At 44.1% G+C, this 142797-nt stretch overlaps 5 protein-coding genes across 9 annotated transcripts in view; 3 read left to right on the plus strand and 2 right to left on the minus strand.

Moving 5' to 3' along the window:
- Positions 1-315: 315 nt before the first annotated feature.
- Positions 316-1590, minus strand: CCDC71L (coiled-coil domain containing 71 like). The gene has a single exon (XM_083365531.1). It carries the CDS (start codon positions 1239-1241, stop codon positions 399-401), a length of 843 nt encoding a protein of 280 aa, XP_083221657.1. The 5' UTR covers positions 1242-1590; the 3' UTR covers positions 316-398.
- A 13037-nt stretch (positions 1591-14627) lies between these two features.
- On the plus strand, positions 14628-44739 carry PIK3CG (phosphatidylinositol-4,5-bisphosphate 3-kinase catalytic subunit gamma). Of its 3 annotated transcripts, XR_014492915.1 has the most exons (12): positions 22098-22694; positions 25083-27077; positions 28231-28296; positions 30046-30271; positions 33399-33502; positions 34259-34405; positions 36205-36295; positions 36769-36899; positions 37856-37967; positions 39108-39265; positions 41950-43199; positions 43335-44739. XR_014492915.1 is itself a non-coding variant. In XM_083366241.1 (11 exons), exons 2-11 carry the CDS (start codon positions 25095-25097, stop codon positions 42229-42231), a joined length of 3300 nt encoding a protein of 1099 aa, XP_083222367.1. In that variant the 5' UTR covers positions 14628-14702; positions 25083-25094; the 3' UTR covers positions 42232-44739. The 3 variants fall into 3 exon arrangements, 2 of the variants coding, with proteins under 2 accessions (XP_083222367.1, XP_083222366.1); XM_083366241.1 differs by lacking the exon at positions 22098-22694 and adding an exon at positions 14628-14702 and having other exon boundaries at positions 41950-44739; XM_083366240.1 differs by having other exon boundaries at positions 41950-44739.
- A 6301-nt stretch (positions 44740-51040) lies between these two features.
- Positions 51041-113990, plus strand: PRKAR2B (protein kinase cAMP-dependent type II regulatory subunit beta). Its single transcript, XM_083366327.1, has 11 exons — positions 51041-51507; positions 80397-80432; positions 96139-96191; positions 96941-97024; positions 98350-98456; positions 101385-101538; positions 103503-103604; positions 104792-104866; positions 106737-106802; positions 107361-107499; positions 109572-113990. Exons 1-11 carry the CDS (start codon positions 51195-51197, stop codon positions 109703-109705), a joined length of 1263 nt encoding a protein of 420 aa, XP_083222453.1. The 5' UTR covers positions 51041-51194; the 3' UTR covers positions 109706-113990.
- A 5527-nt stretch (positions 113991-119517) lies between these two features.
- Positions 119518-140135, plus strand: HBP1 (HMG-box transcription factor 1). Of its 2 annotated transcripts, none has more exons than XM_083366301.1 (11): positions 119518-119630; positions 124044-124242; positions 127743-127977; positions 129912-130053; positions 131231-131342; positions 131447-131559; positions 132339-132495; positions 133231-133375; positions 135143-135451; positions 137467-137608; positions 139003-140135. In XM_083366301.1, the coding sequence occupies exons 1-11, from the start codon at positions 119616-119618 to the stop codon at positions 139012-139014; spliced, it is 1581 nt and encodes a 526-aa protein (XP_083222427.1). In that variant the 5' UTR covers positions 119518-119615; the 3' UTR covers positions 139015-140135. The 2 variants fall into 2 exon arrangements, with proteins under 2 accessions (XP_083222427.1, XP_083222428.1); XM_083366302.1 differs by having other exon boundaries at positions 129912-130044.
- Positions 140136-140197: 62 nt separating this feature from the next.
- Positions 140198-142797, minus strand: part of COG5 (component of oligomeric golgi complex 5) — a 137202-nt gene continuing 134602 nt past the window's right edge. For both annotated transcript variants that reach the window (XM_083366259.1, XM_083366258.1), the window contains one exon: positions 140198-140768. In XM_083366259.1, coding sequence (XP_083222385.1) covers positions 140654-140768 — 115 coding nt within the window. In that variant the 3' untranslated portion in view covers positions 140198-140653. The remainder of the gene's footprint in view (positions 140769-142797) is intronic.

The following is a 142797-nucleotide window of genomic DNA, read 5'->3' on the forward strand; positions in this document are numbered from 1 at the left end:
ACGAAAATAATAATAATAATAATAATAAAAAAACACAAAATCGGGGCGGCGGGGTAGCCCCGACTTGGCCCTTTATAAATAAAGTGCAGATCCTGGTTCTCTTCTTTAAAAACAAAACAAAACAAAACAAAAAAGGACGACGCCGTCCCAGCCCCAAAACAAGGCAGTGTAAACCAGCATTTCCCAACCTTAGGAACTTGAAGATGCGTGGACTTCAACTCCCAGAATTCCCCAGCCAGCTACGCTGGCTGGGGAATTCTGGGAGTTGAAGTCCACGCATCTTCAAGTTCCTAAGGTTGGGAAACGCTGGTGTAAACAGGCGGGCTGACACGGGTCTCCTGGGTCTTCTGAAGCCGTCTCTCTTTCTCTCCTCCCCGGGCAAGAGGAAGAGGCCCCTCTCAGCAACGGGGCAGGCCCGGGATCCGACGCAGCTTCACCACGGGCGCCAGGTTGACCCGCAAGAGGCGCTGGGCCCGCCGCCGGGTCGCTTCCAAGTCGCGTCGCTTCCAGACGTTGCCGCGCACCCGGACCGAGGGGAAAGCGGCCGCCACCGCTGCCGCCGCCCTCCGGCTTTCCTGCGGGGACCCGCCGTCCGAGCTCGGTCCCCGCGGAGGAGGAGGAGGAGGATGGGGAAGAGACGGCTCCAAAGGCGTCCGTGGCGGGTCTGGCCGCCCCTGGCCAGCCCCGGGCCGCGGGGAGGCGGCGTCGGGGACCGTCGGGGCGGCGCTCAGCCCGTCCTGCCGCCGCTTCTTGGCCGCCGGCTTGGCGCCGCCCGCTGGCCGGCTTTTGGAGTCCCTCCGCGGGCGCTTCCCCTTGCTGGCGGCCGCCGCCGGAGCGGCTCCTCCTCCTCCTCTCCTGCCGCCGCTGGGGCCGGCCCGTCCTCCCGCCGCCGCCTCCGCCGTCCATCCGCGGGGCAGCTCCGGCACGACGGCGCGGCAGGAAGCGTAGCCGTAGACGTCCTTGCTGCGGAGGATGACCGGCGAGAACTCGTGCTTGAGGCTGCAGAGGAAGTCCCAGAGCTCGGCGTCGGAGCTCATGAAGGCCGTCGAGCGGGGCAGCAGCAGGCTCAAGGCGTGGCCCAGCGCTTGGGTGCCGCTGCCGAAGAAGAGGGCCTGCGAGCGCGAGTGCACCACTTGCTCCCAGGCCGCCGGGCCGCCGCTCGGAGCCAGCCCGGCCGCCTTCCCTCCTCCTCCTCCTCCTCCGCCTCCTCCTCCTCCTCCTCGGCTGCCCGCCGGCTTCATGCCGGCTCTAGCGCCACGGCGGCGGCGGCGGCGGCTCTTGCTGCTCCGGGCTCGCGTCCTCTCCAGCGCCGCCAGCGGCCGAGCAGCAGCTCCTGCGGGCTCGCTGCAGCGATACCAGCCGCCCTCCTCCTCCTCCTCTTCTCCTTTTTTCCTCCTCCTCCTCCTTCTCTTCTTCTTCCCTCTCTCCTCCTCCCCGCCGAGCGTCACTTTCTTCCCTTCCTTCAGCCGCCTGGCTTTCTCTTCGGGCCGCAACTTCTGCGCTGCAACAGGGCGGGCCGAGGCGCCGAGCGAGGAGCGCACACACCCCGCCCTCCTCCTCTTCTTCCTCCTCCTCTTCTTCCTCCTCCTCCTCCTCGACGGCCGGCACAAAATGGAGTTCTTTTTAAAGCCCCTGCGGGGAGGGTTTGCCCAGTCTCACGCCTCTCCGCAGGCTTGGCTGGAGCGGATTGGCCCGTTTGAATTGCGTCACGCCGAAGAAGCCCCGCCCCGCCCCCTCCCCACCCGGAGGAGCAGAGAGCCCCTCGGAAACTCCGAGGAGTTAAGGAGGGTGGGGTGGGGGGGTTTGGAGACGTTGAGGAGGGACTTGGCCCGCTTTGGCTCAGCTTGTCTTCTTCCTTAACAACCCCTCACCCACCCACCCACCCAAGGAGCCCCCAGAAGCCCTTCCCGGGAGGATGGGAAGGTGGGGTTACGGAGTGGCCCTCTGGGGTTTTCAACCAAGTAGGGAGAGCTGGATGGAGAGCCGGAAAAAACGCCTTTCTTTTCCAGCTTGTAATCCGATCCGCAATTCCCAGGAAGTTGGAGGGATTGGCTGGGAAGTCAACCTTGGGGATATCGTGTTCGGCACCAATGAGGCCTAAGCTTCAAACTGGGCAACTTTTTAAGACTTGTGGACTTCAATTCCCAGAATTCCCCAGCCAGGTCGCCAGACTTGGCAACTTTAAGACTTGTGGACTTCCCAGAATTCCCCAGCCAGGTCTGCAAACTTGGCAACTTTAAGACTTGTGGACTTCAACTCCCAGAATTCCCCAGCCAGGTCTCCAGACTTGGCAACTTTAAGACTTCAACTCTGAGAATTCCCCAGCCAGGTCGCCAGACTTGTCGACTTTTAAGACTTGTGGACTTCAACTCCCAGAATTCCCCAGCCAGGTCTCCAGACTTGGCAACTTTAAGACTTGTGGACTTCCCAGAATTTTCCAGCCAGGTCTCCAAACATGGCAACTTTTAAGACTTGTGGACTTCAACTCCCAGAATTCCCCAGCCAGGTCTCCAGACTTGGCAACTTTTAAGACTTGTGGACTTCAACTCTGAGAATTCCCCAGCCAGGTCGCCAGACTTGGCAACTTTAAGACTTGTGGACTTCAACTCCCAGAATTCCCCAGCCAGGTCTCCAGACTTGTGGACTTCAACTTCCAGAATTCCCCAGCCAAGTCTCCAAACTGGGCAACTTTGTGGACTTCAATTCCCAGAATTCCCCCAGTCATGCTTAAGTCTTAAAGTTGCCAAGTTCGGAGACCCCCTGCTCTACTCCGAGGCACTTTAATCTATACTGAGAGAGCCATCTAGGACCAAGGTGCAGCCCAATCCAAAGTAAATTATGGGTGTCCAGCTAATTCACTTAGAACAGGGGTGTCAAACTGCCAGCCTGCAGGCTGGTTGCATCATGCGGAGGCCGTGCCCAGCTCCAGCAATGCAAAAAAAAAGTTGCAATACGTCACAACACGTCATTTGACACCCATGACTTAGAAGATCCACCCTATTTGAACAGGGTTATTTTGGAAGAATGCAGGCAAGCTTTGTTTCGAAATGCCCTGGCACGGGGGTGGGGGGTGGGGGCGTAGGTACAGCGTGTTCTTAGGATTACAACTAAGGCTTATCAATTCCGACAGCTCTTTGGCGGGTTATAAATTAACTCCTGAAATGTACGTTTTGGAATTGGGGCTGTGGAATTGCAAATCCACGTGACTTCAAATGTTAATATTTCCTTTCCCAGATAACATCTCCATCGGGGTGAATCTGAGGATCTACTTTTGTCAACTCCACATTAGAAGACTCTCCACGATGCATGTTCAGTCTCGTGCTTAAAGCTATAAATTTTAAGCTCTTTGGTGTTGCAGCGTTTCATGGACTTGCCAAAAGAAAAAAAAAATCATCCTAGGTCTTTCCTCAGCTATCGCTTTACCAGATCCGTTGAAGGTCGGGATTTCAACCCATGTGTCTTCCTTCCTCGGGAAAATTTTTCTTAGATGTGGCTTAATAATCTTGTGTTCCTGTTTGCTCCATTGGATAATCCAGGTAGTCCACAAGAAATTTCATACTCTCCTTGTTGAGATTTATAACATACATTCCTAAGGCTGGAAGAGACCTCTAGTCCAACCCCCTGCCCAAGGCAGGAGACCTTACACCATCCTAGATCAGGGGTCTTCAAACTTGGCCCTTTTATGACTTGTGGACTTCAGTTCCCAGAATTCCTCAGCCAGGCTGAGGAATTCTGGGAGCTGAAGTCCACAAGTCATAAAAGGGCCAAGTTTGAAGACCCCTGTCCTAGATAAATGGTTGCCCAATCTTTTCTTTAAAACCTTCATTGATGGAGCACCCACAACTCCAGGAGGCAAGCTGTTCGTTCAAAAGACTTGCTTGAGCTATCGAAGTAGTGACTGGGTCTACCAAAAAGACAGGAAGATTAGTGGGACAAGAACTTCTTGACAAACATATTCCAGATCCCAGTTAACATTTATGGCAGGGGCCTTCAAACTTGGCCCTTTTATGACTTGTGGACTTCCCTCCCAGAATTCCCCAGCCAGCGTGCCTGGGTGAGGAATTCTGGGAGTTGAAGTCCACAGATCATAAAAGGGCCACGTTTGAAGGCCCCTGATTTATAGCATTCCTTTCTAAGTGTTTGTAGACATACTCCACGGCAATCTGCTCTAATACCTTGTCCGGTACATTAAACTAATGGTTCCGTAGTTCCCTGGACCCTTTTTTCTCCTTTTTGAAGATTGGGACTACGTTTGCTCGCTTCTAGGCGTCTGACACCTCGTTGGTTTTTCCACAGTTCTTCAGATTGCATTTGAGGCTTCTGAGATCACTTTTGTTGAGTCCTTCAACATCCTTGGGATGCAATTTAGCCAGAAAACTTTAACTTTGGTTCTCATTTCCTAAGCAATGTTCCCCTCGAAGGTTCTTCCTGGAGGAGAAAGCGGTGAAGAATGTCGTGCAACGGACTTAACTCTTTTTGTTGGACCAACTTCCCCTCAAAAGCTCCGTATTACCTTCTGAAGTCTGCTATGTCTTCCCCAACTCCTGACTTAGGCAGGCTTCAGTTGTTCTTACCTGTGCCAGTGTTAAAAGCAAGGCGTTTCCCCTTACCCTCATATTACCAAGGCCACCTTTAGCATATCCAAAATCTATGATCTTTTTTTACCGAAACTAGCGCTGAAAGTGAAGGCAATAAAGCCAGAGTAGAATTGGGCAATTGAGACACCAAATCTCAGGCCAGAATAATTTTCTACCCAACAAAAGGACAGGAGGATCACACTTTAACTCAACAGTGGTTACTTATTTACAAGTACTAGTTTATTTATTACATTTATATCACCCCTATTGCACAGAAGCTCATGGGCAGTACTCCCACAACCATTTGATCGGGGCTAGACATAAGGACAGGTTTTTCCCCCGTACCATCACTCTGCTTAACAACTAATTCCTGCAACACTGTCAAAATACTAGTAAAGCTGTATTACTATGGTACTCCTCATCTTTCCTATTACCAATCCTTATCTTCTTATGACTATAACTTGCGGCTTGTACCTTACAATTTATATATGTATGTATGTATGTATGTATGTATGTAGATCTTTGGTCATTCGAGTTTTTCCCCACGTAGAATTGGAGGTATCAGGGCAATATATATATATATATATATAGGTCGGCAGTTTGGCGGGTCGAATCCCGAGCGCCGCGTAACAGAGTGAGCGCCTGTTACTCGTCCCAGCTTCTGTCAACCTAGCAGTTCGAAAGAACGTAAAAATGCAAGTAGAAAAATAGGGACCACTACGGCGGGAAGATAACAGCGTTCCATGCGCCTTTGGCGTCTAGTCATGCCGGCCACATGACCACGGAGACGTCCTCGGACAAGCGCTGGCTCTTCGGCTTTGCAACGGAGATGAGCACCGGCCCCTAGAGTTGGAAATGACTAGCATGCATGTGTAGGGGAACCTTTACCTTTTTATTGTACCCTAGTATGATTTAGGTCACACATGTCAAACTTGTGATGTCATGTGATGTTGCACAACGTATCGGAGCCTTTTCGCCATTGCCGGCAGTGGGGTGGGCGTGGCTTCTGGATGATGTGTCTGGCCCGCAGGCTGGCAGTTTGACACCCCTGATTTAGGTTATTTGCTTAGCTAGTACTCTATGACTATCACTAAGTGTTGCATCTTATGATTTATGATGAAGTGTTGTATTTCACGATTTATGATGAATGTATTTTCATGTTGTGTATATTCATGATTACCACTATTACTTGTATGTACACTGAGAGCTTATGCACCGGAGACAAATTCCTTGTGTGTCGAACCACACTTGGACAATAAAGAATTCTAATTCTATATTCTATATTCTAACTAGAATAACGTCCAGTGGTGGGATTTAGCCAGGGCTTTTTTTCTCATAGAACACTCAGAACGAAGTTCCGGCACTTTTTTTTGGATGGAACCTTGTAGGGTAGGCAAGGTGGGTTGTATGATATGTGTGAGTTCTGGCACCTTTTTCTTTTACAAAAAAAGCACTGGATTTAGCCGATTCGCACCAGTTCGGTAGAACCAGTAGCTAAATTTTGTTAAGTTCGGAGAAACAGCCGAACCCACGCTGCTTCTGGAAGTCCGTTCTAGGCCTCGGAGGCCTGCAGGAGGCATCCCAGACCTAGAACAGCCCACAGGTAGTATGTGGATGTCACTTCAGGAAGTCCATTCTAGGCCTCGGAAGCCCAGGCCTGCATCCACGCAGAGAACTGGTTGTTCAGGTATTTGAATCCCACCACTGATAACATCCCTTCCAATCATTTGACCCTACGTTTCAGATGAATTTGCAAGTGATTGAATCGTCACACTACAAGCGTGTTCATAAGAGATTTTGCATCATTCTGGACGAAGAACCGGTAAGAATTTCCCAAGCTTCGTCTTCGTCCAGTTGTATCCAACATCTTTATAAATGACTCATAGGAAGAAGTACCCCTCCGATCATCAGAGTCGGCTGATAAGTTAGGGAACAAAATCATTATTTAAAATGGCTTCCACAGCCTTCAACACTGAGCTATATTTCAGTGAGATTTCTATGGAGATTCTCCATCATCCCGGTCATGGTTATCCGAAAAAGGTGCTTTTCCAAAGGGCAACTGGACTTTTTTGGTGTATTTTTTTTTATTCTTGAAAACATTTCACTTCTCATTAAAAAAAGCTTTTTTAGTTCTCTGATGAGAAGTGAAATCTTATCGAGGAAAAAAAAAGAAAGAAGAAAATCCAGTTGCCCGTTGGAAAAGCAGCGTTGGGATGTTCAGTGAGATGATCTGTGACCATTTTATAAGAAAAAAAAAATCAAATGCAAAGATACAGGACTGCTACACCTAGTTTACACCTGAGAAGGATCTTCTAGGCCTATCAATAGACCACCAGCTGAACTGGAGCAAGCAGTGTTTCAGCAACCGAAAAGGTTGTTGGAATCCTATACATTAGATCAGTAGAAGTATCGCATTAAGGTAACAGGAGGCAATAATTCCATATCTATACTGTTTATAAGACATTGTGTTCAATTCTGGGCAAAGACAGTTTAAAAAGGACTGTGAGAAGCTGGAACAGGTCCAGACGACTGCGAATAGAATAGAATAGAATAGAATAGAATAGAATAGAATAGAATAGAATAGAATAGAGAATGGAACGGAACAGAACAGAACAGAACATAATAGAATAGAATAGAAGCTGGAAGGGACCTTGGAGGTCTTCTAGTCCAGCCCCTTGCTCAAGCAGGAGAACCTAAGTGGAATTTTCCTCCAATGGGATTTTCCCATGTATTTTACCAGGAAACACTGATAGGGCAGCCTAGAAAAGTCAGTGCCCTCCTAACCATACCCAAGCACTCCAAATTTGTTGGCGATGTCCATTTTGCTCTACATGGTGACCTAACCCTAAGTGGAATTTTCCTCCAATGGGATTTTCCTATGTATTTTACCAGGAAACACTGATAGGGCAGCCTAAAAAAGTCAGTGCCCTCCTAACTATACCCAAGTATTCCGAATTTGTTGGTGATGTCCATTTTGATCTCCAAGTTCATGGTGACCCAACCCTAACCCTAAGTGGAATTTTCCTCGAAAAATGAGAATTGTCTGGGTCCTTTACGCAATAAAGAGTTACAAGGCAGATCCTTGCATCCTTATAAAAATGTAATATAAAAACGAACAAACTGCCGATTCAATAAAGCCTTCAGATTATAAAAAAAGAAGAAGAAGAAAAGAAAAAAAAGCTAAGGAAGAGAAGATAAAGGCCTACAAATTTCTAAAAAAAAATAAATCCCTGTCACTGTCATGGGTGGAACTTGAAAATAAGAGGACAGTAAAATTGCTGAAATTAAAAGAATGGAAATTCAAGTTGGGAATTTCTTGTTGCAGGAGTTGTTAAGCAATGGAACCGTCAGTCTGGATCATTGGTAGCTTCTCCTAAGAGTTGTAACTTCTCAAAGGGGTTGGAAAGTCCCTTATCAGTTTTGGGTTTGGCCGATTTCTGCACAGAGCAGAAGGCTGGACTAGATAGGTAGCCTACAGTTCTTTCTTTCTATTATCTTTGGGCCCAACAATGTATAATTACTAGGGCTTTGTAGTCTAGAAGAGAAGTGGGATTGATAAAGATAAGGGAAGTATGGTTGGCCTGGAATTATTGCCTCAAAATGGCGGAATATGAGGGTTATCTAATAATAACCATGGGCAGCTGGTTCAGGATAAAGGAACTGCCATTTTATTAGGCTCCTAGATTAATTTCAGGAAAGTGTGATTAATTTTTGAAAACCGGGATGAAGTTTGGGACAGGGTGATTATTTTTTTGAAATTGAAATTAATTTTGGGAAATTGTGATTGGTTTGGGGGAATTGTGATTCATCTCTGGAAATTGTGATTAATATTTTGGAAACTGCAATGAATTTATGGAAGAAAGTTTTTCAGAAGGAATTAGTGGAGGATAATAAGACTAAGAAAGAGTATGGGGCTTTTGGCCCATTACTATCTGTATACACACACACACACACACACACACACAATGAGCAAAAACAACACAACCTTGACAATATATAGAAATATAATTACAACCTTAACAAAGATACAACATATTAAACCTATATTCAGCATTTGTGCTCAACAAGGCATTTGAATAGATAGATATCTCTCAGAAGTTATTTTGCTCATATAATTGGAAAACGGAGACCAAATGCAAGTCAAACAGTCCTTTCATTTAAAAAAATGCATCCTCTCTATCTCCCTATCTCTTTCTTTCCATATCTGTGTCTACATCTATAGTCTTCAAACGTTTTAATGTTCCCAATTCTTAAAATCATGAGTTTAGGAAGAATTCATTATCCTTATCTGAAATTAAATGCAAAACTTCCTCAGCAATTCTCTAATCCTATCAAAGGATTTAAGGAGAACCTCAACACAAATGCTGCATCTTTTTGCATGAGAGCATCATGTTCCATCAAATCAAACTCAACGCCAAGTATCTTCATCTCTGTAAAATTTTCTTGAGAACAGCACAGAAGTCGTTCACCGTTGCCGCCTTCTTCCACAATGTTTGTTAAAACTACTCAAACCAGTCTACATTAACCAAGTCTGGCTTGGCTTAGATTTTTTTAAAAAAAAAAAACTCAGCCAACATCAGATGTCTCCTGGTTTCTAGTTGTGTTCTTAGCATATTATATTTGGAGACTGTGCCAAACTTCGTTGGGAAGAAGGAACCACAAATTATTGCCCAGTTCCCTGTGTGAATTTGAACATATACAATTATAGCTTAAAAACCTCTTTCTTTCCGTATTAATCTCTCCTTTCCTTTTGAGGAATTTTTTTTTTTGAAAAAAACCTTGCAATTATTAGAAACTTCTTATTACGTGCAGATTTGAATTCATTTGTTTCCCCCTTGAACATCACTGCTACTATCGCTTTAAAAATAACGAACAGTTCTTTTAATGTTACTCGTTACAAAAATAACCAGTAAAAATTTAGATTTGAAGGTGTTAAAACAACAAAAACCAAGATATAGTATTTATTAATTACAGATGCAGATACAGTATTTATTAATTTAGTTCTATGAAGTGTTTTTCCCCCCTGCAAATACGGTATTGCTTACTAGAGCTACGTTAGGCCAGTTTTAGAATACAGCTCAACTGCTTGGAATCCTTACCACATATTTTACATTAATACAATTGAGTGAGTTCAGAACAGGGGTCTTCAAACTTGGCCCCTTCATGACTTGTGGACTTCAACTCCCAGAATTCATCAGCCAACGTGCCTGGCTGAGGAATTCTGGGAGTTGAAGTCCACAAGTCATGAAGGGGCCAAGTTTGAAGACCCCTGCTTCAGAAGTATGGTATTTTACAAGAAAAGTCTTGGACTCTTCTGTCCATAATAGAATACTTTATGCTACTAGGCTTAAAATTCCTGGTTTAGATAGCTTAGAACCGCAAAAACTTCCAGTCAGACTTAACTATTATATGCAAAATTGTACATAGTAAAGTTTTACTTGTAAAGGACTTGCTTTAGTTTTAACCATAGTGTAACTCATGCAAGCAACTGCTTTAAATTCAGTTGTAAAAAATTTAACTTTCGTAAACAGAGTTGCCAAAGCCTTGAATACCGTGCCCGATTCAGTGGTCTCAGCTACTAACTTGCAGAGTTATAATTTTAAAATTCACTTCTGCAAACCCCACTCCGTATTTAAAAGGTCCTTAAGAGGTTACTAAGTGCGTTAAGTGCCCTGATCTGCCTACGATCTTTTTCCCATTTTCATTTGTTTTTCATTTTGCTCTTTTGAATTGGTAATTTTTTGTACGATGAATACACGAAAATAAATAAAATAAAATATAAAATATGCTGGGTGTCTACACAGATTTTTTTTAACCTTCTGACAGATGTAATAGCTAAATAAGACTCTTTTATTTTCTACCTGTCCAGTAGATGTCACTCTCTGACGATTCTTTTTTTTTAAAAAATTAATAAATAAAAAAAGTCAGCGCCCATGTCTGTCTTCCCATCTATAAGCTCACAAAATGCAAAATACGGAGTTGGAAGGGTCCCAAACCATCACTGTTGCAATTACAAAGAGTCACTAAACGAGGCAGTCGCTAAATGAGAACTACTTCTAAGAGCTTTCTTCCTTGCAAATGTAACAAAACCAGTGGACAAATAAATGGACACCGCTTTGACAATCCCCATCTATTGGTAAATCCATTGGGTGGTTCTTTGGTAATTGCCCTAAGACAAGAATGGTGGTTAAAGATGCATGTTCTAAAGAAGCAAATGCCTCTTCTAGTTGGCACGTGGTCAGGTCTATATAGCGGGTGCAGTGTATGCCTCCCAGCATACACAAAGGACAGCACAGCAGGAGGCTGATGGTGCAGATCAGCAGAGGGGCTGGACAGCTCCAGGCGATGACTGCTCACTCAGGATAAGCCTAATGACTTAAGCTGTTGATAGCCCCAGGCATGGTCAGCCTGGTGGGAAGCCAGGATCTACACCCATTGTTACCTGCACTGGCAGGAAGCCCAGGTTTGAACCGATTGGATGCCATCCACCTGGGCAGGTACAAATAGATGCCAGGCTTCCCTGTTTCCCCAGTTCGCCAGGCTTCCCTGTTTCCCCAGTTCGTTCTGTTCAGAATAAACTCATCTTTACCCCAGCTCTGTGTCCGTCTCTGTGTGAAGCACGCAACTTTACAGCGATCATCTTTTTTTTTAAAAAAAACTCACTTGTTTCAAAACTATTGTTTTTGGTCATCCTCAAAGAGAATCAACCAGCTAAACTGCAGCTGCTGTGACAGCTTCAGTGTCTTTTGGCAGTTCAATCCCGTCCTTTCTGAATAATACAGATCTGACCTTGGATTTCAATCTTGCATATTAATTCTTCAGCTGTCTATGTGGCATTGTACAGAGCACAATATACACACACGTACAGAGAGACAGAGAGAGAGAGGGAGGGAAATGGGGAGGAGAGAGGGAGAGGGGGGAGCAGAGGGGGGGGAGGAGAGAGAGAAGGAGGGAGAGGGGGAGGAGGGGGGGAGAGGGGGAAGACGGAGGGAAAGGGGAGGGAAGAGAGGGAGGACAGAGGGAGGAAGAGGGAGAGGAGAAAGAGGAAGGAGGGGGGAGGAGAGGAGGGAGGGGGGAGGAGAGAGAGGGAGGGAGGAAAGAGGAAGAGGAGAGGGGGAGAAAAGAGGGAGGGAAAGGAGAGGAGGGAGAGGGAGAGAGGAGAGGGAAGGAAAGGGAGGAGAGAGGAAGAGGGAGAGGAAAAAGGAAGGAGAGGGGGAGGAGAGAGGAGGAAGGGAGAGGGAGGAGAAAGAGGGAAGGAGAGTGGTAGGAGAGGGAGAGAGGAGGGAGAGAGAGAGAGGAGAGGGAGGAGAGGAAGAGGGAGGGAGAGGAGAGGAGGGAGAGGGAGGAGAAAGAGGGAAGGAGAGGGGAAGGAGAGGAGGGAAAGGGAGAGGAGAGAGGGAAGGAGAGGGAGGAGAGGGAGAGGAAAAAGAGGAAGGAGAGGGGAGGAGAGGGAAGGAGAGGAAAGAGAAGAAGAGGGAGAGGGAGGAGAAAGAGGGAAGGAGAGGGGGAGGAGAGAGGGAGGGAGAGGAAAGAGAGGGAAGGAGAGGGAGGAGAGAGGGAGATCAAATCTTTATTGTTGCTTTCAAAACACTTTTTTTTTCCTGGAAGGAGTTTGGTGGCTTCTATATCAGCTGGATAGCTCCATTTTAGTTTATGGCTTGTTAAAAAAATTGTGGAATTTAAAGCAGTAATTTAAATTTAATTTGAAATTTAAAACAACAGAGTAACAGAATTGGAAGTGACCTTGGAGGTCATCTAGTCCAATCCCCTGCTCAGGCAGGAGACCCTACACCATTTCAGACAAATGGCTGTCCAATCTCTTCTTTAAAACTTCCAGTGTTGGAGCACCCACAACCTCTGGAGGCAAGGAGTTCCACTGGTTAATTGTTCTCACTGTCTGTGCCCTTGTAACTTCAGATGGTCACTAAACGAATAGTTCTTTTGTCGAGGACTGTCTGTGCAACTTTTTAGAGGTAGTCCTCAACTTATGATTCATTTAGTGACCGTTCAAATTTACAACAGCATTGAAAAAAGTGACTTTTTTCACGCTTATGACCGTTGCAACCTCCCCACGGCCACGAGATCAAAACTCAGATATTTGGCTACTGACTCATATTTATGATGGTTGATCAAGATTCAGACACTTGTAGGCAACTGGTTCATACTTACGACGGTTGCAGTGTCCCGGGGGATCATGTGATCCACTTTTGCGACCTTGTGACCAGCAAAGTCATTGTGGGGCTTAAAGTCACTTAAACAAACCAGGTGACTAATTTAACAACCGCACTGATTCGCTTAACAAAGGTGGCAGGAAAAGTCGTAAAAACGGAGCAAAACTCCCTAGACACATTTCTCACTAAGATATTTTTAAGAGGTTTTTAAGAAGAGACTGGAGAGCCATTCGTCTGAAATGGTATAGGGTTTCCTGCCTGAACAGGGGGTTGGACTAGATGACCTCCAAGGTCCCTTCCAACTTTATATTGTTATATTGTTGTTGTTATTATTATTAAAGCATAAATCTTGGGGGCTCCTCTATTGTGGCCGTAAGTTGAGGACTATCTGAATTAGAATAACAGAATTGGGAGGGACCTTGGAGGTCACCTAGTCCAGTCCCCCCACCCCCACCCCCTCTGCCCCAAGCAGGAGACCCTACAGGGTTTCCTGCCTGGGCAAGGGGTTGGACTAGATAACCTCCAAGGTCCCTTCCAACTTTATTATTATTGTTATATTGTTGTTGTTGTTATTATTATTAAAGCATAAATCTTGGGGGCTCCTCTATTGTGGCCGTATGTTGAGGACTATCTGAATTAGAATAACAGAATAGGGAGGGATCTTGGAGGTCACCTAGTCCAGTCCCCCCACCCCCACCCCCTCTGCCCCAAGCAGGAGACCCTACAGGGTTTCCTGCCTGGGCAGGGGGTTGGACTAGATAACCTCCAAGGTCCCTTCCAACTTTATTATTATTGCTATATTGTTGTTGTTATTATTAAAGCATAAATCTTGGGGGCTCCTCTATTGTGGCCATAAGTTGGGGACTATCTGAATTAGAATAACAGAATTGGGAGGGACCTTGGAGGTCATCAAGTCCAACCCCCCCCCACCCCTGTAGGGTCTCCTGCTTGGGGCAGAGGGGGTGGTGGGTTGGACTAGATGACCTCCAAGGTCCCTTCCAATACTACTACTACTACTACTATTGCTATTGCTATTATTATTATCATTATCATTATTATTATCATTATTATTATCATTATTATTATCATTATTATTATTATTATCATTATCATTATTATCATTATCATTATTATTATTATTATCATTATCATTATTATCATTATCATCATTATTATTATTATCATTATTATCATTATCATTATTATCATTATCATTATCATTATCATTATCATTATCATCATTATCATTATCATCATCATCATCATCATCATCATCATCATTATTATTATTATTATTATTATTATTATTATTATTATTATTATTATTATTAAATTTATTTAAAAAACACCGTTGAAGTTGGCAGGTAAGGAAATGCGGAAAGTCCACCCGAAGTCCAGGCCGGCTCCTCTCCTGCCCTCCGCCGCGCCCGCTTCGGCCCCCGAGCGAAGCGGCTCCCGGCCCGGCCCGGCCCCGCCTGCTCCGCCCGCCCGCCCTTCCTGCCCAGCCGGCGGCGCGCCGGGCGAGGCCTGCAGCCAGTCAGCTGGCGGGCCGGGCCGGGAGGCCGAGCGGGGGAAGCGCGGCCCTCCGGGAGGACTCCGGAGCCGGGCTGGCCGGCCGCGCTCGTCCCGGGACCGCGGGGCTGAGCTCGGAGCCCCGTCCGCGGGGAGGGTAGGCGGGGGAGACGGCGCCGTCTGCGGACTCGGCGGCTTCCTCCTCCTTGCCTTGCCCGCCGGGCTCGGAGGAGCTTCTGAGCGGTGCCCGCAGGAAGGGCAGCCCCGCCGCCGCTCCGCTTGGACGTAACTCTGGCTGGCCTGGAGGGGCTCTCCTTGGACGTAAGTCTGGGACAGTAGCGGCCTGGGAGGTCAGCCTGGACGTAAGTCTGAGTCGGGTCGGCCTGAGTTGGGGCTCGGCTTGGACGTAAGTCTGGCTGGCCTGTAGGGGCTCCGCTTGGACGTAAGTCTGGGACAGTAGCAGCCTGGGGGGTCAGCCTGGACGTAAGTCTGAGTCGGGTCGGCCTGAGGGGGGGGGGGGTTCGGCTTGGACGTAAGTCTGGGTCGGGGCGGCCTGGAGGGGCTCAGCTTGGACATAAGTCTGAGATGGGGGAGGTCTGGGGGGGTCGGCTTGGATGTAAGTCTGTGTTGGGGTGGCCTGCAGGGGCTCAGCTTGGATGTACGTCTGGATCGGGGCGGCCTGGGGGAGAGGGGCTCAGCTTGGATGTAAGTCTGAGACAGTAGTGGCCTGGGGGCTCAGCTTGGACGTAAGTCTGGGTCGGGGCAGCCTGGGGGGGCTTGGCTTGGATGTAAGTCTGGTTTGGGGTGGCCTGGGGGGGGCTCAGCTTGGACGTAAGTCTGGGTTGGGGTGGCCTGGAGGGGCTCAGCTTGGACGTAAGTCTGGGACAGTAGCAGCCTGGGGGCTCAGCTTGGACGTAAGTCTGGGTCAGGGCAGCCTGGAAGGGCTCAGCTTGGACATAAGTCTGAAATGGGGGCGGCCTGGGGGGCTCAGCTTGGACGTAAGTCTGGGTTGAGGCGGCCTGGAGGGACTCAGCTTGGATGTAAGTCTGGGACACAGGCGGCCTGTGGCGGGGGGGCTCAGCTTGGACATAAGTCTGGGATGGGGGCGGCCTGGTGGAAATAGCTGAACTTTAGTAGTTGAACTTTAGTGGTGTAACTCTGGTTTGACCTGTTTTTTTTTCTTTATAATTGGGTTCAGGCTGTGGGGTTTTCTTTTGTCCTTCGGGATTATCAACAGGGAAACTGCATATAGTTCGCGTGGGGTGGACCATCCTTGGAAGCTGCGGGCCATGGATTTGGACCTGGAGAATGGATTTTGGGAGGGGGCTGTAAATTTCTGGGTAAGCCACTCTGTGGGGTGAAGACAATTTGCACCCCTGCACGAGGCATTAAAGTTATCCTGTAGTAAGTTGGGCGGTAAATAAATTTGATAGGTAGGTAGGTAGATAGATAGATAGATAGATAGATAGATAGATAGATAGATAGATAGATAGATAGATAGATAGAGATGGACAGATGGATAGATTGGCAGGCAGGCAAAGTCATACTTCCATAATGTTGATATAAAGATTTACAAATAGGTGCAAGTTTAGACAACTGCCCTGTGCATGCATGTTCACGCACAAGTGTGTGTGTCCGTGTGTGTGCATGCGCGTGCATCTGTGTGTTACATAAACAAGAAAAAAAATGCTGGAGTGAACAATATATTTCCACTGGGTTGCAGGTAATAACTCCCTGTCATTCCAAAATTCTTATTTTATTTATTAATTTATTATTAATTTAATTTATATACTGCCCTTCTCCTGGAGGACTAGAAAATAAATAAATTGAGTAATTTAATAATTCAATAAAGAATCAATTTATTGCTGCCCTGTCAGTATCCAAGCCGTGTCTCATATCCAGGAGGATGTCTTCAGGGTCCATGGGCTCTGGACCAGTCTTTACTGCCACCCACCTTCATCTGCACCCTGAGAGAGGCACTGTCCTACTTCGCAGGGGTGTCGCTGAGAAAATGAACGGGGAAGCTGTCGACGATTACGTGAGCGTTATAGGATTCAGTGTGGATTTTGAGCACCTGCCCTGGGGGGAAGGAAGAGGATAGCTAGCTGTTCCTGCTTCTCTTACCGCATTGGAATTATCCGGCGAAATTAAATAATAGGTGATTCTCCACAGGCAAATGAGTGACAGACAGTATTTGCCCTGGAAGGCTGATATCTTTAAAAGGAGAATTTGTAAAACTCACGGAGGAAAAGGTGGTCAGGATAGCCTGGCTATACTTTTTAAACACCAACGACTTGAACATTTTGGATTTATATCTGGATTGTGGACTTCCCTGGCATCTGTCTGGTGGTGGTGATAGAACTTCTAGGTGGGCCTTTGATCCTTACATTAACATCCAGGTAGTCCTCGACTTACAGCAGTTCGTTTAGTGACCGCCGGTAGTTAACGGCAATGAAAAAAGTGACTTGCAACTTTTTTTCACACTGACGGCCTTTGCGGCGTCCCCACCACCACCATCAGGTGATCCAAATTCAGGAGCCTGGCAGACTGGTTCGCATTTGTGACGGTGGCCGTGTCCCGGGGCGTCCGGCGATCACCTCGTGCGACCTTGTGGCAAGAAGAGTCAATATGGGGAAAGCCAGATTCACTTAACAACCGTGTTGCCAACTTAGCGAGTGCCGCACGGTTAACAACTGTGGCAAGAAAGGTCATACCACGGGGCAAAACTCACTGAACAAATGTCTCGCTTAGCGACAGAAATTTTTGGGCTCCTTTGTGCTCGTAAGTCAAGGACTGCCTGCCTTTTGTGTGAATGTGTGTATGTGTGTGCGTGTGCGCGCGTCCGTGTTGTTTTTAATCGCTGACACTGGAAAAGGGCTTGAGGCCCTTTTGTCTTTTTCACCTTGGATGGGACTATTGCTCCTTTGGCCCAACAAGGGGACCCACGTAGATTTATTTTACAGATTCTCGCTGGAGGAACCATCTGCCAACAGTTGTTTGAAGAATTGAGAAGCGTATTCACTTTATTGCTGGCAGCGCCTCTGGCTGAAACCAGACATGGTGTGGATAATACACTCCAGAAGTGGATTGCTCTTGGGGTGTTAATTGTGTTACACCGACAGCATTTCCTATGCAAAATTGCCCACTGTTTGATCTCTGTAGGTAGAAGCTCTTTCCTTGGCTGCCCCACCTGTATTGTGAAAAGCTTCTTGTGGCGCAGCCCTCTCCTGAATTCCTTCCAAACAAATTTTCCCAAACAAATTTTCCCGCTGTGTATTTAATTTGTTCTTTTTTCCCCAAACAAAACAAAACTGGTGTATTAGCTTTAGCTTGTCTGCTCACGCTACTTAACTTTTATGTTTCTAACTATGCGTAACTAAGAGGTGTAGGCAGGCCTGGGGGGGTGTTATTGTAACAGATACCCATCTTTAAATAAATAAAGAGGGAAGGGATAAGAGGCTAGCCCTCAACAAGGCAGCGGGTGGGGTGGGGTGGGGGACAGGCGGAGAGAAAGGAACGAGGATGGCCTAACCTTTGTGTTATTTGGGTAAGGTTAAACTGAAGGAGGTGCTTTGGCTGTTGTTGATTCCTGTGTGGGAGGTTAAATTTGTCTACGCCCGAAAGTTGACCTAGTCTGGGTGACATTCATAAACATGATTGGATCTGGTTGTTATTTGAATGGAGGACTTCCAAAACAGACCAAGGTTGCGGGCTGTAATTCCGAGAATGCTTATTAAATTAGCTCGGCTTTTGTTCTGGCATTCGTAGCTGACCGTGAAGGCGAACTAGCCGATAACAGATTAAACTGTCATTTTAATCTTCACCTTAGAAAAAGTGATTCCAAATTAAGGTTGCTGCCTGCCGCTCAGCAGGAGAGCCCCACCAGGTGGCAGCCCTGAGCTGATTTTGGCTAATCTGGGTGGAAGCTCAACAGATGGAGTGGAGGCCACCAGGCAATGCCACGGCTGTAGATTCAGACAAACAACCTGGAAGATGTTAGCGGCTATCCACTTTCCGGGTGAGGCCAAGAAAGCTGCATGGTTGTAGTGGTGTAATCGAGTTTGATTTTAGGCCACGGTAACTTTCTAAACTGGGTTTCAGATCTTTCAGGAGCCTCAACTTCCAAGGAAAGGGAGCAGAGATGGTGGATAGAGAGATCTTAGGGGAGTCTTTGCTCCTGAAGGGACAGAGTGCGAATCCCTGTGTGTTAAGCTGGACAACAGGGACATCCTGCTACTATATCACCCAACCAACTGCTTGGTAGGGTCCATTTCTGAACTCTTGGGACTTATTGATAGGTATATAGGTGTAGTAGGAGAAGAGCAGGCAGAACTGGAGAGAGAGTTAAGCGAGTCATCAGCCTAGACTTGTCATGTTGCCACAAAGGTCTAAATCCAATCCTCTTGAATTCTGCTGGCCCTAATCTGGGGGCCAATTAAATATCGAAGGTTAGTTGATTAAATTCTTGTGAATAGGCTTGAGTAATACATCTTCTGAACTGTGCCTGGCAATGGGCTGGTTCCCAAGGCTTCTTGCTCCGGTGGACTCAGGAATTCATGCCCATGAACCTGCAGCAAAATTTGGCCCAACACTTTTATTTGTGCGAGCCTTAGACCTTGTTTTTTTTTTTTTTTGCTTTGGAGCAGGTGATGTTGGATCTGGATGTGAAGGAGATAGGACTAAGTCTCCAATTGTGGCCACCTTTTCCCCCTCCCTTTTTATTATAAGATAAAATACAAATAGAAACAAAAGATTTAAGAATAACCAGGAGAGAACAGATGCACTGAAAGAAGTAAAAAAAAAAGGAAGGAAAAAAATTAGTGACTTCCTACGTTTTTCAGCGCAAAAAAAAAAAAAAGTCACGGCGTTCCCCTTTTTGCTTTAAAGGTCTAAATATTTCAAGCCAGTTCTGCAACATTCTGGTCATCGACACCTGAAATGAAAATTTCATATATATTTTTTCTGAGTTCAATACAAAATCCAGAAGTGGTTTCCAGATGGAAACCAAACTAGATTCAATTCTTCTCTTTAATTAGGACAGCCCAGGTTGCCATCTCGGCCAGCTCCATCACCTTCACCTGTGGTCAGATCACTTCCTGATCCATGCAACTAGTTGTTGGCTAGCACTGCCACACGGTTTGCCATCTGGTGGATCCATGTAGCAGATTCACATGGTTTCCAAAGAGGGTTTCCAAATCGAGTGACGTATTTGTTACTATTAGCCCTAGTAAAACCACATGGATATGCAGATGATACCACTCTAATGGCAGAAAGTGAAGAAGAACTAAAGAGCCTCTTGTTGCGAGTGAAGAAGGAGACTGCAAAACCTGGGTTGAAATTAAACATTAAGAAAACCAAGATCATGGCATCCGGCCCTCTCAATTCCTGGCAAATAGATGGGGAAGAAATGGAGGTAGTGACAGATTTTATGTTCCTGGGCTCCAAGATCACTGCAGATGGGGACTGCAGCCAAGAAATTAAAAGACGCTCCTCAGGAGGAAAGCCATGGCAAATCTAGGCAGCACATTAGAAAGCAGAGACATCACCCTGTCAACAAAAGTGCGTATAGTCAAGGCCATGGTCTTCCCAGTTGCAATGTATGGCAGTGAAAGTTGGCCCATAAGAAAGGCTGAGTGCCAAAGAATTGAACTCTGGTGCTGGAGAAGACTCCTGCGAGTCCCTTGGACTGCAAGGCGATCAAACCGGTCAGTCCTAGAGGAGATCAACCCTGGCTGCTCTTTGGAAAGCCAGATCCTGAAGCTGAAACTCAAATACTTTGGCCCCCTAAGGAGAAGGAAGGACTCCCTGGAGAAGAGCCTCATGCTGGGAAAGGTGGAGGGCAAGAGAAGAAGGGGACGACAGAGAATGAGGTGGCTGGATGGAGTCCCTGAAGCAGGAGGCGTGAGCTTAAATGGACTCCAGAAGATGGTAGAGGACAGGAAGGCCTGGAGGAACATTGTCCATAGGGTCGCGATGGGTCGGACACGACCTCGCAACTAACAACAACAACAAGACCACATCTAGAATACTGCATCCAGTTTTGGTCACCACATTACAAGAAAGATGTTGAGACTTTGGGGGAAAAAGTGCAAACTGCAATTAAGATGATTAAAGGCCTGGTGTTTAAAACATGTGAAGAACAGTTGCAGGAACTGGGGGAAAAGAAGGACCAGGGGTGACCTGATAGCAGTCTTCCAATATCTCAGGGGCTGCCCCAAAGAAGAGGCAGTCAAGCTCTTCTCCAAAGCGCCCGAAGGCAGGGCAAGAAGCAAGGGATGGAAACTGATCAAGGAGAGAAGCAACCTGGAACTAAGGAGAAACTTCCTGACAGTGAGGACAATTAACCAGAGGAACTACCTGCCTCCAGAAGCTGTGGATGCTCCAACACTGGAGGTTTTTAAGAAGAGATTGGACAGCCATTTGTCTGAAATGGGATAGGGTTTCCTGCCTGCGCAGGGGGTTGGACTAGAAGACCTCCAAGGTGCCTTCCAGATTCCATTTTGATTTATTGTGTTTGGGGGCCTCTCCTGAGCTGCCACTTGCTGATCTCCTTGATTGACTGAGGGCTTCTGGAGAAGACGAGGCAGAAGAGAACCCCGCAGGGCGGGTGGAGAAAGATGGGGAGGAGGAGGAGGAGAGACTAGGAGCAAGGCCAGGATGAGGTCACCTTCAAGCCAGCCCTTTACCAATAAGGATGGTGAAATGTGCTGCGTTCTCCACCCTTGTTGTGTCAGTGTGTTGCCGCCTGGCAACTTTGTTTATGGCTGATCTGGAAAGCAAAACATAACCGGCAACTGCAAACCCACTTCTGTCCTTTTGTTTAAAAAAATCCGATGTAGACGTAGATGTAGCCTCCAGTAGAGTAAGGAATAGAATGTGGAACGTAGAATGTAGAATGTAATAGAATAGAATAGAATAGAATAGAATAGAATAGAATAGAATAGAATAGAATAGAATAGAATAGAATAGAATAGAATAGAATAGAATAGAATAGAATGGCTGAGGAATTCTGGGAGGGGTCTTCAAACTTGGCCCTTTTATGACTTGACTTCAACTCCCAGAATTCCTCAGCCAGCGTGGGGGAACTATGGCCCCTTCATCACTTGTGGACTTCAACTCCCAGAATTCCTCAGCCAGCATGCCTGGCTGAGGAATTCTGGGAGGGGTCTTCAAGCTTGGCCCTTTTATGACTTGTGGACTTCAACTCCCAGAATTCCTCAGCCAGCGTGGGGGAACTATGGCCCCTTCATCACTTGTGGACTTCAACTCCCAGAATTCCTCAGCCAGCATGCCTGGCTGAGGAATTCTGGGAGGGGTCTTCAAGCTTGGCCCTTTTATGACTTGTGGACTTCAACTCCCAGAATTCCTCAGCCAGCGTGGGGGAACTATGGCCCCTTCATGACTTGTGGACAACTCCCAGAATTCCTCAGCCAGCGTGAGGGGAACTATGGCCCCTTCATGGCTTGTGGACTTCAACTCCCAGAATTCCTCAGCCAGCGTGAGGGGAACTATGGCCCCTTCATGACTTGTGGACTTCAACTCCCAGAATTCCTCAGCCAGCGTGAGGGGAACTATGGCCCCTTCATGACTTGTGGACTTCAACTCCCAGAATTCCTCAGCCAGCATGAGGGGAACTATGGCCCCTTCATGACTTGTGGACTTCAACTCCCAGAATTCCTCAGCCAGCATGAGGGGAACTATGGCCCCTTCATGGCTTGTGGACTTCAACTCCCAGAATTCCTCAGCCAGCATGAGGGGAACTATGGCCCCTTCATGGCTTGTGGACTTCAACTCCCAGAATTCCTCAGCCAGCATGAGGGGAACTATGTCCCCTTCATGACTTGTGGACTTCAACTCCCAGAATTCCTCAGCCAGTCGACAAGTCATAAAAGGGCCATGTTTGAAGACCCATTTGCTGTCTGCTTTCCTCGGAGTCAGAGAGTTTGCAAACCCTCGGGAACTAAGAATAATAATTATCAAGCAGAATAAAAACTGCCTACTCTTTTCATCCAGACTGAATGAATGAGTTTTCTATTTTTTTTATTTTTATTTTTATTTTCCTTTCTTGAGCAACTTTTAAGGCATGGTCCCTCTTGCATTTTTTTCAGAAGTATGTTCCTCGTTTTTTCTTTTTTTTTAATGGTTGCAACTAAACAAAAGTCTGTTTAACAGTTCTAACAGGAAAAGCGTTAAAAATATTATTTTTTTAAAAAAAGTCAACGATTTTGTTTATAGCCAAGTGGGTTAAAACTTCCTTCCTGGTTATAAGACTTCCGCTGCCTCGGTGGATGAAAGGAAGCCAGAAAAACAGAACATCTTAGCACAAACCAGCAACTTTCCGTGTTGTGAACTGTTGCCATTTTTCAAATAGGCAGGATTCAAAACTTTTACAAATGAGGCTTCTGCAAAAAGGCAACTCTTGCTTCCCAATCAGGTAAATATCTCTCTTTAAATAGTTCGCGTTTTTTTTCCTTGGGGCCTGGGGAAAACTTAACAATTCTACCCAATAATTTCTGGAGTCCTGAAATGGCTTTTGGCTTCTACTCATCTTTTGCTCCGAAACCTTCCTGAGATTAAAAAGATGGGGAAGAATTTGTTAGGAAAAAAAAAAACAAAACATCGCAGCATCTAAAGTTTTTTTGGGTGGTAGTGGGGGAAATAACACCCGGCAAGTAATGTAGTTCCTTATTAATTAAGGAGGAAGTAATCGAAATAGCTTGTATGGGTTAGCCTTCATTTCGTCTGGTATAGTGAGAAAATGGAAATTATAAGACAATTTTTAAACCCTCGTCATTGGTCGGGGTGATCTCAAATATATTGTACGTTGTTGGAAATACATTGAAAAGTCTTTTCTCTAGGTAGGAGCTGCTGGTGTCCTTGGAGTGGATGAGTTTTGATTTAATCTAGGCAGGCCGCTGTTAATTATTTTAGTTACATAAAAAAATACTCCAGTTTCCCCCCACCCCCAGAATAATTTTTCTCTTCTCTTTGCAACTGGCGAAGATGCTGTCTTTGAAATTTTGTGTGTGTGTGTGTGTGTGTGTGTGTGTGTGTGTGTGTGTGTGTGTGTGTGTATATATATATATATATATATATATATATATATATATATATATATATATATATATATATATATATATATATAACATTTACAGGGCAAGTGACGTGTTAAAGATTAATTGTTTAAATAGCGGTGCTTTAAAATGCTTCAGATTTTATACAGAAACAGGGTCTATTTAGGGACGACAATAGCACTTAGATTTATATACCACTTCACTGTGCTTCATAGCCCTCTCTAAGTGGTTTACAGAGCAACCTATGGCCCCCAGCAATCCGGGTTATCATTTTACTGACCTCGGAAGGATGGAAGGCTGAGTCAACCTTGATCCGGTCAGGATCGAACTCTTGGAGTGAGCAGAGTTAACCTGCAATGCTGCATTCTAACCACTGCGCCACCAGGAAGGAGAATGAGAAAAAGGGAATGAGAGCGGGAGAGAGGAAGGAAGGAAGGAAAATACCACTTAGACTTACATACCACTTCGCAGTGCTTTACAGCCCTCTTTAAGTGGTTTACAGAGTCGGCCTCTTGCCCTCAACAATCTGGGTTCTCATTTTACCAACTCCGGAAGGATGGAAGGCTGAGTCAACCTTGAGCTGGTCAGGATCGAACTGCTGGCCGTGACTTAGCCTGCAGTACTGCATTCTAACCACTGCGCCACCATGGCGCAGCATAGAAGAGACAACATTCTTGGGAGGCCAGTGGGGATGAGATCTAGGAGGTTATGGGGGAAAATGCTTGTACCCCCACTGGAGTGGCAGCTGGGCAGTGGCTCGGAAAGTTGATGACTGCATCATTCTAAGCTCTCCCGTTCCCCTCTCCCATATAGACAACTTTTGGGCATATACTAGAGCAGTGGCCCCCAGCCTTTTGGCCACCAGGGACCAGTTCCACGGAGAGAGGTTTTTCCGTGAACCGGAGAGGGTGTGGTTTCCCATGCTGCCTGCATCTCACGGATGGGACTTCGCTTGTTTGCGTGGCCCTGTTTCTGGCATGCCGCAGCCTGGTGCTAGTCCACGGACTGGGGCATTGGGGACCCCTGTATTAGAGGCTTGCCCTGACAGTGTTGGTGGGAGTGGTCTTGACGGTCCCTTGATTGGGCTGTTGTTTACTGTCAGTAAGCCACTAGAATATAAAATCAGAGGAATTCCCACTCCTTATTAGTACTAATGATGTTACCTAGTTTGGTAATGAAATGTCTGCAACAAAACAAACAAGCTCTAGAGCAGAAGTCCCCAATCTTTTGGGGCACCGGGGACCCGTTCCGTGGAGAGAGGTTTTTCCACGGATAGGAGGGTGCGTGGTTTTGTGTGCTGCCTGCATCCCGCAGATGGGGCTTTGCTTGTTTGTGCGAGCCGGTTGGTGGCGTGCCACGGCCCGGTACCGGTCCACAGACCGAGGGTTGTGGACCTCTGCTCTAGAGAACACCAACAGCTACAGATCAACATACCCCTGTTCTTATTTTAGCAATTGCCTTTTGGGGGGCAGTTAACAGTATTTACACAAGCTATGCTTAATACAGACGGCATTTTGACTGCTTGTTGCTTAGAACTTGCTATTATCTTTATTTTTATTTTTTCAAAAAAATATCATTAATGGGAAGGAAATCAAAAAGATTCAAACGGGCTTTCCTTCCGCTGGATTAGCTTTCATTTGATGTGTGTAAAAATGATTTTTGAGATTGTATTCAACAGAAACTCAGCAGTCACTTCCCACGGTCCAATGGGAAAAGAAATAATTGGGCATTGTGTCGGATTTTCCCAGACTTCCTGTGGCATGGAGTTGGAGAGCAGCGATCAAGCTGTGGTTATGAGAGATGACAACAAGCGACGCCGGAGGAGGAGGATGAAGCCCTACTGTACAGCCAACGCGTTCTCGTCAACGGAGCTCATCTCCATTGAGTTTGTTTTCCCCACCACCAGCATCGTACTCGATGTTGCTACCAACTGCACGGTCGAGCAGATGAAAGCGCAGGTCTGGATGCAGGCAGTGGAAGGCCACCAGACCTCAGACCTCTTCCGCAAGATCACGCCGGATCAATTTCTCCTCCTGTATCAGAAGAAGGGCCAGTGGTATGAAATTTACGACAAGCACCAGATCATACAGACCCTGGATTGCATCTTGTATTGGAAAGTCTTGCAGAAGAAAGTGGGCAAGATCCACGTGGTTGAGAAACCCAACCCCTCCGAGGAAGTTCAAGAGTTCCAAAGCCAGCTCAATTATTTGATTGGCTATGACGTCACCGACGTGAGCAACGTGCACGATGACGAACTCGAGTTTGCCCGCCGTAGGCTGGTCACTCCGCGGACGATTGAAGTATCCTGCCGAGACCCCAAATTGTACTCCATGCACTCTTGGACTACATCCAAGCCACTTCCGGAATATTTGCTGAGTAGAATTGCCAACAATAATATTTTTCTCAATATCCACCGAGGAACCACCAGCCAGAAGATTAAAGTCGCGGTGGACGATACCCCAGAGGTTATCCTTCAGAGCTTCTTCACCAAAATGGCGAAGAAGAAGTCTCTGATGAATATTCCTGAAGATTACAGCGAGCTGGATTTTGTCCTGAGAGTGAACGGCAGAGATGAGTACATTGTAGGAGAGACACCCATCAAAAACTTCCACTGGATAAGACAGTGTCTGAAAAAGGGGGAAGAAATTCACTTGGTCCTGGATGAACCACCAGACCCAAACCAGGATGAAGTTCAGAAAGAAGAATGGCCCTTGGTTGATGATTGCACCGGAGTTTCGGGATATCACGAGCAGCTTACCATCCAGGGCAAAGATCATGAAAGGGTGTTCACCATATCCTTGTGGGATTGCAACCGTAAGTTCAGGGTCAAGGTGATCGGCATTGATATCCCCGTCTTACCGAGAAATACAGACCTTACCGTCTTCGTGGAGGCTAATATTCAACATGGCCAACAGCTCCTTTCCCAGAGGAGAACCACCGCGAAGCCATTTACCGAAGAGGTTCTTTGGAATGTTTGGCTTGAGTTTGACATCAAGATCAAAGACCTTCCAAAAGGGGCGTTGCTCACCCTGCAAATATATTGCGGCAAAACTCCGGCACCGTCCACCAAGGGTCACCTCCATTCCTATGATTCACCATCTTCTGATCCCAAGTACAAAACTCAGCTTCTCTACTACGTCAACCTTTTGCTGATAGACCACCGCTCTCTGCTCAGAACGGGAGATTACGTGCTTCACATGTGGAAAATTCCAGGCAAGGGGGAAGAGCAAGGAAGCATCAACGCGGACAAGCTGACCTCGGCCACCAATCCGGATAAAGAAAATTCCATGGCTGTTTCGATTGTTTTGGACAAATACTGCCACCCCATCGCCTTGCCCAAACACAAGATCGCGTCAGATCCCCAAGGGGACAGGGCCAGAATCGAAATGCCAAACCAGCTACGGAAACAGCTGGAGGAGATCATAGCTACGGATCTGCTCAACCCGCTCAGCCCCGAAGACAAAGAATTATTGTGGCACTTCAGGTACGAAAGTATAAAGCACCCGAAAGCGTACCCTAAATTGCTTAGTTCAGTGAAATGGGGACAGCAGGAATTGGTGGCGGAAACCTACCAGCTGCTCGCTAAAAGGGAGGCGTGGGACCAGAGCGCTTTGGACGTCGGCTTGCCGATGCAACTTCTGGATTGCAACTTTTCGGATGAAACCGTGAGAACGATGGCTGTGCAGAAGTTGGAAGGCTTAGAAGACGACGAGGTTCTTCACTACCTCTTACAGCTGGTTCAGGTAAGCTAGAGGAACGTTTCCGATGTCAACCTGGAGGTCTGTGGTTAGTATTCATTTATTGGAGAAAATTCATAGGGCCGTCCAATTCATTCTCGGTGACGCCAGACACCAATCTCATATAGAAACAATAAAAAGCGATAACTCCACCACAATCAGTCGAGAACAATCAGTCAGATCAGCCAGGAGTCCCCAACCCCCGGTCTGTGGACCGCTAGCGGGCCACAGCATGCCAGCAACCGGTCCGCACAAACAAGCAAAGCCCCATCCATGAGATGCAGGCAGCGCACAAAACCACGCACCCTCTGGCGCGTGGAAACACCTCTCTCCACGGAAGCGGTCCCTGGTGCCCAAAAGGTTGGGGGCCTCTGAGATAAGCCACTTGGTGGTCTCCATCCCACTCTGGGGTCCCCAAGCCCGTTGGGAAAACCAGGTCTTCAAGGCCTTATGAAAGAGGGTCAAAGTGGGAGCCAATCTTATCTCCGTGGGGATGATGATGTTCCACAGGGAGGGAGCCACCACAGAGAAAGGCCCTTCTTTTGGGTCCTGCTAAATGGACCTCCTTAAGAGGGGAAACGTGCAGCATTCCTTGCCTCCTCCTTCCAGTAGGGTGGGTAGAGGTGACTAGGAGAAGACAATATTTCAAATAGTACTTGGATGTAATACTTCATACTTCAAGTAGTTCTTGGATGAAAGTCCATCAGAAGATGCTAGAACTGATAGTCTGGGATTTTGAAGTCCACAAGTCATAAAAGGGCCAAGTTTGAAGACCCCTGCTATTGCGTGTCCCTCAGCGATGCTCAAATATGCTGTGTAAGTCTCCCTAAGAGACTCATTTTAAGAGGGAAGGGAAAAAAAAGTGTCTGGCTGCAGTTGCCTAAAATTCATTCAAAATGTGTCACTTGCATCTCCTGGGGTTTAACAGCTGCGTGGTGTCTGGAGGCTGAAGTGATGAAGCTCACACTTTTTCAGGTGTTTTGCTGGCCCACTTTTTAATCCGTCTGAATTTCAATGTTTGCACATGCCTTTTTTTTTAAAATGATATGCAGGAAAGAAAAAAAATGTTACGTGCTAGGAGAAATTCCAAATAAGAACCCAAAAACTAAAGCAAAGCACCTTAATACTTTTTTTCCCCTTCTTTTTTTCTCTACTTCAGGCTGTAAAATTCGAGCCTTACCACGACAGTGCCTTAGCTCGGTTTCTGCTAAAGCGCGGCTTGAGAGTAAGTATTGGAAACGATTTAAATCAGATGGAGTGCTAACACGACAGTTGCAAAATCGAAGAGTGGACCGCTTTGCAACGCTTGGCTGAACCGGCAGACCAAGGATGAAACGGGGATTTGGCAGTAATTCTTGCACAAATATCAGCACAGGGGTAGGCAACCTTGGCTCTTTTATGATTCGTGGACTTCAACTCCCAGAATTCCTGAGCCAGCCACTCTGAGGGAAAAGGGAGAGGCTTCCAAGCTGAGCCATGCTGGCTCAGGAATTCTGGGAGTTGAAGTCCACGAGTCATAAAAGAGCCAAGGCTTGTGGACTTCAACTCCCAGAATTCCTGAGCCAGCCACACTGAGGAAAAGGGAGAGGTTTCCAAGCTGAGCCACGATGGCTCAGGAATTCTGGGAGTTGAAGTCCACGAGTCATAAAAGAGCCAAGGTTGCCTACCCCTGCCCTAGGCCTTGGCCGCTTTATGACTCGTGGACTTCAACTCCCAGAATTCCTGAGCCAGCCAGGCTGAGGGAAAAGGGAGAGGTTTCCAAGCTGAGCCATGCTGGCTCAGGAATTCTGGGAGTTGAAGTCCACGAGTCATAAAAGAGCCAAGGCTTGTGGACTTCAACTCCCAGAATTCCTGAGCCAACCACTCTGAGGGAAAAGGGAGAGGTTTCCAAGCTGAGCCAGGCGTGGCTGGCTCAGGGATTCTGGGAGTTGAAGTCCATGAGTCATAAAAGAGCCAAGGTTGCCTACCCCTGGCTTAGAATAATAACTTAATAACTTTATTGTCACTTTGGATGTACACTAGTCGGCATACACATTAAAAGGAAATTTCGTTGCATGCAGCTCTCAAAGGGTCACCACCTCCGATATACACTACAAGCTTGTTTCTTGACTCTAGTTGGGTTGAACTAGAGGATCTCCCAAGATCCCTTCCAGTCGTATGATCCTATGATATATAGGTCATCCTCGGCTAACCAGTTTATTTAATGACCGTTCAAAGTTACAACGGCACTGGAAAAAAATGACTTATGACCGTTTTTCGCACTTCATAACCCTTGCAGCATCCCTGTGGTCAAAGTGATCAAAATTCAGAGTCTTAGCAATGAACTCGTATTTATGATGGTCGCAATGTCCCGAGGTCATGCGATCCCCTTTTGCGACCTTCTGACAAGCAGGGTCAATGGGGAAGCCAGATTCACTTAACAAGTGTGCAACTTATTTAACACCTGTAATGATTCCCTTAAACCACTGTGGCCAGATAGTTTGTAAAATGGGACAAAACATGTCAAGGTAATGATTTAAAAGCTAACCAGCTTATGTAATGTATGATGCAATGATGGGAATGATTCAGCAGGGTCTATGTCTCTTTAAGAGCCAGCAGGGTCTGTGTCTCTTGAAGAGCCTTCGTATAAAAGGGATGTGTTCTCTCTCTTCTGTTTCCTGCTGTAGTTGTGGTATGTTGGATCCTGCTGTATTAGCAAATGCATGTATTTTGTTCCTGGTGTATGATATTGTAGCTAGTGTCAGGTAAACCACCATTTAATATAGACCACTGTTTTACTGTGTTTACCCCTGGGTTATCTCAGCGCAATAAGACTGTGCATTCACGAATGTCTCACTTAACAACAGACATTTGGGGCTGAATTTTGGTCGTAGGTTGAGGACTACCTGCGCTGTGTTTCTGAAATGTGGATGCATTGGCAAGACGTCAGATCCGTGAAGAACCCTGTCTCAGATGCTACCTCTTCCTTTTACAGAACAAGCGAATCGGGCACTTCCTGTTTTGGTTCCTGAGAAGCGAGATTGCTCAATCCATGCATTACCAGCAAAGATTTGCCGTGATCTTAGAAGCCTATCTGAGGGGCTGTGGCAAAGCGATGCTGAAGGACTTCCTCAAGCAGGTCCAAGTGACGGAGCTGCTGCACAAGGTCACGAGGGAGATCAAGGTCGCTTCGGCAGAGAAGTACGATGTCACCCCTCAAGGTAGGCGCCCTTTTCCAGAAGCATCCTTTGGGCCGCGACGCACTTGCCTCCCTCCTTTTCCCTCACAGGCAGCGAAGCCTGCGGTACCTGTGCATCGCGGCTGCGGTTTCCAAGACGAGTCAGTTGCAAAGCAGATTAAAAATAAAAAAGAATAAAAACCAAAAAAATGTACTAACAAGAGAATATGGGCAGCACAGGGTTGAACTGTGGGCTCCTTAGTGCTCTCTGAGTTTGGTGGTTTTCTTCCAGATGTCTCATTACCACCCTAGGTAATACAGCGCTGATGGTGTTACCTAGTGTTGTGATTCAGGGTCAGCCTGTGGGTTCGACAGTTGGGTCGGACGATTCAGAGGAGGAGGAGGGGGGTGTTGGAGAGCCTCCAGAGGATAGCCCTGAGGCTTCGCAGAGCCCTCAGCCAGGCCCCTCCCATCTGGTCACTACGCAGACCCAGCTGTGTGAGCCTGACAGCGTGGATGAAGATGACCCACAGCTGGCCCTGTTCAAGGACGCCCGACGCAAGAGGCAGTCAATCAGGAGTAAACAGAGGAAGGCAATGGGGCACCTCGGAAGGAGGCAGAGAGAAGCCACGCCTTGAACTGTTTAAAAGGGGAATGTGTGGGAGGGCTGGTTTGCTGAAGGCAACCGTTTGAATAGCTCCTGTTTCATGGTTCGTGTTTTGGTTTTGCTCTGTTTGCTCTGTCTTGTGTCAATAAATTTGGCAGGCTTAGTTCCAGCCTCTTGCCTTTTTGTCAAGGGGTTGTCCCTGCCTTTTCTGCAGGGCCGGTAGTAGGCTGGTACAGAACACCTAGTTTGGTAAGGAAATGTCTGCAAGAAACCCGCCAAGCTCAGAGAGCACCAAGGACCCCACAAAAATATACCGTACTCTACTTGCATTGGTAAAACAGAGATAATTGCAAACGTAGATGGCCATTTCTAAGTTAGCAGAGCCAAGGTTCTACTCCAGAGTAATGCCTCCATTGTGGTGTTGGAGGTGACCTTGAGATCTAGCAGCATACATAGAGCCAACATTTAAATTTTCAACACGGGTAGCTTTAAAAATGGAATACTGCCTACATCATCATCATCATCATCATCATTATTATATTCATTTTTTCCATACATATGATAGTAATTTTTCAACCAACGTGCTGTCTGAGTTTACATGCTGATACATATTGAATTCCTAGTCCTTTCTTCTTTCCCCCAGCCAATGGTAAAATAAATTCTGGGTTTGATAATAGCCCGTTTCTTCTTTTTCTTTCAGTCTCATAGCCTATCTGTCCATCTCTGCACATTCTAGTATTTTTTAAAAAATTATTTCTTCCTCTGATGGTATGCCTTCATTTTTCCAGTGTGGCGCAAATATAATTCTTGCCGCTGTCGTGCCATGCAAAGTCAAGTATGAGCTTTGCTTATTAGTCTTTTCTGGCATTATATCTAATAGAAAAAGTTCAGTTTTAAAATCAACATGTTCTCCTAACATCTTTTCTAGCCAAGTATGTATCTTTTCCCAACAATTCTTTACTTTATCACATGTCCACCAAACACGATAATAGGTGCCTGACTTATGTTTACATTTCCAACACCTATCTGACATATTTTAAAACATTTTTGCTAATCTTGCTGGTGGCAAGTGCCATCTATAAAACATTTTGTATAAGTTTTCTTTACAGGAAGTCGACATTGTCAATTTATAGTTTCTTTCCCATCAATTTTGCCATTTTCCTAATTCCGTGTTATAACCAAATTTTTCCCCCCGTCTTATCATTGTTTCTTTAACTTGTTCACTTTCTATTGCTAAAGTGAATAAAAAAATTATACATTTTCTTAATTAGTTTTGCATCTGAAAATCATCTGCCTACATTGATATCCCTCAGCCTTGGCCCCTAGATGGGTGGAGTTCAACTCCCAATAATTTCCCAGCCAGCCTCATAGGCCTAGATTATTGAATTAAATTGTTTCTTCCTCTAAATTGGTCATCCCTAAGTGTTTTAAAAAATGACCGTTGTAGAGTAAAATTTGTTCTTAAGGTTCAGGTTGTTGTTATTATTATTATTATTAATATTATTAAAGTTGGAAGGTACCTTGTAGGTCATCTAGTCCAACCCCCTGCTTGGGCAGGAAACCGTATACCATTTCAGACCAATAGCTGTCCAGTCTCTTCTTAAAAACTTCCAGTGTTGGAGCATTCATGGCTTCTGGAGGCAGGTTGTTCCACTGGTTAATTGTTCTGTCAGTAAGTTTCTCCTTAGTTCCAGGTTGCTTCTCTCCTTGAGTTTCCATCCGTTGCTTCTTGTCCTGCCTTCAGGGGTTTGGAGAATAGCTTGACTCCCTCTTCTTTCGGGCAGCCCCTGAGATACTGGAAGACTGCTAGCATGTCTCACGTCGTCCTTCTCTTCATTAAACTAGACATCCCCAATTCCTGCAACCGTTCCTTATATCTTTTAGCCTCCAGTCCCCTGATCCTCTTTGTTGCTCTTCTCTGCACTCTTTTTTTAAAGAGTCTCAACATCTTTTTCACACCGTGGTGACCAAAACTGGATGCAGTATCCCAGGTGCGGCCTTACCAAGGCATTGTAAAGTGGTAGTAACACTTCACGTAATCTTGAAGTATTGAAGGTTGCTTGGGGTGTGAGGAGTAGATTTCTGATTTTTATATCTAAGACATAGACTATTTAGATCAGAGGTCCCCAACCTTTGGGGCACCAGGGACCGGTTCCGTGGAGAGAGGTTTTTCTGCGGACCAGAGGGGGCGCGGTTTTATGTGCTACCTGCATCCCGCGGATGGGGCTTTGCTTATTTGTGCGGACCGGTTGCTGGCATGCCGCGGCCCGGTACCGGTCCACAAACCAAGGGTTATGGATCCCTGATTTAGATAATGAAAATCCCTCCGCAGTCATGTTATCTCGTGCGAAACCATCTCCTCTCCCCTCCTCACTCGCCAGTCCACAAAGCTGGAAAGGTTGGGGAACAATGTCCTAAAGGAGAAATGCAGTGTCGGGGTGTGTGTGTGTGTGTGTGTGTGTGTGTCACCAGCAATTCCTCATTCCATTTCATTCTAATCGAATATGTTTCTTGATTTTTTTAAAAACCTTTTTTTTTCTCTCCCCCCACTCTCCTTTCTTAGTCATCGCGCAGCTCAAACAAAAACTCGAGAGGCTACAGGAGAACAATTTTCCAGAATGTTTTAGAGTTCCATACGATCCTGGACTCAAAGCAGGGGCCCTGATGGTAAATATAATTCCTTCTCTCCTACAAAAGTCGAACAAATGGGTGTCAACAGGATGAGGGGCCCAAACAGAGCTCCTGAGACACCAGGAGGAGTAAATCTCTACGTATGAAACACTAAAAGGTAAAGGTAAAGGTTCCCCCGCACATGTGTGCTAGTCGATTCCGACTCTAGGGGCCGGTGCTCATCTTCGTTTCAAAGCCAAAGAGCCAGCGCTTGTCCGAGGACGTCTCCGTGGTCATGTGGCCGGCATGACTAGCACAGAACGCTGTTACCTTCCCACCGGAGTGGTCCCTATTTTTCTACTTGCATTTTTACATGCTTTCGAACTGCTAGGTTGGCAGAAGCTGGGACGAGTAACAGGCGCTCACTCTGTTACGCGGCACTCGGGATTCGACCCGTCAAACTGCCGACCTTCTGATCGACAAGCTCAGCGTCCTAACCCACTGAGCCACCGCGTCCCTTCTATGAAACACTACAGGGCACATTTTTTGGATTCCCCCAATGTTTAATAGAACAAAAATTGAGCAAAACGTCCGGTGAGGCCTCGTTGCAATTTTGAGTGGGAGGTTGCAAGACATAAATGCAGGTAGTCTTCGACTTAACAACAGTGACCATTAGTGACCATGGACACTGAAAAAAGGACGTTATGACTGTTTTGCACACTTACGACCGTGGTAGCCTGGCATCATCTCAATTGCTCTTAGACGCCAGTTCTGGCGGTTAACAGATGCATAGCTGTCTGTCTTTTGTCACAGATAGAAAGATGTAAAGTGATGGCATCCAAGAAAAAACCTCTCTGGCTGGAATTCAAGTGTGCAGATCCAACGTCTCTCTCCAGCGAGACCATCGGCATCATCTTCAAACACGGCGACGATCTGAGACAGGATATGCTCATTTTACAGGTAACATGACTACAAAACCACACTTGAGAAAAGCCCCAGAGCTGTGAGAACCGCTAACAAACCATTTTTGTTAAGAAAAAAGAGGAAATAAACGGAACTCTCCGAAGTGGCTGCTAAAAGACATGGAAGTGAGCATGCCTTCAGCTTCCGCTGAATGACATTTTGATTAATAGCACTCCTCTTTTTCCGTATCCCTTAAAAAAAAAACAATGTGGAAACCTACCAGTTTCCGCATGCTGGATTTTCTTCCCTGTTTAGCTAAAGTTCAAACCGTTACACCAAGTTCCCTAACTTTTGACACTGAAGGTGAGGTATTTTTTTTTAATTACAAAGAACGCCTGAGCAAGTCTCTATTTTCCCCCCAGCTGATTTCCAGAACAATCCTCAGCAAGATTGCTAAAATAATATTGCTTCCTGATTCCTTTATAATCAGCCAGGGAGATCTCTCTCTCTCTCTCTGTCTATCTATCTATCTATCTATCTATCTATCTATCTATCTATCTATCTATCTATCTATCTATCTATCTATGCCTCTCTCTAAATCTATCTGCCTATCTGCCTATCTATCTGCCTATCTATCTGCCTATCTATCTATCTATCTATCTATCTATCTATCTATCTATCTATCTATCTATGCCTCTCTCTAAATCTATCTGCCTATCTGCCTATCTATCTGCCTATCTGCCTATCTATCTGCCTATCTATCTATCTATCTATCTATCTATCTATCTATCTATCTATCTATCATCTATTCTATCTATCTATCTATCTATCTATCTATCTATCTATCTATCTATCTATCTATCATATGTATATCTATCTATCTATCTATCTATCTATCTATCTATCTATCTATCTATCTATCTATCTATCCTGGACAATTCCAACGTTTCTATGAAAGCTTGCTACTTACTTTATTTTTATATTGTATTGGGATGAAATTTCTGAACTTACCCATCAAGAATTAGAATTAGAGTTAGAGTTAGATTAGAATTATTAGAATTGTTAGAATTAATATTAGAATTACAGAGCTGGAAGGGATCTTCTAGGTCATCTAGTCTAACCCCCAAGCAGGAGACCTTACACCATTTCTGATAAATGGAAGGCTGAGAGTCAATTTGGTGTATTGATTAAGGCCTCAGACTAGAAATTGGAGATTGTGAATTCTAGGCATGAAACCAGCCGGGTGACCTTGGGCCCGTCACTGTCTCTCAGCCCCAGGAAGGGAGACAATGGTAAAACCCTTCCAAAATGTTGCCAAGAAATTCCAGGGACTTGTACAGGCAATCCCCAGGAATTAAGGCTGACTTGAAGAGACCAAAAATAAAATAAAAAAATAAAAATAAAAATATTCAAGATATGGTGTCTCTTCAACCATTAGAATTTCTTCTGATCGATTAACATAGATTAGTATGGATGTGTCCAGATGTTGAGCTTTATTATGCAAAGCACACTTCACCTCTTCTTGGGGGGGGGGTGACTCAACAAATATTTTATCTCCTTCACAGAGATGACGGTGAACGGAATGAGCGTAGAAGACAGGATGTTTCTGCATTTTAGTGAACGGGAGTTTTTCTTTTAAAGTTCTGCTGTATGTTTCTTAAGCTATTTCGATTACCTGTCAGGATTCTTTTGCAACATTTATATAGAATAATTTGGAATCCAGATGTTTAGACCGCATCAAAAATTGATTTGAATTCGATTTGAAATAACTGATTTAATTCATATGAACATTTCTAGGATTTTTTAAAAAAAACTAAAATAGCTCCTGGATGCTGTTTGTCTTTTGTTTCTATTAGATACTTCGAATAATGGCATCGATATGGGAAGAAGATTCCTTAGATTTATGTTTATTACCTTATGGCTGTATTTCTACAGGGAATAAAATAGGTAATGTATAGGTCCAAGGCAATATTTTTAAAAATCATAAGACCTGCAGAGGTTAAAATATTTTGGTGTTGGGATGAAAGCCAAACTTTTTTTGTTTTAAATCTACCTATCTACCTCTGTCTGTCTGTCTATAATTTTACGCTGGCCATTTTTCGTATAAAGTGACTCAGTACTTAGAAGCAGACAAGAATTACCAACCAGGAGTACCAACACTTATCTTCATTACTGTATAAGGTTATCGTAACAAAAACTTTCAAGTTTTGTCCCTCATTTTTACTCTCCCCATAACTTGCAGTTGTAAGTCAAGGATCCCCTGTAGCCCTGACCTATTTCACCTCTTTAGTCTGGTCTATTTTTTAAAACTGATAGTAGCAGATCTGGAGGTGCAGAAAAAGAGAAAGAAATGGCGTGGTTCTTCCAGCAACGGAATGAGGCTATTAGTCCAAGCCCGGCTTCGTTTTGTTTTTAAACAGGCATGATTGAAATTGTAAAGGATGCGAATACGATTGCCAAAATCCAGCAAAGCACAGTTGGGAACACCGGGGCGTTTAAAGATGAAATACTAAACCAGTGGCTTAAGGAGAAGTGTGTCATTGAAGAAAAGGCAAGTGTTCCTGGTTGCTACTATTTCTGCTTGAAAAGTATTATTCCTTTGTAAGCCATCATGGGGTACCTCAGAGGTGTCCAACCTTGGCAACTTTAAAACTTATGGACTTCAACTCCCAGAATTCCCCAGCCAGCATAAGACGATTAGCTGGAACTTGGAAATAAAAACCACAGGATGAATAAAGGTAAAAGGTAAAGGTTCCCCCGCACATGCGTGCTAGTCGTTTCCGACTCTAGGGGCCGGTACTCATCTCCATTTCAAAGCCGAAGAGCCAGCACTTGTCCGAGGACGTCTCCGTGGTCATGTGGCCGGCATGACTAGATGCCAAAGGCGCAAGGAACGCTGTTACCTTCCCACCGGAGTGGTCCCTATTTTTCTACTTGCATTTTTACGTGCTTTCGAACTGCTAGGTTGGCAGAAGCTGGGATGAGTAACAGGCGCTCACTCTGCTACGCGGCACTCGGGATTCGACCCGCCAAACTGCCGACCTGATAGACAAGCTCAGCATCCTAACCCACTGAGCCACCGTGTCCCTTACAGGATGGATAGGAACATTCAATTAAGAGAGAGGGAGGGAGGGAAGGAGAGAGAGAGTACATAAAAGTGACTTTTTCCCCCACTATGACTATGGTTGGCATATGGACACCAGTATCTATATGCTTCACTGCTCGGTATTTGTTTTAGATCATTTTTTTTAAAAAAGTTTATTTTCGCTATGCCTTGTGCGTTGATAAGCACTTCCTATTTGCTTTGAGTTTCTTTAGTAAATACTCTGCCTTGCCTGATCATGGGAAAAACAGTCAGAACCACAGATAGGCAAGAACATGAAGGCTGTTGGGTTGCCAGCCCCAACTTGGTAGGAAGTGTGATTGTGGTTGAAAAGCCACCGCTTTGATGAAATTGATCTTGCCCGTATGGCACGTTGGCGCAAATCTGAGCCGTTGTCTCTACAGTTTCAGGCTGCAGTGGAGCGATTTGTATATTCGTGTGCAGGCTATTGCGTGGCAACCTTTGTCCTTGGAATAGGGGACAGGCACAACGACAACATTATGATCACGGGATCAGGTGAGTTTTGAGGTTGGTGACGTTGAATGAGTGACCACACGGGCGAGTCTGTGACAAAAAGCCTATTTCCACTGCTGCATTGGGAAGGCATCATTCCTGAACTGGTGGGATGTGATGATGATGATTTATACCCTGGTGATATTCTTGACTACTGCAGTGGGATGTACATGGGGCTACCCTTGAAACTTCTGGAGAAGTGGCTGTTAGCATGAAATTAGCAGTTCGATGTCTTTAAGTAGTGCAGGAAAGAGAGAATGCAGATAGTCCTCCACAATTGAGTCGAAAATTTCTGTTGCTAAGTGAGAGATTTTTTTAAATGAATCACTGCAGCTCTTACTAACCTGGTTGTTAAGTGAATCTGGCTTCCCCATTGACTTTGCTTGTCGGAAGGTCACAAAAGGGGATCGCACAGTGGTGGGATTTAGCCGGTTCGCACCAGTTCGGGAGAACCAGTAGCTAAATTTACCCAAATTCGGAGAACCGGCTGGCTTCCAGAAGTCCAGTCTAGGCCTGGGAGGCCTCCTCCAGGCCTAGAATAGCCCACCGGAATTGCATGGATACCACTTCCGGAAGTCCATTCTAGGCCTCGGAGACCTGGAGGAGGCATCGGAGGCCTGGAGGAGGCCTCCCGGGCCTAGAACAGCCCACCAGAAGTGTGTGGATGCCACTTCCGGAAGTCCGTTCTAGGCATCAGAGGCCCAGGCCTGCATCAAATAAGAGAACCGGTTTTTCAGGTATTTGAATCCAGCCACTGGGATCACGTGACTCCCAGGACACCGCAACCGTCGTAAATACGAGTCAGTTGCCAAGCGTCCAAATTTTGATCAAATGACCTTGGTGATGCTGAAAGGGTCATAAGTGTGAAAAAAACTTCAGTGCCACTGTAACACTGAGTGGTTGCTAAACAAATGTAAGTTGAGGACTTACATCAAACAAAGAGATGATGGCAGTCAAAGGAGTCATTTGATTATAGAAAAGCAAATTTTGATAAAGGTTGGAGAGCTCCCGTCGTAGAAAGATCAAGGCAAACATACAGAGGGAAGGCCCAATAAAGTTTTTTTTTTTGTAACAAGTCATCCTATTTGATGTGTCTTTAATTGCTCGGCGTAATATTGATTTTTTTTTTGTTTTCTTCCCAAGGTAATCTCTTTCATATTGACTTTGGCCATATTCTTGGAAATTACAAAAGCTTCCTTGGAATTAATAAGGAAAGAGTTCCTTTCGTCCTAACCCCTGATTTTCTTTTTGTCATGGGGACTTCCGGAAAGAAAACAAGTCTGCGTTTTCAGAATTTTCAGGTAATCGGGGCACGACGTAAACCTCGCTGATATAACCTGATAGATTTTTTTAAAAAAATATAATCGTTTTCATCCGTTGGTGTAAAAAATAATAATGTTTTTTTTTTAGAAGGCGGTAGTGTCAGACCTGCCACAGCTTAAACCCCTAATTAGAATCGATCCTTGGCTCCCTTTGTTGAGAAAGGTGTTGTTTGTTAGAGATCAAGTGTTTTGCAGTATTGCAAAGCCAGAATTGAAAATTGGGCACCAAAATCTCTAAATTGTCCCTCATTGCTCCCACCCAGTTTCACCAATTTGGTTCGGGCAAGATGTTTGCCTGACAGACAGTCCAAGTGTAGTTTGCTATGCGGCCTCTTCCTTTTTTCAACTGGGTGACCTTGAGGCAGCATCTTGAGGAGACACAGAATTTACTTTCGGTTCCCCAAGCATTCCCCCCTTCCAGCCCTGTTTGTGTGTCAGGGACAGCCCCTTTTTCCTTTTTACAGTCAATAGGCTGGAAAAAACCTAACCCAAATTTATTTAAAGTTCAAACAAAAAAGCAACAGAATATTTCCTTCACTAAATGAATCAAAATATCAAACGAGTCAACAAACAAGAGTTAAACAGAAGTAGCAAGAACAGACCAGGATTCTCTTAGAATGTCTCCAAATGGTTGCCTTCAGCAACCAGCCCCGCCCGCACCTTCCCCTTTTATTATCACTCCCAAGGCGTGGCTTCTCACTGCCTTCTTCTCCTCTCACCGAGTTGCCTCATTGATTTGCTCTGCTCTGCTCTGCTGGATTGCCTTCTGCTTCTAGCGTCTCTGAACAGATTCAGCTGCGACTCCTCTGAGTCTGACACCTCGTACTCACACAGCTGAGCCTCATGAGGGACATGCTGGAGGGGCCAGGCTGAGAGTCCTGCAGTGCATCAGAGTCTCCCTCTAACACCAAAGGCTCTCCAAACCCCTCCTCCTCCTCCTCAGATTCATTGGAGTCAGCTGCTGGGAGCATAGGCTGACACTGAATCACAACAAGTACAAGCAAGCACAAGGCAGCTCATAGATAGGTTGTTTTTAGAGGCTTCTTTTCATAAGCACTAGACCTTTTTGAGATTTAAAAATGCAGGACGGCGTACTTCCCTAAAGCAAATTTACTACTTGAAATACAGAACTGAGTATGAAGGTAGGCCTTGACTCATGACTACAATCGAGTCCAAACTTTCCACTGCCAAGCAAGACAGTTATGAAGGGAATCATGTCTGATTTTACACCCTTTTTTTTTGCAATGGTGGTTAAAGTGAATCACTAAAGTTGTTAAGTGAAACGAGGGGTGCTTAAGCAGATCTGGCTTCCCCTCCATTGACTTTGCTTGTCAGAAGTTCCCGAAGAAAGTTGCAAATGCCAATCTCAGGATCCTGGGTTGCTTCAACCATCATGAATACATTTGTGTTGCCAAACATCCAAAGTTTGATCACATGACTGTCTGTATGTTGCAATGGTCGTAAGTGTGAAAACGGATCCTAAGTCCCTTTTTTTCACTTTAACCATCGTTAAATATTTGTTAAGTCCAAAAATAATCCATGATATAAACTAGTTAGATCTGTGGCTTCTTAAATATGTTACTGGCGTGCATTGCCTTCAATAATTTCCAAGTGTGTTGTGATCCGGTTCAGCCCCACGGGGTCCATTGCCGTTTTCCTGGGTGTCAACCAAGTAAAATTAGCAGTTGTGGTGATGCAACCGAAGTGTGATGCACATCAAAGATAGGCAGAAGAACTTGGATTCCACTGTGGCGGCCGCCATCTTGGATGTAGCGATCCAATTCTGTGGCTATTTTGGCTGGATTGTGTCTCCTCTGCTTCAGATTCTCACCCCATTTTCTGAAGAATCTGGTCCAAGGGTGAATCCTCTTTCCAGATCTGTAAAAGCCATCCAGGCAATGTTTACGTTAGAGGATTTGTCCTCTTTCCAAGGGGGGCTGGATGTCAGCGCTGCTAACATTGAATGTCATTGCTTGACAAGAGATGAAGGAGTAGCTATTTCATATGTTAAACTTGTGTATTGCTTTAAGGCTTGTGTATTGTTTTAGTTTAAAATTGGTGGGAGGGAAGAGTAGGAAGGCCATTTGTCTCTCTAAAGAAGGTAAGACTTTGGCTCTGGAAGGGAAACTGATTCTTTAAATTAATTGGAGAATATGATTAATGACAAAATTAGAAAGGTGGAGAATTGTGTTTAATTATATTGTGCAAGGGCCGGAGATTTCAGATTCCGGCTTCTTTCGAGCAAGCATTTGCCGGTGTATTAGGCTAATAAAGGACTTTTAAGGTAGACAATGCCTCAGAGTCACTTGAAAAGCCCATACGTGGGAATCTTGACAGTGGGATTCAAATATGTAGACAACGGGTTCTCTTCGTGGATGCTGCTTCCGGAAGTCCGTTCTGGGCCTGGGCAACAAAAAATTAGCTACTGGTTCTGCCGAAGTGGTGCGAACCGGCTGAATCCCACCACCGCATTCGGGTTATAAGTTCTTCCTTAGGATCACAATCCAGGCTGCAACCAGAAACTAAGAAGACAAAAAAAAAAAAAAGACCAGCCAAAGCCAACTCTTAATTCAAAATGAAAGATGTTATTTGTGTAATTTTGGTCTTCTTCGGCTCGAAGGAAGAAAACATTTGACCGGGATGTTTGTTTGTTTGTTCTGCAGGATATTTGCGTGCGGGCTTATCTTGCTCTTCGGAAACACAGCAATCTCCTCATCATCCTCTTTTCGATGATGCTCATGACGGGCATGCCCCAGCTGACCAGCAAGGAAGACATTGAATATATCCGTGATGCCCTGACGGTCGGCAAGCACGAAGACGACGCTAAGAAGTATTTCCTCGACCAGATTGAAGTTTGCCGGGACAAAGGCTGGACTGTGCAATTCAACTGGTTTCTCCATCTGGTGCTCGGGATCAAACAAGGCGTGGAGAAACATTCTGCCTAAATAGGGCACCGCGGTACAGGTAGCCCTCAACTTAGGACCCCCCCACATTCCGGCTGCTAAGCAAGACAGTTGTTAAGTGTGAGCTTTGCCCCATTTAACGGCCTTCCTGGCCACAGCTCTTAAGAGAATCCCTGCAGTTCTTAAGTAAGTAACCCGGTTGTTAAGTGATATCTGGCTTCCCCCGTTGACTTTGCTTGTCCGAAGGTCGCAAAAGGAGATCACGTCACACACTCATTCTCACACACACACACACACACACACAGAGGGATGCTGCAAATGTCATAAACGCTTGCCAAGCTTCCAAATTTTGATTACATAGCCACCGGGATGCTACAGCATTGTAACTGCGACAAACAGTCGTAAGTTCCTTTTTTCCACGGCTGTTATCGCTTCAAACAGCCTCTAAATGAATCGTTGTATGTGGAGGACCGTACATAAATCCTTTGCCAGGGGATTTGTTGGTAATTACTTGATACAACTTCCAGGAACAGGGTCTCTCTGCAGAAGACTCCTTTCCTTATTAGAATCTGGATTTTGGAGCTGATGTGATGCTGCCTATCACTAAGCCAGCATTGCCTGACATGGTCTAGGGCAGGGGTAGGCAACCTCGGCTCTTTTATGACTCGTGCAGTGCCTGCCTCCTTTTCCGGGCCGCCAAGCCAAAAAAGTTGGAGACCTCTGGACTAGAAGACGGCCAAGGTCCCTTCCCACTCTGTTTATTCTGTCATGAATTTGTCTGACCTGAATAATAATTATTACACCCTGTGCGGGCACTTGTTTCTCCACAACAAATATAACTTGAATTATGTTTATTTATATGTGTCATGCAACGTGTCATCTCATGAATGTGTCACATCATTAAAAAAAACTATCACGTATGAAAAATATGTAGGGGTAACCTCTCCTTTGGAGATAGATAAGAGCTGAACGGATTGCTGGGTATTATAAAGATTTTTTTAAAACTTTCTGTTTCCTTAGGGCAGGGGTAGGCAACCTCGGCTCTTTGATGACTCGTGGGCTTCAACTCCCTAGAATTCCTGAGTCAGTATAAGCTGACTCAGGAATTCTGGGAGTTGAAGTCCACGAGTCATCAAAGAGCCAAGGTTGCCTACCCCTGCCTTAGGGAATATGTAACTCTTTAAATGTTTGATTCCATCGTCCCTGTCCATGCTGCAATGGATAGAAGCTAAATCCAAAAATGTTGCATTGTGGAGGGATCTCCTAGGTCAGTGATGGCGAACCTTTTAGAGACCGAGTGCCCAAACTGCAACCCAAAACCCACTTATTTATCACAAAGTGCCAACACGGCAATTTAGTCTGAATACTGAGGTTTTCATTGATTAAAAAAAAAACTCGTACATTAACATCTTTTGTTTTAAAAGAAAAACACAATAACAAAACTTTCAATTCAAACAACTTTTTACTGAAAGGTAGAAGTTTGCCTTTGGCACGCTTTTGAACAATGAATGTGATTTTTGCTGTTGTATGCCTGCTGATCATTTGTCTAGCCTTGGCTTATACTTTGTAAGTTTGAGGGCAACACATGCAGCACTCAGGCCATCTGTTAGTCTGTTTCTGGTGTCAGACTTGATATAATTCAAAGCAGAAAACAGCCCGCTCGCTCCAGAGGCTTGTTTTGGCTAGGAAGGGGCTTGAGAAATGGCTTTTTCCGGCGAAAACTTAGCCAAAGAGCGAGGTGCCATAGGTTCACCACCACTGTCCTAGAAGAAATTTTACACTAGAGAACCCACTTTACCGCACTTTTAACATTTTCTAACCATAACTTTTTTAAAAACTCAGTCTTTAAATAAAAAAAAGGTTACAGCTAGTCCTCACCTGACAACAGCTCATTTAATGGCCATAGTTATAGCAGCGCTGAAAACCTATGACCGTTTTTCACTCTTACGACCGTTGCAGCATTCCCCAATGGCCAGGTGATCAAAATTCAGGCATTTGGCAAGTGACTCATATTTATGACGGTTGCACTGTCCCGGGGGTCAGGTGATCCCCCTTTTGCGACCTCCCAACAAGCAAAGACAATGGGGAAGCCAGGAAGACTTAACAACCGTTTCACTAATTTAACAACTGCAGCGACTTCCCTAACAACGGCGGCGGGAAAGGTCCTAAAGTGGGGCAAAATTCACTTAACAACCATCTCACTTAGCGACGGAAATTTTGGACTCAGCCGTGGTCGTAAGTTGAAACTTCCCGGGGTGAATCATCTTTGTGTTGAAGTTAAGCAACTGAACTCTGATTAATGGTACAGAATTCTGGGGAAAGGCAACCTTTGGGTTAATTTAAGGCCTTTTCCCCCCCTTGGTTTCTTTCAGTAAAAAACCATCCACCGAAGTTTCTTTTCATACAGAAATATTTTTAGTAGACAAGACAGGCAACTGAAATAAAAACTTTCTGCCCGTCTGGAGAACACGTGGGTTTTTCAAAATATTTTCATGAGCCTCCCGAGCAGTTTTGCATTTTGTAACCTGAATGTGCTGTTTAAATACAATTGTCAGGAATAATAGCTTGACTTCAGAACTGGTTCCTTCTTTCCATCCTGCCTAAACAATATTTGCACATGCAAAGAGCTGACAAAATACCTGAATTTCAGTACAACAGCTGTCCCTAGTAAATTGCAAATGAGACACGGAGCACATTTACACCTATAATGAGGTGCAAAACATCTAACACGCCTGGGAATAATGCAGAAAGTTCCCAAAGCACAACTGATGGCTTAATGACCGTTCAGACAGACCCCAAACATGGGACTCAAGATCCAGATTTGAAGTTCAGCATCTGGAACAACATCTCCCTGCAATCACGTGATCATATTTTGGGCGTTCAGCAATTATGAACTACTAATGGTCTCTGACACAACTACTAACACAATCTCGATTTACACCATCCAACATTTTCTTCCCGCTTCCTGCAAAAACACTTTGTAGGGAACAACACGGTCACTTAATGACTGCGGTGTTCACTTAAGGTTTACAAACTTTACAAAAAAGCTTGCAAAATCAAGTGCTTTTCATGTGACGATCCGCTTTGTGACTGTCACAGCTTAAGACCAAAATTGTTGGACATACCCTACGGTATTATGATCGTAAGTCAAGGACCTTTCCTTCCTCTCGTTTATCATGTAGCGTCTTTGTGAAAGAAAATCTTTTTTTCCTCTGTGGTAGGGTTGTCAACAATCTTCCTGGGGGGCTCTGACTAGTAAAATTCTCGTCACTAAATGAGAAGATTTAAAATTTCCTTTGTTGTTTTGCTTTTGCTGCTAAAAAGGTAAAGGTAAAGGTTCCCCCGCACATGTGTGCTAGTCGTTTCCAACTCTAGGGGCCGGTGCTCATCTCCGTTTCAAAGCCGAAGAGCCAGCGCTTGTCCGAGGACGTCTCCGTGGTCATGTGGCCGGCATGACTAGACGCCAAAGGCGCACAGAACACTGTTACCTTCCCACCGTAGTGGTCCCTATTTTTCTACTTGCATTTTTACGTGCTTTCGAACTGCTAGGTTGGCAGAAGCTGGGATGAGTAACAGGCACTCACTCTGCTATGCGGCACTCGGGATTCGACCCGCCAAACTGCCGACCTTCTGATTGACAAGCTCAGCGTCCTAACCCACTGAGCCACCGCGTCCCTGCTTTTGCTCAATGTATATAGAGGGAGTTACAGCGGCACTGAAAAAAGTGGCTTATAACCTTTTTTTTTTTTACACTTACAAACATTGCATGTGCCCATTGCAGCATTTCCACGATCACGTGATCAAAATTCAGGCACTTAACAACTGATTCATATTTATGACGGTTGCCGGGTCCCAGGGTCATGTGATCCCCTTTTGGGAACATCTGACAAGCAAAGACAATGGGGGCGCCAGTTCACATAACAACCGTGTTACTAACTCAACAAGTGCAGTGATTTCTTTAACAGCCGAGACAAGAAACGGGGCAAAAGTGACTTAACAATTGTCTCACTTAGCAACAGAAATTTGGGGCTTAGTTGCAAACGTAAGCCAATATCTTTCGCCCATCACATGGCCTCCAGCTTAGCATTTGTAAATAAATTAAAAATAAATTTGTGTTGGAACATGCTTTTTTTTTTAAAAAAAAAGCAAACTCAAAGTAGCCCATAACTAGTGAAGGGCATTTACACAGACACACACACACACACACACACACACACACACACACTAACTGAAAATAATGAACATGTTGCATAAAAAAACAGATTCACTCCATCATCCGGCTGAGACGTAAGCAGGAAGGATTATCCCCCCAAAATCAATTGGACGATTATTTCAACTTAATGCAGAAAAACTGTATTAGCGCCTCAGCGTGTACCTTGTGAATTTGAAAACTGCCACTTTTAAGGGATTTTTTTTTTTAAAAAAAATGTGAATTCCTATTAGGACAATTGATTTAATCAGTAATACTAGATCAGCAGGGGATTTGATGGCCACACATCTTAAGATCGCAGAGATGGAGAAGCAACCTTAAGATCGCTTAAGGCTGTCCTAGTCTTATTATGTAAAATTGTGCTGTCCTTTCTACCGACATTTTAGAAAAAGTTTCATATTTTAATCAACCAGGATAGGTTGTCTCCTTTTTTTAGACAATATTATTATTCCATGCTGACATAATCTCATTCTGTTTCGTTTCCCCTTTTTAATAGGTATGTTTTGTGGTTTAATTCTCCTAGGAAACTTCAAAAACGATAAGAGTACGTTTCAATTGCTGAAAACAGTATCATGTTTTACTCGAGTGAAACATCAACAATGACAAGTCCTCAGTTACCCCAATTTTAATTGGCAACTCTTAAGTGATGTTGTCGTTAAGTGAATCACCCATGGTCGCTAAATGAGGCACCGTGTGACTGCGACTTCTGATTTTACTGCTGGCATCTTAATTGAGTCTTGTTGGAATCTGGCTGTGAAGTACACAAATTAAAATGACTTGACCATGGGATGGATGGATGGAAGGATAGATGGAGGGAGGGATGGATGGATGGATGGATGGATAGATAGATAGATAGATAGATAGATAGATAGATAGATAGATAGATAGATAGATAGATAGATAGCCTATATTTACTGTGGGCACATTAAAAATGAAATTTAGTTGCTTGCTCTCAAAGTGTACACATACATAACACACTTAAGCATGCTATATACAACGTATGTATGCATGCTATGGTTTTAAGTGTGAGGACTAATCATAAAGTTCCTTTTTCAGGCTGTCAATAACTTAAAATGGTTGCTAAACAGGTTACAATTGTCTTAGCTTTGGTGCATGGCAAAGTACTTTGCCAGGTTGTGTTGTGATTTGGTTGCAACGGGCAGACATGCTTTGATGAAGTTGTATCGCTATCCCTTGCGTTGAAGCATGTTGTACAGAGACCAATCTCTACTTTTTGGTGTTCTGGGTTGTTACAGGGCGTTTTGGCTTCTCTGGAAAGGTTTGTTACATTTCCTTTTGTGTGCTGTTGAGCTATTGCGGTGATAGCTCAGCTAAACTCTGATTAAAGTTCAAAGGGTTGGCTGGTAATTATTTTGAGGGGAAGAGATAGCAGAATAAGAGAGTTGGAAGGGACCTCGGAGGTCATCTAGTCCAACCCCCTGCTCAAGCAGGAGAGACTCTCTCTACCATTCCAGACAAGTGGCTGTCCCGTCTCTTCTTAAAAGCCTCCCGCGATGGAGCAGCCACAATTTCTGAAATCATCCTACAGCTTGATCCAGCCTCTTAAGGCAGGGGTCTCCCAACGTGGCAACTTTCAAGACTTGTGGACTTCAGCTCCCAGAATTCCCCAGCCAGACTTCTGGGAGCTGAGATCCACAAGTTTTAAAGTTGCCAAGTTGGTAGACCCCCTGACCTAAGGAATAAGACGGTACTGGAAAATTGTGGTTCAGCTTTACCTTTCCATGTCTGCTTTTATATATATATATATAAACATATATATATATATTTGTTGCCTTGAATTACTTATAAAAATAATAAAGCGTGAATATAAATAAATGGAGGGACGCGGTGGCTCAGTAGGTTAGGATGCTGAGCTTGTCGATCAGAAGGTCGGCATTTTGACGGGTCGAATCCCGAGTGCCGCGTAGCAGAGTGAGCGCGCCTGTTACTCGTCCCAGCTTCTGCCAACCTAGCAGTTCGAAAGCACGTAAAAAATGCAAGTAGAAAAATAGGGACCACTCCGGTGGGAAGGTAACAGCGTTCCGTGCTCCTTTGGCGTCCAGTCATGCCGGCCACATGACCATGGAGACGTCCTCGGACAAGCACTGGCTCTTCGGTTTTGAAACGGAGATGAGCACCGGCCCCTAGAGTCGGAAACGACTAACACGCATGTGCGGGGGAACTTTTATATCCAAGTTTGACCTGTAGGTTTTAAGGATGTGCCAATTGCATTGGCAGGAATTGGTCTTGCACCTGACCACAGAACCCATCTTATTTTGGGCAACTGCTGCGAGAAGGGGAATCAAAAAAGAGCACGTTACAGCATCGTAGCCATTTCCTTAATGTGCGAACCCCATGCTATCAATGCTAAAAAAATGGTCCAGGCTGGCCCTCCGTCTGGTGCTGTTTAAACAAGTAAATAAAATTAGTGGATTTAGAGTAGAAAAAGCAGATCCCTCTGTGTACAGCACACTTGAACTTATTATCCTAACACACGATGGTCACCAACTTCACTGGCTTTAGAAGAGAATGGGATAAAATCACGAAGGACGCTCGTGGGCTATTTGTGTACATATCAAATGTATTGTTGTTCAGTCACTCGGTTGTGTCTGACTCTTCACCACCCCTTGGACCACAGCGCGCACACACACATACACACACCCCTCTGCGGTCTCCTGGAGTTTGCCCAAAGCCAGGTTCATTGCATCCAAGACACTGCCTTAACTATCTATCCAAGCGAAGGATGGGTTTATATTCTCCAGCAGTCAGTCAGAACTGAAGAAGCTTCCGGGATGAGGAGGGAAACGTCTTCAAGCAAAATTCCTGATGGCGAGGACAATCAACCAGCGGAACAGCTGGCCTCCAGAAATTGTGGACGCGCCATCACTGGAGATTTTAAAGAAGAGACTAGACAGTCACTCGTCTTGAGATGGTAAGTGGAATTTTCCTCCAATGGGATTTTCCCATGTATTTTACCAGGAAACATAAGATAGGGCAGGCTAGAAAAGTCAGTGCCCTCCTAACCATACCCAAGTATTCTGAATTTGTTGGCGATGTCCATTTTGCTCTATGAGTTTGTGGTGACCTAACCCTAACCCTATAGGTTCTCCTTGAGCAGGGGGCTGGACTAGAAAGCCTCCAAGGTCCCTTTCAGCTCTATTCTATTATAATGCGAAGAAAATCCAGTTACCTTTTGAAAAAAAAGCACCTTTGGGGCAACCCTGACCTGGATGTGGCTGAGCATCTCTAGACACCTTAGCAGCCTCAGTTCCCGGCAAAGCACTCCGCACAAGCTCAGAGGCAACCTTGAGAGGGAGGCTTCCCCCATTCTCTCAGCCCCCACACCCATCCGGAACGCTCCCTGTGGCAAAGCACTCCGGACACGCTCAGAGGCAACGTCGGGAGGGAGGCTACCCCCCAGTCTCTCCACCCCTCTCTCTCCACCCATCCACCTGCAACGCTCCCTGTGGCAAAGCACTCTGCAATTGCTCAGAGGCAACGTCGGGAGGGAATCTTCCCCCAGTCTCTCACCCCACCACCCATCCACCCGCAACGCTCCCTGTGGCAAAGCACTCTGGACATGCTCAGAGGCAGCCTCGAGAGGGAGGCTTCCCCCCAGTCTCTCAGCCCCCACACCCATCCGCAATGCTCCCTGTGGCAAAGCACTCCGGACACGCTCAGAGGCAACGTCGAGAGGGAGGCTACCCCCCAGTCTCTCACCTCCCCCAGCTATCCACCTGCCACGCTCCCTGTGGCAAAGCACTCTGCAAGAGCCTTGGTGGAGCAGTGGGTTAATGCCTCCTTAAGTAACCCCAGCTGCCTGCAATTAGTGCAGGTTCGCATCCCACCAGGCTCAAGGTTGACTCAGCCTTCCATCCTTCCCAGGTAGGTAAAATGAGGACCCAGATTGTTGGGGGCAATTAAGCTGACTTTGTAATAAAAGAAAGAATCCCCCCCCCCGCCTCTCGCTTTCCCCGCCTTTTGCATCTGTAGCTGCAGCAGCAGCAGCAGCAGCAGCGCAGGGCGCGCTCGCTTTCCCCGCCTGTAGCAGCAGCAGCAGCGCAGACCCAGATTTTTGGGGGCAATTAAGCTGACTTTGTAATAATGCCGCTTGGGTGTGTGGGTGTGTGTGTGTGTGAAAGCCCTAATAAGCAGGCATATACCTCGAACGAAGGCTACTGCTAAGCTTGTAAGCCGCCCTGAGTCTCCGGAGAAGGGCGGGATATAAATGGCATTAAAATAAATAAAATAAAAAAAGAAATAAATTGCTCCGAGGCAACGTCGGGAGGGAGGCTTACACCCGCCCTCTCCCCCCTTCTCCATCCCGCTCTCCCTTCCACCCTGGGGCCAAGCACTCCCCACATGCTCAGAGGCAACGTCGGGAAAGAATCTCCAGCCTCCCCCAGCCCCCCGCCTCTCGCTTTCCCCGCCTCTAGCACCTGCAGCAGCAGCAGCGCAGGGCGCGCTCGCTTTCCCCGCCTGTAGCAGCAGCAGGGGGCGCTCGCGTGCGCGCGCGAGGGCGGTTGCCATGGTTTCACCCGGGCGGCCTGCGCGCGGGAGCGCGCCCGCGCGTCCTCGCTCGCTTTCCCTCCCCCCTCCTCCCCCGTCGGCGGGGGGGGGGGGAGAGTGGGCGGGGCCGCGTCTGGCTGCCGTCACGGGCGGGCCCGGCTCTTTCTTGGCGGGCGGCTGCCGAGGGCGCGCGGGGGGAGCCGGGCAGGGAAGCAGCCCCGCCGGCCTCTCCGCAGCGCTTCGGGGCCGGTGGGTGTCCTTTCCCCGCGTCGGGGCGCCGCCCGGCATGAGCGTCTCGGTGCCGGAGGGGCTGCGGGAGCTGCTGCAGAGCTTCACGCTGGAGGTGCTGCGCAGCCAGCCGGCCGACCTGCTCGACTTCGCCCTCCGCTACTTCCAGCGCCTCAAGGCGGAGGCGGCGGACGGGCTCCCCTCCGCACGGGCCGACGCCGCCAACGCCAGCGCCGCGCGGGGGAGCCGCCTGCAGCTGGACGCCGCCCCCGCCGAGGGCCGCGGGGTCAACTTCTCGCCCGAGCCGCGCCGGAGCCTCTCCGAGAGCAGCGGCCAGGAGGAGGAGGAGGAGGAGGAGGAGGAATTCGCCGGTAAGCCCGGCGGGCGGGAGGAGGAGGAGGAGGAAATGGAGGAGGAAGAGGAAAAGGTGAAGAAGGAGAAATTGGAGGAGGAGGAGGAGGAACTGAAGGAGAATGAATTGAAGGAGAAGGGAAAGGAGAAGAAATTGGAGGAGGAGGAGGAAATGGAGGAGGAAGAGGAAAAGGTGAAGAAGGAGAAATTGGAGGAGGAGGAATAATTGGAGGAGGAGGAGGAAATGGAGGAGGAAGAGGAGGAGGAGGAACTGAAGGAGAATGAATTGAAGGAGAAGGGAAAGGAGAAGAAATTGGAGGAGGAGGAGGAAATGGAGGAGGAACAGGAAAAGGTGAAGAAGGAAAAATTGGAGGAGGAGGAATTGGAGGAGGAGGAGGAAATGGAGGAGGAAGAGGAAAAGGTGAAGAAGGAGAAATTGGAGGAGGAGGAGGAGGAGGAGGAGGAACTGAAGGAGAATGAATTGAAGGAGAAGGGAAACGAGAAGAAATTGGAGGAGGAGGAGGAAATGGAGGAGGAAGAGGAAAAGGCGAAGAAGGAGATATTGGAGGAGGAGGAGGAAATGGAGGAGGAAAAGGTGAAGGAGAAATTGGAGGAGGAGGAATAATTGAAGGAGAAGTTGGAGGAGGAGGAATAATAGAAGGAGAAATTGGAGGAGGAGGAGGCTGCCACTCCCCCTCCATTGAGCAAATGGAGGCAAAACAGGAGCTCAGCCGAGCCTCCTCCGGGTTGGGGGTTCACACTGCCTTCCCCCTAAACCCCAAACCGGGCCAAAACCTCCCCCTCCCCCGCTTTGCAGAATTAACAGGTTCCACCTTAACCAACAGCAAGGAGCTTCCCCGGGATTTTAGGGTGCATTGGAGGGTTGCAAGCAAGCCCTGGCGGGCTGGGTGGCAACCGGCCTTACTCTTCCAGAACCGGTGGTGCCGATGGGGAGTAGGAAGCTTTGGGGAGGAAAACGAAAAATCAGGTTTTCTTTTGGAATTCAAGCCCGGAGCTCTGTGGATGGTACAGATGGCCATTCACAAATGTTGGCGAGAACCGTCCTTTTTTTTGTGTGAATGGAAAGCGCAGCCGTGGTTCTCCGTGCCTTGCAAAAGGGTCGGGCACACCCGCTCTATTGGTCTGCCCAAGGTATAGGCAGTCCTCGACTTACGACACGATTCAGCCCCAACTATTTTGTGGCTAAGTGAGGAATTGGTTAATTTTGCCCCATTTTACGACCTTCCTTGCCACAGTTGTTAAGTGAATCGCCCTAGTCGTTAAATTAGTAACACGGTTAAGTGAAATCTGTATTCCCGCATTGACTTTGCTTGTCAGAAGAAGGGGATCCTGTGATCCCCGGACAATGCGACCGTCATAAATATGAACCAGTTGCCAAGCATCGGAATGTAAATCGTGTGACCCTGGGGATGCTGCAATGGCCGTAAGTGTGAAAAATAGCCATTGGTCTCCTTTTGGAAGTGCCGTCGTAACTTCAGATGGTCACTAAATGAACGGTTGTAAGTCGAGAACTACGTGTAATTGAGGATGTCAGAGCCCAGCCTTCAGCCTGTTTCCTCCTGGAGTGCAAGCATGAGGCCTGAGAAGGAGAGAGGTCTTGCAAAACCAGAGAGTAAACTTTGCTTTGTAATGTTTGGCTGGGCCGGTAGATTGAGGATGATGAAACGCTGCCTTGGTGGCAAATGGCAGGTCGGAATGGGACAACAAGGTGAGGGGGTCACGTTATTCTCCAAAGCTCCGGAGGGAAGGACGAGAAGCAATGGTTGGAAACTGACCAAAGAGAGAAGCAATCTGGAATTAAGGAGAAACTTCCTAACAGTGAGGACAATCAACCAGTGGAACAACTTGCCACCAGAAATTGTGGGCGCTCCATCACTAGAGGTTTTAAGAAGAGACTGGACAATCATCTGACTGAGATGAAGTATGACCTCCTGCTTGAGCAGGGGGCTGGACTAGAAGACCTCCAAGGTCCCTTCCAGCATTCTATTCTATTCTATTCTATTCTATTCTATTCTATTCTATTCTATTCTATTCTATTCTATTCTATTCTATTCTATTCTATTCTATTCTATTCTATTCTATTCTATTCTATTCTATTCTATTCTATATTCCTCTTATATTCCTCTATTCTATTCTAAACTCCCGGCCAACTCACCATGGCCAACTCACTGCGGGACAATTTAACAATTCTATTTAATTATTTAAAATAAATGTTAAAAAATATTTTAATTTTTGCCATTCGCATTTCATCCTGTCCCTCCTTTTGCATCCTTTCTTCAATGATTCTATTCTACCGTTTCTTTGATAATAGGGTAAATCTTGTCCTGCAGCTAATTGGCTGCGGCTAGGTTGTCCTGTAGCAAGATAATAATAATAATAATAATAATAATAATAATAATAATAATAATAATAATAATAATAATAATAATAATAATTGGAAGGGACCTTGGAAGTCATCTAATCCAACCCCTTGCTCAGGCAGGAAACCCTATACCATTTCAAATAAATGGCTGTCCAGTCTCTTAAAAACTTCCAGTGTTGCAACATTCACGGCTTCTGGAGGCAGGTAGTTCCACTGGTTAATTGTTCTCACTGTCAGGAAGTTTCTGCTCCTCTCCTTGATGAGTTTCCATCCGTTGCTTCTTGTCCTGCCTTCAGGTGCTTTGGAGCATAGCTTGACTCCTTCTTCTTTGGGGCAGCCCCTGAGATACTGGAAGACTGTCACCCCTCGTCCTTCTCTTCACTAAACTAGACAAGTTGACCACAACTAGTTGGCTGTGGCGAGACGGCCATGGCAAATTCTCATGGACCGATTGCAGGCAGCCCTCAAACATGACCCCATTGGAGCCCCAGAACAAAAGGGAGACATACGTTAAGTGAGTTTTGCCCCATTTTACAACCTTCCTTGCCACCGTTGTTAAGTGAAGCACTGCAGTTAACCACTTAGCAACCCGGTTGTTAAGCGGATCCAGCTTTCCCCTTGACTTTGCTTGTCAGAAGGTCGCAAAAGGGGACCCCGGAGCACTGCAGCAGTCATAAATACAGTCAGTAAGCAAACTTGTGTAAGTTGAGGATTACATGTATGTTTTAAGTTTTCAGAAGCTTAGGGAAAAAAAAAGAACTGTTGTGGGAACAAATGAAAATGTTTGGAAGTATCTTAATAAAAATAATTTCCAACTCATAGTACGTGTCATTCACGTAATCCATCCATTTCCGGTATAACGGCCACTAACCACAATCTTAGGCGACTGGAGAACCAAAAATCACATGATACCAACAGCAAAAATTAAATGAATTCTCCAGAACTGTGATAACGGTAAATCGGTATACCACGAGAGAGGAAATACGGAAGTGCGAATGGCGTGCATTTTAAAGCAGGTATCCGCAGAATTAAACTTCTGGAATTTCCACGAAAATGATTTTCAGACAGACGGATGTGAATTAAAGCAGCACTTTATTGATTAGAGTTAGCGTTGCTCTCCTAATCCAACATGTCCTTTCAGATTATTTTGAAAATTGGATTTTTTTTTAAAAAAAAAAAGCGGTTGGCAAAGATACGACTTGTTTTCATTTCCTAAAATGAAACTTTAAATAAAACAAGCTTGCTGAATTAATTGTATGTCCTTTGAGAGGTTTGCAGACGACAGATCACTGGCTGCATGGAAAGAGACGTGCAGTCCTCGGCTTATAACCATTTGGTTAGTGACCATTTGAAATCACAGCGGCATCGGAAAAACTGATTTACGACCGTTTTGCACACTTACGACCGTTGCAGCATCCCCCTGGTCAGGTGATCAAAATTTGGGTGCATGGCAAACTGGCATGTTATTTGGGACGGTTGCAGTGTCCCGGGGTCACGTGATCACCACTTGTAACCTTCCAAAACCACTTCCAAGAAGCAAAGTCAATGGGGGAAGCCAGATTCGCTCAGTGGCCACATGATTCACTTAACAACAGCATTGATTCACTGTGGCGAAAAATGGTAAAATGGAGCAAACCTCAAAAACTGCCTCGCTTAGCAGTGGAAATTTTGGGCTCAGCTGTGACTGTTAAGTTTTAAGTGCTAAATTTTAAATATTAAATGAGACCTGCCGGAGTGGCTTAAGAAAATAGATATAATTTAGAACAGGGGTCTTCAAACTTGGCCCTTTCATGACTTGTGGACTTCAACTCCCAGAATTCCTCAGCCAGCCACTGGCTGAGGAATTCTGGGAGTCGAAGTCCACAAGTCATAAAAGGGCCAGGTTTGAAGACCCCTCCCAGAATGCCTCAGCCAGGCACGCTGGCTGAGGCATTCTGGGAGTCGAAGTCCACAAGTCATAAAAGGGCCAGGTTTGAAGGCCCCTGTTGTGGGTGCTCCATCACTGGAGGCTTTTTTAAGAAGAGACCGGACAGTCATTTGTCGGAAAGGGGTCTCCCGCTTGAGCAGGGGGTCCGACTAGAAGACCTCCAAGGTCCCTTCCACGCTCTATTCTGATTGATTGATTCCTTATGGGAAAAATATGTTCGATACTCACCATTTCTGGTCCTCCCCACGCCTGCCAGAACCAATGAACAACGAATACCAAGCTACCCCTGTACTAACCAGGTTTGATCGTGTTTAGATCAAATAGCTAATGGCTCTGTTGCAGCTTGGCAAGGAAATAGGTGTAATCAATCATAGGTCTGGCCGGTGGCTGTGCTCTTTGCTAAGGTACATTCTCTCGTGTGGCGTGCACCGTACGATCCCTTAGGTTTATGCACAATAGCAAATAACGACACGGCAAGCGCTGTCAGTTTCAAACGCAGCGGTCTTTGATTGGTCGTGCGCTTTCGCACTGCCGCTTTGGACTCTTCGCAAAGCCGGTTATCAGACAGCATTGTTGAGAAGAGGGATGAGACGCAATCCTACATTCATCAGATAATTGCAAACTGAAAAGCAGAAGGAATGGCCACGGATTGAAAAGAGTGCCCGGGAACAGAATGGCTGTCAAATTTGAAACTTTCCATCATGTTAAAAAACCGGTGGATTTTACCGTGGGTAGGTGAGGTTCTTTCCAATTGTATTCGTCGATTTTTTTTCCAGTATTTTTTTTAAAGACTTTTTTTCCGTGTCTCCTCGCTAGAGGCTGTGGAAAGAGAGGGGATAAGAATTGCAGCTGAGTCGCATTGAGCAGAGAGTTTGACTGACCTCATTGCGAACAAGGTTGCCTTTCCAAAAACTTATTTTGAAAAAAAGATTGCCGTGAGTCGTTGGCTTTAACCCTGGGCATATTGTGGCCGAGGAAGAAGTTCATTGTAAAACCGATTTACATAGAAATTGGAAGTGGTTCGAGGTAGATTAAGGGTTAAATTGTAACCCCGCAAGGTACCTGTCTGTTAATAAATCGTATTAAATTCAGTTAACCTTTCTTTTGAGTGGACATAAATGTGATTATCTTGTTCATTCTGAATTGGTTGATTTTTGTGGCCGTGACGTGTTAAATAAGGCATTAATATTTGGGCATTAAAATTGGCTTGATTTAAGATCTCATAATACAGAATTAGCCAAGATGATTCCCAGTTCCCTATCTACCGTATGTTTTATGATCTGGGTCTTTATTAATACAGGCTCCAATGATGTATGATATTTGTTCCTGGCTAGTGTGTGTTTGTTTATTTTGCAGAGTAATAAATGTTATTGTACCTTTGTGTTTATACCGAGTAAAAGTTCCATTAAGGTGGTTCCTGATAATCTTCTCTATCTCTGCTTGTTTCCCAAAATAATTCTTTATATACTTTCTCTGTAAGTAGGACATAATAAAAGAATAGTTTCTTTCTTTATACCATATTTTACAAGTCCCTGTGTTAGATTTCTTGCCGTAAGGCCGAAATAAAGCAATGGATTTCATGCTTTTTTTTTTCTTTTTCTCCTTAAGTTTGTAAAATGAGAGCAGGCTGAAGGCACAAATTGCATTATTAGGAGATAAAGATGCAGGGATGGATGCTAAAATTTGTCTGGGTTCTTTTTTTTTTTAAAAAAAAAGAAACTTCCCTTTTAATTCAGAAGTAAATCGTTAGTTACATAGTTAGTCTATATTCATTTTGGTTAGGGCTATATTTTGTTTGGTAAATCATGTTTACAGGATAGTCTGATTTATATAGGCACCACAAAATACACACACACACACACACACACACACACATTTATGTATGTATATGTGTGTGTGTGTGTGTGTGTGTGTGTGTGTAAATTATTCAAATTGCTAAAGAATTTAGGGAGGCTGATATGGCCATTTCGAACTTCTTATGTTCTCATCAGTCAGTCATACCCTTTATCTGAGATTCTTTATTAGCAATTTGAATAATTTACACAAATAATGAACTGTCATAAGTTGTGACTGTATCCTGTGGATAGCCTTGGGTTAGGCCAAAACAGGAAAGAAAGATTTAATTAGCAAGGTGCATTCAAAAGACTTGACAATACTTTACATACATACGTACGTACGTATGTATATATATATATATGCATGCTGGACAGTTCAACGGAAACGTATCTTTTTATTTCTAAACTATATAACACAGTGTTTTTCTAAGCTGCATATATCACTGTTGATGAGATGCAGAATTCCTGCTGATGCATTGTCTTTTGATGAGAGGGTTCCGGCCATCCATCCATCCATCCATCGATCTGTCTGTTGGTTTATTTCTCGTTTGTATATCTCACACTCTTGGCAAAACCCAGGATTATTAAACAGGTTTTTTTCCTGCGGCAATCTTTGGATCAAACTACGGTTTTATATTTATACTTTCCCCGCTTTTTCTTGAGGTTTAAACATACTGGTCTTGGGGCTTCAAGAAATCATCTTTTTTCCGCGCCCCCCTCCCTCCGCGAAGCTGTTTAAAAGAAATATCTGTCCTCAGTTGGAATCTGGAGCCGACTTGATCACATCCTGGTTTCCAACTAATACGGGCCACGATTTGAATTTCCTACCGTGTAAGAAAGAGTCCAGCATAATCGATGAGGTAAAACTGTTCTATCGGCTAAATCAGGGTTGGGTTTTTTTGTGTGTGTTTTTTTCCCCCCAAGCTTGGCTGGGGAATTCTGGGAGACGAGGTCCGCCTAAGTGTCGAGTTATCAAGCTTAGCAAACGGTGGAGATGGATCAGGAAGCAGGAGTTGAGCGAGCAAGAGCTTGGATTAAGATTAAGATTAAGCCTTTAATTATGGCCATAAAATCAACAATCAGACACAGATTAAACAGGTGAAAGCTGAACAAAAAATGAAGCGAAAGCAAAGAAAAATTAGTATGATTTTTTTTTCCAGTTGCAAGAAGAGAGGTTTACTGTGTGATGAGGTAGCCCGGAAAATCCTTAATCCAGTTTCCTCCTCCTCCTCCTCTTCCTCTGCTCCTCTTCCTCTTCTTCCTTCTCCTCCTCCTCTTCCTTCTCCTCTTCCTTCTCTTCTTCATCCTCTTCCTCCTTCTCCTTCTCCTTCTCTTCCTTCCGCTCCTCTTCCTTCTCCTGCTCCTCTTCCTCCTCTTCTTCCTCTTCCTTCTCTTCTCTTCCTCCTCTTCTCCTCTTCATCCTCTTCCTTCTCCTCTTCCTCCTTCCTTCTCCTCTTCCTCCTCTTCCTTTTCCTCTTCCTCCTCTTCCTTTTCCTCTTCCTCCTCTTCCTCCTCCTCTTTTTTTTTAAATTCCATTTATATCCCGCCCTTCTCCGAAGACTCAGGGCGGCTTACAAGCTTAGCAGTAGCCTTCATTCTATGTATATGCCTGCTTATTAGGGCTTTCACACACACCCCAAGCGGCATTATTACAAAGTCAGCTTAATTGCCCCCCACAATCTGGGTCCTCGTTTTACCTACCTCGGAAGGATGGAAGGCTGAGTCAACCTTGAGCCTGGTGGGACTCGAACCTGCACTAATTGCAGGCAGCTGGTGTTACTTAAGGAGGCATTAGCCCACTGCTCCACCAAGGCTCCTCTTTCTTCTCCTCCTCTTCCTCCTTCTCCTTCTCCTTCTCCTCCTGCTCTTCCTTCTCCTCTTCTCCTCCTCCTCCTCTTCCTCCTCTTCTCCTCCTCTTCCTTCTCCTTCTCCTCTTCCTTCTTCTCCTTCTCCTCCTCCTTCTCTTCTTTCTGCTCCTGCTCCTCTTCCTTCTCCTCTTCCTTCTCTTCTTCCTCTTCCTTCTCCTCTTCCTCCTCTTCTTCCTTCTCCTTCTCTTCCTCTTCCTCCTCCTCTTCCTTCTGCTCTTTCTTCTCTTCCTCCTCCTCTTCCTTCTCCTCCTCTTCCTCTTCTTCCTTCTTCTGCTCCTCCTCCTCCTGAATTCTTCTTTTTCCCCTCCCCCTCCTCCTCTTTCTTCTCATCTTCCTCCTCTTTCTTCTTCTCCTCTTTCTCTTCTTCCTCTCCTCCTCCTCCTCCTTCTCCTCCTCTTCCTTCTCCTCCTCCTCTTCCTCCTCCTCTTCCTTCTGCTCCTCCTCTTTCTTCTCTTCCTCCTCCTCTTCCTTCTTCTCCTTCTCCTTCTCCTTCTCCTCCTTCTTCTCTTCCTTCTCCTCCTGCTCCCGCTCTTCCTTCTCTCCTCCTCTTCCTTCTCCTCCTCCTCTTCCTTCTTCTGCTCCTCCTCCTCCTGAATTCTTCTGCTCCTCCTCCCCATTTTACACACCTTAAGGTAGCATAGCTAACGTTCTCACCTCTTGTTTTCCCACAAAACCATCCCATCACCTAGCAGAAACCCAGTAGTTCATTACAAAAAGGTACCAGAATCCATGTGTCTCCCCCCCCCGGATATATTTTCTCCTTATCTGAATTTTTGCTCCTCTCCCCGTTCTGCCCCTGCTGTCCTTTTGAGGCGATATAAGAGTCCTTTTCTATTCCAAATACAGTACATATTTTTAACTGCGGTACCTTTGAATTAACCTGCTAGTAGGCATTTATTTTTACTACGTGCACACTTGCAACAGGACTGCTTTGATTTTTAACCCTGTCATAGACATTAGGGTAGTAGGCATTTTTCTTTCAGCAGAAAAACAAAACAAAACAAATTATACAGGAAAGTTACAGATAGGGCAATAAGTCCTCCATAACAGCCCGTTTGATCTAATGGTTAAGGCACCAGGCTAGAAAGTGGGGAACTGTGAGTTCTAGTTCTGCCGCAGCCATGAAAGCCAGCTGGGTGACTTTGGGTCAGTCCCCGGGAGACGGTGAGTTTGGGCCAATCCCCGGGAGACAGTGAGTTCTAGTTCTGCCGTAGCCATAAAAGCCAGCTGGGTGACTTTGCCTCAATCCCTGGGAGATGGTGAGTTCTAGTTCTGCCACAGCCATGAAAGCCAGCTGGGTGACTTTGGCCCAATCCCCGGGAGACGGTGAGTTCTAGTTCTGCCGCAGCCGTGAAAGCCAGCTGGGTGACTTTGGGCCAATCACCAGGAGACTTTGGGCTGTTTACTGTTAGCTTGCTTGGGGGGGTATTGTTTCTTTTTCCACTGTTAGTCTAAAGTTGGGGTCTGCAAGACATCTGCAAAAAGCCCACCAAGCTCAGAGAGCACCGAGGACCACTGATTTCAATCCTGACATGCAAATATTCTCCTCTGTCGCTACCCTCTTCAATCCCTGTTGAGATACCTTAGACCAGAGGTCCCCCACCTTTTGGGCACCAGGGACCGGTTCTGTGGAGAGAGGTTTTTCCGCGGACCGGAGGGTGCGTGGTTTTGCGTGCTGCCTGCATCCCGCGGATGGGGCTTTGCTTGTTTGTGCGGACCGGTTGCTGGCATGCCGCGGACCCAGTACCGGACTACGGACCGGGGGTTGGGGGACCCTGGCATTAGACATCCTGTTTCTTCTACGCTCTTGTTGAAGCTGTTGACCTCAAGGCAATTTCCGTAATACCTAGGAGAGAGGAATGTTTACAGTGACGATCCTACGGTTTGTGGTGTCAGCAGTGGCACCTCACTGTTCCTCTCTTGGTTAGAAAGAGAAGAGGGCAGCAAGAACATCTAGCATGCGAACCAGGCCTGAAGGTAGTTAAAGGGTGTCTGTCCTCAATTTACAACGGTTTGCTTAGCGAGCGTTCAAAGTTACCACGGCTGAAAAATGTGACGGATGACCGTTTTTCCTAGGTGCAGCCTTTGCAGCATCCCCGCGATCGTGTGATCAAAATTCAGATACTGGGCAGTTGGTTCATATTTATGATGGTCGCCGTGTCCCGGGGTCATGTGATCCCCTTTGGCGACCTCCTGACAAGCCACGTTTCACTTAACAACCGTGCCAGATTCACTTAACAACCGTGTTACTAAGTTAACAACTGCAGCGATTCAACTTCACAACTGTGGCAAGAAAAGTCGCAGAACGGGAGAAAAACTCAATTAACAAACATCTCACTTAGCATCATGAATTTTCGGCCCCATCGTATTCGTAAGCCGAAGACTTGTCGTTGCTTTTAATGTTGTAATGGCTGATTTCACTCCCTGGAGCCTAATTGATTTTTTGCTCTCCGAGGTTAGGGAAAAAAATAAAAAAAGTCCGGAGACTGGTAGTAAGTTTCCCAATTAACACGTTTTTCTGAAAATGCGTTAAGACTGTGCGCTGCTGCTCACTTCGTGGGATGCCTGGCGACGCATAGACCGACATAAAATTTAAATTGGGCAGAGCAGAGAGGCATTCCTTGTCTGAGACTGCTTCACAGTAACTTATCGCTGAACGAACCATTGTGAGGAGCTAACAACCCTGTTGTGTTTGTTGACACCTTTGAGATTGCTTGATACCTTGTGATTTATCTGAACTCAGCAATTCTCTCACTCAACAGTGTGGAGTAGTAGTAGTAGTAGTAATAATAATAATAATAATAATAATAATAATAATAATAATAATAATAATAATAATAATAAGTAGTAGTAGTAGTAGTTGGAAGGGACCTTGGAGGTCATCTAGTCCAACCCCCTGCTCAGGCAGGAAACCCTATACCATTTCAGACAAATGGCCGTCCAGTCTCTTCTTAAAAACTTCCAGTGTTGGAACATTCACCACCTCTGGAGGCAGGTTGTTCCACTGGTTAATTGTTCTAACTGTCAGGAAGTTTCTCCTTAGTTCTAGGTTAAATCCCAATTTTCCAAAAGAAATGGCCTGTTATTATTCTGACTTTGTTTTGACTCCAAATGTCACATTCAAAATCTATCAATTCTGTTTGCCCCTTTTATCATGGAGAATCAGAGGGACGTTGCTGGCAGGCGATCGCATATATCAGGGGTCCCCAACCCCTGGGCTGTGTACCACCACCGGTCCAAGGCATGCCGGAAACCGGTCTGCGCAAACAAGGGAAAGTCCATCCGTGGGATGCAGGCAGTGCATGAAATCGTTCCCTCTCCAGTCCCCGGGAAAAACCTCTCTCCACGGAACCGGTCCCTGGCGCCCAAAAAGTTGGGGGCCGCTGGCAATACTGGTAGTCCTCGACTTAAGAACAATTCGTTTAGTGACCATTTGAAGATACCTCATCACTGGAAAAAGGGACTTATGACCGTTTTTCACACTTACAACCATTACAGTATCCCCATGGTCACGTGACCAAGATTCGGACGCTTGGCAACTGGTTCATATTTATGACATTTGCAGCGTCCCGAGGGGTCACATGATCCCCTTTTGCGACCGTCTGACAAGCAAAGTCAATGGGGAAGCCAGATCCGCATAACAACCTTGTTATTAACTTGAGAACTGCAATGATTCCCCTAACAACCGGGCCAAGGAAAGTCGTAAAAGGGGGCAAAACTCACTTAACCAGTGTCTCACTTAACAATGTAAATTTTGGGCTCAGTTACGGTCGTATGTCGAGGACTACCTGTATATCACATTAGAGGGAGAATGTGTGAACTTCCCTCTAATCTTGTGGGTGAGGTATATAGGTTAGTGCAAGGGTCTTCAAACTTGGCCCTTTGATGACTTGTGGACTTCAACTTCCAGAATTCTTCAGCCAGGCATGCTGGCTGAGGAATTCTGGGAATTGAAGTCCACAAGTCATCAAAGGACCCAGTTTGAAGACCCCTCCCAGAATTCCTCAGCCAGCCATGGTGGCTGAGGAATTCTAGGAATTGAAGTCCACAAGTCATCAAAGGGCCGAGTTTTAAGACCCCTGGGTTAGTGGGTCTGCTGTCCATCAGGCCAAGAGTCTGCTCTTGTTTGTTCTCAGTTCTGGACCCATTATGGACCATGGCGTACCTAGATAAGGGGACTGGAGGCTAAAACATATAAGGAACGGTTGCTGGAATTGGGTATGTCTAGTTTAAAGAAGGGACACGGTGGCTCAGTGGGTTAGGGTGCTGAGCTTGTTTATTTTATTTTTTTATTTTTTTATTTTAATTGCTTTTATATCCCGCCCTTCTCCGAAGACTCAGGGCGGCTTACAAGCTTAGCAGTAGCCTTCATTCTATGTATATGCCTGCTTATTAGGGCTTTCATACACACCCCACGCGGCATTATTACAAAGTCAGCTTATTGCCCCCAACAATCTGGGTCCTCATTTTCCCTACCTCGGAAGGATGGAAGGCAGTTTGGCGGGTCGAATCCCGAGTGCCACGTAACAGAGCGAGCGCCTGTTACTCATCCCAGCTTCTGCCAACCTAGCAGTTCGAAAGCACGTAAAAATGCAAGTAGAAAAATAGGGACCACTCCGGTGGGAAGGTAACAGCGTTCCGTGCGCCTTTGGCGTCTAGTCATGCCGGCCACATGACCACGGAGACGTCCTCGGACAAGCGCTGGCTCTTCGGCTTTGAAACGGAGATGAGCACCGGCCCCTAGAGTCGGAAACGACTAGCACGCATGTGCGGGGGAACCTTGACCTTTTAGTTTAATGAAGAGAAGGACCAGGGGTGACAGCATAGCAGTGTTCCAATATTTGAGGGGCTGCCCCAAAGAAGTGGCAGTCAAGCTATTCTCCAAAGCCCCTGAAGGCAGGACAAGAAGCAACGGATGGAAACTCATCAAGGAGAGAAGCAACCTGGAACTAAGGAGAAATTTCCTGACAGAGAACAATTAACCTGCCTCCAGAAGCTGTGGATGCTCCAACACAGGAAGTTAATAAGAAGAGACTGGACAACCATTTGTCTGAAATGCTATAGGGTTTCCTGCCTGAGCTGGGGGTTGGACTAGATGACCTCCAAGGTCCTTTCCAACATGATGATGATGATGTGAATTTATTTCAGACTAGAAGAAAGCCCATGAATGAGTTCTGAGCTCCAGCTGGAAACAGCGATGAAGTACTGACTTTGAACAAGTCTTCAAATCTCCAGAGCCAAATGCATTTATCTCCTCTGCCTTTGGGGGTAAAACGCATGCCTTCATCCGACAATTTTTTTAAAAAAAAAACACAAAACAATAAAATAAGCACAAATCAAAAATAAAAATAATGAATAAATTAAAAAAAAGAAATCCAAAAGCTCAAAGGACAAACTGGATGGACCGCCGTGTCTTTTTCTTGACCTCCGTTTTGGATCTTTCTATTTCCATCCTTATTTATGTCGTTGGGACACTCGGTGCTCGTGCCGTCGAGGAGGACAATATCTTCTTGTGCGCTTTCCTCCCTGCACAGCCTGATTTTATATGTATTTCGATAATCTCATTGTTCGCTCATCTTTTCTAGTCTTTGCTTGTAAAGAATGGGATGGAACCCATTCATTACTTTGATTACTGCCTTCTCTTCTTTCCCAAGTTCTGCTTTTTTCAAGGCGACAGCCCAGATGTGCACGTTCAGTAGATTTGCATAAAAGCGTAATAATATTTGCTGGGTTTATTTTCGGTTGCTTTCCTAATAACCCCCCCACCCCACCCCAGCCTGGAATATGGCAATCTTGCACCTTGTCATGCTCCACTAAGATTGTCACTGAGCTGTCTGTTTTATGTCCCAACGGATATATTTTTTTTCCTGATCAGCAACAGTCGCTTTACATCCCATCCATGCCCGTGTAAAATTAAATTTTTTTTGTTCAAATGTGCATTATTTTACACTCGCTGTACCTGAATTGATTTGTGATTGGGCTGGTTTTTCCCCACCCAATTTAAATATATTCTTTTGGGGCCTTTCACAAGCTTTTTACCCACTCTAAATAATTCATTTCATTCACAGACCTGGGCATCTTAACTGCTTGTACTCTACATACGACCACAGTTGAACCCCCCCCCCCAAAAAAAATTTCCATTGATAAGCAACATGTCAACGCGGCGAACATTGGATGTTTTTGCATTGACAATGTAGCCCTCTTTTCCCCTTTTGCTTTTAAGAGTTAGATGATGCTGGGAGGGGGCGATGTGAATGAGAGTCCAGCTAGACATAACAACACTAAACTTAGCGTGGGAATCAAGGTTACTGAGCCCAGAGCTGATAAAGAATTGGGCTGGAGAACTGGAGAGGAAGCCCGCGCTTCAAGCTAATTGGGGAACGTGATTTATGACCGTAAGTTAGAGGAGGGAATTGTGCTTTGATACTAGGTGCCCAGGGGAGGGGAATTCAGTTTTTTGGCTTCGATTATGCAAGTTCCAATATTGTGCTACTCGAATAAAAGATCCTTTAAGGTAAACAAAGCCTCAAAGTCCTTTTGAAGAGGTTCATCTGTCGGAACCATGACACAAGACAGTTGTTAAGTGAGCTTTGCTCCATTTTACAACCATTCCTGCCCCCATTGTTAAGTGAATCACCACAGTTGATAAACTAGTAACATGGTTGTTAAGTGAATCTGGCTTCCCCATTGATTTAGCAAATCAAGACAGTTGCAAAAGGGGGTCACGTGACCCCAGGACACCGCGACCGTCCCAAATACACGTCCTCCATTTACAACCGTTCATTTAGTGACTGGGCAAAGTTACAACGGCACCGCAAAATTTTTTTATTTATTTATTTTATTTATTTTAATTCCATTTATATCTCGCCCTTCTCCGAAGACTCAGGGCGGCTTACAAGCTTAGCAGTAGCCTTCATTCTATGTATATGCCTGCTTATTAGGGCTTTCACACACACCCCAAGCGGCATTATTACAAAGTCAGCTTAATTGCCCCCAACAATCTGGGTCCTCATTTTCCCTACCTCGGAAGGATAGAAGGCTGAGTCAACCTTGAGCCTGGTGGGATGCGAACCTTCACTAATTGCAGGCAGCTGGTGTTACTTAAGGAGGCATTAGCCCACTGCTCCACCAAGGCTCAAAAATGACTTATGACCAATTTTCACACTTCAACCATTGAGGCATCCCCATCGTCATGTAACCAAAATTCAGATTCTTGGCAACTGACTCGCACTTATGACCGTTGCAGTGTTCCCCCACCCCTCCCCGGGTCACATAATCACCTTTTGTGACTTGATAAACAAAATCAACGGGGGGAAGCCAGATTCACTGAACAGCCGGTTTACTAATTTTTCAGCTGCAGGGATTCACAGAAATACTGGGGGAAGAAGAGTCACAAAATGGAGCAAAACCCACTTAACGAAGGTCTCAGTAACAAAAATTTTGGGCTGCATTGTAAGTCGAGTACTACCTTTGTGAGTCAGTTGCCCAGGGTTTGAATTTCGAGCCCGTGACCCTGGGGATGCTGCAGTGGTCCTAAGTGTGAAAAATCGCCGTAAGTCACTTTTTGCAGAGCTGTTGTAACTTTGAACGGTCCCTAAGTCATGGATTCCCTTGACGTAAGTCAACATCGTTTCTGAAGAATCTAGAAAGCATCACCCCTAATGCAGATCCTTGAGGATTTACCTCTAATTTTCTTCCAAGTCGCCTATTTGTTCTTCGCTTTCTCGTTTTTTTTTAACCGTTTTAGTAGGCCCTCCTCTTAGCTCATGACCGCTAGGTTTAGGCCGCGCGTTACAGGCGGAACTTCGTCAAAACAATTTTTTTAAAAACCATAGAAGCCACTTTAAGGGATGCGGTGGCTCAGTGGGTTAGGACGCTGAGCTTGTCGATCAGAAGGTCGGCAGTTTGGCGGGTCGAATCCCGAGTGCCGCGTAACAGAGTGAGCGCCTGTTACTCGTCCCAGCTTCTGCCAACCTAGCAGTTCGAAAGCACGTCAAAATGCAAGTAGAAAAATAGGGACCGCTCCGGTGGGAAGGTAACAGCGTTCCGTGCGCCTTTGGCGTCTAGTCCTGCCGGCCACATGACCACAGAGACGTCCTCGGACAAGCGCTGGCTCTTCGGCTTTGAAACGGAGATGAGCACCGGCCCCTAGAGTCGGAAACGACTAGCACGCACGTGCGGGGGAAACTTTACCTTTAAGCCACTTTAAAAAGGTGGGCATATCCAGCTGGCGTTTCACGTTCCTCATTAACTCCAGGATATCCCACCAGTGGGATTTATGCCTAATCCTGCCTTTTTTTTTCCCTTCAGCAAAGTCTGTTCATTTGTACGCTTAGGTCTTGCCCTTGTTTTTAAATCCTCCCTGTGACTGTGTCCTCCAGTTTGCCTGGAACCAATATGAAACCGATTAGCATACAATTTCCTGCAGCTCCCCTGGGTCTCTTATTAAAAATTGTTGTCACAGATTGTGCTTTCCAAGCCCGTTGGCGCCGAGCCCAATTTGAATCACAACCTGCTTAGGAGATTGACAGTTTCCCATCTGAGTTCCTTAAAGATTTGGGTGCCAACCATTGATAGTTGCTGGTTTGTCTTGGTATCCTAGAACAGGGTTTCTCAGCTGTGGCCACTTTAATTCCCAGAATTCCCCAGCCAAGATGGCTAAGCATTGTCCTAAAATACCTTATTTTCTGTGGGTTGTTAGTGCTCTCTGAGCTTGGTGATTTTTCTTGCAGACGTTTGATTACCATACTAGGTAACGTCATCAGACCGAAAAGGGAGCAGGAGTTTATTCTTGCTCTCTCAGTGTTGGTGGGAATGATCTTGGAGATTCCTTGATTAGGGAGTTGTTGGTAGGGCCACACTTGGAATACGGCATCCAGTTTTGGATGTAAAAAAGATGTTGAGACTCTAGAAAGAGTGCAGAGAAGGGCAACTAATGTGATCAGGGGACTGGAGGCTAAAACATACAAGGAACGGTTGCTGGAATTGGTTATGTCTAGTTTAATGAAGAGAAGGGTGAGGGGGGACATGATAGCAGTCTTCCAATATCTCAGGGGCTGCCCCAAAGAAGAGGGAGTCCAGCTATTCTCCAAAGCGCCTGAAGGCAGGACAAGAAGCAACGGATGGGAACTAATCAAGGAGAGAACCAATCTAGAAATAATGAGAAATTTCCTGACAGAACAATTAACCAGAGGAACTACCTGCCTCCAGAGGTGGTGAATGCTCCAACACTGGAAGTTTTTAAGAAGAGACTGGACAGCCATTTGTCTGAAATGATGTAGGGTTTCCTGACTGAGCAGGGGGTTGGACTAGATGACCTCCAAGGTTACTTCCAATTATTCTATTCTATTCTATTCTATTCTATTCTATTCTATTCTATTCTATTCTATTCTATTCTATTCTATTCTATTCTATTCTATTCTATTCTATTCTATTCTATTCTGTAATTTTATTCTATTAATTTTCTATTCTATTCTGTAATTCTATTCTATTCTATTAATTTTCTATTCTATTCTATTCTATTCTGTAATTCTATTCTATTAATTTTCTATTCTATTAATTTTCTATTCTATTATTCTATTCTATTCTATTCTATTCTATTCTATTCTATTCTATTCTATTCTGTAATTCTATTCTATTCTATTAATTTTCTATTCTATTCTATTCTATTCTATTCTATTCTATTCTATTCTATTAATTTTCTATTCTATTCTATTCTATTCTGTAATTCTATTCTATTCTATTAATTTTCTATTCTATTCTATTCTGTAATTCTATTTATTAATTTTCTATTCTATTCTATTCTATTCTATTCTATTCTGTAATTCTATTTATTAATTTTCTATTCTATTCTATTCTATTCTGTAATTCTATTCTATTCTATTAATTTTCTATTCTATTCTATTCTATTCTATTCTATTCTATTCTATTCTATTCTATTCTATTCTATTCTATTCTATTCTATTCTTCTATTCTATTCTATTCTGTAATTCTATTCTATTAATTTTCTATTCTATTCTATTCTATTCTATTCTATTCTATTCTATTCTATTCTATTCTATTCTATTCTATTCTATTCTATTCTATTCTATTCTATTCTATTATTAATTTTCTATTCTATTCCATTCCATTCCATTCCATTTCATTCTATTCTATTCTATTCTATTCTATTCTATTCTGTAATTCTATTCTATTCTATTCTATTAATATTCTATTCTATTCTATTCTATTCTATTCTATTCTATTCTATTCTATTCTATTCTATTCTTCTATTCTATTCTATTCTATAATTCTATTCTATTCTATTAATTTTCTATTCTATTCTATTCTGTAATTCTATTCTTCTATAATTCTATTCTATTCTATTAATTTTCTATTCTATTCTATTCTATTCTATTCTATTCTGTAATTCTATTCTATTTTATTAATATTCTATTCTATTCTATTCTGTAATTCTATTCTATTCTATTAATATTCTATTCTATTCTATTCTATTCTATTCTATTCTATTCTATTCTATTCTATTCTATTCTATTCTATTCTATTCTATTCTATTCTATTCTATTCTATTCTATTCTATTCTATTCCATTCCATTCCATTCCATTCCATTCCATTCCATTCCATTCCATTCCATTCTATTCTATAATTCTATTCTATTAATTTTCTATTCTATTCTGTTCTGTTCTTAGCTTGTTTGTCTAAGTTGGTGATTCCTTAATTGGGATATTGTTTACTTGATCGTTGTTGGTGTTAATGCTCCTCTGATTGTGGGTGGGGAAGTGTTTTGGTCTTTTTGTTTCCTTTTAGACTTGTGGATTGTCTCTTTTGAATGGCATGTAGATGTTGTGAATGCTTGTTTTTCAGCATTACTTTCCACACAAACACCCACCTTACCGTTTTTTTTGTACTAAGAACAAATACTTTAGTTTTAGTTTTGTTCATTTCCAATCTTTGAAAAGTTGGCCGTCAAGCAGGGCCAAATGCTATCATTTGATATTAGCTACTGAGAACATTTTGACTTGGTGTTTTTTATAGCATAAAGATATCAGATATAATCTCAAACTATGCAGAATAACCGTATAGTAGTGCCATTCCTTTTTTTTTAAAAGCAGGATATTTCATCTTCCCAAGTTCTGAAAATGGCTTGTTAAAAACTGCAAAAAGCTGTGAATAAAATACAGTAGTTGGGAAGCCTACTTGAAATTGTCTACATTATCCGTATTCAAATACTTGAAGGATTATCCTCGACTTCCGAAGCGTATTGGAACAAAATGTGCTGGATAGGCTGAGCATCTCTTTTATCAAACATAATGTAAACAGTATAATCCTGACCTCTTTCATTAAGCAATCCCACTGAATTTCACACTTCTTATTCCCAATAAATTAGGGACCGCGCTACAAGCTCGAATTATATTTTAAATTGCTGCCAAGAGTGAGGCTCGCTTAATTCCAGATAACTGTTACGTTTCACATTAATTCTGAGCAGTAGCCTGTACGTAAAAATATGCATGCTAAATTTAAACCTGCTACTACACTTTTGACTCTTTTAAGAATTCAATGGGAAAGCAATTTTCTTCTGGGGAAAAAAAAGTCAAAATCTAGTGCTGATGGTACCAGTAAAAAAAGAACCGTGGTGAAAACACAAGAACAAACCAATTTTCAAAATTGCCCTTTATCACTAAAGAGTTATAACTTTGGCTTCAGCTGCCTGCCTATAGTACCAATTGTGTACGGCAGGGCCCGGCAAGCTTGGATTTACTCTCTCTCTTAGAAGCAATGGATGCAAAGTAATCAAGGAGAGAAGCAACCTAGAACTAAGGAGAAACTTACTGACAGTGAGAACAATTAACCAGAGGAACTACCTGCCTTCAGAAGCTGTGGATGCTCCAACACTGGAAGTCTTTAAGAAGAGACTGGCCAGCCATTTGTCTGAAATGAGATAGGGTTTCCTGCCTGAGCAGGGGGTTGGACTAGAAGACCTCCAAGGTCCCTTCCAACTACTACTACTACTACTTCTTCTTCTTCTTCTTCTTCTTCTTCTTCTTCTTCTTCTTCTTCTTCTTCTTATTATTATTATTATTATTATTATTATTATTATTATTATTATTATTATTATTATTATTATTATTCATCGCACAGTCAGCCAGATGTTCAGACTGGATTTGGCAAGTGAGATACGTTGTGTGCTTGACCAGGGTCTGCACTATTGTCTGGGACGCTACACATCCTCTCCGTGACTGGTTTTCCTAGTTACCTTCTGGGAAGAGGCTTTGTCGTATCCGAAGCAAAACAACTAGATACTGTAATAGCCTTGCACCGTATAGTATCAAGTTCGTTAACTCTCAAGACTCTTTTTTCCACTATGTATTCTAAATGGTCTGTGATTAGTGTGTGTGTGTGTATGTGTGTAGTATATATCTTTATATGGGCATCAGAATTTCATTTTTTAATTGTGCCAGTGTGTGACAATAAACATCTATCCTGTCCTGTCCTGTCCTATTCTGCATTCTATCCTCTCCTCTCCTCTCCTATATCCTCTCCTATCCTATTCTGTATCCTATCCTATCCTATCCTATCCTCTGTTCTATTCTATTCTATTCTATTCTATTCTATTCTATTCTATTCTATTCTATTCTATTCTATTCTATTCTATTCTATTCTATTCTATTCTATTCTATTCTATTCTATTCTATTCTATTCTATTCTATTCTATATTCTATCCTATCCTACATCCTATCCTATCCTATCCTATCCTATCCTATCCTATCCTATCCTATCCTATCCTATCCTATCCTATCCTATCCTATCCTATCCCGTCTCATCCCATCCCATCCCATCTTATCTTATCTGCATATTGATGTACACCCCTCTAATCTTTGGCCGCTGATTCTGCAGATGACTTGCAATTCAAAATTTCCAGTCTGAGCATTTGCTCGGAAGGGTCCCCTGGAATAGCGAAGGAAACGACGCCTTAATTTAGAAGCTCTTTGGTTTGGGTAGATCTTAAGGAAAAGGTGGCACGCTCATGGGTGCTCGGCTCTTTTGATGACGCACATCGGTCTCCCTGGCAACGAAACAATAGCACACCACAGCCTCTCTGAAAGCGTAAAAGGCCACACTCCCCAAAACACACACCGCGTTGTAGTGCAGCGATCAGACCTGTTAAAACGAGACGTGCCTCCTCCGTTTTATCTCCAGGAAAACACAAATTGTTGGCTTTTTGCTGCTACACTACGAGAGGCATCCCAACGCAGCTGGAGTCGTTGGCCCTTAAAACTACTCGCCAGCACAGAAATGGGGTGGTAGCATCATTTGGCAAGTCAGTCCTGTAACCAAAGCTGATTTGTCTTTTCTTTCGCTATTACATTTCTCTCAGCGCTATGATTCTTTTCCTGGGGTCTCAGGAATGCCAGCCTGTGCGTTGAATTTTTTTTCCCCCGTCCCCAAGAGTTTTTTGTTTTTTCTATTGAAAAGTTTTACAATACATTTTTTTAAAAAGACAAAACCCCTCCCAACCCCCTCCCCTCTCCCCAACCCTCCCCAACCCCTCCTTCCCTTCCCCCTCCCCCCTCCCCGACTTCCCAGAGCTCAATAAAGGTAAAGGTTCCCCTGCACATGCGTGCTAGTCGTTTCCGACTCTAGGGGCCGGTGCTCATCTCCGTTTCATAGCCGAAGAGCCAGCGCTTGTCCGAGGACGTCTCCGTGGTCATGTGGCCGGCATGACTAGCACGGAATGCTGTTACCTTCCCACCGTAGTGGTCCCTATTTGTCTACTTGCATTTTTTTTACGTGCTTTCAAACTGCTAGGTTGGCAGAAGCTGGGACGAGTAACGCACTCACTCTGCTACGCGGCACTCGGGATTCGACCCGCCAAATTGCCGACCTTCCGATCGACAAGTTCAGCGTCCTAACCCACTGAGCCACCGCGTCCCTTCTAGAGCTCAATACAGGGTATAAAAATACAAGCAATCATAGTCTACCTTATGCCAACAACAATAAAATATTAAATCTATCGCACTTTAACTCTTATAAAATAGCTACAAGCAATATAAATATCACATCGGTACTTATTCAAACGCTAGATGAAACTTTTTAGTCCCATATTTATTCTGGATATAATCGATCCATCTTCTCCACTCCACAATATATCTCTGTTGCGATTGATCTTTCAAGTACGCTGAAATCTTTGCCATTTCCACCAGATTGGAGACTTTTTAAAGTCCATTCTTCTATAGTCGGCAGTTCTTCCTTCTTCCAATATTGCGCTACTAAAAGTCTCGCTGCCGTAATTAAGTTCAACATCAGCTTAGTGTCCACAGCAGTAGTATCAGTAATAATGCCCAGTAAAAACAGTTGCGGACAAAACTTTATCCTTTTCTTGAATATCTTTTGCATGTTCCACCACATTTTAATCGAAAAAGCTTTAACCTTTTTACAGGTCCACCAAATATGAAAAATACGTTGCATCTTCACCGCCACACCTCCAACATTTGGGCTGGCAGTTCGGATACATACTTGCTAATTTTTTAGGATCTAAGTGCCACCTATAAAACATTTTATAAAAGTTCTCTCTTAAGTTTTGAGCCTGCGTAAACTTTACATTTCTCGTGCCTATCGGCAGAGGAGGAAGGTTCCAAGGAAGAAAAGAATATATATTTTGCTGGTTTCTCCTGCCCTCTTAGCGAAGGCTGGAATGGCCTGGATTTAAATCTTATTTCAGTCTCAGTATGTGAATTTGGACCAGACCCTGTCTTTCTGTGCAATTAATTTAACGGGGTTGCGCGGTTAGGAAAGATCTGGGGTAAAGAAGCCAGTCCCAGGGGTTTTAAAGTCATTGGGGGAAGGGACAATAATCAATGCAATTGGAAAAAAAAGTGAATTAAAACTGTTTAAAAATACGGAGCACCCAGGGGTTGGAACGGCCTTCAACTAAGGCACAAAACACACTTACTGCACCATCTATACTGCTGGATTTTATAAACAAAAGTCAACATGACACGCTACAAAAAATAGTTTTGTTAATTTGCATGTCATTTAGTATTGGAATAAAAGAATAACAGAATTGGAAGGGACCTTGGGGGGTGGGGGTCATCAAGTCCAACCCCCTGGCTCAAGTAGGGGATCCTGTACCAATTCAGACAAACGGTTGTCCAATCTCTTGTTAAAAGCCTCCAGCGATGGAGCAGCCACAAGTTCTGGAGGCGAGCCGTTCTTCCGATTAATTGATACAGAATACCAGAGTTGGAAGGGTACCCTGGAGGTCATCTAGTCCAACCCCCTGCTCAGGCAGGAAACGCGATACCAATTCAGACAAACGGTTGTCCAATCTCTTCTTTAAAAGCCTCCAGCGATGGAGCAGCCACAAGTTCTGGAGGCGAGCCGTTCTTCCGATTAATTGATACAGAGTACCAGAGTTGGAAGGGTACCCTGGAGGTCATCTAGTCCAACCCCCTGCTCAGGCAGGAAACGCGATAGCATTTCAGACAAATGGCTGTCCAGTCTCTTCTTAGAAGCCTCCGGTGTGGAATACAGGCAGTCCTCAACTTATAAAAAAGTTCATTTAGCGATCGTTCAAGCTTAAAACGGCACTGGGGGAAAAGTGACTGACGACCACTTTTCGCACTTAACGACCTTGGTAGCACGCTTGGTGTGATCCAAATTCAGATGCTCGGCAGGTGGTTTATACTTCGCACGTCTGTTTGTCGGTGGTGCCTTGCCTCTGCGGTGGCTAAGAAATGTTACCCGAGTGGTCTCTGGGTGGCTTTTTCAGGCTACCCGTCCAAGGCCTGGGGCGGTTATTCCTTCTGGCGCTTTCTGCGGAAAGAAAATGATTTAAAATCGGTGGGGGAAAATATTGGTGGAGTTGAAGTGGGTGTTTGATGTCTGAAACCCTTTCTGTAAAATCTTGGGCTGAGATGGGCGATGACCCAGTGAAAAACCTTGAACGGAAGCACTTCGGAATCGCTCTTCATCTTTTTTTTTTTTTTTTTTTTGTATCCCAAACCTAATTTTCTGCCCTAATCGGAAAGCTCCCTGCTAGAGTTACCTGGAATTCAGAACTGACAGACTTTTGCCTTTCCTTCCTCCCTCCCTCCCTCTCTCCTTTCCTCCCTTCCTTCTTTCCTTCCTTCCCTCCCTCCCTCCCTCCTTCCTCTTCCTTCCTTCCTTCCCTCCTTCCTTCCTCTTCCTTCCTTCCTTCCTTGCCTCCCTCCCTCCTTTCCTTCCTTCCTTCCCTCCCTCCTTCCTTTTCCTTCCTCCCTCCCTCTTTCCTTCCTTCCCTCCCTCCCTCCCTCCTTCCTCTTCCTTCCTTCCCTCCTTCCTCTTCCTCTTCCTTCCTTCCTTCCTTGCCTCCCTCCCTCCTTCCTTCCTTCCTTCTTTCCTTCCTTCCCTCCCTCCCTCCCTCCTTCCTTTTCCTTCCCTCCCTCCCTCTTTCCTTCCTTCCCTCCCTCCCTCCTTCCTCTTCCTTCCTTCCTTGCCTCCCTCCCTCCTTCCTTCCTTCTTTCCTTCCTTCCCTCCCTCCCTCCCTCCTTCCTTTTCCTTCCTCCCTCCCTCCCTCTTTCCTTCCTTCCCTCCCTCCCTCCTTCCTCTTCCTTCCTTCCTTCCTTCCTTGCCTCCCTCCCTCCTTCCTTCCTTCTTTCCTTCCTTCCCTCCCTCCTTCCTTTTCCTTCCCTCCCTCCCTCTTTCCTTCCCTCCCTCCTTCCTTTTCCTTCCTTCTTTCTTTCCTTCCCTCCCTCCCTTTTCCTCCCTCCCTCCCTTCCTTCCTCCCTCCCTCCCTTCCTTCCTCCCTCCCTCCTTCCTTTTCCTTCCTTCCTTCCCTCCTTTCTTCCTCATCCATCCTTCCTTCCCTCCCTCCTTCCTTCTTTCCTTCCTTCCTTCCTTTACTCCCTCCCTTTCCTTCCTTTTCCTTCCTTCTCTTTCCTTCCCTCCCTCCCTCCCTTTTCCTCCCTCCCTCCCTTCTTCCTTTTCCTTCCTTCCTTCCCTCCTTTCTTCCTCATCCATCCTTCCTTCCTTCCCTCCCTCCCTCCCTCCCTCCCTCCCTGTGACACAACAGGTATGACAATGGTCTTTCTTCATTCCTGTTCTGAACTGTTTTGGTTTCTCTTTTTAGACACTTTTAGTTTACTCCCCTTTTTGAGGTGTGGAGTTTGGGTGAACCGGTCAGATTCTGTCCAAGATGTTAGAAGATTGAAAAACAACAACAACAACCACCTATTATTCTCGGGCTTCTGTTTTAACACAGAACCTGAATTGGAGACATTCCCCTTTTTTACGATTTTAGGATTGAACTGGTCTCGTTTCCGAAGCATGAATGCAGGGGATATTCGTCCTTTTTTTTTTAAACAGGGCCCTTCTTTGTGGTTCTTCTCAGCAGGACACAAAGCAATACCCGTGAGCCGAAATGTGTTGTTTTCCACACACAACTCTCATTGTTATATATTGTGTTGAGTGATTAGCTTACAAGGTGGATGCTGTTCGGAAGAAAATAACTGCCGTTCCTACTGCAGCTTCTTAATTCCTTTCAGATTATATCTGAAGCTGCTGGGTTGATTAATATCGATCTTCACTTATTGTGGCTACCTCAATCATCCAAACTCCAAGTCCAGTTTTCGAAACATAGTCACGGGTCAGTTCAGGGCCCGGCTGTGGCTGTCGATTCGTGAAATCACAGCTGTGACTTGATGGTCGGCCATAAAAGGACCCATTTCACAGAAAGGCAAAATGCAGAAGGTCAAAAGACAAATGACAGGTGGTCCTCACGTTACGAATAGAATTGAGCCCACAATTTTTACATCGCTAAGTGAAACATCTGTTAAGTCCCATTTTACAGCCTTTCTTGCCGCAGTGGTTAAGTGAATCGCTGCAGTTGTTAAGTTAGTAACACGGTCATTAAGTGAATCCGGCTTCCCCATTGATTTTGCTTGCTAGAAGGTTGCAAAAGGGGATCACGTGACCCCGGGACATGGCGATCGTCATAAATGGGAGTCAGTTGCCAAGCGTCTGAATTTTGACGGATGCTGCCACACTCATAAGTGTGCAAAAATGGCCGTCAGTTACTTCTTCAATGCCGCGGTCACTAAACAAACTGTGGTAAGTTGAGGACAAGCTGCAGATGCACGGCAACATCACAGTGGAAATTCTGCCCCATGACTGCATCATGACATTCATTGCACACCAACACGTCGGCCCTGCAGTGTGGCCTTTGACATTCTGCCTTTTTTTGCAAAATCTCAGCTTTTCACAAATGATCCAGTGGGCACGGCGGAGCGCCGTGGCGCTTATCCCCATCTAAATCGCACGTTAACCAAGACACAATCTTTGTGGCAGTGTCTGTTTTCAGTTTAGTTTTTAGTTTTAGTTTTATTAAATTTTTATACCGCCCTTCTCCCTAGGGACTCAAAGTTTAATACTTTGCAATAATTAATGCAATGAATTCATGAAGTAATGCAATAAACCAGCACCCACCCTCCCACCCCCAAACTTTTTGGGGCACCAGGGACCGGTTCCGTGGAGAGAGGTTTTTCCGCGGATCGGAGAGTGCGGGTATTTGTGTGCTGCCAGCATCCCGCCGGTGGGGCTTTTGCTTGTTTGTGCGGATCGGTGCTGGTCCGTGGCCCGGAGGTTGGGGACCCCTGCAACAAACCTATAGGCACCATCTACTTTGAGGAATGTAGTGAAGAGACATTTGGGAACCTCTGATCAGAACAAGCCAACAAACAGGAGGGCAAAGTAGAAAGAGTGAGCTTTGCCTGCTTGCTGAGCAACATGGTCTGAGCCGAATCGGCTTAAAGCTGCAACCGGTTCATGGATCAGATCATTAGCCAGCAAGTGGATTTGCTTCCTCGGCCGACAGTTGAATCTCTGCTTGGTTGAAAACACTCAGAGGTCGCTTGCCTAGATTAGAAGTTCCAGTGCAGACAGGAGTGAACCTCCGAATAACAGAGTTGGAAGGGACCTTGGAGGTCTTCTAGTTGAACCCCCTGCTGAAGCAGGAGACCCCTTTCAGACAAAATGGCTGTCCGGTCTCTTCTTAAAAGCCTCCAGTGATAGAGCACCCACAACAGGGCTCTTTCAACCTGGCCCTTTTACGACTTGTGGACTTCAACTCCCAGAATTCCTCAGCCAGGCACACTGGCTGAGGAATTCTGGGAGTTGAAGTCCACGAGTCCGAAAAGGGCCAAGTTCGAAGACCCCTGACCCACAACTTCCGAAGGCAAGTTGTTCCGCTGGTTAATTGTTCTATCTGTCAGGAAATTTCTCCTCAGTTCTAGATTGCTTCTCTCCTTGATTAGTTTCTATCCATTGCTTCTTCTCCTGCCTTCAGGTCCTTTGGAGAATAGGTGGAAACACACACACACACACAAACACACACCCTTCATTCTGAAATTGAAGTAACAAAACAAGATATTCTAAGATTAGCAATTCAACAGCTTCTCAAGTCAGCTCCTGAAGGTTCTTCAGCTCCCAAATTGCTGAAGTCCTAGCGAAAATACGTAAGCTGTCACTCAGATCAGTGCCATAGGATTGGAAGGTAGTAAGCATAATCCATCATTAAAAAAAAGAGTCTAGGGAGAATTGGAAGACAATAAACCAGAGTTTAACCTTTGTTCCAGGCAAACTGATGGAAACAATAGCCAAAAAGAGAAATGTAGGGACAGAAGGCCCTACTAAAGAAGTATTTGTTTGAAATGGTATAGGGTGGGGGTAGGCAACCTTGGCTCTTTTATGACTCTTGGACTTCAACTCCCAGAATTCCTCAGCCAGCCTGGCTCAGCTTGGAAACCTCTCCCTTTCCCCTCAGCGTGGCTGGCTCAGGTATTCTGGGAGTTGAAGTCCACAAGTCATAAAAGAGCCAAGATTGCCTACCCCTGGCCTAGGTTTAGGCTGCTTTATGACTCATGGACTTCAACTCCCAGAATTCCTGTGCCAGCATGGCTCAGCTTGGAAACCTCTCCCTTTCCCCTCAGCGTGGCTGGCTCAGGAATTTTGGGAGTTGAAGTCCACAAGTCATAAAGCAGCCTAGGCCTAGGCCAGGGGTAAGTCACCTTGGCTCTTTTATGCCTTGTGGACTTCAACTCCCAGAATTCCTGAGCCGGCATGGCTCAGCTTGGAAACCTCTCCCTTTCCCCTCAGCGTGGCTGGCTGAGGAATTCTGGGAGTTGAAGTCCATGAGTCATAAAAGAGCCAAGGTTTCCTGCCTGAGCAGGGGGTTGGACTAGATGACCTCCAAAGTCCCTTCCAACATTTTTTATCATCATCATCATCATCGACAACTGTGTTACTAACTTAACAACTGGAGTGGTTCACTTAACACTTGTGGCAAAAAAAGTCGTAAAATGGGGCAAAACTCACTTAACAAATTCCTCACTTAGCAACATAAATTTTGGGCTCCATTGTTGAGGACTGCCAGGATGTGGCTTTCCAATCTTAGGTTGGGTTTTTGAGACAGGCAGTTTGTGTTGGAGGCAAAGGGCTGATTGATTGTTCTACATTTCAATTAAAACTTATGCACATAAAAGTGAAAGGAATGACATTTTCAAATTTTGTGAAGGAATAGGGTTTCGTTCCGAAGACCGGGAACGGTTGCTGTTGCTTGGAGAGATAAAAGAGAAGTGAACATCAAAGTGGAATTTTAATATTTGATTTTCTGTTCTTCCCTTTCTTCCCCTTGTTACTTTTTTCTCATTCCTTTGAATTTATTATTTTTCCCCACCCAAAAAATCAGTTGGAACAATTGCATTCCAGGTGGGACTTTAAATTTTAGCAGCCATTTATGGAGATGAATTGTGATAATTATAATTTATGAAAAACCGCGTTCACATAGCTTGGAAAACTGCACGTGTATTTTTTACCTTGAAAGCGACTAATGCCCTGTCTGTTGTCTTTCCTTTCTTTTAGCTCCTGTGATTAACCGGTTTACGAGACGAGCATCAGGTCAGTTCCTAAATTTTAATATTCCATCAGTTGATTACTGAAACATTGTTATTTGTCATTTAAGGTTAATGTTTTTATTGCAGATAAAAGCCCTTACATTCCCACGTTTTGAAAATGTAATTATCTGTTGCACTTTTTTTAAAAAAAGAGGGGAGAACACCCCCCAAAAAAATAGCTGCATTGCAATAATATCAAATAAACATTTTATAAACATAAAGAAGATACTTTCTTCAACTAAGTGGGGTTAAGAATTTTGAATTTACTACTATGAATCTAGAACAGAGAAAAAAAAGAACAGAATATTGGTCAAGTGTGATTGGACACACAAGGAATTTGTCTCTGGTGCAGAAGCTCTCAGTGTACATAAAAACAACCAAGTAATAAAAGATTTCAATAAGAGAATATAATAACACTCCTGGTCTCGTTATATATGCATTTCTGTTCAATAAAAATTTATATTCCCATATAGGTGGTGCACCCAGGCCGTCTCCCTTATGCAGATAAAAACCTACTGCAAGGGGTCTTCAAACCTGGCCTTTTGATGACTTGTGGACTTCAACTCCCAGAATTCCTTAGCCAGACATGCCTGGCTGAGGAATTCTGGGAGTTGAAGTCCACAAGTCATCAAAGGGCCAGGTTTGAAGACCCCTGACCTACTGCAACTTTATTCTGCAAATAATCTATTATTTATTGCATGGTTCATATTTTGCCTGCCTTTTAGGAGCTCAAACCAGCAGGTTTTGAGGTAGGTTGGGTTGAGAAAGAGTGGCTGACTTAAAAGTCACCCTGTGTCAGCCTCACTAGGTAGACAAGACCAGGGAATCAACTCTACAACTTACCTTTATTGAGACTGCTAAAATAACAGAAGATTGAGCTATTCTCCAAAGCGCCCGAAGGCAGGACAAGAAGCAACGGATGGAAACTAACCAAAGAGAGAAGCAACCCTGGAACTAAGGAGGAATTTCCTGACAGTTGGAACAATGGACCAGTGGAACAACCTGCCTCCACTCTCTTCTAAAAAACTTCCGGTGTTGGAACATTCACCACTTCTGGAGGCAGGTTGTTCCGCTGGTTAATTGCTCTCACTGCCAGGAAATTTCTCCTTAATTCCAGGTTACTTCTCTCCTTGATTAGTTTCCATCTGTTGCTTCTTGTCCTGCTTTGAGGTGCTTTGGAGAATAGCTTGACTCCCTCTTCTTTGGGGCAGCTCCTGAGAGATTGGAAGACTGCTGTCTTGTCCCCCCTCATCCTTCTCTTCATTAGACTAGACATACCCAATTCCAGCAACCGTTTCTTATATCTTTTAGCCTTCAGTCCCCTGATCCTCTTTGTTGCTCTTCTCTGCACTCTTTCTAGAGTCTCAACATCTTTTTTACATCGTGGTGACCAAAACTGGATGCCGTATTCCAAGTGTGGCCTTAGCAAGGCATTGTAAAGTGGTAGTAACACTTCACATGATCTTGATTCTGTGGCCTAGATTAGATGGCCTAGATATTGATATTTGAACATAAATCCTTTTAACATTTATATTTTATTGTGTTTATGTTAATAGATATTGGTAGTCCATGCATGATATGTCATACGATAATAAATGGGAACGGCATTCATTTTTAATTAGCAGGAAGATAAAGTTTGACTAGAAGTGAGCAAGTCTTGAGAGATGGAATTTCAACTTGGAATGGAGCTTTTGCTAAATTCTTGGTTGGGAGTACAGGGGGTCCTCGATCTACGACCACAGTGGAGCCCAAAATGTCTGTTGCTAACATGAAACATTTGTTAAGTGAGTTTTCTCCCATTTCACGACCTTTCTTGCGACGGTTGTTAAGTGAATCACTGCAGTTGTTAAGTTAGTATCACGGTTGTTAAGTGATTGCGCCTTCCCCGTTGACTTTTCCTGTCAGAAGGTCGCAAAAGGGGATCACAGGACCCCAGGACACGGCCACCGTCATAAATATGAGTCAGTTGCCAAGCGTCTGAATTTTGACCACGTGACCGCGAGGATGCTGCAACGGTCGTAACTCTGAAAAGTGGTCCTACGTCACTTTTTTCTCTGCTGTGGTAACTTTGAACGGTCACTAAATGAATTGTTGTAAGTCCATAGACGCCACCTAAATGGGCAAAAGGCCCCCCAAATCCAAAACTCAGACTCTTTGCCTTCTGAACTTATTACTCACAGATATTATTCTTACGATTGAAAGTTTCAGACGGCCAAAATGCTTCTCTTTTTTTTCCTCCTCTCTATTAGATTCATGTTTAAGGACGGCCTGCTTCATCCTGGCAGAAATTACCAATTAAATAGCACCTGCTGACAATAATGTGGGACATTAATTATTTAGCAGATAATCCAGTCAGCGTGCTGTGACTATTAACACACATATATAATCAATGCTGGTTACATCTTTATCTTTTAACCAGGGCGCTGTCCTTTTCGGCAGCAGACTTGCCAACATCCCCCTCCCCACCCCTCCTAGGCTTATTAAATGTGGGGAAGGGACCGTGGGTCGTTACGAGAAGAGTTTCGAATTGTGCCGTGCCCTGGTCTCCTGGATCCCTCCCTCTAACAAAGATTTCCCCCACCACCACCCCACGATGGGTTGCCAAGTCGTTTACCTAGATCAGTGTTTCTCAACGTAAGCAACTGGAAGATGGGTGGACTACAACTCCCAGAATTCCCCCGGCCAGTAAGATTCAGCTTCATGCTGACTTCCCCCTCTAGTCCACCCTCTAGTGAAGATGGTTAAAAGATCAAGATGGTACATGCTTTGTTTTTGTCAGCTGCGGTCTTGAATTATCGATCCCGGTTACGGGGAACGCCGAATTGTTGTTTTTTTTTTCTAACGTGTTCCAGTTTTTGAAATAGGTTAAAAAAAAAAAAGGTCCTGGTTCAGAGCAAGCCTAAATGGTGCTGGCCAGCTGAGCGGACAGGGTACGTGTCAGAATCATTCAAGATGGCAGGGTATGGCATTGTGATGGGAGGCAGGGCAATGACGTTATCTGGGTAGATAAAGGAGGGAGAGAATGAGGCGGAGTCAAAAGAGGAATCAGCCTAGAATCCCTGCATAGCCAGCAGTGGGCTGTGTCCAGCCTTCCTTGGATTCTGTGGACTCTTACCTAATTCCAGGCAGGTGCCGACTGTTTTAAGAAGATCTCTGTGCATAGGCTGCTTAGCAATAAATCGGTTGGCTGGGGAATTCTGGGAGTTGAAGTCCAAAAGCCTCAAAGCTGCCAAGGTCGGACATCCCTCCCACAGACTGTTCTGTATAGACCCCATCAGGGACCTTATTAGGTAGAAGGCAGGAAACGTTCCTATTAGCCGGTGTCCATCTGTACCATAAAATTACATGGATTGTGGCTATGTGGAAGAATCTTGAGAAGAACATCACAGTAGGAGCTGAAGAATTAACTGAAACCCTTAATACCCCCAAGAGTTTAATGCACCGAATAAAACAAAGAACAATTAATATTCAGCAGTAGGGAGAACACATTAGAGCAATTTAAGTAGGACGTTTTCAAATTAGGTAAGTATATTCTGTACAGAAATAGAATTTTTTCCTCTAGAGAAAGGGTATGATGTGCTTGTAGGACATAAAAATAAAAAATTGAATCTTTTATATCTGACTTGGGATCTGACTTGGCTGTGAAAGCTTCTCCCAAGTTACCCTAATCTTTTTGACTGGTAATTACTTCCATCCAAATTCCAGATATATATTTTTTTTCACAAACTGGGGGTGGGGGATTTTTGAACTGGGAACATCTCCAGAGAGAACAATTGAGAACGTCCAGCAGCACTTCAGCTGTGTTTTTCTATTAGTTCCTTCCTGCTGACTGGCAACTTGCTGCAGCTCTGTTAAACATGTGTTGTGTGAACATGTGTTGGGCATGTCTAGGGGTTACCCGATGCCTGTGGAGATTCTCAGTCATCCAGGTCACGGGTATCCCAAAGGTACCATCAGGACACGATTCAGCGACCCATCTGCATTTTAAAGATTGCGAAGTCCACATTCTGGACAGAGAGGACCATTGGTTTGAAAGAGGGTCAAAAGAGATTAGATAATCTTTATTGTCATTTTTTCCCCTGGGGGCACAATGGCATACATTAAAAATGAAATTTAGTTGCTTCCTCTCAAAGTGTACACATACACAACACACATTTAAAACACACTACATACAACATATGTATAGACCTACACCCTTACATAACATATAAATATTGTTCACTGACCAACTTGAATGCATAACGGAAGGAGGAAGCTTTGAGAGTTCACAAGGGTGACACTGTATGGAACAAAGCTGTGGCTGAATCTGGATGTTCTGCTTCCGATACCACGGAGCCCCCTCCTCCCAGAAGGTAACAAGGAAAACAGGTTGTGAAGAGGGTGTGTAGCGTCCCAGACAATCTTGCGGACCCTGCTCAAGCAACGCTTGTGTGCCGTGTCCTGGATGGAAGGGAGGGAACTGCCAATGATCTTTTCTGCCGTCCTCACCACTCTCTGCACCGCCGTCCTGTCTGAAGCAGGGATGCTTCCAAACCAGACTGCGATGCCGTACGACAGGATGCTCTCGATCGTCCCTCCGTAGAAAGTGGTCATGACAGGGGAAGGAAGATGCGCTTTTTTCGTGCGACTCAGAAAACGCAGGCGCCGCTGGGCCCGCTTCACCGGTGTCTCGCTGTTGAGCGACCAAGCCAGCCTACTTGTGAACTGCACACTCAGGAATTTGATGCTGTTAACCATCTACGTTAAGACTGAACGGCCCCCTCCCTCTCAACAGAGGGGAAGGGATACGACACCACCTATTTCTGGTTTACAACACAGTCCTTTCAGCAGTTCCAAGAAGCTTCCACACCCGTTTGCACTCTGGCTCAGATGTCTCTGAGGGTGCAGAAGAACCTCAAAGTGACTTCAATGACTCTCAGAAAGAGTTTCTAAGTCTGGGCATTATGTTCGGTGAGGTGACGGTTCGTCTTCCAAGCTTCTGGGTTGGTTTCTGAACGTTTGGCTACTAGGCTAGGTGACATCTTCAGCGGAGTTGAGGGGATGTCAGTGTTGGTGTTCTTCTGTTGATAAGGGCTTCAGGTGTGGGTGTGTTGAGTGAGGGTCTGTGATGGGTCAGGTGTAGGATGAGGATGAGGATGAAGCTTCATTCTCTGAGCTTGTGGGTTGGTTTCCAAACATTTCGTTACCAGGCTTGGTGACATCTTGAGCGGAGTTGAGGGGATGTCAATGTTCTGTTGATAAGGGCTTCAGGTGTGGGTGTGTCACGTGAGGGTCTTGTGACGGGTCAGGTGTGAGTCATCAGTGAGGGTCTTGTGATGGATTTTGTGATGGGGAGGTTACATCAAGTCAGGGTCATTGGGGTGAACTGCTGGTGGGAAGGGGGCTTGCGTGGATTGTTTGAGGTCGGTGCTGTCTCTGGTGGGCTGTGTGGTGGAATTGGATTGTAAGGGGTTCAAAGGCTGGTTGCTTGGCTCCAGAATATAGAATAACAGAGTTGGAAGGGACCTTGGAGGACCTCTAGTCCAACCCCCTGCTTAAGCAGGAGACCCTATACCAGGGGTCTTCAAACCTGGCCTTTTTATGACTTGTGGACTTCAATGCTGGCTGAGGAATTCTGGGAGTTGAAGTCTACAAGTCATAAAAGGGCCAGGTTTGAAGACCCCTGCTTGTGGACTTCAACTCTCAGAATTCCTCAGCCAGCATGCCTGGCTGAGGAATTCTGGGAGTTGAAGTCCACAAGTCATAAAAGGGCCAAGTTTGAAGACCCTGGCCCTATACCATTCTGGATTAATCTCTTCTTCGAAACCTCCAGCCACAACTCTGGGACAAGAGCTGTCTTCATTAATTTTCTGCACAGATCCAAGACACTTGGTACCAGAGGCCACAAAACTACCCCATAATTTTATAGGATCTTTTAATTGTAGGGTTGAGGTTCTTTTCCAAAAAGCATCATTTTTTGTCTTTCTGTGACAGACAAAAAAGTTCTAATTTTGCTTCATCTATCCAAAAGACATCTTCCCAAAAGGGGAATTTTAGGGAAAAAAACAATTGAGAATTGCTTTGGCCACATTTGTGTGCCTGCAAAGATAGGACCTTGAGATTTATTTTGGACTATTGACACCTACCAGTCTTGTATTTGAGATTTATTACAAATAAAAGTCCTGTTTCTCTCATAAGTGCTTCAGTTTCCTGTCTTTGGCTAAAGGCCTTTATTGGCGTAACAGAAAAGAGTCTAATATGAAAAAAAATGTGTTTCTTGACACCTGACGGTTGACATGTACAGACAGAGGACACAAGAAATCCAGTAGATATCTGTTATTTTTCAAACGCTGGCTCTGGTTTGGAACACCTGGAAGTTGTAAAGTTTCATTTAGAGCGATACATCCTGGAAGAGATACGTGAGCGGGGAGAAAAGGGAAAAACAGATGTTAGGAAGAAGTAAGACATCCGTGTGTCTCTTTCCCCTTAAATATAGCACGCCGCTTTAATGAGATAAAACCAGCCGTACGTGGTTTAATCAGATACAACCTCACCCAATTCCCTTTGAAGCCCTTCATGCCAACAGCCTCTTGTCGCCTCATAATAGTCCTTGACTTATGACTAGGCCCAAAAAGTTTGTTGCTAAGTGAGACGGCCATTAAGTGAGTTTGACTTTGGGGTTATTTTCTGCCTCTCCAAACAATATGGATGGAAGGCTTATTAAACTTAAGTCAGAGATGCTCTTGACCATCGGCCAGGAACTATTATTATTATTTATCAAACTTGTAGGCCAACCATCTTGCCAAAGGTGACTCTGGGCGACTTACAGACAATGAATAACTTGCAGAATAAAACATTACAGGAAGAATGTTTATGGAGGATCCCAGTCATCCAGGTCACAGTTGTCCCAAAAGTGCTTTTTCAAGCTTTGCTTTTCTTTTCTTTCTTTTCCTTTCTTTTCTTTTCTTTTCTTTTCTTTACTTTTCTTTTCCTTTCCTTTCTTTTCTTTTCTTTTCTTTTCTTTTCTTTTCTTTTCTTTTCCTTTCTTTCCTTTCTTTTCTTTTCTTTTCTTTTCTTTTCTTTTCTTTTCTTTTCTTTTCTTTTCTTTTCTTTTCTTTTCCTTTCTTTTCCTTTCTTTTCTTTTTTCTTTTCTTATTTGAAGACGTTTCGCTTCTCATCCAAGAAGTTTCTTCAGCTCTGACTTGGTGGGGCATGGAAGGGTTTATATTGCTTGCAGACCGCTGGTCATTTGCATTCTTTTTAGAGAGTCGTTGAGGCCACTTGGAGGTTTATCTGTGTCCTCACGGTCACCTGCACAAGGCAGAAAATATCCAGCCGAAAGCACAGCTCCTCAAGACAGTCCTTTCAGCAGTTCCAAGAAGGCTCCACACACCCATTTGCACCACTCAAGTGACTCTGAGGTCACAGACAAACCCCCAGGTGGCCTCAACGACTCTCCAGAAGAAGGCAAATGACCAGCTGTCTGCAAGGAGTATAAATCCTTCCATTTCCCCACCATCTAGTCAGAGCTGAAGAAGCTTCTGGGATGAGAAGCGAAACGTCTTCAAAGCAAAAACGAGGAAGTCCAGTTGCCTCTTGAAAAAGCACCTTTGGGACATTACCAACAAGAATAAAGAACCTTAACATTTAAAAATGCAAATAGGCAGGACGGAGAGGGAGGTAGCAAAGTGTGCCCAGAGAGCAGATGGGCTATTTTTTCCATCAGCCACCTCCAAAGTGCCACATCTCCATTGGGGCCCCTGGCTAGTTGGCACAGCCATGTCTTTCAAGGCCTACGAGAAGTTCAAAAGGATGGGAGCAGTTCTGATGGTGGGGAATGGAAGGGTGTATATTGCTTGCAAGACCGCTGGTCATTTGCATTCTTTTCAGAGAGTCGTTGAGGCCACTTGGAGGTTTGTCTGTGCCAACTAGCCTGGGGCCCTAATGAAAATGTGGCACTTTGGAGGTGGCTGATGGAAAATAGCCCATATGCTCTCTTTGGGGCGGGGCAAGATAGTCCAGAGGGCAGGAGCCACAACAGTAAAGAAGAGTTACTCAAAGAGACACACACACCTCTTACTCCCATCAGAAGGAGTCAAACTTTAAAGAGCCCCCACAAGGTGACTGGCTGGTCTCTGCTCAAGAGCCTCCAGTGGAAGCAACCCACATTTCTGAGTAATTGGTTCCACCCTCAAGCTGCTTTTACTGCTAAAAAGTTCTAATGTTCAGTCAGCATCCATCTTCCTAAGCCATTACTGGAATGAAAGAGAAGAGATTTGACCTTCTCCGTGTGCCATCTTTTGGGGTTTTTAGAGAGGGCTATTAAATTCCCTTTCGGTCATCTCTCTCCTCAACTTTTCTCTCTTTCTGGGTCTCTCAAGAAATCTTATTTTTTTATATCCTGATTGCTGCTCTTTTGTGAACCTGCTCAAGGGAGCTCGAATCTTAGAGCACCGTAGCCAGAATGCAAGAATTACTTCTTTTCCACATTTTGGAAACCATGCTTCTGTTTGTGCACGTTTCTAACATTGATTTGCATTTTATTGCAGCTGTCAGCTCATACTAAATTACAATTTGTAATCAATTATAGTTTGGAATCAATTATAGTTCCAATATTTTTTATAAATACTCTTTTAGTAAGATGCCTAGCTATCTCAGTAGCAGTAACTGTGAGAGGGATCTCGGAGTCCTAGTGGACAATCCCTTAAATACGAGCCAGCTGTGTGCTGCAGCTGCCAAAAAAGCCAACACAGTGCTAGGCTGCATTAATAGGGGGAAGCTCTCATGAAGTGTTTAAAAATCTTCCACTGTTTGAGCATTCACAACTTCTGGTGGCAAGCAGTTCCACCGGTTAATTGTTCTAACTGTCAGGAAGTTTCTCCTTAGTTCTAGGTTGCTTCTCTCCTTGACTAGTTTCCATCCGTTGCTTCTTGTCCTGCTTTCGGGTGCTTTGGAGAACAGCTTGACTCCCTCTTCTTTGGGGCAGCCCCCGAGATATTGGAAGACTGCTATCGTGTCCCCCCTCATCCTTCTCTTCATTAAACTACACATACCCAATTCCTGCAACCGTTCCTTATATCTTTTAGCCTCCAGTCCCCTCACATCATCATAATCATCTGTCAGTTCTGTCTGAAGAATTTACTATTTGTCTGCACTTGTACTTAATGTTGTACTTAGAACTAGAAGATGTTTTCTCTGTTTTTCTAGCCTGATGGCTCTCCTTCTGCTTATATAAGTGATTTCATGCATTATTTATGGGCCATTGAAATTACCTTAATTTTTCTTTCCACAGAGATGGTGATTTAGGAAATGAATGAGGTTATCTTCTGTCTGACCTTACCAGCCATTTACTGTATTTCCATCTTCTGCTCTAAAGTAATCTGATTTCCATTTGTTCCTGCAGAATAGACCTATTGTGTTACCTTGACCGATATTGTTGTGTCTGAATTTCCACTTTATACAAGGAGCATAACGGCCTTAAGAGACCCATTCTCCTGGTCCTCAGGATTAGAGGCCGCTTGTAAACATGGGCCCAGTTATTATACGTCTGTTTGCTTGAAGATACATTATGCCTTTGAACTGAATTCACATGTTTTATGTATTTTGAAATGAGGTGGCTGAGAACAGAAAAGAGATTTTTTTTTTGGTTCAAGGCAACCATTGGCCATCCTTCAATCTAGATCCCATTAGTTGCTTTTATCTGTTGAATTATCCAGTGTAGATAAGCTGATAAGATTTTTTTTCCTGCACCTACTTTTGAGTTACATTCTGCTTTTCCTACTTTTGAGTTACATTCTTCTCGTTTGACCAGGAGGAGCCTAGATTTTTTTTAAAATAAACAAATGAAGCCATCTTAACTTTCTTTATAAATATTGCAAGAGCAGGACACGAATGAAAGTGAATATACATGTCCCAGGATAATGTTGCAGGATCTGTTCTGGGTTGGTCGCCAAGACCAGAGAAGTTATCTTCCAAGCTTTTGGATTTGTGCTGGAGCCCATCCTCAGTGTTTTGGGCTGTTGTGTGAGCTTTTTAGACGTAGATTGGGGTGTTGAGGGCTGGCTATTAAGTCATTGGCTGTTGTTTCCTTGTGCTGCCACTCCCTCGCCTCATAAGTACTTCATGAGCTGGGGGTAAATCAGCATCTCCTGTTGATTGACGAGGGCCCCCTTTCCCAGGCTTCAATCATTTCTCTGGCCTGTTTTATGTATCTGCTTCTCCCACAACTACTAAGATTGTTGGACAAGCGGGCACAAAAACAGCCAGGGAGTAGGACACACTGATGTCTCCAAAATGGTACACATAAATATATTTGTACATATGAAAAATAAACGAAGGGTAAAGTTGATTAACGGCATCAATCCTCAAACCTTGGAATCTGGTGGAATCTACCTGACTTACAAGAGTGGAGAAGCAAGGAATGTTATGGATTGTCTCTCCTAAGGAGGTCCATCTAGATTCTAGAAGGACCAAGAAGATAGATAGATAGATAGATAGATAGATAGATAGATAGATAGATAGATAGATAGATAGATAGATAGATAGATGATAGATAGATAGATAGATAGATAGATAGATAGATAGATAGATAACATAGATAACATAGATAAGGTAGGTAGGGATAGATAGATAGATAGATAGATAGATAGATAGATAGATAGATAGATAGATAGATAGATAGATAGATATAGTTAGATAACAGATAAGATAGGTAGGTAGATATAGATAGATTGGATGGATGGATAGATATAGATAGATAACATAGATAAGATAGGTAGATAGATAGATAGATAGATAGAAGATAGATAGATAGATAGATAGATAGATAGATAGATAGATAGATAGATAGATAATAGATAGATAGATGATAGATGGATGGATGGATGGATGGATGGATGGATGGATGGATGATAGATAACTTTTATTGTCATTTTTTCCTGTGGGCATAATGGCACACATTAAAAATGAAATTTAGTTGCTTGCTCCCAAAGTGTACACATATATTACACACATTTAAACATATACAGCATACATATAGATGTACACCCTTACACATACATACCATATAAATATTAATTGCTGTCCATCTTGAATACATAACGGAAGGAGGAAGCTTTAGGGTTCACAAAGTTAATACTGTATGAAACAAAGCTGTGGCTGAATCTGGATGTTCCAAATCATAGTTGTCCCAAAGGAGTTTTTTCAAAAGGCAACTGGACTTCCTTTGATTTTCCTTGAAGATGTTTCGCTTCTCATCCAAGAAGCTTCCCCGCTTCTGACTGAATATTCAGTACAATATGCAGTGAGACATGTGCAGATCTGTATATTGGAGAAACAAAACAACCGTTTCACAAACACATGGCACAACATAGGAGAACAAACCCAACAGGACAAGAGTCAGGAGTCCATCTGCATTTAAAAGACAAAGGCCTCTCTTTCAAAGACAGCAAAGTCCATATTTTGGACAGAGAGGACCGCTGGTTTGAAAGGGGGGTCCAAGAGGCCATCTAGTCAAAACCGAACAGCCCCCCTCTCAACAGAAGGGGAGGGATACAACATCATCTTATCTCCAGTCTACAACACAATCCTTTCAGCAGTTCAGAGAAGGCTCCACACACCCATTTGCACCACTCAGTTGACCCTGAAGACACAGATAAACCTCCAAGTGGCCTCAACGACTCTCTAAAAGAAGGCAAATGACCAGCTCTCTGCAAGGAGTATAAATCCTTCCGTTCCCCACCATCCAGTCAGAACTGAAGAAGCTTCTCGGATGAGAAGTGAAACACCTTCAGAGAAAGAACAAGAAAGTCCAGTTCCCGCTTGAAAAAGCACCTTTGGGAAAGCTCATAGACCGTTCATTTTTGTTAAACACACATTAAGGAGGGATTATGTTTAAGAATAAAAAAAATGTGGTTTATGAAATCCCTACATGTAGGGATATTTCTGCTTATGCTCAAGTATTTGAATAAGCAGAAGTATCGCATTTCTGCAGTGAGGAACTCAGTTAAATAAACTGAGTTTGTCGTAATTAGGACTTTCCAGATTGATATAGAAATATGATCTATGTGGAAAATTATTGGCCAAACATTTGTGTTATAATAAACTATGAACTGTTCTGAACTCTTATGCTATGATAGCAGGCAGCTACCAGATGTGGGATGTAAGCAAAAGATGACATCTGGAATAAATTCACAGACACAGTTCATAAAACAGTAAGTTTGGGACAGCTTTCAAACAAATGATGTTGCTATAATTTGACAAGCAAATAATTAACTAGTAAGAATTGAACCAGGGTGATTTCAAAAAGAACAGTACCTTTTCAATTAATCAGTTTAAGTCTTTTTGTTAAAAAGCTGATCTGTCCAACAGCAATTTATTATTAATCTCTTTTCAGGGCAAGATGGATGGCATATAAATTTAATAAATAAAATAAAAATTTAATGGAAGATATTTTACTACTAAAAATAATAATAATAAATTGCAGATGTAGTCCAAATATAAAAAAGGGAAATAATATTCCCGAATGTGTGTGTTTTCTTCGCTGTTGTTATTTATGTGTAGTATGATGTGCAAATTGTATTAATTGTTTGAAATCCTTTCAGTGCATTATAAGATTTTTAACTGTGTGTGAACTTTGTCACAATGAAATATTGCACTACTAATTTTCATTTATGTGGTTCCTCTTATGATTGGTGTAAAATGAATGGTCCATATGCTCACTTCCTTCCACTTTCAATTTAAGAAGATAATTTAATACAATTTGAGCCTGTTGAATTACAGGCAGTCCTCAGCTTAACAACAACAGCAACAACAACAACAGAGTTGGAAGAGGCCTTGGAGGTCTTCTAGTCCAACCCCTTGCTCAGGCAGAAAACCCTATACCAGGGGTCTTCAAACTTGGCCCTTTTATGACTTGTGGACTTCAACTCCCAGAATTCCTCAGCCTGGCATGCTGGCTGAGGAATTCTAGGAATTGAAGTCCACAAGTTATAAAAGGGCCACGTTTGAAGACCCCTGCCCTATACTATTTCAGACAAGTGGCTGTCCAACCTCTTCTTAAAAGCTTCCATTGTTGGGGCATTCACAACTTCCGGAGGCAGGTTGTTCCGCTGGTTAATTGTCCTCACTGTCAGGAAATTTCTCCTCAGTTCTAGCTTGCTTCTCTCTTTGATTAGTTTCCACCCATTGCTTCTTGCCCTGCCTTCAGGTGCTTTGGAGAATAGGTGGACCCCGTCAGTTGAGCCCCAAATTTATGTTGCTAAGTGAGACAGTTGTTAAGTGACTTTTGCCCCATTTTACGACTTTTCTTGCCACAGCTGTTAAGTGAATCATCACAGTTGTTAAGTTGTCTTGGGGTTCTTAAGTGAATCTGGGGTTCTGGAAACCAGGAAAAGACTTATGGATCGGATAGATCAGGGGTTGGCAACCTTGGCTCTTTTATGACTCGTGGACTTCAACTCCCAGAATTCCTGAGCCAGCATGGCTCAGCTTGGAAACCTCTCCCTTTCCCCTCAGCGTGGCTGGCTCAGGGATTCTGGGAGTTGAAGTCCACGAGTCATAAAGCGGCCTAGGCCAGGGGTAGGCAACCCTGGCTCTTTTATGACTCGTGGACTTCAACTCCCAGAATTCCTGAGCCAGCATGGCTCAGCTTGGAAACCTCTCCCTTTCCCCTCAGCGTGGCTGGCTCAGGGATTCTGGGAGTTGAAGTCCACGAGTCATAAAAGAGCCACGGTTGCCTACCCCGGGATAGATCATAGCCAAATGGACCGTGGATGCAAAGAGTGGGCTTTTCTAAAAATCTCATAACTGACACGCAGTTTGGAGTGAAGCCCCCTGCCTTTAAATTTGTTCTAAGAGATGCTTAACTTCCAAAGCCCAACCTGGCAGCATTTTCAGTTTACACGGAAGGAGAAACCCTCAGATGTGGTAGGCACCGAAGAAGTTAACCCAGGGCAACCGTGTTATGAAAAATCCTCCTCCAACACACACTTGCCGATGTGACCTTTTGCTTGGATTAAAATGCCACCGCTGCCAATCTTCCACGGTGGGGGCAGAAGGAGAGCATCCTTGCGAAAGGTTTATTAGATTATAAATCTGCTAATCAACCTTGAATGCAACAGGAGGAGAGCTTAGCGCTTTTCCAAGACCATCAGAGCTGGAAGGTCTTGTGAATTGGCACTGGGATAGGGGTTTAGGTTAGGCACACAACTTGCTCCAAAAGCTTTCTAAGTGGTATAATATTGCAGCCCTTTGTTTTGTTCTGATCATGACACCTTTATTTGATTTGCGTTTGAATACCGGGGGGGCCAGTCAGGCACTCACAAAAAATGGTAGCACCGGACTAGCATGGTAGAAATTCTTGGGACCCCGGATGGGAGAGTGTTACGCTGGAGCTTGTGCATCCCGCTCCCTCCCTTCCCCTCCCCTCCTCTCCCCATCTTTTAATAGTACATTGTATTTTTATTGTTATTAGACACGTGTATTTTTATGGTTTTGTTGCTTTTAACATTGTAAGCTGTCCAGAGTTGCCTTATGGAAAGATGAGCACCTATCAAATCAGATAGATAGATAGATAGATAGATAGATAGATAGATAGATAGATAGATAGATAGATAGACAGACAGACAGACAGACAGACAGACACCAATCAAATCAGATGGATGGATGGATGGATAGATAGATAGATAGATAGATAGATAGATAGATAGATAGATAGATAGATAGATAGATAGATACATAGATAGATAGATACATAGATAGTTAGATACATAGATAGATAGAGATAGATAGATAGATAGATGATAGATAGATAGATAGATAGATAGATAGATAGAGATAGATAGATAGATAGATAGATAGATAGATAGATGATAGATAGATAGATAGATAGATGATAGATAGATAGATAGATAGATAGATAGATAGATAGATAGATGATAAAATAGAGTAGATAGAGAGAGAGATAGTTGAATGAGAGAGATGATAGGTAGGTAGGTAGGTAGGTAGGTAGATAGATAGATAGATAGATAGATAGATAGATAGATAGATAGATAGATAGATAGATAGATAGATAGATATAATAGACTAGAGGTCTTCAAACTTGGCCCTTTTATGACTTGTGGACTTCAACTCCCAGAATTCCTCATCCAGCGTGCACAGAAAGACAGATAGATTCAGTTGTTGAAAAAGGGAAGGAAGGGAAAGGTATTAATGGATATGCAGAGTTGATGAATTTATTCCAGAAGATTGAGAGTATGGAGAAATTCCTGCTTCAGAGAAAGGCACTCAACATTCCAGTTATCAATCTCAAGGACAGTTGTTGCGCAGGATATGTTGTATTTAAAGAGCTGTGATTTTGTTGGTTCAAAAGTGTGTCTGTTGGTAGAATTCAAAACGTTCTTCAGTACAGGCACGGATATCAAACCAAGTCAGATGTCAGAGTTGGTCTTCTAAGGCCACTGCGATTAACTTTGACATCTGGAAAGTGTCCAGAATCCTCCCTCGCCATCTTCCAAATTATTTCATTTATTTATTTCAGTCGTGTATATCCTTTTTTTTTTATTTCAGGATACTCATCCAGCCACGTTATATAAGCAAAAGCAAAGCAAGCTTTACTTTGCAAGAACGCCAAACAAAACTTCAGCAGCCAATATTGATTGTAACTCAGAAGTAAAAGGGTGAAAATAAATTAGCATTTATGAATGAATTTGCATTTTTATTTTCATTTTCAGTGTGTGCAGAAGCTTATAATCCTGATGAAGAAGAAGATGACAGTGAATCAAGGGTATGTGCACCCAGGAAATAAAATATCTTTCAGTAAAAAGACATATTTTTGAAAAATAGTGTTTTCAGAGTTTTTTAAGCACACCCATATATTATATCTATATCTATATCTAAAAAGGTAAAGGTTCCCCTGCACATGCGTGCTAGTCGTTTCTGACTCTAGGGGCCGGTGCTCATCTCCGTTTCAAAGCCGAAGAGCCAGCGCTTGTCCGAGGACGTCTCCGTGGTCATGTGGCCGGCATGACTAGACGCCAAAGGCGCACGGAACACTGTTACCTTCCCACCGGAGTGGTCCCTATTTTTCTGCTTGCATTTTTACGTGCTTTCGAACTGCTAGGTTGGCAGAAGCTTGGACGAGTAACAGGTGCTCACTCTGCTACGCGGCACTCGGGATTCGACCCGCCAAACTGCCGACCTTCTGATCGACAAGCTCAGCGTCCTAATGCACTGAGCCACCGCGTCCCTATATCTATCTATAGACATCTGTAAAATGTAACATATGGTTAAAACACTTCCCACTATTACATTTATTCTATTTTTTATAACAATGGGGAAATTAAGATGGGCATTTTCCCCCCCATTGCTGTTCTTTGTATTTGTAATAATGAGATTTAAAAACCTTTCTCAGATATTTTGTTCACAAAACCCTAATAACACATCTGTATTAATTTGATTTGGCCTGGTCTGTTGAAAGATAATTTTGCCTAAAAATAGTCTCAAGAAAGCCTAACTTTTAATAATTTCTTTCAGGTTATTCACCCCAAAACAGATGATCAAAGAAACAGGCTACAGGAAGCTTGCAAAGACATTCTCCTGTTTAAGAACTTAGATCAGGTAAGAGTGACTTTTTATGCAGTGATTATTTATTTGTGTGTGTGTGTGTGTGTGTGTGTGTGTGTGTGTATGTGTATGTGTACTGTATATGTGGATATGTATCTTATCTATAGACACACATTACACACACACACACACACACACACACACACACAATACATATACAGATATACAGATATGTAGGTTGTGAAGAAATATTAGAATGTTACTGTTTCCAGAAATATTACAGGTGGGACATGAGAGAAGCAAAATAAAATGAGATACTAACAATGGGTCACAGAGTAATTCACATATTTACAAATAACTTATTCTGAAACGCTATTCTTTGTTAAATATTTATTTCTGTGTTGTTGCTATAAATTCCTAGGTTCATATCATATTCTAAAGCAACATGGAATCAAGGAGGAAAGGGTTTTAAATTATGGGGTGAAATAAGGCATGATATATTTATTTTATTTTATTTCCATTTTTTTTTAAAAAAAATCAGCTTTCGTCTACCTAGTTGCTGTCCAGGAACTTGAGCTCTCTGAATAAATTTATGTACAGGCAGTCCTCAACTTACGACCACAATTGAACCCAAAATTTACGTTGAAAAGCGTGAAATACGCTAAGTGAGTTTTGCCCCATTTTACGACTTTTCTTTCCACATTTGTTCAGCGCATCCCCGCAGTTGTTAAATGAGGATCACCTGGCTTCCCCCATTGACTTTGCTTGTCGGAAGGTCGCCAAAGAGGATCACGTAACCCCCCCGGGGGACACTGCAATCGTCGTAAATATGAGTCAGTTGCCAAACATCTGAATTTTGATCACACAACCGTGGGGATGCTGGAAAGGTCGGCCATCAGTCCCTTTTTTCACTGCCGTTGGAACTTTGAACTTTAATTCTGGGAGTTGAAGTCCACAAGTCATAAAAGAGCCAAGGTTGCCTACCCCTGGCCTAGGCCTAGGCCGTTTTATGACTTGTGGACTTCAACTCCCAGAATTCCTGAGCCAGCCACGCTGAGGGGAAAGGGAGAGGTTTCCAAGCTGAGCCATGCTGGCTCAGGAATTCTGGGAGTTGAAGTCCACGAGTCATAAAAGAGCCAAGGTTGCCTACCCAGGGGCAAAATTTGTGCTTTAACGTTGGGCTCAGTTGCAGTCGTAAAGTTGAGGAATACCTATATGGTAAAAGATCCCTTTTTTACTTTTTACATTTCCAATGTTCCTTTGAGATATCTTTCAGCGTTAAAAGTGGTCCTCCTGCTCTTATATTCTTGATTAACGATGAAGTTGATGATTTGATTCCCTGGCCGGTGATGGTAATAATAAAATTGATGGGTTCACAGGAACAGATGTCTCAAGTTCTGGATGCCATGTTTGAAAAGCTAGTCGAAGGGGGAGAGCACGTCATTGATCAAGGAGATGATGGCGACAACTTCTATGTAATTGATCGGTAAGTATCTCCTAGGGTATTGGGTGTGCAAAGGCTGAAATTACAATATTGCGTCAAATACAGTTTAGAGTAGAGTAAAATAGAATAGAATTAGAATAGAATAGAATTACAGAATAGAATAGAATAGAATAGAATAGAATAGAATAGAATAGAATAGAATAGAAATATAGAATAGAATAAAATAGAATGGAAATACAGAATAGAATAGAATTAAAGAATAGAATAGAATTATAGAATAGAATAGAACAGAACAGAACAGAATAGAATTACAGAATAGAATAGAATAGAATAGAATAGAATAGAATAGAATAGAATAGAATAGAATAGAATAGAAATATAGAATAGAATAGAACGGAAATACAGAATAGAATAGAATTATAGAATAGAATACAATACAATACAATAGAATAGAATTACAGAATAGAATAGAATAGAATAGAATAGAATAGAATAGAATAGAATAGAATAGAATAGAATAGAATAGAATAGAATAGAATAGAATAGAATAGAACAGAACAGAACAGAGTGGAAGGGACCTTGGAGGTCTTCTAGTCCAGCCCCCTGCTCAAGCAGGAGAACCTATACCATTTCATACAAGTGACTGTCTAGTGTCTCTTCTTAAAAACTTCCAGTGATGGAGCGCCCACAACGTCTGAAGGCAAAACTGTTCCACTGGTTAATTGTCCTCACTGTCAGGAAGTTTCTCCTTAATTCCAGGTTGCTTCTCTCTTTGGTCAGCGTCCAACCATTGTTTCTCGTCCTTCCCTCTGGTGCTTTGGAGAATAACGTGACCCCCTCTTCCTTGTGGCAGCCCCTCAAATACTGGAACGCTGCTATCATGTCTCCCCTATTTCTTCTATTCTTTAGACTAGCCAAACCCAAGTCCCGCAGCCGTTCTTTGTACGTTGTAGCCTCCAGGCCTTGGGTCATCTTAGTTGCTCTTCTCTGAACTTTTTCCAAGGTCTCAACATCTTTTTTTTGTAGCATGGTGACCAAAATTGGTTGCAGTATTCCAGGTGTGGAAGTTTGTTTGCATTATAAAAGTTTGTTTGCATTATAAATGGCTAGTCGTAGCCAAAATCAAATGGACAACGGGAAAAATACGGTGAACACAATCTGGTAGATTATTTGGCCAATGTACAAAAAAGCAATCTTACTTGGCCAGGCTTCTTTTAGACTTCCTCTCCTAATGTGCAAACCCTCAGTATCCAATTTAACAGAATAATGGAGTTGGAAGGGACCTTAGAGGTCTTCTAGTCCAGCCCCCTACCTCAAGCAGGAGACCTTGAGATAAGCTCCAGTTTCCTGCTGAATACAGGACTTCATAGCACGTCTGAATGATTAAGTACGAATGAAAATGGTAAGAGTGGGTAAGTAAAATCTCAGACTAGGGCAGGGGTAGGCAACCTCGGCTCTTTTATGACTCATGGACTTCAACTCCCAGAATTCCTGAGTCAGCTATGCTGACTCAGGAATTCTGGGATTTGGAGTCCATGAGTCATAAAAGAGCCGAGGTTGCCTACCCCTGGACTAGGGCAAGAAGGAAGGATACAAAACAGATCCAGAATATCCCTACCTAGATTCTCCAGGGTGTAAAAGATTCTGTTATACAGGTAGTCCTCAACTTACCACAGGCCGTTTAGTGACCATTTGAAGCGACAATGACACTGAAAAAAGTGACGTGACAGTTTTTCACACTTCTCACCATCACAGCCTTTCCCCACGGTCACGTGATCAAGATTCAGACACTTGGCAACCGACTCATATTTATGACGGTTGCAGTGTCCCCGGGGATCATGTGATCCGCTTTTACGACCTTTCGCCAAGCAAAGTCAGAAGCCAGATTCACTTAAGAACCGCTGTTACTCACTTAACAATGGCGACCAGAAAGGTTGTAAAATGGGGCAAACCTCATTGAGCAACTGTCTTGCTTAGCAATGAACGATTTCGTAAAGCGAGGACTCCCTATACCAGGGGTAGGCAACCTTGGCTCTTTTATGACTTGTGGACTTCAACTCCCAGAATTCCTGAGCCAGCATGGCTCAGCTTGGAAGCCTCTCCCTTTCCCCTCAGCATGGCTGGCTCAGGAATTCTGGGACTTGAAGTCCACAAGTCATAAAGCGGCCTAGGTCTAGGCCAAGGGTAGGCAACCGTGGCCCTTTTATGACTCGTGGACTTCAACTCCCAGAATTCCTGAGTCAGCTTGGCTCAGCTTGGAAACCTCTACCTTTTCCCTCAGCATGGCTTGCTGAGGAATTCTGGGAGTTGAAGTCCACGAGTCATAAAAGAGCCAAGGTTGCCTACCCTGCCTTATGCAGAGAGCCTCACTTAGATCCTAGTGATGGAGTAAAAGCTGTGCTCAGTTGCTCTAACAATTGGTTAAGAAGTTACGATGGACTTCCCCTGAGTTATTTGCGGCTGTTTTCCAAGTTATGACACCTCACTTGCGGTCTCCCTTGGCACTCGTAAGTTGAGGACTGCCTTTCTCTGCATGGTGATAAATCTTAAAGGTAAAGGTTCCCCCGCACATGCGTGCTAGTCGTTTCCAACTCTAGGGGCCGGTGCTCATCTCTGTTTCAAAGCCGAAGAGCCAGCGCTTGTCCGAGGACGTCTCTGTGGTCATGTGGCCGGCATGACTAGACGCCAAAGGCGCACAGAACGCTGTTACCTTCCCACCGGAGTGGTCCCTATTTTTCTACTTGCATTTTTACGTGCTTTTGAACTGCTAGGTTGGCAGAAGCTGGGACGAGTAACAGGCGCTCACTCTGCTACGCGGCACTCGGGATTTGACCCGCCAAACTGCCAACCTGATCGACAAGCTCATTATGGGGAGCTTTTCCCTTGAAGTTTGGCTGTGTGGAATACATTACGTTTCAGCGATGCAACTATTGCCTTTCTCACAGCTGGATTTCATTTTGTGCTTTTCAGCGGGACTTACAATATCGTTGTGAAATGCGAGGGTGCCGGAAGATGCGTCGGCACCTATGACAACCGAGGGAGTTTTGGAGAATTGGCTTTAATGTACAACACACCCAGAGCGGCTACTATTGTTGCTACCTCTCCTGGCGCCATTTGGGGTTTGGTGAGATGATCATTTTTTTGGTGGGGACCCTTGGTGCTCTCCGAGCTTGCTGATTTTTTTTTTTTGCAGATGTTTCATTAACCAAACTAGGTAACATCATCAGCGGACAAAATAAATATAAGATTTCTGAATGTATTGGTAGGGCCTGTAAAGAAATATCACTCCAAAAGTACTGGAGAGTTTTGCCATCTTCACCTGTTTGAAAAATTATAGAAGAATTCGAATCCAGAGGAGCCCAGATCTCTGTGTGTGTCTCAGAATCAAGATGATAGCCACACTAGTGCAATCAACAGAATAACAGAGCTGGAAGGGACCATGGAGGTCATCTAGTCCAACCTCCTGCTCAGTCAGGAAACCCTATACTATTTCAGACAAAGGGTTGTCCAGTCTCTTCTTAAAAACCTCCATTGTTGGAGCACCCACAACTTCTGAAGGCAAAGTTCCACTGATTAATTCTTCCCATTGCCAGGAAATGTCTCCTTACTTCTAGGTTAGTTTATTGATTAGCTTCCATCTGTTGCTTGTCCTACCCTCTGGTGCTTTGGAGAATAGCTTGACCCCCTCCTCTTCTTTGTGGCTGCCCCTCAAATATTGGAAGACTGCTATCACGTCACCCCTCGTCCTTCTCTTCATTAGACTAGACTGGGGTAGGCAACCTTGGCTCTTTTATGACTCGTGGACTTCAACTCCCAGAATTCCTGAGTCAGCCATGCTGACGTCCACGAGTCATAAAAGAGCCAAGGTTGCCTACCCCTGGACTAGACATACCCAATTCCTGCGACCGTTCTTCATATGTTTATCCTCCAGGCCCCTGATCATCTTTGTTGCTCTTCTCTGCACCCTTTCTAGAGTCTCAACATCTTCTCTTTATATTGTGATGACCAAAACTGGATGCAGTATTCAAAGTGTGATCTTACCAAGGAATTATAAAAATGGTACTGACATTCCAAAAACCCTACCCACATCAAAACCCTGCCCCATTAGCGCACTAAAAAAGGGCGAAGTTAAGTTTCGACCCCAAGTTGTGCTTGCCATTTTGGGAGGGTTTTTTTTTTACTCTCTTGCAGATGACCCCGTTTGAATATATTAATACCTAGAGTTGATTGCGCAGAATGTGCAAGGTAGCTTGTGTTAGAAGTTCTGTTTCTATATAACACCACAGCTCAAACAAAGAGTACAATCTCCATGTGCTTTACTGCTAATCTACCTCCTGTTACAGTGAAACAGTGTAGCAGTAAAGCGTGGTGCTATATATAAAGAGAATTTCTAACAGCTTGTGTGTGAGAAAGGGGGTGAAGATGACTCCTCCCTAATAGTTCCCAGAGTATATGTTTTACAGTGCAAGCAGTCTGCTTTAGTTTGGCAAGATTTCTTTCTATAGGTGAGGAACAATAAAGGAACATACTTAAGAGAATCTCTGCAATGGTACCTTGGTTACTCAATTGTTTTGAAACTCATCCGATTTGGTTCTTGATACATTTTGATGTGAAAATTTTGCCCTGTTACTCATCATTTGTTCAGTAGTTGATGCACAAGCTAGAATTTGTCCGTGTCGGCTGCCTTGTGACACTACATTATTCCTTATAGGAAAAAAATTGTTTGATACTCACTGTTTTTGATACTCATCGCACCTCCTGGGACCAATTAACTATGAGTATTGGGATGCCACTGTATTTACACTAAAGCCTGTTTAGTATCCAGCGAAATAGATGGTAGTATTTGAGTGTTTTCAAAATCATCCTTCTGTCGTTCTTTTTACGTCTTAGAGGTTTTTTGAGTCTGACACTTACCTGAAAATTAAAACATTGCACTAAACATGGTTAAGCTTACACTTGTGCAAAGACACATCCGATTCCTGACTAAGCACACCAGAGCATGTCCCATTCTCTGCCAATGAAAAGACTGCATGCATTGTCATGAACATCGCACTCTTTATGATTTGTTGTAATTTTTTCATTTTTTAGGACAGAGTAACATTTCGAAGGATCATCGTGAAAAACAACGCAAAGAAGAGAAGAATGTATGAAAATTTCATTGAGTCATTGCCCTTCCTTAAATCTTTAGAAGTAAGTGTGGCTTACTAGAGTTATTTCAGTCACTTTGTGCAGAATGATATCAAACAATAATGTCATATGTGCACTTACAGATTTTCTAAGATAACTGACCTTCATTTAGTTAAGTTACGTTGTTTGTGAAGGAAAACGAACTTGCCTTTGTAAATCACACCTGTTTTTATCCTCGAGGGCTAACTGAGACAGAGTAGTTACTCCTGGTTTTATCCCTTGAATCTCTGGAGGTTGTAACTACAGATAGTCCTTGACATAACGACCATAATTCAGCCCAACATTTATATTGCTAAGCGAGACATTCGTTAAGTGAATTTTACGCCAGTTTATGACTTATCTTGCTACAGTTGTTAAGCAAATCACTGCATTTGTTAAGTTAGTAACACGGTTGCTAAGTGAATCTGGCTTCCCCCATTGACTTTGCTTGTCAGAAGGTCGCAAGAAGGGATAACATGACTCCGGGACACGGCAACCGTCATAAATATGATTCAGTTGCCAAGCGTCTGAATTTTGATCATGTGGGTATGCTGCAATGGTCATATGTGTGAAAAATGGTCATAAGTCACTTTTTTCAATGCTGTACCTGTATAGACATAGATAGGTCTTGATTCTCATGCATAAAATATGTTTAGCATGTATCTAAATATATGCTAAACTACATCATTCTGGGGAATGTTGTACAGCCTGCCCTTTCTCTTAGAAACTTGCACAGTTTTGTTTTTCAGTTGCTAAATTCCAATAATAATTGCAAAAACATGCACGTATTTCTTTTAGAGTAATTTCTACCAAAAAGAATAAACGGTACTTTTTTTTTTTCAACTAAATTGCTTTGACTTTGCTGGTCACAAATGGTGTCTTAACTGCATTTCTCCTTCATTTCCTAAATAGAAAATATCAGTGCTGTAGTCCAATTTTGCCATCTCATGTCTTAAATATTTTTCTAAATAGTCTCTTAAGTATATTACTGTGACTAGATCTGTTGCAACATGAGTTCCGAAGTTGGATTTAGGATGAAATTCAAAACTAATGTAAAAAGACACACGCACCCCAAAATCTATTTCACAGCTCAAACAAATTAAGACTACAACAGTATAAAAGAGCGAACATGACACTTTCCATTACAATTTTGAGAGGATATCAAACAATATGTTTGTCTCTATATTGACATAATATATTTTCTGTTTAAGCTTTCCGAACGTTTGAAAGTGGTGGACGTGATAGGCACCAAAATATATAAAGATGGGGAACAAATAATTGCTCAGGTAATTACTTAATTGTTCTATGTATATGTTTATTATTCTGTTAACTCCAGGTATTTAAAAGCACAGTGGCTTGTTATTATAAAAGATTTTCTGAAGCAAAACAAATGGGATTGGGGAAAAATACATCGCTGAAAAAAAGTTGGTTGCATTCAGAATTGAAATTTTGGGTGATTACAGTTAGTCCTTGGATCACGACCAGCATCTGTTCAAATTTACGACGGGGCTGAATGAAGGAGACTTATGGCCAGCCCTTGAAATACCAGCTGTTGCAGCATCCTTGTGGGTCACGTGATTGTGATCTGAGAGCTTGGCAAGCAGCTCACAATTACAGTGGTTAGTGTGGGAGAAGTAGTGGCAGAATCTGGGAGCGGAGTCAAAAGAGACATCAGCCTAGAATCCCTACATAGCCACAAGCGAACTAAGTCCAGCCTCCTTTGAATTCCATGGACCCTTACCTAACGCCAAACAGATGCTGTTAGTTGAGAAGATTCCTGCGTGTAGGCTGTTTTAACAGTAAATCAGTTTAATTCAGAGGTCCCCAACCTTTTGGGCACCGGGGACCGGTTCCGTAGAGAGGTTTTCTCGTGGACTGGAGGGGCGTGGTTTTGTGTGCTGCCTGCATCCCGCGGATGGGGCTTTGCTTGTTTCTGCAGACCGGTTGCTGGCATGCTGTGGCCCGGTACTGGTCCACGGACTGGGGGGGGGGGGGGGTTGGGGACCCCTGCTTTAATTGAACCTTCATGTGTGAACCTGGTCTTTTCATGCCTGACAGTCCCATAGTCGCCTCATTGCCATGTGCAATCTTCTCTTCTGTGGCCTATGGGGGGGTCACAAAGACTTAGCGACTGAACAACAACAACAACGTTTTTATTTTGATAAGCTGTAGCTCAGATGGTATACCATTTTTTCACCCGGAAAAGAGCGATCAAAAGCTTTTCTTCTCTTCCCTTTTTCTTTCTCCCCCTCCCTCCCTTTTCCAAAAGAGATAACGAGGGTAGCATTTCCTAACACCTGGATTTTCAGAAGATAGCTTATTCTAACTCTCTTGAGTTAAGAGGTATTAAAGCAGGGGTTTTCAAACTTGGCTCTTTTATGCCTTGTGGACTTCAACTCCCAGAATTCCTCAGCCAGCATGGCTCAGCTTGGAAACCTCTCCCTTTCCCCTCAGCGTGGCTGGCTCAGGAATTCTGAGAGTTGAAGTCCACGAGTCATAAAAGTGCCAAGGTTGCCTACCCCTGGCCTAGGCCTAGGCCGCTTTATGACTTGTGGACTTCAACTCCCAGAATTCCTGAGCCAGCCACGCTGAGGGGAAAGGGAGAGGTTTCCAAGCTGAGCCATGCTGGCTCAGGAATTCTGGGAGTTGAAGTCCATGAGTCATAAAAGAGCCAGGGTTGCCTACCTCTGGCCTAGGCCTAGGCCGCTTTATGACTTGTGGACTTCAACTCCCAGAATTCCTGAGCCAGCCATGCTGAGGGAAAAGAGACAGGTTTCCAAGCTGAGCCATGCCGGCTCAGGAATTCTGGGAGTTGAAGTCCATGAGTCATAAAAGAGCCAGGGTTGCCTACCTCTGGGCTATACAAAGCAAACTGTATTTCTCTTTTCACAAATCTTAAAAATAATTAGCAAATGACTGTAAAGAAGGTGTGGCTACTTTTTATTCAGTGCCCGCTAAATTTCTTCAAGTGCCTAGAATAATATTACTATTATTTTATTTCTACCATTTCTGAGATTGACTGATTGATTGATTGGGGGATTTTTTTTAAAAAAGTTTCTACTTACAAGAACAACAACTCTGGAACTACTAAACCAATGTCTTTATGGTTGTTGTTGTTGTTGTTTTTTTTTTTGTAATTCTCAATTTTGTTTGTAGGGAGACACGGCTGACTGTTTCTTTATTGTCGAATCCGGAGAAGTGAAGATTACGATGAAAAGAAAGGTAATCATAATCATAATAGTAAAGTTGGAAGGGACCTTGGAGGTCATCTAGTCCAACCCCCTGCTCAGGCAGGAAACCCTATACTATTTCAGACAATTGGCTGTCCAGTCTCTTCTTAAAAACTTCCAGTGTTGGAGCATTCACTGCTTCTGGAGGCAGGTGGTTCCACTGGTTAATTGTTCTGTCAGGAAGTTTCTCCTTAGTTCTAGGTTGTTTCTCTCCTTGGTTAGTTTCCATCCGTCGCTTCTTCTCCTGCCTTCAGATCCTTTGGAGAATGGCTTGACTCCTTCTTCTTTGGGGCAGCCCCTGAGATACTGGAAGACTGCTATCATGTCACCCCTCGTCCTTCTCTTCATTAAACTAGACATCCCCAATTCCAGCAGCCGTTCCTACCATCTCTTAAAGAAAGTATGAAAAGGTTTTTTCAGTTGACTGAAGTTAGGGTGAATAAAATCATGCGTTAATAAAGACTGGATTTTGTTAATCAGATAATAAAATGAATTGCAGCTTGGCTTTATGGGGAGAAATGTTGAGATCTTTTTTTTTCTTACTTCCCAGGGCAAACAAGACATAGATGGAATCGAAGCGGTGGAAATCGCCCGCTATACCAGAGGACAGTATTTTGGTGAATTGGCCCTGGTGACGAACAAACCCCGAGCGGCCTCAGCCTTCGCGCTTGGGACAGTCAAATGCTTAAGTAAGGGACAGTGCTTATATTTTGGAACTTAAGTTTCTTTCTTTCTTTCTTTTTTCTTCTTCAGCTTTTTTTTAAATTAAAAAAACCCCTCCGTACAAAAGTCCAAAAAAAGAAGTTTTTACAGAAACAAACAAAATAAAGAAGACATTGAAAAAAGCGCATTAAAAAAGACACACATATAATATACACATCTTATCCGCCCCCCGCAGTTGAATATTGATAAATATATCACAACAATATTAGTTCCCCTCCCCGTACAAAACAGGCCCAGCATTTTTAAAATCCTATTTGCAAATTATTAAGCTATCTTTTAACTACTAATATCAGGAATCCCCAACCGATGGGCCACGGCCCACCACTGGGCCAAGGCCTCTTGGCCAGCCGTCTACGGAAATGGTTGGCCGATGTGCACTAGCACCCACAGTCCCATTTGTGCATGCACACGGGCATGAATGGGGCTGCTAGCACCGGGTGGGTGCACATAGCCCATTTGTGCATGCACGAACGGGGCCGTTAGTGGCGCGCCAGCACACGTGGTACACTGTTTGCGTGCCTGGCTGAGGAATTCTGGGAGTTGAAGTCCACAAGTCATAAAAGGGCCAGGTTTATGCGCATGTGCGTGTACCAATCTGAAACTTGCTCTCCTTCCCTCCAGGCTGTGAGCTCGGAAAGATTGGAGACTCTGTACTATATTATATGAATGACAAAATAGTTAACAGGTAGAACAAGAAGAAGACAGGATTAAAATTTCAAAACCCTCTGTTGACAAACTATTTATTGCGTTCAACTGGAAGAAAGTTTACCTGTGACTTCTTTACCTATCCCAAATCCCAAACTGAAGCTTAGTTTGTTTCATAGCAAACAGAATAAGGCGTTTTTCATTTAGCAGGATATCTTTTCAATGTGCAGGCAGTCCTCGACTCAAAACAATTCATTTGATGACTTTGAAGTTACAACGTCCCTGAAAAAAATGACTTGTGACCGTTTATCGCCCGTACAACCGTTGCAGCGTCCCCAGGGTCACCTGATCAAAATTTCAGATGCTTGGCAACTTGTTCACGTTTATGACGGTTGCTGTGTCCCGGGATCTCCTTTTGCGACCTTCTGACAAGCAAAGTCAACAGACAGATTCACTTAATAACTGTGTTACTAACTTAACAGCTGCAGTGATTCACTTAACAACCGTGGCAAGGACGGTCGTAAAATGGGGCAAAACTCACTTCATTGTCTCACTTAGCAACATAAATTTTGGGCTCAGTGGTGGCCATAAATCAAGGACTACCTGTAATATAATCCCTTCCCATTATAGATCCGAATGTCATAACTTTTCTGGACTTCCCTCAACTCCTTTAACTTCTTTACTGCAAAGGAAGACAACATTTTTCTTTAAAGAAATAGATTGAAGTTAGGAGGGGCAGATCCTGTTCATGCCCAGCATGGTTTATCTCTATTCAGTTTTTGGACATTGGAGAAAGGCGCCTATAACTGATAAACACCTTAATTTTGATCATCATCTTTGACACTGTTTCTCTCGAAAACTTCGAAAAACATGACCTAATTGCCCCCCCTTTTTTTTTTGATATTGTCAGACGTGAAAAATCAGGACCGTAAGTTAAGTTCCAGTTAAGATGATTTATTGCTCAAGCCTGTTCACAAGAATCTAGTCTAGTGATCAGCCCTGAATTGATGCTAAATAAAAGTCAGAGGAATTCAAGGCGGCTTGGACTAGGAGCATTTGTGGCAACGTAATGATTCTAGGCTTATTCCTCTCTTGACTCCGCCCCCAGGCTCTGCTCTTTTCCCACGGAGATCAGAAGTTTTTCCTTCTGATCTAGAGCTTGCTCTCGGCTTGCGGGGGGAGATTTCATTGGAAAGATGGACCCGATGCAGCCAGGTGCCCAGGAAAGCCAGGCGTATCTGTTTTTATACTTGGCTTCGCTCGTTAATTTTCCAATTGACATGGTCAAAGCGTGCCTTCCTTAAAACAATTTCACAGAAGAAAATTTGTCCCTAGAAATAATTTACCGTCCCCGTGTAACCTGCATGTAATTTCTCTCTCTTTAACATTTCAGTTATGGACGTACAAGCTTTTGAAAGGCTTCTGGGACCTTGCATGGAAATTATGAAAAGGAACATTGCAAACTATGAAGAACAGCTGGTTGCCCTCTTTGGAACAAACATGGATATTTCTGAGCCCAGTGCGTGAAGTACGGAGGCGCGCAACCTGTGTCCGACAAATAGCACAGTAGTGGTTAGTCCACTGAATCTACATCTTAATCTTCCTATAGATGCTAAGCATTGTTCTTGATTTTACAGGGGCTCGGATTTCTTCCCTCCCCTGTCCCAAATTTATTTGCCTTTTTTTTTTTTTTGCACAAAGTCGTTCAGATCTATCGGCAGGTGGAAAAGAGAGGTTATTCAGTGGGCCCTTAAAAGCAATTGGTCCACCAGCATTTCCCCTTTCCAATAACGTTGGTTTCATAAGCCTTCGGTGGCAATGTACAACTTCCACCCTACAGGTGGTCCTCAGCTTACAACAGTTCATTCAGGGAACGTTCCAAGTTACAAAGGCACTGGGAAAAAGTGACTTGTGATCATTTTCCACACTTAACGACCGTTGCAGCCTCAACGGGGTTTACCTTCGTTTTGCTTGTCAACCGACTCACATTTATGACGGTTGCAGTGTCCCTTCTGACGAGCAAAGTCACGGGGATGCCAGAGTCATTTTAACACCTGTTCTACTAGCTTAGCAACCGCAGTGATTCGCGTAACGCCCGTGTGGCAAGACAAGTCATAAAACGGGGCCAAACTCACCTAACAGCCTAAATTTGGAGCTCAGTGGTGGCTGTATGTCGAGGACCACCTGCACAATGTTGTAGATTTAGAAGCCTTTTTCGCTTTTGAAAAAGGGCAACGGCTTTTGTAAATCACTTACAAGCATTTCGTCTACGTGTCTATGGAGATTCTCAACCGTCCAGGTCACGCTTGTTTTCAAAAGGCAACTGGACATCCTTGTTTTTCCTCGAAGGCGTTTCGCTTCTCCTCCGAGAAGATTCTTCAGTTCTGACTGAGCTGAAGAAGCTTCTCAGATGAGAAACGAAACTTCTTCGAGGACAGTTGCCTTTTGAAAAAAAGCGCCTTTGGGACATTTCATTTAAGAAGCGCCAGACGCGCAGTACTGCAGTCGAAAACCTATCTGAAAGCTTGTCAGGGCTTTTAATTTTATCTTGCTTTTTATTTTATCCTTCCTGAAATCGACAGGTTCGGGAATAAAATCTCCCTTTCTTTTAGCAAATGGCAGGTGCAGTTTTTCAGAAAGAAAACCCAGATTTACTGGATTGGCAGAGGTTTTGTTGATCAAAACTCTCCCAGTTTGATTACGGTTTCTCCAAACACCCAGAAACAGATAACGGCAGAAATACACTTCGTTTTGTCCACATGTCGAATGAACACGATAGGTTCAGGTGATTAGAGTGCACGAAGGCAGGCTAGGAAAGATTAGGCGGTACGTATTTTTGATTTGCTAACCGGTTGCACCGGTACGCAAGGTGGCATTTGTAAAAAAAAAAAAAAAAGAAGAAGAACAAAACAGCGTATTTGAAAAAGTCCTCCAAACGATAAAAGCATGGCCTTGTGTTCTAGGTAAACTTTTATGACCTACGTCTGGTCTTAGTCTGTCCGATTTTGGTCCTTTTTTTACACCTCACTGTTTTATAAGATTTCATTTTGTCTTGTGTGAAGGACGCCGTACACGCCTTCCAGAATTTGGGAAGGTTTTTTTTTTTTATGATGATGCTGTATAGTTTCTTGCTGTTGTATCTTAACTGTGTATGTGCTGTTTTCACTTCCTGAGAACAATTGTTGACCTGTGCGCTGGTTAAAAGGCGAAACTTTATCCACCCACAGGCTCACTGTCCCATTTTAACAGACACAGTCTCACTTGAATTGAGCAAAACTCCTGGTGATTTCACAGCTACACCCTTCCTGCATTTTTGTTTGCTTGGTAGCAATATGGAAGGTTGATCTTGGTTGCCTTTTGGGGCTGTTCTTCACTTTCTTATTTAGCCCACAGCCCTGGTTCTTCATAGGTGGGGGGGTTTCCTATCCAAATACTGTCCTTCCCATTTAGATTTTTGAGATGATCCAAACTCAGCTAGGTGCCATGGTCCAGCTAGGCGCCTCCTTTTATCTAGGTGCATATATGCACAGGCGGTCCTCAAATTAACAGCAGTTCATTTAGAGGTTGTTCAAAGTTACAACGGCACTGGAAAAATGGGACCTGTGTCCATTTTCCCCACTTCAAAACCATTGTGCTTCTCCATGGTCACGTGATCAAATTTTGGATGCTTGGCAACTGACCTGTACTTATGACGGTTGCAGCGTCCCGGGGGGGGGTGTCACGCGATCCCCTTTGGCGGCCTTCTGACAGGCAAAGTCAATGGGGAAGCAGGATCCACTTAACAGCCATGTTAAGAACTACAGTGATTCCCTTAAGAACTCTGGCAAAAATGTCATAAGTTGGGGCAAAACTCACTCAGCGACGGTTTTGCTTCGCCACGGAAAGTTAGGCTTCAGTTGCGATCGTATATCAAGGATTACCTATATAGTAACGGTGGCCTCTTCACTTTCGCTTCTGACTCTGGCCAGTCAGCCTGTCGTGCCAAAATTTAACTAGGTTGGTTCGAAATCACCATGAAGGGAAGAAGCAGCTGTTTCAGTCTTCCTTGGGGGGGGGGGGGGGGAAATAGGTTAATGCGTGTTCTTTCAACAACAAAAAAGAGTGTTTAAAAGAGACGGCACGGAGTTTCTTTCTTTCCTGGCTAGAGGAGAAAATGGCATTAGCTATCAAACACAATGGATGTTAATGCAACAGTATATTTAATAGTTAGCGATCGGTACAGGAAAGTTCTTACCCGACAGTATTATTAGTATTATATAATATATATCATACAGGATGGAAGGCTGAGTCAGCCTTGAGCCGGTCAGAATCGAACTCCTGACAAACCTTGTGAGGGGAGCTGAGCTGAGATAGAGTGACTGGCCCAAAGTCACCCAGCCAGCTTTCATGGCTAAGGCAGGACTAGAACTCACCGTCTCTTGGCTTCTAGCCTGGGGCCTTGATCACCAGACCCAGTTGTGTATGGTTTCAACCCAGAGATGCACACAGTCCTTGGGCAAGAGTTGCCGAAGGTGGTGGACAATCCCGTTTGGGCGCGCAGATAGCTGAACGTTGTCATCGTACTCACCGACTCGTAGGATGTGGTTCAGAGTTTTGTGAGCCTTACAAAGGTGCCCGCTATGCTTGTCCATGCTTTGGCAGGAGCAGGCTTCTTCTCAGTGGGATGCCCCACAAATACAGGCAGGGAAACGCCTAAGGAGCCATTCACGGCTAGCTGGGTCAACGTCACGAAAGCTCAGCTTACCGGCAATCCACAGATTGCAGGTCTTGAGTTCAGTCCACACTTCGGCTCTGTTGGCGATGACAAACGAGTTGAGTTTGCACGGCCTGCTAATCTGTTGCACGAAGGAGTTGACGGTGCCAAAGGGCACGCTGGATTTTGAAGTGATGTTCTCAAGCTGGAGTAGAAAACCAGGCTTCCATCTTGGATGTTGGTCTGGAAGCAGCCTGCTTGCAGCCAGCATCTCACCACGCAACAAAACGGGCATCCCACCTCCTTCAGGGTGTTCCAATGAGCAGGTTTGACCGTTTTTCAAACTGAACAACCATTGCAGCATGCCCACGGATCACGTGATGAAAATCCAGACGCTTGGCCACTGACTCACGTTTGTGAGAGTCGCAGCGTCTCGGGCGTCATGTCGATCCCCTTTTGCGACCTTCTGACAGGCAAAGTCAACGGGGAAAGCCAGATTCACTTAACAACCGCAGTGATTCATTTAACAACCGGGGTAAGAAAGGTCGTAAAATGGGGTTTGGATGATCTTGTGGAGAAGCACGATATTGGAGGACTTACCTGATTGGCAAAACCTAAAATTCAATCCTACATCTCGGTTAAAAGGGATCTTGGAAACCAGAGGCAAAGAAGATTTACCTGTAGCTTTGGGAACCCAAATGACGTGATACTGAACGAAAAGAAAGCAAGCGGTTTCACATGTTTTAGCTAGCCCAAAGCGGATCCACTTAGATCAACTTTCCTGTTTGTGATTTTTAGTGAGCTTCATTTAATCATTTGTACTACAAATTCAGTGAGCTTGAGGCATTCTTATTTTGGTATGTGTATGTATATGTCTGCGCGCGCACCCTACGTTTTATTTTGAGGGCGTTGTAATCCCGTCTGCACATTATGGTTTTGGAGCAGGAGTCAAACGAAAAACAAATCTTGAAAATATTCTCCCTTGCCGAGAAAGACGTTTTGTGTGCCACGCCCGGCTCCCGATCGTTAACGTTCTGTCTTTTTAACGAGGCCTCTTTTTTTATGGTACCTCTGAATTGTGAAATTTACAATGCACAAAATTAATAAATACTTTTGAATATAGAATGTTTGTCGTGCGTCTGTGATTCAGCTATTTTACCCAATAACAAACGGCATGTACTGGCTTTTGAAACAGGATAAAATCTACGGACAGAGATATTTATACAACAGTTACGCTGGAATGAATTTCATTATTATTTGATTAGCGCTCCCTCTGCTGGATCTGATTAGTAAACACCATCTACTTGAATAACAACATGGGCGTCAATTATCTTCGGTTGTGACATTTCTTCAGAATGAACGGCCCTTAGCGAATGATGCTACTTTGAAGGAATGCTGAAGAACACCATACCATACATAAGTTGTATTTAGCAAATTGTCTTTTTCTTGTCTTGCAAGCAGATTATTGCAGAAAGGGAAAATTATTGCCTTGATTAGTCAACCGTTCAGCAGTGTTGCTAAATAAAATTAAGCTATGTTGCTAATTCCCAGCCAGTTAAAAAGGAATTATTGTTGAATAATTCTGTGGCGGCATGTAGTAAGTTGGATTTCCAGGAGGGAAGGATTACATCCCGGAGGAGTAAGAGGCAAACTTAGTCCAGATTTTACGTTTTGAGAAAGAGGGTGAAGACAGCCTCTCCATAATAGTTCACAGATAGTAGAGTCAGTCTGGCAAGATGATTGTTTATAAGTATGAAAGCAATAAAAAACACCAGCTTGGAAAAAATCACATGTCATTCTTAGTTTTGGGCCTGAAAGCTAGTCAGCTCCCTTAGTGACGGTTCGAAGTTAAAACAACTCATGACCATGGCAGCATCCCCATGGTCTCATGATCAAAATTCAGATGCTTGGAAACTGGCATGTACTTATGACGGTTGTGGTGTCTCAGGGGTCACGTGATCCCCTTTTGCGACCTTCTGACAAGCAAAGTCAACGGGGGAAGCCAGATTTACCTCACAACCGTGTTGCTAACTTAACAACTGCAGTGCTTCACTTAAGAACTGCATCAAGAACGGTGGTAAAATGGGGCAAAATTCACTTTAACAAATGTCTCCCTTAGCAACAGAAATTTTAGGCCCAGTTGTGGTTGTTAAGCCGAGGACTACCTGTGTCTCATTTGGTGACAAGACCATAAAATGTTTCAGCTGGCAGTAGTAACACGTGTTATTCATCGTGCGCCTCTACTTAAAAATAGCACGGGTGCTGAATTTCAGTGAAAATGATCATACGAGACAACTAATCACTTATAATGGGCAGTTTAATGAATCCGATAAAACAGATGTAGTAATACAGTATTTTCCATTTTAACTGGAGCTTTTAAGTTCGCATTTTGCCTGAATGAAAAAGACAGGGTCCGTTGACTGAGAATTACAGAAGTGGAATCTTCAGGGCCTCCGATTGCAGAAGACGATTGTATATAGTTGGCGTTTGACTAATCCTCGCTGATTCTTAATTCTGCCATCCTGTCTTTGGTTGTGTTGGACAGAATCTAATGAATGTACAGTATTTATCTTACCGATAGGAAACAGCAAAACCAAACAGCGGATCAACCCTTGCAACTAAGCAACTCTTGCCGTAAACTGTTATAAATTGGATTAAATCTGACAAGAAACAACACAAACAGTGTAACTCTGAGCAGCATGTAGCGTGCAAGTATTGGTCCTATGGCTTGTGTTCATTTTTTTTTCTTGGATACTTTAGCTATTTTCCTATTCCTTCCCCTCTTAGCTATCTCTAGCTCCTTCTCAGCTTCCCTTTTCATCTGTTAGAGAGAGAGAGAGAGAGAGAGAGAGATATGATTTATAGCTAGATGATAGAGGATGGGTGGACAGATACAGGATAAATAGATGATAAATAGATGATAGATAGATAGATAGATGATAGATAGATAGATTAGATAGATAGATAGATAGATAGATAGATAGATAGATAGATAGATAGATAGATAGATAGATAGATAGATAGATATGAACTGCAATTGGTTTATGCTAATTTTTATTGCGACTTTGTTCTGATTTTTTGCCAGCTCCTTTAATTGAAAAACGAACAGTGGAAACCTCCCGCATTTAGTCTGAGGAGGGACTTTATTTATTTATTTACTTCATCATGTTAACATCCTTTATTCGGTCTCCTTATTTCTTTCTGAATCCTGAAGGCCTGGAAAGGCCTCGATAATTTTATTTTGCCATTTTCTAATTTTTTTTTTTTTTGCCACAGTGACATCCTTTTGAGATGGCATCAGAGCTACGTGACGCTCCTTGTCACTGTACAGAAATAAACATTTACAGACGTAAGCCAGATAAAAATCTTCTCGGTCCTATTTTATTTAAGCCGTCCAACACAAGTTAGAATTTTTTTTTAATGGTCTACTAGCACAATTCATACATGAATAATGTACCATTCCGTGCCAATGAGCAATAAGTTTTGATGTGCTTTTGTTTAGATGGGTTTAAGTAACATTCAGACATCATGGACCATTCCTTTCCAACTTCCTTCTAACGCTTAAGAATCTAGTATAGGCTCTAAAATTCATTGCTCTAAAAATAAATGAAACTGCATTGGACATAATCATAATAGTAAAGTTGGAAGGGATCTTGGAGGTCATCTAGTCCAACCCCCTGCTCAGGCAGGAAACCCTATACCATTTCAGACAAATGGCTGTCCAGTCTCTTCTTGAAAACTTCCAGTGTTGGAGCATTCACAGCTTCTGGAGGCAGGTAGTTCCTCTGGTTAATTGTTCTAACAACCCTAACCCTCTTTCTCCATTATGTTTTGACTTTAATAGTTCAGTGACTTTGTTCTGTGCTGTGTTCTGCTTGCAAAGAAGTCAAGATTCTGTTATTGCTAATTCAGTATTTAAAAATGCTACCTGTTTATTCAGCTGACTCTAAAATGAATTATGTTATAGAAAATACAACTATTCTGGGATACAGAGCTGGTCTGATTTCAGATGCTTCTGCTGTATAAGTGTACAACAAAAAAAACCCCCAGCTTTTAAAACTAGAAATAATCAGAACAATTATCCAGAGGGGCAGATTCTCAATGATCTGCAAAAATGCTTCAAAAAGAAGTGAATAAATTTTATTTTGCAATGCACATCCTATCTCTAATCCGAGTTTTACTTTTATACTCCTTTAGTTCTTGTTTTAAGAATCACATTTCTTGTATTAAGGAGGTCCTTCGGGGCAAAACAAATCTTTATCTTAAGTTACTTAGGACAGGCCTTCATGCAAAGGAAGATGCCAAACACTTCCCCAATGATTATAATTATTATTTGCGTTTGCTTTTTCTTTTGTACAACAAACAAAAATGAGCTTTTTAATGCATACGTTTTTAAAGAAAATTAAAAAGGGCAAGACAAGGGCACTTGGGAGCCACTTTTAATACCAGGATTCCTGGAGAACAGTTTTGATGCAAGAAGTTGTTGAAATAAAAATCTTCATCAGGGTCCAGTCCAAGCTGGGAATAAACAAAATGGCGACTGCTTTAGAAAAAAGCTTGTAGTTTATTGAAGAGGAGAGCCAGACAGAAAGATGGCTCTGGAAAAACTGACCACAAGTAGGGAGTGGTGGGTTTTTATACCTTCTTGGGCTTTTGTTTGGAGTTCTTCCCGTGGCATGAACTTGGACCTGAGTCTGAGTGTGCCTTTCCGGTATTCTGATGGTGGTGGGTTAATCCTATTATGTCCCAAAGGTCAAATCCTGCTTCTCTGGGATTGTGGCTGATGACTGTTGGATTTTTGGGGGTGAGGGATTGTTGATTCTAGGGATCTTGCTGACAAGATGATCACATCTGCATTTCTGCAGACCTGGTTTCTGTTTGGGGCAGAGAGATTTGGGTGTGTGTGTGTGTGTGTGTGTGTTTCTGCCTTTTTAAGATCTTTTGGGAAAATAGAATATTCTGCCTTTTAATATTCTCCAAAATATTTCTTTCTTGGGGGTGGGGGGGTGAGGGGCTGACTTCCCACAAAGTAATTCAAGTACACACGTCCTAAGGCTTATACAGATAATCCTTGACTTACAACCGTTTGTTTAGTGACCCTTTGAAGTTGCAGTGACACTGAAAAAGTGACTTATGACCCGCTTCTCCCATTTAACCACTGCTGCAACACCCCCACAGTCATGGGATCAAGTGACTTTGGCAACCGGCATGTATTTATGAGGGTTGGCAGCCAGCTTCTGACAAGCAAAATCAATGGGGGCAGCAAGATTTGCTTAACGACCGCAGGATTCACTTAACAACTGCGGCAGAAAGATAGCAAATAGGCCAAAGCTCACTTAACAACTGTCTTGCTTAGCAATGGAAATGCTGGACTCCATTGTGGTCGTAAGTCGAGGACTACCTGCATAGGATTCTAACATTTTATTTATTTATTTATTTATTATATTTTTATACCGCCCTTCTCCCGAAGGACTCAGGGCGGTGTACAGGGCAGTAAATACAAAACAGGATACAAAAGTTAAAAGCGAATTAAATAAATGCCCAAGGTTAAAACAATAATTAAGACGTATTAAAACCCCAACCCTAACCCATCAGACCAGGTCAGATTGCTCAAATAGATACGTTTTTAGATCGCGCCGGAAGGTCGGGGGCCATCCGGAGCTCAACCGGCAAGCGGTTCCATAGGTCTGGCGCGCCCACAGAGAACGCTCTCCCCCTGGGGGCCACCAATCGACATTCTTTGATCGGGGGCACCCTGAGGAGGCCCTCTCTGTGGGAGCACACTGGACGGAGGGAGGTTGACGCCGGCCGCAGGTGTTGCCGTAGGTAATCTGGACCCATGCCATGTAGGGCCTTGTAAGTCATTACTAACACCCTGAATCTCACACGGAGGGCAACCGGCAGCCAATGCAGCTCGCGGAGCAAAGGTATAACATGGGAGTATCGGGAAACCCCCCAGCACAACTCGCGCGGCTGCATTCTGCACCAGTTGAAGCCTCCGAGTGGACTTCAAGGGCAGCCCCATGTAGAGAGCATTACAGTAGTCTAGACGAGAAGTCACGAGTGCATGAGTGACTGTACGCAAGGCATCCCGGTCTAGATAGGGTCGCAACTGGCGCACCAGGCTGATGGCCTGAATTTTTCCACTGCCCTACAAAGACTCATTGAGATTCTGCAATTTTTCCCTGATTTTATCCCAACTCCATGTTTTCCCAGTGCATTTGTGTAAAAATTAACGAGATGTTCCTCGGCTTGGAAAGAAAACGTCCATTCCCCACTTTAGGAATCCCTCCAGGGCCACAGCTAGTTGGAGACACAGATACACGTGTCCCTAAGAATCTTGTTTACTAATGCCCGAGAGCTTTCTGGGAATTGTTGTTCCTGAACTCGGTATCGGACGTTCCTACGAGAAAACAGAAAACAACAAGGCCCATAACCCTCTTCGGCTGAGGGAGGCGGGGCCAGCGTCCATTTATTACGCCTCGTTCAGCTTGACTGGCGTCGCCGCAGCCTATCGACTGCGCGGAAGACATCAAAACAAGTCTTGTTTTCTTCAGCTGGCATCTGACAGGCAACGCCCTTATCCAATGAGCGGTAAGAACCCCTTGACGGACGTCCGCGCCAGCCACTCAGAGGCCGAGTCCGATGGAAAATGGGTGGCGATTTCGAACGAGAACGAACGGCAGGGAGGAGGGAAGGAAGGGAAGGAGAAAAAAAAAAAAAGAAGCTGTAGGGAGTCCTGTAATGGCGACGGGGCTGGTGAGTAGCTCAGAAGTTTTGAAGTGTTTTGAGACGGGTGGAAGTTGGGCGGGTAAGTGGGAAACGGCCGACTTCCGTCCTGTGGGGCTGCTGCTCAGGGCTAAAGGCTGCCGAGGAAGGCAGGGGACCTTCGGGCCATTCTTCAGGTTGTCAAAAAGACGGGGGAGAAAAAATGAAAGGGGGATGAAAAGGCTCCGGGATTCCTGGCGCGACCTGGGCATTTTCGGAGTCGCTCTTTCAAAATAAGAGCACAAGACGGCGCCATTTACCTCACGGCCCCCCCCAGTTGTGAGGCGTACTTAACTTGGGTCTCCCTCTTTCCCTCCCCCCTCAGTTTTCCGGTCCCTTTGGGCCCCTCAGGAGCCCTTCGGCCGAGGGGGGGCCACCCGATGAGGGAAGGGCCCCCCGTCCGAGGTCGGGGACGAGCGCCCCTCCCCCACCGCCTTTCCCCCGCTGCTGTTACGCACTTCTGAATGAATGGGGCCTTTCGGCGCATGCGCCTTTCCTCCCCCCCCGAGGAAAAAGTTTATAAACAAGGGCCTCTGCCAGGCATCGGGCACGTGACTGGAAAGAGCGGGCGGGGGAGGGAGAGCGGCTCTGACAGCGGTTCCGCCCCCTCGGCTCAACAGCCGACCAATCAGCGCCGAGCGGCTCCTCCGCCCGCGGCGCGTGATCTCCCCTCAACGGTCTTTTTCTTCCTCCCCAACCCCCCCCCCCCGCCAACCCCGCGCTTGAGGCCAGAGGCGGTGCGCGAGCTCGGTGCGTTTCTGCGTGCGGGGCGGGGTCTTTTCCTGGCCCCGCCTCCTCTGAGCGCTGAAGGCGGAAGTGCTCTGGCTTTTTGCTGCGGTGGGAGCCTAACACGGCGGTCTTCGAACTTTTTTTTTTGCCCCTTTTGTGACGTGTGGACTTCGACTCCCAGAATTCCTCAGCCAGCGTGCCTGAGGAATTCTGGGAGGGGTCTTCAAACCTGGCCCCTTTATGACGTGTGGACTTCGACTCCCAGAATTCCTCAGCCAGCGTGCCTGACTGAGGAATTCTGGGAGGGGTCTTCAAACTTGGCCCCTTTATGACTTGTGGACTTCGACTCCCAGAATTCCTCAGCCAGTGTGCCTGACTGAGGAATTCTGGGAGGGGTCTTCAAACTTGGCCCCTTTATGACTTGTGGACTTCAACTCCCAGAATTCCTCAGCCAGCGTGCCTGACTGAGGAATTCTGGGAGTTGAAGTCCACAAGTCATAAAGGGGCCAAGTTTGAAGAACCCCCCCCCCCCCCCCCCCCCCCGGCCTAATAGCTGCTTTGCAACTGTGGGGTGACGGGGCCTGCCCCTCCCTCTTTTTCCTCTGCAGTGTTGCTCGCCTCTCCCTCACAACCTTATTTCTGAATCTGTTGCAAGTGACCGGGATGAATAACTTTGGTTTTAAAACCCTGAGTCTTCGGAGAAGGGCGGGATATAAATGGAATTAAAATTTAAAAAAATATTCTCGAAAGCACCTGAGGGCAGGACAAGAGGCAACAGATGGAAACTAATCAAGGGGAGAAGCAACCTAGAACTAAAGAGAAATTTCCTGACCGTTAAATATACTGCCTGGATATGATTTGAGTCTTCATGGACATATTCCTGACAGAAGAAGCAGTCAGCGGAAAGAGTTGCCTCCAGAAGCTGTGGATGCTCCATCGCTGGAGGTTTTTCAGAAGAGATTGAACAGCCATTTCTGTGAAATGACACGTGGTTTCCACTTGACTGGGGAGTTGGACGTCCAAGGAAGCTTCCAACTCTTTTCTGTCATCAGAATCTTGGAAGAATTGCTTGGCTTAAGGTAGCAGTAATTGCTTTACAGTTTTTGATTTTCATTACCTCCTCACTAGCAATCAACAGCTTCATGAGCAGAGGTTAAAACCAACATTAGCACCAGACCAACAATCAAGAACTAAACAACACCCCAATCAAGGAACTACCAACACAAGCTAACAGGAAGCAACAGCCTAAAGAAGGAACTACATTGATACTCAAGCCACTATATATATAAAAATAACATCAAACCTTACTCCATTGTACACTGATGATAGTTGGGTAATGAAATGCCTACAAGAAAATCACCAGGCTCAGCACCTCCATTTTATCAGTTGCCCTGATCATTCAAGAGAGTCTAGGCGACACACAGTATATTGAAATGAGTAAAAAGCCATTAGCAGGGAAGGAAATGTCAAGAACCAAGGCATAATGTTGCCTCACCCCAGAGTCTGCAGGATAAATATTTGGGACGTTTGACTTTGGATAGATGCAAAGTTTGTGTGATGGCCGTTTTGAGAGATCCCTTTGAGCAAGTGGCAATACCTGGCTAGCTGCAGAAAGCATTATGAGGACTCTGGATGGAAGACCACAAGGCATGCCAAGGCTGTAGGCTAGAGAAAGAATTTTTTTTTGTTTTTAAAGAAAAAAAACCCCCACTTCATATTGCTCTCATGAAGATTTCTGCACGTGGATATTTCTGTGAAGTCTATGAAGAGCCAGTTTGGTGTACAGTAATGGCTAAGATGTTGGCCTACAAACTAGGAGACTGCGAGTTCTAGTCCTGCCTTAGGCATGAAAAACTGGCTGGGTGACTTTGGGCCAGCCCACTCTGCCCAGTTCAACTCATTGGAGTTTTTGTGATGGGTAAAATAGGAAGAAGAAGGGAGCATTGGTAATGTTGGCTGTGTTGAGCTGTATATGAAAACAGAAAGGATACAAATCTAAAAAAAGTGATCAGAAATTGAGGATGACTCAGAGAAGAATGGCCTAACATGAGAGTGATGTTTGGATGCAATCACATGTTAATAACTCATTCTCGCTTTCCCAATTGTTCTCCCTTTGCCAAAAGCCAGCAGATGTAAAAAAAACAAAGGTCTTACAAGAACACAGAGTTAAAATGCACCAAACTGGTAAGAGAACATACGTGAAAAGAGATTATTAGTTCAAAGAATATCAGGGGCCATTCAGCGCTTGACAAGAATGCCACTCCGTTACCAGAAAAATAAAACCAGAAGAGCAAAACATAGTCCAAAAATAGCTGTAAGAGACAGAATGTGAGTTCTCTTTCTGTATTTTTTTTTAAAAAATGTACTATTAAATGCTTGTAGGTCAAACTTTAGGAAAGCTGTTTGTTTATTTGTAAATCGACGTGCCAAGGATCTCGAGTATTAAAAACATCGACATTAATACAAATAATTCACTTGAACCTGCCTAGTAATCTTGTCACCTTGGATTGTCAGATTGGTGCCTCCCTTAGATGAGATGGTCTATTGTTTATTCTACTGAATAAATTTGTGGAGAGGCAGCTGTGAGGAACGATTTGTTTTTAGATACATCAGCACAGTATCTGTACATTGCTTTTCTAGCATGCTTTGCTAATGGCTAAGGAGCTGGGAACTTTGGGCATATGGCAGACTCTGATAAGTTCGTAGGCCATAAGCAAACAGGGTGTGGCAGTTTAGGAGACTGCAGTACTTTGGTTTACATGTCCGTGCGATGTTATTAAAGAATCTGGTCGTTTTTTTGCTTGAATTGAAAGTTTACTATAGTACTTGCAGCCGCTTAAAATCACCTGGGACTTGCTTATGTAACAGTCACATATTTGGCTTCCAAACAGTGGGGAAGGGAGCATTTTTATATAGCAGGTTTAGCTAAGTGTCATCTCTCTGAAAATATTCTGTTTTATATTGTCCCATCTTCCCATACGTGATGTTTCTGGTTATTGTCTTTATTATGGGGTGCATTGAATGTTTTAGGATGCCCAAACTAAAACAAACCGTTAATGATTAAAAACACAAAATACGAATTATAGGGAAAAATAATTAAATTAAGAATGTTTCAGCTGGTATACCTTCTAGAGGAAGCAGTGCAATAAAAATGCTTTAAGTCTGTCTCTCTCTCTCCTCATTTTATACATTAGACATGCCTGCACTAACGTACAGTGTTCTATAACAAATTAAGAATCATATAAAGAGAAGACAAGTGTCTGTTTTCTGAAAGGTCACTTCCTTGAATGTGGACCATATTTGTTTTTTGCTGTGTGACTTTATAATAATCTTATCGCTAGAATAAGAATGAACTATTACTTGTTTATTATTAGTCTTGCATGAGGCCATCGGCTCTCAAAATACTGCACAAATCCATTGTTATTTTTGCTCCCACCGGTTGCCCATAACTTTTCTAGGAGAAAAAAAATGTGACGTACAACAAAACATTGCGGTGTGTTTATGTTTAAATCGCCAGCTGTGTCCTTTCCCAGATTTTTTTCTTCCCGGATTTCCATTCATGCTTAGCCTTGCATTTCCCCCCTCCCCCACCTTAGCGTTCTTAAAATGGCAAATACGTCGGGGTGAATTGTTGCTGAATGCTTTAGGCTAACTGTGAATAATTTTTTGCTCCAGTCAGATAATTTGAAGCACCCGACAATGGTTTGGGAAGTGAAGACAAACCAGATGCCTAGTACGGTGCAGAAAGTTCTGTTGGTGGTGGACAAGAGAATGAATGAACGAGGAATGAACGAGGCCCTGGACTTACTGAAATGTAACGAGAATATTCCGTCTTCTCCGGGATATGCGTCTTCGGACGAACATATGGAACTCGGTAAGTACCCACTGAAGATCCTTGCCTTTTAAAGGACAGCTCCTTTAAAAGCCAATACAGGTAGCCCTCGTCTTCCAACCACAACTGAGCCCACCTTTTCTGTCGTCAAGTGAGACATTTGTAAAGTGGGTTTTGCCCCGTTTTACGACCGTTCTTCCCAGGGAGCAAAACGGTGACTGAATCTGGATGTTCTGCTTCGGATACCACGGAGCCCCCTCCTCCCAGAAGGGAACTAGGAAAACGGGTCACGAAGAGGATGTGTAGCATCCCAGACAATCCTGCGGACACCTGCTCAAGCACCGCTTATGTATGCCAGGGAGTGGAGAGAAGGGAGTGAACTCCCACTAATTTTTTTTCTGCCGTCCTCACCACACTCTGCGCCGCCTTCCTGCCTGAAGCAGTCATACCTCCAGACCCCACACAGTGCTACAGAGGAAGCAGAGAAGATAGAAGAACTGAATCGTATTGAAGGAGACGAAAGGCAACGTGGAGGATTAATATGTGGGAAAGAGCAGGTAGACAACGCAGCATCTGAGGTTGATGGAAGTTTGGGAAATGTGGGGCCTGACAGAACCCATCCTGCCCCCCCCCCCCTTCATGAACTGAAGTCCTTGTATATCCTGGAGGCCTCCCATTTTGTATTCCTGGTCCAGAGATAAAATATATATATATATCGAGTTTAAGTTGATGGCTAGAGCGTATAGTTTGTAATCGAGATAATTGTCCCGGCTGAAGCTTGGTGGAAAAGAACCAGGGATTATAAAAACAAACAGAATAGCTTCCCGGAAATGAACGGCAGCAAACCAGTTTTGCAGTCCTGTCAAAGAAATCTGGATGCAGAGCTTCATGAAGTTCCAAAGGGTTGGGATCCACGTGAGGAAGACATTATGTCTTCACGTTTTCATAATTTCATGGTTTCCGAGTTTCATAAATTAAAAGTTAAGCATGAACTTTTGGCTACATATTCTAAGTAAGGCGTTTCCGAACTTGGCAACTTTTAAGGTTTGTGGATTTCAACTCCCAGCATGGCTGGCTGAGGGATTCTGGGAGTTGTAGTCCACAAGACTTAAAAGTTGCCAGGTTGAGAGAGAGAGAGAGAGACATATATAATATATAACATATAATATAATAATATAATATAACATAATATTATAATATAATTAATATAATATAATATATAATTAATATAATTAATATAATATATAATTAATATAATTAATATAATATAATATATATTGTATGACAGCTTCTTTCACTCAGAATAGGTGGGAATGGGTAATTGAAAATCAACCATAGTTTCATCCCTACATTTCCTGAAGTGGACAAAATTATATCATATTCCGATAATGTGACTATGTTAAAAACAAACAAACAACTGAGTGGTTTGCTGCTATGTTAATAACCCAGATGAAAAATATCTTATTTTTTTCCAGCTAAATTATAGGTCAGTGCAACCTTTTGTTCGTTCCAAACTCATTATTGACAACTAAAATACTTCAGGCACTTAAAATATGTACATTGGGGCCTATTATCACATTTTTGTGGCTATTTTCCATATCTTCCTCATTTTCTGTTTTTGTTGCCTCTTCACATGATTTTTGAAAATGCCGGAGGACACGAGGCATGACATGTCACACAATGAAAATTCTGATCAGATTATTCAAACTGGATCATCAAAACTCCAGAGTTTACCAGGCCCAAACGCTCCAACTAATTTAATTTTCTTTAGGGGAAAAAAACACCGTATCAAGTCTCACTTTTGACTCAGCGAGACGACTTGTCTAAAGAAAGAGAAATGGGCTGCTTTGTAAAATTGAGGTGGTACGAAAATTTTCTTTTTAGCTGTTCACTGTTTGGTATTGTAAATTCAAACGAGAAGCTGTTTTGCTTGAGAATTTTTGGGCAGCTTTCATGACGAAGGGAAACTTAAAGAATAAAAATTGTTCTTTTCATTCTCAAGTCCGAGGTAAGCATGAAAGATATCTGTTGTACGCCGTTAACTGAATGTGAAGTATTTAGCCTCTGTTGTTATATTTCTCAGGTTTACAGGACCTTTTTTTTCTTTCCCGCTTTTCTTTCTCCCGAGTAGCTTGCTTTGGATTCTTCTGCGTTAGAATATATGCTCAGTTCATGTTGATCCCTTCCTTTACACTGGCATTATGTAAGAAGAAATGAGAGTTTCTTGACAAGACATCACAACCTTTTTCTGAAATTGAGTAATAGGTTAGCATAGTAATTCAAAAGACCTAACCCTAGAAAGGGACGCGGTGGCTCAGTGGGTTAGGACGCTGAGCTTGTCGATCGGAAGGTCGGCAGTTTGGCGGGTCGAATCCCGAGTGCCGCATAACAGAGTGAGCGCCTGTTACTCGTCCCAGCTTCTGCCAACCTAGCAGTTCGAAAGCACGTAAAAATGCAAGTAGAAAAATAGGGACCACTACGGTGGGAAGGTAACAGCGTTCCGTGCGCCTTTGGCGTCTAGTCATGCCGGCCACATGACCACGGAGACGTCCTCGGACAAGCGCTGGCTCTTCGGCTTTGAAACGGAGATGAGCACCGGCCCCTAGAGTCGGAAACGACTAGCACGCATGTGCGGGGGAACCTTTACCTTTACCTTAACCCTAGAAAATATTTTTTTTCCCCTAGGGTTAAGGAAAGAGGTGGATCTTATTCTTATGTTGGGCTAGTTTGATTAAGTGGCACAGTGGTTAAAGTGCAGAATTGCAGACAAACTCTGCCCGCTGCCAGCAGTTCGATCCTGACCGGCTCAAGGTTGACTCAGCCTTCCATCCTTCCCAGATTGGTAAAATGAGGACCCGGATTGTTGTGGGGGCCATAGACTGACTCTGTAAAACCGCTTAGAGACGGCTGTAAAGCACTGTGAGGCGGTGTAACAGAATAACAGTTGGAAGGGACCTTGGAGGTCTTCTAATCTAACCCCCTGCTTGAGCAGGAAAACCTATACCAGGGTATAGGGCAGGGGTAGACAACCCTGGCTCTTTTATGACTCGTGAACTTCAACTCCCAGAATTCCTGAGCCAGCCACGCTGAGGGGAAAGGGAGAGGTTTCCATGCTGGCTCAGGAATTCTGGGAGTTGGAAGTCCACAAGTCATAAAAGAGCCAAGGTTGCCTACCCCTGAAGTAAAGGGTTGTCAAGTTGTGGGACCTGGGTTTGTTTACTCTAGTGCAGGGTTAGGCAATCCTGAGTCAGCTATGCTGAGGGGAAAGGGAGAGGTTTCCATGCTGAGCCATGCTGGCTCAGGAATTCTGGGAGTTGAAGTCCACGAGTCATCAAAGAGCCAAGGTTGCCTACCCTTGCCTTATACCATTTGAGACCAACGGTTGTCCCGTCTCTTCTTGAAAATTTCCAGTGTTGGAGCACCCACAACCTCTGGAGGCAAGTCTTCCCGCTGATTAATTCTTCTCGCTGTCAGGTATACAAGCCTATATGCCATTGCTGTTTTTTCAGAATGGCTTTGACCCTCTCCGTTTCCATTGGCAGATGATCTTCCTGAATTGCAGGCGGTTCACAGCGACTCTACCCCACCCGCCCTCTTCCAGCTGAGCGCTAACGTCTCACATCAGGAATACACCAGGCCTTCTTGGAACCAGCACACCTCAGGCAGCGGCCCAGAAAGTGTTTCCCCGCGTGAGGACGGCGTGAACTGGCTGACGGAGCTGGCCAATATAGCCACTAGCCCGCAGAGTCCCCTCATGCAGTGCTCGTTTTATAACACGTACGGGATATTATGGTTACCATTATTCTCTGCAGTTGGCAGGCCTGCAGAAAGGCTCCTGTTTTGCGTTAAAAGGCGGAGAGTATCTATGTAGGCATGTACGTCTGCGCGGGAGAAGGTGGCGGCTTTATTATTTCCATCCCAGTTGGGAGATTCGTACGCAACTGGTATTCTGGCTTTGATTTAGCGTGCAAAGTGTAGCGGAAATCATGAGTTGCCATTAACGCAGATAGAGGGAACCCTCATCTTGCAACCGTTCATTTAGTGACTGAAGGTACAGCGACCCTGAAAACGGACTTATCACCGTTTTTCACACTTGCGACCGTGGCAGCGTCCCTGCGGAATTTGGCCGCTTGGCAACCGGCTCATGTTTACAACGGTTGCCGTCTCCCCCTTTTGGGACCTTCTGACAAGCAAAGTCAATGGGGGAAGCCAGATTCACTTAACAACCGTGTCACTCGCTTAACAACTGCGGTGATTCGCTTAACAACCGTGGCAAGAAAGGTTGCAAAACGGGGCAAACTTCACTTAATAACTAGCAACAGAAACTGGGCTCAGTTGTGGTTGTAAGTCAAGGACATAATACCTGTACATAATTCTGGAGCTGCCCTGTTTCTAATCACAGCATAAACGCAATGATTGGGGTACTTGAGTCCACACATCTAACTTGCAGAGCTGATAAGTATACCCTGAACTAAAGAGTAGTGTGTGACGGGTAAGACAGTCAATCAAGTCGGTATATCTTAGAAACCTTTTTCTGCTGTCACTCAAAGGGCACCAAAACGAAGGAGCCTGTAGAGTAGCCTGGCAACTGCATTTTTCAAAAATATTCCTACTTAACTGCTGAAAAGACATTATTTAGTGCAGTGGAACCACCAAATCAGCTGCGGAAGCATTGAAAGAAGGAAAGTGTAGATTTAGAATGGGGGATCCGAGAGAAAATAAGATCCAAAAAAAAAAAAAAGTGCACCCAAAGCCACATAAATAAGTGTGCCTGCTTTGAAATCCCTCCAGGACATTTTACCAAACTGGTGCAAAAAAAACGTAAAAAAAAAAACACCATGAGCAAACTAGAGGAACAATTCTGCAATCAGTTCTCGCTGTCCTTTGCTGAACTAAAAATACCTCATTGATGAGATGGATCTGTTAATTATTTTCTGGGAACGCGGAAGCAATATATAGCTTGCCTTTCATAAAGCAAGCACCAACTCTCTTCCGTAAATAGCAGCGTTGATTAGGATATTTGGCCTTGCGATAATGGGATGTTCCAGGAGAAGAATATATATCTCCAGCTGCGGAGTCCTCGCTGCTCTTTTGAGCTTGGCTGTTTTCTTGCAGGCGCTTCCATCGCCGGACCAGGTAAGTTACACCTTCTGCACTTGTTGCTGCTGAGGTTAACTAGTTGGGTGATGGAAGCACCTGCAAGCAAACGAGCAAGCTCAGATAGCACCCAGGATTCCATAATGGGATGTTTGGAACAGGAAGTCATTCTCATGAATTAATTCAATAATTAGCTATTTGCTCTACCAGGTTTTTTTCTGCCCTTGTCTTTTTTTTGTAACCGAATGGAAAGAGATGGTAGTAGCGATTTAAGATTTGAGCAAATATTTGCTGATAAAAGTAACCCTTTATAGGCGTTTTCTGTTGCTCAGAAATAAGCCTGAATTCATTGGTTAGTTTGTGGCATAATTAAAGGAACTGTGAAAAATAAAATAAAATAAAAGATTAAAAAAAAATAAGCCTGAATGATGGGGGGAAAAATAGATACTCGGAATTACTCGTTTCGGAACCACTGGCGTGGCTTACAACGTTCAAGGAATAACCCAAGGAGTTTTCACAGTGTGACAGAATTGCTAACCCGTTGTTCTCTGTTTATCTCCTTTCCTTCCTTGATCAACAACCGTTCACCCGTTGTTTTTATAATCCTTTCTTAGGTCGTCTCCCGTTCACTTATTAGCTACAAGCAAAAGTTTACATTCCTATGCACGCCCACCGCCAGAATCTTCTCCGAACGAGACAGTTTTCCCCAAGCATCACGTTGAGGAGACACCAATCAGACACGAAAGGGTAAATTCCGTAGGTTGAAGTTGCTGAATATCAGAAACGTTTTTGTTTAAAAAAAATTCCTTATGAAGCATGACTTTATATGTTACTCCTTTTACAGCTTTATTTATTCAGCACCTCTAGGAACAGACCTTGTGTTGCAATGGACAACTCGGATAAATTAGAAACCAATCAGCAAAAGTCATGTTTGGCAAAAAAAAAACAAAAACCTTTAAGCTTGGATTGGGGGTCAGACATAGTGAAAGTAAAACCAGAGATTCCCAAAGGTGGTTTTTCAAAAAGGCAACTGGACTTTGTGTTTCCTTGCAAGACTGAAGTCAGAACTGATGAAGCTTCTTGGACGGGAAACGAAACATCTTCAAGGAAAAACCGAGAAACTCCAGTTGCCTTTTGAAAAAAAGCACCTTTGGGACAAGTGTGACCCGGACAGACGGAAAATCTCCAGAGACAAAAAGCAGAGATGTTGCACGGAACAAAACAACAAAGCAGATGGAAGATTGTCTCATTCACTTCCAGGTCCTCAATCAACACACAGCTTGTCATTTGATCCTAGGCCAAGCAAAACATACTGGGACTTACTGGAAAGCACGAACTGTCATGGGAAGGCTTCCTTGCTTTGTCATGTCAGATTAATCACGCTAGGCTTGTAGGACTGCTGTCTGACGTTAATCGTGGCAAGAGGTTGGAAAGATATATTCCTATTTATTGGATTTATATTTCACTTCCAACTGCTTGTTCGTTGTGAAATATACCTCAACGGATTAGATTTTAAAGAGAAAAAAAATCAACCATCATCATCATTACCATTATTATTAATAACAATAATAACAATTATTTTGGCATCTATCTCACCATAGGTCTACTAAATAAATAAAAAGGACGTCTAAACACAACAAAAGTAAAAAAGAAGAGAACAAGAAAACAAAAAGAAAACAAAGAAAATACATTGATACGACTAGTAATTATTATGCTACGTGCTTATGTAAGGAATGTAGGAGGGCTACCAAGCATAATTTTAAAAAATATAGAATTTAGGAATACACAGGAAAGGCATGAGAATGGTTAAGTAAAAAAAAAAATACACCTCCAGAGAGTTTGCTGTTTCAGGGAGTCACTTGAATAAACCGTTTGTGTGAACAGACACCAGAAATCTATCCGTGTAAACTCTGATTTTATTTTTTTTCAACAGACGAACAGTGAATCAGAGTCTGGCATTTTCTGTATGTCATCCTTGTCAGACGATGATGATCTGGGATGGTGCCACTCTTGGCCTCCAACTGTTTGGCACTGTTTCCTTAAAGGTAAAATACACTCCCGTTCTGCGACTGGGTTCACCACTCAGTTTTATCGTTATGATTACACTGAACTCTCTTCTTTTTTTTCCTTCTAAAAAATTAAAAATTAGGAACACGTTTATGCTTCCACAAAGGACGCAATAAAGAATGGATAGATGTTGAAGATTTTGCTGGATTGGCCAGCTGCAGAAACGAAGCGGATGATTCGGTGGGTGCTTATAAAGTAAGTTCTGAGGGTGGTTGTTTTTTTCTTACTGCAATTTATCAGAGAGGAAAATCAATTGGAATAGAGCTGGGAGGGACCTTGGAGGTCTTCTAGTCCAGCCCCCTGCTCAAGTAGGAGACCCTATGCCATCTGTGACCAGTGGCTGGCTGTCCAGTCTCTTCTTAAAAACCTCCGGTGATGGAGCGCCCACGCCTTCCGGTGACTTCTGGTTAATTGTCCTCCTTATTAGGAAATTTCTCCTTAATTCCAAATTGCTTCTCTCCTCATTTCCATCGTTTCTCCCCTTGCCTTCTGGCCATACCCAATTCCTGCAACCGGGAAGCGTTTATGCAAAGGGAAAGCATTTATGCAAATCCACTAAATGCAAGTGAAGCAATTCCCATAACAGAGAATTGACTTGAGAATAGCATTGTGACATGATAGGAAGATTGCTGCTTGCTTACTCACCCCGGAGTGTCGCAATTTCCACAGCACCAGCAGATGGGCAGTCAATCACATGGCTGTACATATATATATATATATATATATATATATATATATATATATATATATATATATATATATATATCCTAAAGTGCTGATTCATTTGCAGTCAGTGTGGTGTGTAGGAACTCCTGCCCCTTGTGGTTGGTACAGCAAGCTGTGCGGTCGCAAGCTTGTGCGGTCGCATTAAAAACCCTATTGACTGAAGCCTTTCATTTTGTAGAAGCAAGGAAGTGGCTGCGATGGGAGAGAGACTGCGATGTGGCGCTCGGGTAACGGTTGTGTTTCCGCAGGGCTACGCCGCTGACGGATTGAAGCTGATCTCGCACGAGGAGAGCGTTTCGTTTGGCGAGTCAGTACTCAAGTTGACGTTCGATCCTGGCACAGCAGCCGAGGATTTGCTCACGGTGGAGTGCAGACTAGCTCACCCCTTCTACGTTAAAAATAAAGGTAAGAAAATGCTCCAGTTTTTCATCCAGGATGGAAGGAAAAAAAACACACACATTCCTGCCCAGGTAGTCCTTGATTTACCATCCCAGTTGAGCCCAAGATTTCTGTCGCTAAGTGAGACAGTTAAGTGAATTTTGCACCAATGTATGATTTTTCTTGTCACGGTACTTAATCAGTGCAGTTCTCAAGTTAATAACCCCGTTGTCAAGTCGAACCTTTGTTTTTTGTGGCATAGAATTAACTGAATTCGGAAAGTCTGCCCGGATCTTTTTTTTCCACGAGCCAACGGATACCAGACCAAATCATTATTTTGGAATTTATTTCTTCGGCTTTACAGTTTCTCAGGGGGAAAAAAAATGTCATTTTTAGTGGTTAAGATACCAGATTGGAAAGTGGAGACTGTTGAGTTCAGTTCTTGCCGTAGCCGCGAAAACCAGCGGGTGATCTTGTGCCAACCCACCTCGCAAGGTTGTTGCGAGGAAAATAAGAAAGAGGAAGGTGTACCGGACATGTTTGCCGCCTTGAGTTATTTCTAAAAATATTAAAGTTGGGTTATAAATCAATAAGTACATTTCTCTTCCATTTAACTGTTCGTTGTTTTCCCATTTCCAAAGCCAGGTCGAACATATTTCATGGCTGCTTTCTTCCCCTTTGGCTAAACTCATCTAGTTTTGGACATTTCTGGAGCTGAAGACTTACGTCTTCATCTCTCTTAATTGTTTCTATTTTGTTCAGGTTGGTCTTCTTTTTATCCAAGTTTGACGGTGGTCCAGCATGGTATTCCATGTTGTGAAATGCATGTCGGCGACATCTGTCTACCTCGTGGACACCCCGAGGCCATAAACTTCGATGATTCTGGCGTTTTTGATACGTTCAAAAGGTAAAACTTAAAAGCAGAGACTACATGTAAAACTCTTTTGACTTGTCTTTCAAATAACGCGAGTTCCTGGTTTTGCTAGGAGGAGGACTAGATTTCAACGCTGAGTTAAGAGCAAACAAATTGGATTATAAATCCCTGCCTCCCTAAAATCAAGCTATTTCTATCAATGCCTACGCTCTTTTTAAACCTGTTGTTTCAAGCAAGTATATTCTAAATGAAGTTTTTAATACTGTTCTGGGGTATATAATTATTTAATTGAAAATCCTAGCTTGTGGTATCATTACAAATTACAGACCGATTAAACTTCTTCCACTAGAGGGCGGCAGACTTCCGATTTTAGACTCCGTAAATAGACTCTTTTAAGTTGGAAGCCCACATTTAAAAGTATTCCATGTAAATGTTATTTAGCGCCTCAGCTGCCGTTCTGAAAGTAGAATGGGAATAATTTTGAGCTTATTTAATCCAACTTTAAAGTCATTTGCATTTTTTTTATCTGATGCTAGGTTTCATGGTGACAAAAAATGGGCTAATCTTCCAACTTAAAAGACTGAAGCATGAGTAGTAAAATTATGTTGTTGTGTGTGGGGTCCTCGGTGCTCTCTGGGCTTGGTGGTTTTCCTGCAGACGTTTCATGACCCAACTGGGTAACATCATCAGTGTTAGAAGGGAGTGGGGTTCGCTTTCTGTTTGTATATAAATGGTCTGCTCAAGAACACTTCCAGCACTGACAGGGCAAGATCCAAACCTCACTCCCTTCTAGCACTGAGGATGTTACCTAGTTGGGTCATGAAATGTCTGGAAGGAAACCATCAAACTCAGAGAGTACCAAGGGCCCCCACAGTCCTCCTCCTCCTCTCCCTTCTAGCACTGATGATGTTACCTAGTTGGGTCATGAAACGTCTGCAAGAAAACAGCCAAGCTTAGAGAGCACCAAGGGCCCCATGGTCGTCCTTGTCGTCGTCCTCCTCCTCCTCTTCACAAACCCTTCTCCCTTCTAGCACTGATGATGTTACTTAGTTGGGTAAAGAAATGTCTGCAAGGAGACAACCAAGCTCAGAGAGCATCAAGGACTCCACAGTCGTCCTCCTCAACAACCCCTCCTCCCTTCTAGCACTGATAATGTTACTAAGTTGGGTCATGAAACGTCTGCAAGGAAACCACCCAGCTCAGAGAGCATCAGGGACCCCACAGTTCTCCTCCTCCTCCTCCTCCTCCTCAAACCCCCCCTCCCTTCTAGCACTGATAATGTTACTAAGTTGGGTCATGAAACGTCTGCAAGGAAACCACCCAGCTCAGAGAGCACCAGGGACCCCACAGTTCTCCTCCTCTCCTCTGCAAACCCCCCTCCCTTCTAGCACTGATAATGTTACTAAGTTGGGTCATGAAACGTCTGCAAGGAAACCACCCAGCTCAGAGAGCACCAGGGACCCCACAGTTCTCCTCCTCCTCCTCCTCCTCCCTTCTAGCACTGATAATGTTACTAAGTTGGGTCATGAAACGTCTGCAAGAAAACCACCCAGCTCAGAGAGCACCAGGGACCCCACAGTTCTCCTCCTCCTCCTCCTCCTCTCTGCAAACCCCCCTCCCTTCTAGCACTGATAATGTTACCAAGTTGGGTCATGAAACGTCTGCAAGGAAACCACCCAGCTCAGAGAGCCCCCGAGTCCAATCCTGAGCTGCAAATATTTTATTCTATCGATCTGCCGTTAGGCGCTCTTTGAGAGTGAGCTCTGAATGCCTTTCTAAAGCGACGTTTCTTCTTTCCAGTTACGATTTCACGCCCATGGACTCCTCCGCCGTCTACGTGCTCAGCAGCATGGCTCGTCAAAGGCGCGCTTCTTTATCCTGTGGCGGGTCTGGGAGCCCAGACTTTGAAAGACCCGACTTTGGGCCTGCACGGTCGACACAAACTTCCTCCACATTCAGTAAATCTGGCAAGAACCACAACTCAGGGACTGCAAGTACTGTTAGTGCCACTTCGCCCAACAAATGCAAAAGACCAATGAATGCCTTCATGCTTTTTGCCAAAAAATACAGAGTCGAATACACTCAAATGTACCCAGGAAAAGATAACAGGTAAAGAACCTCCTCATTCTGATGTAGGTATGTATGCATCATGTGTGTATATGACGCATATTCACCTCTGGCCTGCTGTTGATGAAATAAATATTTACTGTATTTAGAGTTTGCAATAAAACCTCCCTTTAGACTGCAGAATATGTACTTTCAACTTGAAATGTAATGAGCAAGGGGAAAAAGAAGAACCTAGTCAGTGAAATGTATCTAGGTATTTCAGTTTACACAAGCTTACATACTTGGCTTGGATTTTATCATTTAGTGGCTCCAGACATTGGAGGTACGATAGATGCTGGTAATAGATTCTAGATCAGGGATCTTCAAACTTGGCCCTTTTATGACTTGTGGACTTCAACTCCCAGAATTCCTCAGCCAGTGTGCCTGGCTGAGGAATTCTGGGAGTTGAAGTCCACAAGTCATAAAAGGGTCAAGTTTGAAGACCCATGTTCTAGATAAACTCTATTAAAATGCAAAAACTGACAAATAGCACAGGTAGTCAGAGGAACCTAACAACCGTGTGACTGATTTAATAACTTCTACGATCTCCTTAACAAATGTGGCAAGAAAAATCGTAAAATGGGACAAAACCTAACTTCCAGTTTGTTTAATGACCGAAGTTACTACGGCAGTGAAAAAGAGACTTATGACCCTTTTCCGGACTTAGAACCATTGTAGCATCCCCATGGTCATGTGACCGTAATTCAGATAGATCCTTGGCAACTGACTCATATTTATGACGGTTACAGTGTCCCGGGGCCCCCTTTTGCGACCTTCTGACAAGCAGAGTCAACGGGGGAAACCAGATTCACTTAGCAACCATGTTACTAACTTAACAACTGCAGTGATTCATTTAAAAACCGGTGGCAAGAAAGGTCATAAAATGGGGGCAAAACTCAACAAATGTCTAGGCAAAACATAAATTTGGGGGCTCAGTTGTGGCCGTAAGCCGAGGACCGCATGTAGCTCTTCTGGGCTTTACTTTTAGTGGCACGCTACATCATTTGGTCCACCGTCAAAAATGAGGCAGATGTTATTGACATCCTGACTCTCGGGCAAAATGAATTCACAGAGACGTATGGACGGGGCTTCGTTGAACAATATTAAACATGAAAATGGTTCCTTGTTAGTCCCATCAACCTAGCCTTACTGGATGCCTAGATGAAATACAGGTAGTCCTCGACTTACGACGACAGTTGGGCCCAGAATTTACCTTGCTAAGTGAGACAGTTGCTGAGGGGGTTTTGCCCTCCGTTTCACGAGCTTTCTTGCCACAGCAGTTAAGTCCGTTGCTGCAGTTGTTAAGTTAGTAACACGGTTGTTAAGTGAATCAGTCTTTCAGCATCGACTTTGCTTGTCAGAAGGTTGCCAAAGGGGATCGCGTGACCCCGGGAACATGGACGCCGTCACAAAAACGAACCAGTTGCCAAGCGGCTGAATCTTTTTAACCCCACGGCCGCGGGGGATGCTGCAAGGATGATAAGTGTGAAAAAGTGGCTTTTCCCCATACCGTTGTAACTTTGAACGGTCACTAAACGAACTGTTGTAATTTGAGGGCTACCTGTGTCTTCCAACTCAGAACCGAGGTCCGGGAGGTGTTTAGAAATGTTCCTGAAAAACATCTCTCCAGTTTTGTTAAGGCTTTTAAAACATAATCCTGGAAATAAACCGCCGAAAACATTAATCTAAGAGAGTTGTACAACTCCCGCTTACGATCAGAGTATTATGGAATAGTTAAAAAAATAATGTGTCAAGGATAGAAATTTAATTTAATAATTTAATTTGTATACCGCCCTTCTCCCGAAGGACTCAGGGCGGTGAACAGGGCAATACACAATAAAAATAGAATACAAAAATTAAAAAGCCATTAAACGATAGATGTTATAATCAAGTGCTGAAGCGTTTCCTGGATCTATTCCTCCCCCCACACACATACACACACAGAGTAAGGAAATGGGGAAATTGACATTCTGTGGCTGGCTTGAATTGAGTCTTCTCCCGATCTATTTCTTCTGCAGAGCCATAAGTGTGATACTTGGAGACAGGTGGAAGAAAATGAAAAACGAGGAAAGACGGATGTACACGTTAGAAGCCAAGGCCTTGGCTGAAGAACAAAAACGTTTGAATCCTGATTGCTGGAAACGGAAACGAACAAATTCAGTACGTTGTCTTCTGCTCTCACCCTGTCCTACTCCAGGAGTACAAGTTTTCGTTTTTTGTGGGGGGTGGTTTTTTTGCATTTTTTCCACCCCCACCCCCCCATTTAATAAACCTATATTTGAAAAAAATATGATAGGGTGCGTGTCGCCATCTCCCAAAGCCTATGAATAATCTGGAAGATAACTAGTTTGTATGCATTTGTATGTTTGACAAATATAGGTAAAAGCTGACTTTTCAACCCGGCCAGAATTGGGATGGAATGGAATGGAATAGAATAGGGAATAAGGAATTAGGAATAGGATAGGATAGGATAGAACAATAGGAAGGGACCTTGGAGGTCTTCTAGGTCTTCTAGTCCAGCCCCCTCCTCAAGCAGGAGAACCTATACTATTACAGACAAGTGACTGTCTAGCCTCTTCTTAAAAATCTCCAGTGATGGAGCGCCCACGATTCCTGGTGGCAAGATGTTCCACTGGTTAATTGTCCTCACTGTCGGAAGTTTCTCCTTATTTCCAGGTTGCTTCTCTCCTTGATTAGTTTCCATCCGTTGTTTCTCGCCCTTCCCTCTGTTGCTTTGGAGAATAACGTGACACCCACCCACCCACCCTCTTAATTTGTTTAGCGATCATTCAAAAGTTACCAGAGCACTGAAAAAAGTGACCGATGGCCATTTTTCACACTTAGGATCACTGCAGCATCCCGGTGGGTCACATGACCAAAACGAAGAGCCTTGGCAACTGACTCGCATTCAGGCCCATTCCGGTGGTCCTGGGGGGGTTTTGTCATGTGACACCCCCCCCCTTTTACGACCTTCCGACAAGCAAAGTCAGATTACTGAAGTAACTTAACCGCTGCAGTGATTCACTGAACAACTGTGGCAAGAAAGGTCGTAAAGTGGGGGGTGGGAAAAATCCTTTAACAACTGTCTTGCTTAGCAATAGAAATTACGGGCTCCGTTGCGCTCGTAAATCGAGGACTACCTGTTAATTTACTAGAGCCAAGCCTGCAACACACTCTTTACGTCTGCTTTTTTTTTCTGGCTGTCTTGCTTAGCAATAGAAATTACGGGCTCCGTTGCGCTCGTAAATCGAGGACTACCTGTTAATTTACTAGAGCCAAGCCTGCAACACACTCTTTACGTCTGCTTTTTTTTTCCGGCTGTCTTGCTTAGCAATAGAAATTACGGGCTCCGTTGCGCTCGTAAATCGAGGACTACCTGTTAATTTACTAGAGCCAAGCCTGCAACACACACTTTACATCCGCTCAGGTTTTTTTTTCCCCGGCTGTAAGAAAATGGGACCAAGAATACGTAATTCGTATTTCCGCAAACAAACGTCGTCCCTTGTCTTTTGGCTTTAACGGGCGTTTTCATCTTGTCTTGTCTTCCTTCGCAGGGGTCCCAGTAACACCGAGTTCGAATTCTAATCAATCCGTGGTGGTGGAAGGCACGATCAAGGCTTCGTGATTTGTTGTGGCGGTGTGACTATAATACACGGGGCATCGCGGAGTCACTAGGAATGAAGTTTTGCTTACTACAGTAGAGCATTAAGCAAGCTATAAAAGTATCAACATTTTTTTAAAAAAAAAACAACCACCAAATTGCCTTATTTTGTTTTTCCTTCCAAACTACATATATATATCTTATCAGGTGTAATAGGCTTGAATATGGATATCCTGTGGTGCTAAGGAATATTAGGAAGAAGAGGAGCTTTGTATAAAACGTTTTATTTTCTAAGGACAAAAAAAAATGCACAAAAAGGGGAAGTTTAAAACATGTTAACATCTGTTGGTAGTACAATTCCTATTGCTGATTAATACCTATTGCACAAACTCTTGTTAATTAACTACAAAATTTGCAAGCTGGGATTTCCTGACGTCAGGTGTGAACTTCTAGCTTGCCCAGTGTGCCAACGGAGTATCGGAGCATGTGGCAAAGTGAATAAGTATAATGTACACTATATGTAGCAAATTGTTTTCTCTATGGGAAGGTGTCGCATTTATAAATTACGTAAATGCGATTCTCTGGGAAAAGCCTCTCGCCAGAAGCCGGAGCTGCGTTGAAAAAGATTAAACCCACAAGCAGATTGCATTGTTCAAGACACGAATGGTGCTTTCGTTAATACCTTCATTTAATTGTTAATTTCCCCCCCCCCCCATGTTGCGTATTTTAAAAGACTTTATTTTGCCACACCCTTTTTTTAATGGTGGGGACAAAACTTGCACTTATTTTCGGTGCAATATTTGCACTTTACTTCCCCCCCCCTTCCATCTATCTATCTAAAAAATAGAGCAGATATATTTGATCTATGGCTACTTTTGCTGTGAACATTTACAAAACATAGCTTTTAATATTACTAAATAGTGTGGTTTCTGCCAAGAATCACAGTAAAACTTCAGCACCTGATAACGTATGTCTTTACATGTTGCTCCTATGATTTTGCACACTGTATTCTCGTATTATTTCAAATAAATTGTAAAAATTATTCTTCTATATTTTTCTCTATATAAAATATATGAAGTATCAACAGTCACGTCTTGCGTGTTGGTGTTACTGACGGCTTAACTGAAGGGGAACGCTTGGGAACAAGGGCAGGTAGAAACATTTTAATTCCATTCCCAATCTATAACACGGTACATATTACACCGAAGTCATCTGAAATATCTTTTTAAGTCAAACTTGTGTACATTTTCAAAACTCTAGAACGGGTTGCTGAAAAGAAAACATTAAATCCGAGCGTTGTTTTTTTTTCCTTTTGTCAATTTAGGATTAGCTCTCTTTTTTTTTTGCCAATGCAGGGTGGGGGGGAAAAAGCGCCTTTTCAAACAGAAATGTTTCGATTTCAAATTAAAACGAGAAAATATAAAAAATACCCTTCAGAAAAAGCTCGAGAGACGCAGAATGCATTTTGGAGTACGAAAGCCAAACGGGCTGCCGACCGCGTAGGGGTGAAGAAGTTTGAAAGAGATGCCGCTGGTTCGAATTCCGAAGCACCCGGCGGGGCGTTTGCTGACCAGGGTCTCCCGGCCGTTTTGCAGGAAACCCATTTACTGGAGAGAGGCGAGGGCTCTCTGGAGCAGCTGCACCATTACGGGATAGACGGGGGCAAATTCTTTGCCTTCTCGGCTTCTTACAGACTGAACGTAGGCTTCCAGGGCACCCCTGCTTGGAGAGAGAAAGAATACACCGGGATGAAACTCTGTCCCTTACGAGAAAACTAACCCTACTGTGGCTCTCAAAGGGTTTGTTTCTTTGCTGCTTAGGTCTAAACTACTGACCTTAATCATTAAACCCCGGCATTCTCATTCTCTCTCTCCCCTCTTTTTACCCCCTCTCTCTCTTTCCCCCTTTCTCCTCTCTTCCCTCTTTCTTTCCCTCTCCCCCTCTTTCCCCCTTTCTCCTCTCTTCCCTCTTTCCCTCTTGCTAAGGAATTTGTTGTGCAGAGGTCTCCTTGTGCTACCAAAGAGTTGCACAGACAAGAAAGAGTAGTAAAAGTCACACAAGAGTACACTGAGTTGTAAAAGCAAAAAAAAAAAATAGTTTACTTTTAAGGTGGTGTAAAAACAAAAAATGCACAGTCAAAAATAAACAGTCCAAGTAGCAATCCAAATACAACGTCTTCTTACCGGTCCAGAGGTAACAGAGCAAAAACAGTAACAGTAGAGAGCAGTGAATTCAGAGAGAGAGTTACGTTCCTAGCTTCCTCTTATGGCCATGAGAACACTTACACACCCATTGGCCAATTAACAACTTAAAGACATAACAACATCATGGTTAATATATTTTCAACCCAGCATTGTAGGCTAACACCATATGCCTAACACCTCCTCCCTCCCTCTTCTCCTCTTTCCCTCCCTCTCTCCCTCTTTCCCCTTCTCTCTCCCTCTCGCTCTTTCCCTTTCTCCTCTCTCCCTCTTTCTCTCTCCTCCCTCCCTTTCTCCTCTTTCCCTCTCTCCATCTTTCCCCCTTTCTCCTCCCTCTCCTCCCTCTCTCCTCTCTTCCCTTTCTCCCTCCCTCTCCCGCTCTCCCCCTTTCTCCTCTCTCCCTCTTTCCTCCCTCCCTTTCTCCTCTCCCTCCCTCCCTCTTTCCCCCTTTCTCTTCTCTCCCTCCATCTTTCTCTCCTCTTTCCCTCTCCTCTCTCTTTCTGCCTCTCCTCTCTTTCCCTCCCTCCCTCTCACTCTCTTTCCCTCCCTCTCTTTCCTCTCCTCCCTCTCTTTCTTTCCCTCTCTTTCTCCTCTCTCTGTGTGAGAGAGTGTGTGTTCAGGTAATCCTTGACTTACAACCACAATTGAGCCCAAACTTTCTGTTGCTAAGCGAGCCATTCGTTAAGTGAGGTTTGTCCCACTTTAGGACCTTTCCTGCCTCAGTTGTGAAGCGAATCACTGCAGGTTGCTAAGTGAGTAACACGGATGTTAAGTCAATCTGGCTTCCCCCTTTGGGTTTGCTGGTCACAAGGTCGCAAAAGGGAGTCGTGTAACACACACACACACACCCCGGGACACGGCAACCGTCCTCAAGATGAGTCAGTTGCCAAGCGTCTTGAATTTTGATCGCGCGGCCCTGGGGGGATGCTGTAAGTGTGAAAAATGGCCGTAAGTCACATTTTCTTTCAATGCCGTTGTGACTTTGAGCGGTCACTAAATGAGCTGTTTGTTGTAAGTCGAGGACTACCTTTTAGCAGGGGTCTTCAAACTCGGCCCTTTTATGACTTGCGGACTTCCAACACCCAGAATTCCTCAGCCAGGCACGCTGGCTGAGGAATTCTGGGAGTTGAAGTCCGCAAGTCATAAAAGGGACGAGTTTGAAGACCCCTCCCAGAATTCCTCAGCCAGGCACGCTGGCTGAGGAATTCTGGGAGTTGAAGTCCGCAAGTCATAAAAGGGACGAGTTTGAAGACCCCTCCCAGAATTCCTCAGCCAGGCACGCTGGCTGAGGAATTCTGGGAGTTGAAGTCCTCAAATTATCAAAGGGCCAATTTTGAAAGACCCCCTGATCTATAGTATCGAAATGTCAGGAGTGAGTCCTCCTTTTGTTAACATGGGATGCATGGCATAGAAAGGGCCGGGCTTCAGTCACCCCCCCCCACCTTTTTAACGGCCTCCCCCTCGGTAAACACCCCTGTAGTTTAAGGCTAACCTCCGGATTTTTCGAAAGCAAGCATTGAATCAAAACACTGATCTATTTTGCGAGA

Source organism: Vipera ursinii (assembly GCF_947247035.1).
Source record: "Vipera ursinii genome assembly, chromosome: 6".
Lineage (NCBI taxonomy): Eukaryota > Metazoa > Chordata > Lepidosauria > Squamata > Viperidae > Vipera > Vipera ursinii.

Coding starts and splice junctions, on each gene's coding strand:
- CCDC71L (XM_083365531.1), bottom strand. CDS start 1,241: ATGAAGCCGGCGGGCAGCCGAGGAGGAGGAGGAGGAGGCGGAGGAGGA.
- PIK3CG (XM_083366241.1), top strand. CDS start 25,095: ATGGAGTTGGAGAGCAGCGATCAAGCTGTGGTTATGAGAGATGACAAC. Junction 37,968..39,107: donor CATTATGATCACGGGATCAG/GTGAGTTTTGAG, acceptor TTTCTTCCCAAG/GTAATCTCTTTCATATTGAC. Junction 39,266..41,949: donor TGCGTTTTCAGAATTTTCAG/GTAATCGGGGCA, acceptor TTTGTTCTGCAG/GATATTTGCGTGCGGGCTTA.
- PRKAR2B (XM_083366327.1), top strand. CDS start 51,195: ATGAGCGTCTCGGTGCCGGAGGGGCTGCGGGAGCTGCTGCAGAGCTTC. Junction 96,192..96,940: donor AAGATGACAGTGAATCAAGG/GTATGTGCACCC, acceptor AATTTCTTTCAG/GTTATTCACCCCAAAACAGA. Junction 97,025..98,349: donor TGTTTAAGAACTTAGATCAG/GTAAGAGTGACT, acceptor ATGGGTTCACAG/GAACAGATGTCTCAAGTTCT.
- HBP1 (XM_083366301.1), top strand. Junction 131,343..131,446: donor TTGGCACTGTTTCCTTAAAG/GTAAAATACACT, acceptor ATTAAAAATTAG/GAACACGTTTATGCTTCCAC. Junction 132,496..133,230: donor CTTCTACGTTAAAAATAAAG/GTAAGAAAATGC, acceptor TATTTTGTTCAG/GTTGGTCTTCTTTTTATCCA.